The 143,260-nt window shown below is 48.3% G+C and overlaps 1 protein-coding gene across 1 annotated transcript; it reads left to right on the forward strand.

Moving 5' to 3' along the window:
• The first annotated feature begins 35,294 nt into the window (after nucleotides 1–35,294).
• On the forward strand, nucleotides 35,295–98,624 carry ZNF516 (zinc finger protein 516). The gene is made up of 5 exons (XM_065890550.1): nucleotides 35,295–37,053; nucleotides 81,610–83,022; nucleotides 88,873–88,977; nucleotides 89,825–89,892; nucleotides 98,565–98,624. The coding sequence occupies exons 1-5, from the start codon at nucleotides 35,295–35,297 to the stop codon at nucleotides 98,622–98,624; spliced, it is 3,405 nt and encodes a 1,134-aa protein (XP_065746622.1).
• The last annotated feature ends 44,636 nt before the right edge of the window (nucleotides 98,625–143,260 follow it).

Below are 143,260 nucleotides of genomic sequence, written 5' to 3' on the forward strand. Positions count from 1 at the left end.
CGTTGACTAAATTTTTGCAGCTCTCCATGGGGATATCGTGTTAGTGGGAGAACTGCATAAACCGTCCTACTTCAAGGCCACCCAGCATCACCGAACTCAGACTGGGAGGAAACGGGGAAGCCCCGTCATCACCCAAGACCTGGCAGCTGCGGGCACCCGTTCCCAGCTCAGCACGGGGCCCGGGTACAGATTTTCTTGGGAAACCCAATGGTAACACCCTACTCTCATCACTTTTTATAAGAGAGTAAATATAGAAAGCACATCACCAGCAGGGGATAGAAAGTCCTAGAAGAAAGCAGCCAGCAAAACATGCAGGGAAAGGGGTCCTCGAGGACCAGCGGTGGCTGAGATAGACCCGCAGTCTCTGGTGGGCCTCCTGTCTGAGGCCGCGGCAGAGGTGAAGCACACGCTCGTGCAGGGCAGGGCACGTGCAGGGCCAGGCTCTCATCGCGATGGAGTGGGTGACTGCCAGGTGGGCTGGGGAGAGCCACGGGGGAGACCAGAGCAGGTGGGCACCTTCCCTTGTGCACATCTTTGGTGTAGGTGGACAAGATGGCAAGGAAGAGGAAGACACGTCGGGGAGAGGGGCAAGCCGACCTCGGTGAGACCACACTTCCCTTTTCCCCGTTGGCGACGGCAGCTCAGACAGGTGGCCACAGCACCCATGGGACGGGCTGGCGGGGTCTTGCTCTGCTCCTGGATGCCGTATAGGGGATCCGTTCCCTCTGCCTGCTCCGGCAAATTTGGGAGCTGGGCCAGGGTGCAGGGAATTTGTCTTCATCTTGCAAGAGCCGCTTAGAAAACCTGTCTCCTTTGCGTTCTCCAAGTGGGCAAACATAGCCAACATTCTAGGTTTTCTCTTAAGGGGAAAAATCAGTAAACTGAGACCCAGATTTTGCATTTTGTTTTCCATTCTCTGAAGAAGTTCGTGCTTCTTCATTATCTTCCTGACACTGTGCCCTAGGTAGGTTGCTACCTTTCTAGACGTTTCTCAAAATACGTAATGGCCCATGTAAACGCGGATTGTAGAGATTTGTTTAATCGGTGTATGGACATCATCCTGTATCCCCTTCCGTGAGGATTTTGGCAGAGGCTCGTTGGAGAATCTGGTGACTGAAATCCTGTTATTCGTCTGTTGGTAGGAAGCGTTTGCTTGTTCATCCCCATTCCATAAAGGGTGTGAGGTACACACTTGAGGTCTACATTAAATATAGAGTGAAACTTAAATAAAAGTCAAGAACAAGGAAATGGGATAATAGGTCCTGACAAGGGGAAAATAGGATTCCGTATCCAGATCATTGTGTTCCCTCCGGTGGGTGTACTTGGACCAAAATTTATAATCTGAGCTTTCTGGTCACCAAAACAAGAGCGAAACAGGGCCATTTATATGTCGAATTGACAATACAGGCAAAACTCACCGGTTCTGTGAAAGAGAAGCCTTTTCTAGCCTGGAACCCTAAAGGAGACGCCTCACGTTGATTTGTATGTTGACCTTTTTCACAGGCCACGTGTTTTCCTGTAGACGGTCTTCAATGATGCTCTTAGGGTGGGTCTGCGGTGGCTTTCCAAAGGTGGTTCCTTGGAGCTACCCTGGTACAAGGAGCCGAGGGCATCAGAACACAGTACCCTGCACTGAGAGCTATTTTTTGAATCGCCATGACAATATGATCCCAGGTATTGAGCATTAAGTTTCTCGCTGTATTAGAAATTGAAGTTTTACTACTAAGGACTTACAGACGTGAATCAAATTGGGCGAATGCCTGAAAAACCAGCCCCCCCAAATAAATAGCTCATAAATGCTCTACCAAGGCTCATTTCCTTTCCACAAACATCCATCTCACACCCGCTGTGAGCAAGGCTCCCACATTCTGTGTGTATTTTGTTTAGTATTCATAACAGTTAGGAAGTCGTTCTGGTCCCCTTCCCCCCACTTCCTTAACCACTGAGACTCTCGCGGGTAAGGAACGGGGGTTATCTGAGCAGAGCATCTTCTGGGCTTGAGTTTGACCTTCCTCATGCTCGTTGAAGCCTAGAGACTTTGAGTCTTGGTCTGCGCCCTCTGGAGTTGTGTCACTGTGGAGATCATGTCGTGGAAGGCCAGTGTTCCTCTTCCCGGCCCCTCCCCCTTTCTAGGTGGCCAGGGTTACTGATGGATCCCCAGGAGGAGCTGGGAGCCAATGTCAAGGGTGCCCTGAGCTGGGGCCGGCCACCTGAGCGTGTGGGCCCCTGCTCAGCACATGGCCATGTCTGCCGTGAAGGTGAGCGGACGCTTCTAGTGATCAATCCATCAAGAAATAGAGTGGGGCTTCCCTGGTGGCGCAGTGGTTGAGAGTCCGCCTGCCGATGCAGGGGTCGCGGGTCCGTGCCCCGGTCCGGGAGGATCCCACGTGCCGTGGAGCGGCTGGGCCCGTGAGCCATGGCCGCTGAGCCTGCGCGTCCGGAGCCTGTGCTCCGCAACGGGAGAGGCCACAACCGTGAGAGGCCCGCGTACCGCAAAAATAAAAAAAATAAAAAAAAAAAGGAAGAGGGTGGTCTGGGGATTTGAAGCAGGGAAACTCCTGCATCAGCGTCCAGCCGTCCAGCCAGCTAGCGGGGCTTGGCCCACCTCAGCTGCCTCTTCTCCTGGTCGACTTAGCGAGCCTGCACCAGAGCCCGGAGAGGCCTGAGCTTGGGAAACTGGGGTCTGTATTTGCAAATCTCTAGGGCAGGCGTCGGCAGCCTTTTTCTTCCTCCCTCCTTCCCTCCCTCCCTCCCTTCCTTCCTTCCTTTCTTTTTTAAAATTTTTATTAGAGTAGAGTTGATGTACGGTGCTGTGTTAGTTTCAGGTGTATAGCAGAGTGAGTCAGTTATACATAAACATGTATCCACTCTTCTTTCTTTTTTTAGCTTCTTTTCCCATATAGGCCGCTACAGAGTATCCAGTAGAGTTCCCTGTGCTGTACAGCAGGTTCCTATTAGTTATCTATTTTATACATGGTAGTGTGTATATGTCAGTCCCAATCTCCCAATTTATCCCTCCCCACTGGCAGCCTTTTTTTTGTAAAGGGCCAGATAATAAATATTGTGGGCTCTGTGGGCCAGAACTTCTTGTTAGAGCTAATTCACTCTGCCTTGTAGCGGTTATAGAAGCAGCCACAGACAACACACCAGTGAGGAAATAAGCTTTCTTTGTGGACACCGAAACTTGAATTTCATGTCATTTCATGTGTCGCAAAATACTGTTCTCCCTTTGATTTTTTTCCAGCTACTTAAGGATGTAAAAACCATCCTCAGCTCACGAGCCACACAAAAACAGGTGGCGGGCAGGCTGGCTTTGGCCTTGGGGCCGCAGTAGGCTGACCAGCACGCTAAGAGTGCTGCCTGGTAAATAGAACGCTGCTGTCGTTTTCAATTTTCTACTTACCCCGTGGAAAATGGTTAAAGAAGTGGGTAAAATTAGTAATGTGTTTTATTTAACCCAGTAGGTCCAAAATGTTCCTTGAACACGTAGATGATATAAAAGTTACTGCTCAGTTAGTCTTCGCTCTTTATTTCACACTAAGCTTCGGAAATCTGGCGTGGATCTTACACTCAGGGCTCAGCCCGATGTGGACTCGCCCCTTTAGCCCCTGTGGAGATGGCACAGCTGCGGGGCTGGAGGTGCTGCCCTTGCAGGCGCCCCTGCCGTCAGCCAGGGCCTGGTGCTGAGGTCCATGAGGAACCCCCCAGTCCTCCAGTTCAGCTGTTTGTAGACAAGGACTCTAAGGGGAGATACGATACTTTGGAAATATCTCAGTCGAATCCAAGCAGCTTAATTAAGGGAGAAAAAGTTCTTTTTTACCACCCTCAAGCCAGGAGCCGGGGTCGGGGGGCGCTGGGCGCTGGGCGCTGAAGGGAGGCTGGGGCCTGACGCCGCATTGTGTCTGTCCCTTGGCGAGTCCCTGGTAAATTGGCCCAGCACGCTGGGAATCAGGAGCCTTCCTGTCTCCCTGTTCCCTGCTGCGGAGCCCCGCCTCTGCTGTAGCATCCAGAAACTCAGAAGTGTTAATCCCGGGTTGCAGGTGTGTGGGAAGGAACTGTAGTAAGAGGCAGCCTCTGGCTTCCAATCCAACATCCGGTCGTGGTGCCTTTTGCCCAGTTCTGGAGCCGGTATGCCTTTACTTGTTCATCTGTGAAATGGGGTGAGATGCTGGCCTCCCCCGAGGGCCGGTTAAAGGACGATGTGCCTTGTACCCGAAAGAAAGGGAGCGGAAAGCAGGCTAAATTACAAATGAAGGTCACTTACCTGAGAATTTCAGAACACAGAAGGATGGTTCCAGTTTATTCTCTGTCACATCTAGTGGTAATATGTAAACGTATAAACTTTACATCCAGCATAAGAAAGCATTTGGTTCTTCCTACTTTTTGCACATTAAAAAAAATCACCTGTTTATGTTACAAAGGAGGTGAGAACTGTGGTCTAATTCAATTAGATCGATGTACTTTATATTGAGCATATTAAGCCTTAAACCTGTTTTATCCTCATTTGCCACCTTTTTGCTTTGTTAGCCTCACCATATAAAAAGCAACTTTATAAAATATAGAAACTGTTAACTTCACTTGGGGGCTTAAAGTGTATCTGGAGTGAAAACCCTGGGCAGAGTTCATTGATTATTTTGTACATCGTTGTTGTAATGATGGTAGGACACCCAGAAGATGCTCTTTGTTGGCGGAACAGAATATTTTCCTGAGATTATGCTTTTGCAGGGCCTCTCCCTGCATTCTTCGTGGATGAACTCGTGCCAATCTCATTTCTGCTCCCAGGTCCTGGGGATGTGAAATACGGTTGTTGGATGAGAGCTCAGTACACTTTGAGCTCTGTATCAAAGCTCGTGAAAGTGCTGACGTAGGGGGTTTTCACTTAGGAGGGCCGTGTGGACGGAAAGGCAAAACTTCTTTTCCTCAAAATGGATCTGGAACCAGCGTGTTTCATCAGTCTTTTTAAAGTAGGTCATTTCCATGTAATACTATTAATAATAAGAAAAATGAAGATTCTTTTCCCCCAAATGGGTAACAATAATGTTCACAAAAGGTGTTTCTCAGAGGGAAGAATACAGTAAGTAACTCAAAGCAAATGATCTCCTTTAAAAGATGCTTCTGGGCTTCCCGGGTGGCGCAGTGGTTGAGAGTCCGCCTGCCGATGCAGGGGACGCGGGTCCGTGCCCCGGTCCGGGAGGATCCCACGTGCCGCGGAGCGGCTGGGCCCGTGAGCCATGGCCGCTGAGCCTGCGCGTCCGGAGCCTGTGCTCCGCAACGGGAGAGGCCACACAGTGAGAGGCCCGCGTACCGCAAAAAAAAAAAAAAAAAAAAAAAAAAAAAAGATGCTTCTTTCAAGGAGCTGAGGGTTAAATACAGTGCCATGAATTTGTGTTCCTTCATGTCAGCAGTATTTTTGACTATGATTTGTATATTATTCATGTGCTGTTAGGTCCTGCCCTGGAGGACTTTACAGTGGGCCATTTTGTGAGTGTTGCAAAGTACGCTTGGGGCTGGTTTGCCAGCCAGCTGGAAGGGGATTTCTAGGTATAAAATTGCAAGAGAGTCACATTGTGTTGGGATATTTATTACCTGCCACAGGTAGGCACAAAACCCTGCCGTTTTAGAAGACGGCGCAAAGCTAGTCTGTATCCCCATGTGTCTCAAGACTGCTGTTCCGTGTGGTTATTAAGTTTTGTCACCTTGTGAAGGTGAGACCTGGTGAAATTGCTTCCTCATCCTGGGGCTGGTCCTGTTCTTTGCCACGATGCTGCGGTTTACCTGCTATTCCTGCCTGTAAATCCAGGTTCAGGTCAGCAAGTTTATTATTTAGAGTGAAGGTCACGTTCCATATCTTGCCCTATCCGTCACTGAAATGCTTCTTTGCATAGTTAAATGGTGTTGAGACAGACTAGAATTCTGTTTACTCTCTTGCTTGTGGACTCGTAGTATCAGTGTTCAGGAAACTTACCGGACTTAAAAAAAAAAAATAGATCGGCTCGCGTTCAGGTAGGATAACAAAGTCCAGATCGACGTTGTTCAGCTCTGATAAAAAGCACTGTTTCTCTTTTTCTGTTTCACTGGCCCAACAGAACAGTGCTTTGGAGACGTGTGCAAGTTTAGGCAAAGGGATACTTCCACTCAAAGGAGAAGTGAGAACTTCTTAGGATCACCGTTTTTTAGTGTGTGGGCCTGACGTTCTTTGCAGAGTTTTCTAAATTCACATGCATCTCGAGTTAGATTTCATAAGTTGGCTCTTATCTAGGGAATGACTGAAGGCCCCAGAGCCAGTCACCCCAAATTGGCCGTACATCTGGGGCACTCAAGAGCTTGGGCAATTTCTGTGCAGTCACGTGAAATTTATGGGTATTCGTTTGCCCCAGGATCTGCTAGTCAGATGGACTTCAGTGTGACAATAAATGCAAGTGTTCTGATTAAAGCATCCCTTTCGTAGACAAACCATGGCTGGGTTTGGAGGTTAGTGGAAAACGGACACAGGACTGCAGGCTTACATTGAATCACTCAGGGCAGAATTTCTTTCCTGTTCACTTGAAAATCACTTTGTTTAATTCACTTTAAGATGTCTGAAGTTGGAACTACGAATATGAGCTCTGTCTTATTTTTTTTTAAATAAATTTATTTATTTATTTATTTTTGGCTGTGTTGGGTCTTCGTTGCTGCGTGCGGGCTTTCTCTACCTGCGGCGAGCAGGGGCTACTCTTCGTTGCGGTGCGTGGGCTTCTCATTGAGGTGGTTTCTCTTGTTGCGGAGCACGGGCTCTAGGCACACGGGCTTCAGTAGTTGTGGTTCTCGGGCTCAGTAGCTGTGGCTCGCGGGTTTAGTAGGTGTGGTGCACGGGCTTAGCTGCTCCGTGGCATGTGGGATCTTCCCGGACCAGGGCTCGAACCCGTGTCCCCTGCATTGGCAGGAGGATTCTTCACCACTGCACCACCAGGGAAGCCCTGTCCTATTTTTAACTGAGAGGAATTGTAGTAGCTGAGCACAAGTGGGGTTCCTTTCCCGTTACCCCTTAACTTTGTTTCTTGTGTACCATCGCATTTGCTGGAAGGGGGTTGATCTGAATGTCATTATTCCAGGGAATTAATATGAAGCTATACATTTAAATTATTGAACCAGAATTAAACGTGGACAGCTGGGACCCAAGGTCTTACACTGTATTTCTCTTGCATAAGGGGGTAAAGACACACAGTACTTCACTTTGAAGACATAGAGATTTTCAGAAATAAATTATGTAGAAGTTCACAAAATGCTACGGAGACACAGCACTTTTCCGTTAGGGGTGGGTGGTGTGGAATTCACGGCAGATAACACGTTAATTGATTTTCAACTGCATATTTGAGTAACTGAGTTATAGCCAAATACTTAGGGTAGCGTTCCACTTGCCTAAGTTAAACTATTCCTTTTCAGATAAGTATACAAAATGCAAAGTTCGTAGACTGCAAAGACTCCATCATCTTTGCCGGCAAGATATTTACCATCCAAAGAGGAAATTGCATTTTGAGAAAAAAGAACGTGAGAGATTTCACAACACGAATGTAATTTTATTTTATGCAGGCTACGATTTGTTGAATGCCTTCTAGATGCCAGTCGCTGTATTAGGCGTTTAAATCCAATAATAGCTTAATCAATATATGTAGATTTTTAATATACATATATAAACTTTAACTTAAAAATTAAAATCTGACCATGTTATGTGAGTTTTCCTGCAACTTAAAAAAAATTATTTTCCCAAATTAGTCCTTTTTTAAAAAGTGTTTTATTTTGTAATCTTTATTTATTATTTTTGCCCACGCTGCACGGCATGCGGGATCTTAGTGCCCCGACTAGGGATTGAACCTGTGCCCCCTGCAGTGGAAGCACAGCGTCCTAACCACTGGACCACCAGGGAAGTCCCTGCAACTTATTTTTTTTAACATAACCTCACAACTTACTCTTTAAGGCATGGGTGGAGTACAGATGTTTGCACACCCCGTCTGTGGTTTCCAAATGCCCAGTACCCAGTGTGGTCCATTCTGACCCATCAGAAGGGAATTTGGGGTGAGCATCGGCCAGTGGGAGTGGGCCAGCTCCCGCCAGGTGGATGTCGCCCCGGGGAAGCTGCGCTGTGTTTGTCCCCGTGGGGGACTTTGTGTTGCTACCCATTTCCTAGTGTGCGGTATACCTCTGTGATACACAATTTTGTGCGCGTGTGAGAATGTTTCTTTGGGCTTGGTTCCCTGAAACGGAATTTTTGGCAGGAAGGGGCATTTTCATTGATGGATATGGATGCATTTCCCAACAGGATATCAAAATGCCATTTCACAGCCCCGGCAGCAGTCAGGGACCTGTGGCTTTCTCTTTGTCAGCACTTGGTGTTATCAGTCTAAGTCTTGGGCAACTTGATAGGGAAAACACCGCATTGTGTTTTAAAAATTTAAAGCCACATTTAGCGTTTCTTAACGTTTGTTGACTATTATTTCTCTTGTGAACCACCTGTTCACTTACTCGGTCGGTCGGTTTTTCCACTGAGTTATTCATGATTTGCTGCTTTGTAAGAACGTTTTGTTTATTAGGACAGTAGCTTTGTGCTTTGTTGTTGCTCTCCAAACATTCAAATCGCCTACATCTGAGTTGTTTCGCAAAAGGTGTGTGACTGAAACTGATTTTTTTTTTTTTTTTTTTTTGCATTTGAGTGGGTGAAGGAGTGTGTAACAATTCTTTTGATTTCTTACCTGATTATTGTAATGGTTACTTTTTCTCTTGATTCCTGGATAGATTTTGGGCATTTATATTTTATTAGAAAATTAGTAATTTCTTTCAATATTATCACACTTGTTAATGTTTTGAAGAACATTGTATTCTTTTAATTTTCCTTCCTTTGGTGGTCAGTAGACCTAATTTTCCCCAGCCCCTGCCTTTTTTCTCTTTTGATTGGGTCAGCTTGTCATTTTTCTCCTTCATTGGGCTTATCAAAGAGCCAGTTATGGACTTCATTTATCAGTTTTGCTGTTTTTTTCTGATTTGTGGTTACCTTTTAAAATTCAAATTTAAGGATTTTAATTTTTCTTTGTTACTTTTTGATTGGAATATTTCACTTACGTATTTTCTTTATTTTTAAATCCTGCAGCTGGTTATACTTTCAGCTTTCTGTGTGTCCCATAAATTTTGACACAGAGGAGTTTCAGGAGAGTTTTGCAATTGCCCCGTGATCTCGTCCTGCCCCAGGCGTTGTTACAGAGAGTTTAAAATTTTCCAAATGGGTGGACTTCTGTTAGCGTGGTTTTTGCTTTCGCTTGTTAGTTTTTGGTATCACAGTACTATGTATGGAGCCTGGGAGATCTGTGCTGTTTCTGATTTAAGGAACTGTTAGAGCCCATCTTTGTGGTCAGCATGCAAGCCACCTCATCTCCTATTGTCACTTTAGCAAAGTGGCTGGTGTGGGGTTTGATACTTACATACTAGATTGAACTCTACTTTTTAATTCAAGTCTTCTATTGTTTTTACCTCTTTAATCTGCCAGGTTTAAGAGAGATTTGTTAATTCTCCGAGATCCATTTTCTCTCTTTTGATCTTTCCATGTATTCACTGGGGTGTTTGCTTTGTGTATTTTGTTCTCTGTTATTTGACTTTAAAGGTGTAGGACAATTTTATTCTTTGTGATTTCTTTTTTTTTTTTTTTTACCCTTAATCATTATAGTATGACTTTTGTGCAATTCAATGCCTTTTGAACCATGAATTAAACTTTTCGTGATATTTCTATCTTCACTGTTGTTTTTTGCATTTTTCTGGTATATTTTGTCTGTGTGTCCAAATTTTCTGAGTTCCTTCATTTTGGGTGTCTTCTGTACAGGGCATATAGTTGGATTTAGTTTTTAACCCTTTCGTTGAGTCTTTTAAATAAGTAGATTCCATTTATATTTTTTGCTGAAACAGATTTCTTAGGTGTTCTTTCCTAATTTTTAAAAAAAACTTTTACCTTGTTTTATGCTTTCTTCTTTTATTCTTTGTTTTCTGTTTATAGGTGTATGAATTATGCTTCCTCTCCTTTAATCCTTGAAATCAGCAGGTAGATAGAAAGTCCAGTGTTTTCAGTTTTACTAGTGGTTTTATTTATAACTTTTGCCTAAACCCCTGTTTCTCAATTTATCCACTTCAGTAACAATATAATTCGACTTCCTCTTTGGGAAGGGTGAAGAAATGAGTACTTCTGTTACCTTCCTCCCTTTCTTTCTCTCTTCCCCTCTCCCCACACGGTATTGTAATTCCTTTTTTGGATGTTGTTTTAGTCTACTATTGTTAATTTATTATTTTACATTGTATATACTGTCTTGCAAGAAATGTAATAATGACATGTTTATATGTATGTCACAGTTACTTAGACTTGATTCTATTTACACTTATTTCTTTGCTTACTGGGTTTAGTGATCATTACCAGATATTTTTCGTTTTTATTTTTTTGCCTGTGAGTTCTTTGAATGTTCTTTTGTTTGGCCGGATTCCCTTTCCAAGTAGATGGGAAAGGATGGTTCTGGGGAGGACGGGAGTCCTTGCTGGAGTTAGTTTCCTGAGCAGGAGAGGGTGCTGGGGAAGGAGAGAGCCTCGAGGCGCTCGTGTGTGAGCGTGGCAGGTGACGTCTGAGAGGTTGTTAGGGGCTGTGAGTGATCTTGAGGGTGCTGGGCTCTGTCCACAGGGTAGTGGGCGTCCTGAGGGCTCTCACCAGCGGTGAGGTGATGGGTTCTGGGTGACCCCTCAGTGGTCTTCAGCAGGGGGCTCGCCGGCGGGGGGACTGAAGAGGCGGCTGTTTAGGGAAGACGGTGCAGGGCAGTGCAGAGGGAGGGTGGTGCTTGGGGCCAGACCCGTGGCTGTGAGACTGGAGAAGGGGGACCCGAGAGGGGCATTGGAGGGTGTGGTCCTGGAGACGTGGTGACGGATTGGGCCAGTGGGAGATGGAGGGAGGCCCAGTGTAGACGTGGTGAGTGCGGGACCCGGGCTTCCAGGTCTGGCCCTGGTAGAGGCTGCACCCAGACGGTGTGGTCCAGCTTCCTAAGACTGGCAGTGTCTCCTGCGCTGGGCCAGGATCTCTGTCCAGCTACATCATACAATCTGTGAGGCCATCAAATGTTCGGGAAGAGGCCTGACTGCTCCTGTGGGAATGTTTTGACAGCAGTGGCCTGGGCCTCCCAGATCCCAGAAATACTTGTGTTCCCTGCTCCCCCGACAGAAGTGGGCAGGTGACAAAGCACTCAGTCCACACACGGGCACAGTAAAGGCCAGAGAAATAATGCAGAGGCCACACATCCCGGTACAGAGAAGGGGGCTGAGGCCCAGGAAAGCGCCCTGCAAGGGGTTGCTTCTGTCTCATGCCAGGTGTCGGAGGGGACGCAGACCAGCCTTCTCACCTGTCCCACCAGGATGCTGGTGGCAAGAGGATGCCTGCCTTCTGCGTTCAGGAGGTTGAGGGTTTGATGGCTGTCATAACCTCTGAACTGATGATACATTGTGCATACTTGTAGAATTATTCTTTAGAAGTTCTTAATAGCAATAGTGTTTTTATCTGATTCTAATTTCTTCTGGCCAGCAGGTTGGTGAGGGAGACTGTATAGGTCATGTCTTTGATGTGGGTAGAACAAGGCATCTGAAAGTTGTCTTTTAATTAATCAGCTTGCAAGAATACTTTTGAGAAAATTACTTGGGAAGGAGAAAGGAACATAGAAGGAATTTTAAAAATCAGGTTTATTGAACTTTATGGAAACACTGTCAAGGGAAGGGTAAGCCGTGCGGTATGTAGGATTTACATAAAATCGCAGAGAAAAAGTTCTTAATGTGAATTAGGTCAGAGCTTCAGTGCTTTTGGCCGAGGATGGTTGTAAGATATTTGTTACCAAAAAATGAAGTGGATTCAAATTCTCAGAATAAACCAGAGAGCACAGAAGAGGAGTCGTATGGAATTTCCAGCCCAGGAAGAAGTGGGACATTCCAAAGCTGATTTATAAAAGGGCTCCTTGGATCAGAACACTGCACAGTGTCAGTTAAATGCCGCATCTAAAATAACTTGAACTTGGAATTTCTCAAGCCATTAGCGCAAAAAAGAGCCACTGTGGGAAGCATGTTGTGCTGGGTAGAAATATACCCTTTATGGGGCCCTTCTTTCCATATTCGAATTAGAATTGTATTCTGAAAACTTCTCTCATTTGCTCCAGAGCTAAGTTAAAACTGGGGAGGAAAGAAAGGGACTCTTTTCTGTAAGTTTTTGGCCCAGACAACTCAGCAGAGAGCATGAAGTGTATGTAACAGGGAGTTTAAGGCTGTTCCAGATTCAGCCCATGAAAACTGGCTGCCTCATCTAGAAAAAACATTTTTAAGCAGTTGGTGGATTCTGGTGATGACCTCAGACATCTAGAGGTCTAATCCTCATTTGAGATAATACTGTTTCCGGAGCAACATATTTTAAGTAATTTTAACAACTGATTATTGACCTCACGAAGCCTGTAAATATTATTCACTCATGTCTTGTCTTATGATCTTTAAGGGAGTACGATATTCAAGCATTTGAAATGATTTTAAGCATTTAAAATCTACATCGTTTTGGCTTTTTACTGAGGTAGAATATACATAAGGTAACATTGGCCATTGTAACGGTTTTTAAATGTACAGTTAATGCCTACGTTGGTTTTTTAAATTAGTGAATATTAGTTGAAAGGAACATAAGACAACACCGTGATTTTTCTAGGTACAGTGTGACTCAACCTTTCAGATTCCAAGGGCTTGAGAATAAAAGAAGATAAAAATAGACAGTGAAGGCTCTGTTTAGTCCCAACATTAAAATTATATTTTTTTAAATATTAAAGTTTCTGGTCAGGAGACTAAAGTTACAAAAATCCCTTTTATCTGAAAAGTGAATCCCCCCCCCTTGGCCCAACTCAGTAATTTTATTTAATTTCTTTTTACATTGAAAGAAAGCACTTTTACCCTTAATGCAGTCGTGGAAACCATTACTAGGTTTTTGGTTATTTCAGTGTGGACGGGAAAATATGTAACCTGAAATCATGAGTACTTTCTTTTAACTGTGCGCTCTGTACAATACATACATTCATAGATCTGTACTAAAACTTATTTTTAAAGAGCCCTCTACATAGAAGGGGGTAATGAGTGTAGCTTTCTTAGTAACATAAAAACAGGACAGCAAATCCCTAATAAGAATAAGTTTGGGTGTCGTTTTGGGCCAGTGACCTCACTGTGCCGTACAGTTTACTAATTTTACATTTTACAGGGAGAAGGTAAAAGCTTTCTCCAGAGCAAGGGAACTTCAGCACAGCCTGACTTGACTGCATCAGCTATTTATTCAGGCAGACGGAGCTAAACCTGTGGAAAGACTATAACTTCATTTAAGAAAAACTATTCGGGAATGAACTTTAAATGCCTCTAAAATCGATATGGGAGGTTGGAGGCTTGAGACCTGGAAGTTTTCTTTCAATGCTGTATTCCTTCTTTGCAGTGCTATGCACCCTGTTGGTTCAGGATCTTTCATGTTTGGGGAAGCATAGAAAATGTGAAGCACTGCTAAATGCAATCTGTACACCCCAGGCCCTTTGTTGAGGTCTAAACAGGGTAGGTAACAGGGGAGTGTGGATCGAAGTTTCCATTTATTCCCCCCGAGTGAGAGTTTCTGTCTCATAAATACCTAGTGTGGTGGGTTTTCTTACGTGGACGTGGGCCTGTCCCCAGTCACAGACGCTGAAGGACACCGCCAGTCTTAATTTTGCCGTCTCTAATTTCAGATAAATGAACACATTTCTGAGAAAGTGGGAAGCAGAGATCGATGGCCCGTTTCTCGACCTTTCTGGTCCACGAGAGCAAGTCTCAGTGTCATGTTGTCACATATGCACCAGGAGACCTCCTCCAGCTGCCTGTCAGCATGTCTGGAAGTGGCGCTGAGGCTTCTATGTGCAGATGGGCACGGGCTGGGCTGCGTGTACGGCCGTCCAGTGTTACTCGAGGTGTCCCCTTGTTCTCAAGCTCAGGTCTGGAAGAGGCTATGGTGCCTCTTGGGGAGAGGCTGTCTGGCAGGACAGAGGGAGCTAGAGATGACCAGGCAGTGGCCAGAAGCGCTCAGACCGCCCTGCATCTGTTCTTACTTTTCTGTAGTTGCCTTGAGGGTCTGTGATGCATGTGGTTGCCTTATCCAGGGAAATGCATTTCTCTGGTAACAGAAAAATCAGGAATTGAAGGTACTTACAGTTTGAACATGTCTGCAGATGCAGGAAGTTACTAAACTTCTGCTTTGAAAACGAGGCTGCCCATCAGATTGCAAAAGACTTTTGAGGCTCAGACTCTAAATTGATTTGACGTGTCGTGTCTTTCTGAAGATCACAGCCAGCCCCGGGGCCAGGACCTGGCTTCACGTCCCCTGGCCAGCACCCTCTCTGAGCCAGTTGTAGCTTGCAGTCCCTGGCGGAGAGGGGTCAATTCTGCCCCTGGTGCTCAGAGGGGTGGGCCTGGGCAGAGACACTGGTGGGAGATGTTTGCTTTCACCGAAGTTGTTTGTTCTCTGAGGCGAGAGAAGCGGGACCAGCGGTCCTTCCATTCCTCCCGGCCCCAGGTTCCAGGTGACGCTCCCCGAGACCCAAGGTTGCTTCTCATGGACTCTACATCCCGGACCCCAAGGCCTCACGTCTGAGCCTCCGGCAGGCCCTGAACTGGCCTCTGTTTTAGTTTCTCCTTGGAAATCTAGTCCTCGGCCCCTGCCCCGTCTGTCTCATTGGCGTGTTGCTGCAGGGTCCACGGGCCGGGCTCTGCAGGTTCCCTGGTCCTCCTCCCATGGCCGCAGCACATGGTAGCCTCCTGTGTCCCTGAGAGTCTGACCTCAGGCCCTCCTGGCAGTGAGGGCCTTCATCACCTTTGCCTTGTTTGCCCACTTGCCCCCTGTTCCCCGCCATCGTCCCCTCCCCTGGGGCCTGCTTCCCTGCCAGGGCCGCCTTGCCAACTCCGTTCCCCAGATTCGGGGTGCGCACCCTGAAGGTCCCCCGCGCCCTCCGGCTCTGCCGCAGCATCTCCTTCTGTGCGTCTGCGGGAGCCCCTCCTCCATCCCTGCTGCCATGGTCTTGATTTCCCTGGAACCGACCACATGCACGGCCCCGCCTCCGCCCTCCCGCGGGCTGAGCGGCTGAGCACCTGAGCATGCAGGTCACCGGGCGGGGTTCTCTTTCGGGTCCTCCTCACGCTGCCCCGGGCTCGTAGGGTGAAGCCTGTATGAGGGGGAGGGTCTGCGTGTGGACCCGCGTGTGGACGGTGGCCGTCGTGCAGGAGACTGCGTGGTCTGGGCCGGGCGGGGGCCAGCTGCGCCCTGGAGCCGCAGGGCAGGGGTGTCCCCCGGGTGATGTCACTGCCCCTGAGTCAGCCGAGAGGCAGCAGGGCCCCGGCGGGGGCAGCCGCACACATGTGCACTGTGCCCGTCTTTCAGCAGGACCCTAATAGCAATTAATGTAATCAGTGTCACACATCAAGAATATGGAAGGCGGGCTCCCCTCGTGTCGCAGTGGTTGGGAGTCCGCCTGCCGATGCAGGGGACACGGGTTCGTGCCCCGGTCCGGGAGGATCCCACGTGCCGCGGAGCGGCTGGGCCCGTGAGCCATGGCCGCTGAGCCTGTGCGTCCGGAGCCTGTGCTCCGCGACGGGAGAGGCCACAACAGTGAGAGGCCCGCGTACTGCAAAAAACAACAAACAAAAAGAATATGGAAGGAGCTTGAATTAATATTCGCTCCCAAGGGACCTCGGCAATTTTCAGCAAGGCTTAGACGAGTCACAGGGGACAGGGAAAGTCCGAGAAGCAGCGGTTGGAAGCCCGGGTCTGTTTTGAATCCAAAAAGCCTCTGCGCTTCTAAAGCTTGAATCCAGGGTGCAGTGAGCACAGGAGAGTATAGGCAGAACCGGGTCTCTGCAGTCCTCCCCGCTGCTCAAGCTTGTCATGTGCCACCAGCTGTAGAAGCCTCTCCCTGCCTGGTCCTCCGTGGGCCTTCGCCCTCCCACCCACATCTGTCTTCTCCGTTTCATCTTCTCTGTTCTGCTGTCTTTATTTCCAAGGTGTCCCCTTAAATATCCGAGTGCGGCGCTCCACCCTCTGCCTCTCCCCAGTCAGAGCGAGACCCCCCAGCTTCCCTGCCCGCCCAGCCCTTGCCTGGCCACCTCCGTGCTGTGTGACGTTAGCCATGTGCTTGCCTTCTCTGTGCCCTACTTGCCTTATTTGTAAAGTGGGGAGAATGACCATAATTACAGGGGAGATGGAATATGTGCCGAGCTCATGTCTGGCACCTGACAAGCCCTCAAAACACGTTAGCTGTTGTTGTCTGTCCACTGAGTGGCAGCCTCCGTGGGGTGGTGTTCAGGTGCCTGCAGGGAGATCTCGGAAAGAAGCCACAGGGACCCTCATGTTGCTCCGTGGAGGCAGGTCCATCGTGTGGTTGGCTGGACCACACCAGGGGTGCTCGCATCTTCCTTTGTTTGGAGGGACCTGTGTCTTCCGCCTCTCACATGCTGGCCTTTTCTTTACTCTCTCTGTAATTCGTTTCGGTTATTTATTTTTTTCAGATAGACAACATTTCATTTAAATGAGACAGCCTTTGTAAAAGCATATGCTCTCTACTAAAATGTTTTATTTTGATTTTCATGGGTGGTTAAGTGGTTTTCTGCACAGCATGCAAGGCAGTGTAATTTTATTTGAAAATTTGGACTAATTCTAGATTTGCAGAAGGTTGCGACAATAGTTCAGAGCGTCCCATCTCCCCTTCAGCCAGCTTCCCCTGATGCAACACCTTAGACAACATCAGTGCTTTTGTCAGGCCGGCAGGAACCGCGGTGGTGTGTCACTAGGGGCTAACATCCGGGCCCTGTTGGGATTCACGGTTCCGTGAGTGTCCGCCTTCTGCCCCAGCCGGGTTCCCCGCCGCATCTGGTGGTTACTTTTCTCCAGTTGTGATGGTTCCTTGGTCCTCCTTCGTTTCTCCTGGCCTTGGCAGTTTCCAGGAGGACCAGTCCGCTGTCTCGTAGTTTGTGCCTCCGGTTGGCTTTCTCTGATCTCCTCCTCCCCGTTAGAGCTGGGCTGAGGGTTTTGGGAGGAAGGCCACAGGGAGGGGAGGCTTTAACATCACAGCACGTCAGGGGTCAGTCTTTCAAAAATGGACTTACGCTTCACGGTCTTTCCGGCTCTGCTTCGTCTTTTATTGCTTAATGAATCTCCAGATGAGGGTGCAAAGCGCCTGCCGTCAGGGCGCTGGCCCTGAGATTCTCCCCTCTGACCGTGTGTTCAGCCGAATCTGGAACTTTCCTCCCAGGTGCCATGGGGCATCACAGTCCCAGAGCCGTCCTCGATGTGGACTGGCTCCCTTGGCCCAAGGGAAACGGTAAATAGAGTTTTTAAACGGCCTCTTTCTTCTTTGAGTTTCCTTGACTAATGAATCACAGCCAAAGAGTAAACTCTTTTATGTTTCCTCTCCCTGTTCACCTGCTGTGTCCAGGAACAGGGAGTTATCTCTGAACACATGTGACTTTGAGATATTCAGTCAAGGAAAAACTGTCAGAAAAAAGTTCATGCTTAGTTTTAAAAACTCAAACGTCGAAGACAAGTCATCCAGCTGGTGTGAGATAATGAAGAGCCTCTGGGCACCTAGAGAGCCTGGTCCTGGCCGGGGCCTCCGGGAGATCCCCCGATGGTGAGGTAGCAGTGAGTTCACCACCGAGTGCCGTTCATACACCCCGTGCTGCTTCTCTGCATTGCTGGTGCTGCTAAGACAATATCATCCTTTCTCACGGGCCCTGCTGCATCGTCCTGAGGGGCCCAAGATACATCTCAGGTCTTAAAAGATACGTCCACTAAGTAATTTCTTTAAAAGGGGAGAAAGGAAGGGAAACATCTCAACCTCTTCATGAGTGAAACGACCAGGTCTGGGGTACAGGAGCGGTCTTGCAGGCCCCCCATCACCTACCCTGCTGCGGGGCTCTGCACTCCTGGACCCCCGGGACCCTGGTGCCTCCCAGCAGCCCTTCCTGGACGCCAGCCGCTCGCTCGTGGGATGTAGTCTGAGTTCCGGCTCCTGAGCCCGGAGATGCCGACATGTTACGTGATCATGTCAAGAAAGGGAAATTACCAGGAGCTCTTATTTCCAGGGACCCTCGCCTGCCTTTTTTCATTTATAAAATAGTATGTTTAATTTATGGTTAAGAAGATCGACTTGCATGCACTGCTTGTGGCTCATGCAGCAGAAGTACCTCATTTTAGACGTTAAAAGGTGTCTGCAAGTGCTGTTTTTAAAGCTCGCCGTCAGTTACCTACTGCAGAGGTCTTTTGAATGCGGTGAGGACAGTAGCACGCCCCAGTCAGACTCCCGATCCGATGCTCTACCTCGTCAGCACAGACGAGCAGGGCAGGATGAGGTATGGAGATGCCCTGAGATCCGCGGTCCAGGACAGGCAGCCCCCCGGGTGCGGTGTTTCTGGTGGGGCTCGACCTGCAGGGAAGCACAGTGTCGCCCAGGAAAGCACGTCCTCGGGTCTTTGTCGGTGATGCGTGACAGCCTGCATCGGCGGACAGTCAAGGTTACGAAACGAAAGGCCCTGTGCGTTTGTAGCAGTTTCTTTCTTTCTTAAAGAAAACCAATAGCAAACTTTTCTTAAAAAGGTAATTATTGATACTGTAATACCAACTTTTGATCATTTCAGACTCTGAGAGGCCGGGAGAGTCCTGTCTCTTCCCCAGAGCACCAGCGTTAGATGAGGGGGCTTATTACTTCATTTAACACGTTCAGGGCAAGTCAAATTTGGTTCAATTAGAATCCCTTCCTATTTAATCCGTCGGACTTCTGTTTCGCAGACCTGGGATTGAGGGCAGGCTAAGCGCCGAGTTGTTACTTTGACCTTGGTGTGGGACCGCTTCTCCCGGCTTAGCTAGAAACGTGTTAAAAGGAGTTTGATGGTACATAGAAAAGCAACCGGGCACGAACACCTGATTGCGAAACCCTTTTATCACCTCCTTTTTATTAGGACCAATTCAAGAGCAAAACTCTTCAAGACGTTTTCCCTGAGAGGCAGCTGTGTAAGCAGATCTGCAGAGCGTGTGAGGACTTTCACTTTTATTATCTGGGAAGGCGTTGCTGAAGGACATTAGTTTGCATATGAGTAAGATTTTTTTTTTTGCCCACATTTGCACAGCTTGCTGCTCGGGGGACGGTATTTTTGGGCAGAGCGCTTCAGAGATGCAGAGAGCTGACCTTTCCCTGCTGGGAGGAGCCATCTTAGTGCAGAAAGCAATAATGCGATCATTTATAAACTTTGGGGTGTTCCTGTTTCCATCTTTGGTTTTTCTGGGTGGTCTTTAATGAGAGGAGCTGTAGGTCTTTCTCTGAACCCTGTGTGCCCCGACATGCGTGGACTCGTGCCTTTGTGGCTTCGGTGTTTCCACCTAAACAGACATTCTAGACACTTACGTATGTTGAGCCTGCAGTTCCTGATAAGGAGATGTGCGGCGGTGACACTCTTTTTCCTCTTTCTCCAGTAATCGTGTGGATTGTCCTTTGATTAAAGTCATGAAATGGTTTGATTTGAATTTGTACGAAGGAGTCTCTGGGTTTGAAGAACGGAAACCTCAGGTGACGTTCCTCTCCCAGGAGGATCCCACGCCGTGCCTGGCGTGGCGATGGGCAGGCATGGTCTCGTGACTCTGTGTGGCCACGGCAGGCTAACCGGGGAAGCCTGGATGGCGCTGCTATAAGTTTAGAAGCCCGAAGGAAAATACTGAATGTGATTTTAACATGAAAGATACTACGATGCAAAATAGGAAAGGGAGAGCTCATACGGTTTCTTTCTGGATTTGGGGAAAATCACTGGATTTTCGGTGTCAGAGAAGGAGGGAGCAGACGTGGGATTTGCACGTAGAGCCCTTGGGGGCGGGGCGGGAAGAGGTTCCTTCTGGCATCTGCGTGCCTGGGGTGAGGGTGTGGGCCCGGAGCGGGAAGCCGGTGAAAGCACGTGAGCCCCTGAGAAAACTGTGGACCCTTGTAACTCAACACGACGCAGATTCTCTTTTTGAAAGTTTCTTTCCGCGTGGATTTTCCGTAAGTGCTTGTGACATCAGGAATCAGAGCTACAAGGGATAATTCACTAAATGATCTATGATTATGAAGCATCTGGAGAATGCGGTCCTGCACACGTGGAGAAGTGCAGGGTGCACACGTGCTGGGTGAAACTGACCCAACATCAGTGGGTATCCTTTCAAACAAATAGCTGTGCTGAACATCGGGACTTGAAGGTGAGTGAGAGGTTTACCTCCTCAGAAGAAAAGTGAGATTTCCTGTTTGTTTCCTAGCGGAGCCGTGTTTTCAGAGCGTGACATGGGGAGGAATTATCCTGATTGATTGCAGGACAGGATGAGCGTGTTCTTAGGAAAGGAACCTCCTTGTGTGAAAACAAAACAAAACAGAACACGTTGATGATTCTTCTGCACATCACTCCTTAAAGACAGCGTCATGGTCTTATTCTCCGTTCTAATTTTGAAGGGTCTCCTGTCACTTACTTAGCTTATTTAGTATAGTTTCCCTTGAGAGACTGAAGAACTAGTTTGAGAAAACTCCCATTAACTGAGAAAGCAGTTAGGGTTTGCTTCTCTAAAATGTAGGCAGGTTCAGTTTAAGGAGAAAAAGCTTAAGTGTTTACAAATCCTGCAGCTCCTTACTGAGAACTTCCCAAGGAGAAAGTTCTAACATACAAGGAACTTATGCAGATTTTTTCTTGGCCCCGCCCCTCCCATGGTGTAATATGCACTTACCTATGAATTCTCAAAAATAAGCATCTTTTCTTGCGTGTGTGGCATCTTGCCGGCAGGTCTCCGTAACCTTCCCGTGAGCCCTGCCGGCTTAATTCAGCGGAAGGACAAGTCTAAGGCCCGAGTGTGGTGGCTTTACCTCCCCGTGGCCTTTGCAGCCCCTGTAACTGGGCACCCTTAATGCGGTAAACCCGCTTTGGAAAAAAATAAAAGGCAAAACTCAGAGTAAACGTAAAGCAAACCGAAAGCAGTTTTATGGTGTACATCTGTACGAATCACTTGCTCATATGATTTTAAGTGTAGAGCTGAGAAGCCAGCAGTACCGTAGACTCAGAAGTCACAGCCCACGACTTCACTGGTGGCGCAGTGGTCAAGAATCCGCCTGCCAATGCAGGGGACACGGGTTTGAGCCCTGGTCCAGGAAGACCCCACATGCCACGGAACAGCTAAGCCCGTGCGCCACAACTACTGAGCCCTCGTGCCTAGAGCCCGTGCTCTGCAACAAGAGAAGCCACCGCACTGAGAAGCCGGCACACCGCAACGAAGAGTAGTCCCCACTCGCCGCAACTAGAGAAAAGCCCGCGCAGAGGCAACGAAGACCCAACGCGGCCAAATAAATAAATAAATAAAAATTAAACAAAAAAGAAGTCACAGCCCGTATCCACCCCCCAGTGAGTCAGTGAGTGGTGACAGCATGGGGGTGTGTAACTAGGGTATAACTAACTGGTCCATGGTTCTGAGGGTCCCAGTGAAGATGCTTGCACATCCCGGGGCACCCCTGGCTGACGTCACGATATGCCTCTGTGTGTCTGAGGGCCTCGAGGCCCCGGGCTGGTCCCTCGTTCAGGGGAGCGGTGGTGCCTGGGGCGGCAGCTGAGGAACCTGGCAGTTTACGTGACTCGCCACCGGACATCTAATCGTCCTTAGATTTTGCAGCTGACCAGCTTGCACTCGGCTATTTATGGATAGAAAGAGGCTCGAGCTTTGGGCCTGTAGTTGAACGAGACCCCAAATGTGTTTTGTTCCTCTTGCCTATGAGTCCCACGCGATGGTCCAGACCTGGCTTTGGAGCGCGGTCCCTGAAATGGTACAGCTGCTCGTCGCGGGTCCAGAAGTGGGGAAGGGTGTTTTTTTTTTTTTTTTTTTTGCTGTACGTGGGCCTCTCACCGTTGTGGCCTCTCCCGTGGCGGAGCACAGGCTCCGGACGCGCAGGCTCAGCGGCCATGGCTCACGGGCCCAGCCGCTCCGCGGCATGTGGGATCTTCCCGGACCGGGGCACGAACCCGCGTCCCCTGTATCGGCAGGCGGACTCTCGACCACTGCGCCACCAGGGAAGCCCCTGGCGGAAGGGTTTTGCTAGTTGGAGGCTGGCGAGGCTGGCTCAGAGCAGGAGTTAAGGGAGTCGTGCTGTTGGCTGTGAGCCCGCTCCGGAGGGGAGGGGAGCCAGAGCATCTTCCTCCAGGAACGAGGGCCTGTGACGGCATCTCAGGTCACTGGGACCTGCGTCCTCCTCGAGTGAGGCAGGAGCAGACTGCAGTGACCCGCGTGCCCGGTCTCTGGTCAGGAGACGGGAGGTCAGGGCGGCCTGTGATCATCAGCCGTATTTGTCTGGTAACATGATAGAAGCTCAGACGACTGAGCTGGAAACGCGTACTTTAGAGCAATTGCATTTTGTTTCGTTTCATGTGAATTCTGTGGGCAGGCCATGCATGTCCCGCTGTTTTCTCCCCCAGGTCTGTGCTCACGGGACACCTGTGTGTAGTCATGTGGGCCTGTTGTGCGACAGACTTGTGTTGACCTGTGTGCTGGGTAAACGACACGAAGTTTATGGGTAACTGTCTCTTTCACCAAACAGGTGTTGGCAGGGTTTGTGTCGGTGAACTCTAGGGCCTGAGTAATTGTCCCTAACCTGGATGTCACAGCCCCTGAGAACACGAGAGCCGCTGCCCTGGCTTTTGGGTCACCTGCCTTCACACTGCCACCTGTGCCCACGCGGCCCCTCACCTTGTCTGTTGCTGCAATGCCTGCAGGGCTGCTCACAGCACCTGGTGGAACGGGGCAAGAAGGGCTTCTGGGGTTGGATGTGTAGCAGCCCATGGAGGTGGGGGAGTGAAGGGAGGGAGGGGGCGCCGGTGTGATGGAGCGGGCACCCCCAGCACCCTCCAGTACGGCCCTGGTTCCGGGCCGGAACCAGACGGATGATCCAGCTGTGGTCGCCGAAACGGGGTCCTGGTCTCTGGGTTCCTGGAAAATGTGCCCACTGTTCCCTCTCCATTCACCGCAGGCCCGCCCTGTGCTCATAAAGCGCGACACTTCCCAAATAATCCAGGCTGGGCTGCCGGTGGAGAAATTCGATTTCAAGTTCGATATCTTTTCTCTCTAGGGACGGAGGGGGCAGGAGCTAGGAGCTTTGGAATTCAAAAATGTGCCTGGTTTTATTTTATATTTACTGTTTCCAAAAGCTGTTTCTGGGTAAGATGCTGTGGCTTAGAAAAAGCCCGTCCTCTTTTCTTGCAAGATCATTTAGGATCACTTCAGGTGCAGAATTTTCCTAACTTTAGTAGCTGAATCACACAATAGTGTTATTATGGGGACTGAAAGTGGAATTTTGCTTGTTTATTCTTTTATCCTTGCAAGGAAAGTATAGATAGTCTTTTATCTTCAGAAATTAGAACTTGCAGTGATGTGTCATTAACTGTGCTTGAAAATATATTTTTAGACAAGCAAGGCAGAATAAATCCTACAGCCATGTGATATCACGTTCTTGTCAAGAATTGCTCTTGGTAAACATTCTCTGATAGATCACTCTCCTTAAGAGGCTGAACTACCCAGCTGCTTTCAAAGGCGCTGCCTGGGTTAGTGATAAACCAGGTCATGTTACAGTCGTTACTGCTCGTCAGGGATCTGGAAAATTTAAACTGATTATGGTGTATGCGCTTTATCTAGTAAAGCATTTGGGGAAGAATTTGTCCTTTTATAATTTTGATCCTCTTACAGTATTGATTGGTGTTGGTACAACGGCAAACAAAGTCTTAAATAACTCCTTGCATGATATACCTTTCTGCTGTCCTACCAAAATGGATTCAATTCAATCAATCCCTGTATTCTTACAGGAAATGTTTGGGAAGCTGTTGCTTAGAATTTATTAAAATTGATGCTTGAAGTATTTATCTGCTGTGTCCTCTTCATGAAGGGATTTTTGGGGCCTGAGTTCTCTGCTAAACAGAACCACCTTGGAGGGTAATGTTTAACAGGATGGTTTATGGTTTACTGCACATAATTATCTCCTTCTGTATTCTTGGACACAATTCTTTCTTTTACTTGGTGGTGGGGACTTCTAGGTGCTTTCACAAAAAGCACAGAAGAAAGAGATACTATTTAATAGGTGTTAATTGCGATCTGTTTTCTTACACTGGGAGAGAAATGTTGGTTTTAGGTAAGAGGCTGGAAAAACAGGTCGGTGTAGGCATGCTGGAGGTGAATATTGCCCTTTGCTGTTGATTTACATGAAATAAAATACAGCTTATTTCTAGAAACAGATTTCAGTTAAAATATATTTACCATCAGCTAATACACATTTCAAGGAAGTGTTCCATAGGAAATGCAATGCAGTGTTTCTGCCCATGACTGTTTTGTTTTCACTGCTGGTAATTTCTAAACAACCAGAAAAATTAAAAACAATTTAAATGGGACCCCGGATTGGTGGCAGATTCTACACGTTTGAGGTTAGGCTGAGTAAAAACCTATAAGCCACTTTCAAACGGGATTTCTCCCTGCCGTTTATCTAAGGCCTTCTGGTGTTCCATGTTTGTTTTAAAAAAGAAATTGATGAGTCTTCATTTTCTCTGGTGTTCCCTGAGTTTTCAGTGTTTCTGAATTAGTGGAAACGTTGGCTTTCATCATCTTGGTGCAGGATGGAAAAAGAGTGAAAGTAAAAACTTGTGCTTTTGTGGTTCCCGTACTGAATAGCAAGTGATTTTCTTCTAGTTTTGTAAAGCCCCCTTGGTGACGACAGATTTCATGGAGCCGCCCAGTTTGGGGGAGATGCAGTTCTGAGCTTCTGGAAATGCGGCTCTTAATGGAAATGTTGACAAGATCATTAACTACGCCGGCAGTGCTGGCCCCTCCAGGAAGCTGGATTTACTGCCAGATCTCAGCTCTTTGTGGTGGACCCGGGGCTCCAGCAGGACACCTATCTACAGAAAATTACAGAGCAAGCCCCTGTTCCTGTGATTTTTCTTTTTTTCAGAGCAAGCCCCTGCTCCTGTGACTTTTTTTCCCAGCTTTGTGAAGTTTCCTTTTGTAAGGACAAATAGATTGATACGGCCACTACTTAATATGAGACTTAGGAACTAGTAAATAACAAGTATCAGTAATGTATTCATTTTGGAGAGCAGGAGAAAATGCAAGTAAAGAGATGCTTCTTTTCTTTTGAGATTAAACAAAATCCATTGCCTTTATTTTCACGTGGATGCCTCTTCATTAAGTCTCCATAACCATTTTGGATTTTCCAGGATATGGAATCGCACGCTCCCCCGTTTATTCTTGGCCTTTTCTGAATGTGATCAAGAATTCTATTTGTGTATTCATCTGCTTTCGTTGTTCCCCTGTAAGGTCGGATTTGACTACGTGTTTTTGTATTTTAGTAAGGACGTGTGGGCAGCTTATATATTAATGTTGATTTATATTTTCTTTAGCAAGTATCTCGGTATACTGCCCAGTGAATACATACGGGTTACTATTTATACCGTGAGGAAATGTTCTTCTCTCTGGAGCTGAAGATGGCCTCTCTCTCTGCTCAACCAGGAATTTACTGGGTTTTTGACAAATTGTGGTAAACAACTTCATCAAAGGTAACCAACTTGTGGAATAACGGTTAGGTCCTCTCTGCATTTCTGCTATATATGGAGCAATGATTCCAAAGCTGTGGTCTGAGGTGCAGAATGGAAGCGAGTCTTGCTTTTAAAGGATCGCGGAGTTTGCGCAATAAACCCTCATTATGGACGGTTAGTTACATTTGGGGACTCGTGTTGGCACTCGCATTGATTTATTTGGGGGGCTAAATAATTGAAAGGAAACCTTTGTTTCGGAAGATGGACCTTTGTCACCCCTGTGTCCGTGCTTTGTTCACATCACCTTGTGTCCTGAACGAAGCATTTTTGAGGTTTACCTTTGAAACGAGTGCTTCTGGCAGAAAAGTCCAAGCACACTGTTCTCCGGCTGCTTGGAAACAGGTCTGCCGGGTCCACTTGAGCTTCCCCCATACTCTGGGACAGCGGGTTTGTGTCCTTCTGCCCAAGTGAGGGAGGCGGGGCGGACTCCCCCGTGAACGTTGCGATTCTGGTCGCTCGCGTTCGTTTCTCCTTATGAGATGGAAACGGGGTCTGCTCTATAATGGATTATTGATTGGCTCTGCCATCAGCGCCCTGGCTCTCCAGGCAGTGAATGCACCACTTCATGGGGCGGCTCGGACCCCGTCTGGGGACTATAAGCCTGGGACTGTTAATCTGGGGCAGATTGGCGAGTGGGGAGAGGAACTCCTCATTGTTGTGGAATTTCTCCCCATTTGTTCACAGAATGGGCTTTTTGTCTCCGCAGTAGATAAGCTTGTGCAGGATGTTAATGGTGCATTTTAATTCATGGCTCATAAGACCACAGTGTCACTGGGAAGGCCCATTGCATTGTCTGCTGGAGGACAAGAGGGCAGTATGTGAAACTGACGGCAGCACCCACGGCCCCGCAGCCTCACTGCCTCACGGCCGCCCTCAGGAGGTCAGTTTTTAAATTTTATGACCTGCCTTCTGGGGCCAGAATATCCTGTAAATATCTTGAGCCTTCTGCCTGCCCTGAGCTGTTTTCTTTGTAAGGGCGTCTTCCCCACAGCACCGATTCCCCACATTTCCCGAATTCTCCTGTTTCCCCCCCTCCCACCCGGGACAGTGACCCCCCCCCCCGTGGGCTCAGCCCCCATCCTTCTGACTCCCGGAAGCACCCCTCGCCCCCAGTGACCAAGGGAGAGAGAAGGAGAGAGACCACAGGGCGTCAGGGAAGCCAAACTATCTCTTAGTATCGTGACGTGGTTAATTAATGAACTAGAATTGAAGAGACATATTTGACAAACAGCACGCGCATCAGGCTTTGCTTCTGTCGACAGAAGGGCCGCAGACGCAGTGTGGGAAACGCCCCTTCCAGCTTTCCTGCAGCCCCTCGTGCCCCCCTGAGGTCTGCAGTCTGATCTGGGTGCCTTTAAAGAAACTTGCACTTGTTTTGTTATGCAGATTACTCTAAATATTAGAGGTTATTTCAAAAAAAAAAATCAGCCTTCTGATTCCTTTTCCAGGATATGACTTCGACAGAACTGAATTCGATGGTTTTGAGGGAATCAGTACAAAACCGATTGGCTTTTGCTTTGTGTTGGTTTACTCTACAGAGCAGAAAATGGCAAGATTTCCTGTAGAGTCAGAGCGATGCTTACTGTGTAGAAATACAGGATGTTCTACCTTTTCCCCCTGACAACGCCACATTTAGTTGGTCAGAAAATGATTGTTTAAACTGGGGAAGATAAACCCCGGCAGCCTTACTGGATTTTTGCCCTGGGACGCGATGGGAGGATCTTCCCGAGCACCCACGTCCTCGTGGCTGCTTGATTTTGGCTGCGACGGCTGACTTTGCACCGTCTGCACCAAGGCTGGGCCCCATGGAGCTCTGGGGAGATCCCTTGAATGTCTCGGGGCAAGCCTCTGAAACACCAGCAAGCAACCTCTTAAAATACTGCTTTCATGCGGACCGGTTCATATTATTCAGATGACTTTTCTTTCTTTGACTTTCAAATACTAGAATTTAACAAAAGGTAATTTTCCCAAAGTGCATTCCTTAGAGACTTCTGAGGTTCCTGGGGGGCCTGGAGAGGGGGAGGGGAGGGGAGGGATGGGGATGGGGGAGGGCCCATCGGGCTGCCCCAGAGCAGCTCTGCTTCCCATCGTGCTACTTACGGGAGTTGCAAGTGGGAGTTATTTTTTAACTTCTTCTGTGAAAAACATTCCAAACCCATAAAAATGGAAAGAGTAACTAATGAATGTCTATACACCCACCATCTAGCCCTAGCCGCTGTTAGCATTATATCTGCCTTCTCCTCTCTTTTGTAAACCACCTCTAAAATATTTCATTACACATCTCCAAAAACTAAGAAAGTCTCCTGTGTTACAGACCTAACGAAAGTAATAGTAATTCTCAAATACGGTCTAATACCCAGTCTACGTTAAAGTTGACTTTGTGTGGAGTCTTGAGCTGGGACAGGTTTGAACTTGTGTGCGGTGGATGATGGTAGCTGTTCGTGGAAGACTTTGTAATTGTATTAAACAACTTCTGTGGCGAACCTGTCAGGGCCCAGTGAATACATACGGGTTACTCTTTAGCCATTTCTAACATAGCTTCCTAAACTCTTATTGCCTCCTTTTGAATTTATTAAACCAAACAGTGTCACTGCGAGTGACTCGGTATCTTTGGGTACTGCACTGACATCTCATTCATTTATTTAGCAACTATTAATTTATAATAATACCTACCATATATTGGCCATTTGCTGCGTGCTCAACATTGCACCTTGCGTGCATTACTTTAAATCTCACAAAAATACTGTAATATAGTTCTCATTACCATCAGTTACATTTTATTTTTTTAAATTTATTATTATTTTTTGCGGTACGCGGGCCTCTCACTGTCGTGGCCTCTCCCGTTGTGGAGCACAGGCTCCGGACGCGCAGGCTCAGCGGCCATGGCTCACGGGCCCAGACGCTCCGCGGCACGTGGGATCCTCCCGGACCGGGGCACGGACCCGCGACCCCTGCATCGGCAGGCGGACTCTCAAACACTGCGCCACCAGGGAGGCCCCGTCATTTACATTTTTAAAATGAAGAAATGGACTGGGAAACTGAGAGGTTGAGACACTTGCTCCCAGTCACACAGCTGATCCCAGGGAGTGGCAGAACCGAGTTTGGATCTCGGGTAGCCTGACCTCGGAGCTCACGGTCTGGACCACCTCTCATGGTGCCGCTCCCTGCTTGGCCCTGCGCTGGTGTCAGGACTCAGTGGTACGTGGTGGGTCTGCCTTCACAGTTAGGATGCCTCACACACGAGTGACCAGTTAAAGAAGCGGTAACAGAAGCATGTCCAGGCATGAGCTGGGATAGGGCCAAGGCTGGGGCGTGGGGACTGTGCCTGACCCGGCCACAGGGCGAAGGGGGTCAGGAAGGGTCTCTTAGAAAGACCACACCTGAGAAGGTGGACGGCGGGTGGGACCTGCATACCTGAGGGTTCCAAGGTGGGAGTGAACGCACATCAAGCTGGGGTGCGGGGCAGGTGCACAGCCATTGGCTGGGGGCCCAGGGACCCCAGCAGTACAGGGGTTCAGGGCCTTAGAAGATGAGTTTGGGCCTCATCTTCAGGGTGTGCAAAGCGTCTGAAGGGTTGAAGCCTCAAAGAGGTCACCCAGCTCTGCATTTGGGAGGATGATCTTGGTCTGAGATGAAGGGGAGCGTGTGGATTCAAGTGTGAATTGGAGGTCCAGCCCACAGGATGATGGGGTTACCCCTGGGTGTGGGGGAGAGGGCTGGGGGTTGCTCTAAAGGCTAGTTGGGCCCACACCCACCTAGGTTTCCCTGGGGAGACCCGGCCACCCTTGGCCAGGGCAGGTCATCGCTTCCCTCCTTGCTCTGCTGCTGTCCTCTGTGTGGTTACGTGTTTCTTTCTGACGCCTGGGTCCCTCGAAGCCAAGCCTGTTGCTTAGTTATCCGAGCCCTTAGGCCTCATGAGTGGCCTGGCGCCCAGTTGCTCTCAGAGATTGTGATGAAACCCTCGTTAACTCGCCCGGCGACCGTGCCCTGGGGCTTCCACCGTGGGAGCTGTCACAGGAGGGCGTGCGGGACTGTGGTCCCACGTGGGTTCTTACAGATCTGACAGCTTCATCACAGGGCTTTTCCTTCTGGTGTGTGTCCTGGATCCCAGCCCTGCAGGGCTTGTTCTGAAAGGAGTTACTGTCGGCAGGTGGAGTTAACCGGGTCCTTGGAGCTGTTTCACAAGGTCACCAGGGATGCTGCAGGAAGTGACTTTTCTGCCTTCTGTTAGGTCCAAGACTCAGTTCCCAGGGTCCTCACTTACAGAAGTGATTTATTTGTTGAAACCTTTACCCACAGATTAAATGTATCCCAAATCCAGTGAGTGTAAGTCTTGAGAAAGTCAACTTTTTTCATTTGTGCTGTGCAGGCATGAAAACAAAGAATCAAAAAGAAAGAATCTCTCTAAGGTATGGCAGTGCCCTTACATACATGCATTTAGACCTGGTGCTTTATTTATTTATGCCCTCACATGTTGATGTCTTAAAGTTTAGCTACATATTTTATTTTCAAAAAGTTTATATTTTGCCCTCTCTTAAACCCCTCCCCCATCTCCATGATAATGCATTTTATGTTATGAATGCAGATTTATATTTTCTGTAATAAACATTTTACTTTTTCCTGTTGTTATCATTGTTTTCATAAAATGATATAGGCAATATATATAAATATTTATGTAATATGAAATTACCTAAATTTTTCAAAAAGAAACTTATTTCCAAAATTATGGAAGGCATTTTACAAAAGTAGCTTCAAACTGTTCGTCACATCCCTATGAGACACACACACACACACACACACACACACACACACAGAGGGAGAGGTGCATTGGAAATCTATTTTAAAACCTTAATCAGCAAGCCATTTTTATGCCTAAACAATTAAATTACAGGCTTGTCTGGCAAGTTCCCAGTTACAGCCTTGGAAAAAGTTTGTAATATAATAACGACAAAACTGTGGTTCATTATGGGCAAGATATGATTCAAATGGGGCTGTGCTCTATGTGTGTATATACATGGGTCGTATGCCAGCTGAAACACACGTGTGGATTTTCTCTCCCCTCTACTTCCTAATATTTTGTGTTGCCAGAAGACTTTCTTTAATCGCTCTGGTCTGAGTAAAAAGCTAGCATTTACTTACACGTTTTGTAAGGCTAGTTATCTTTAGGTTAACGTGTTTCAGGAAAAGTTGGAACACCAAGTCGCACTCGATGTGCGTTTGCCTGTGAGAATAAAATAGGGACAGCTCGGTACTGGAATGTATTTGGCTGAAACCACGTAGTGTGACACTTTATCACGGGGCAGTGTTTGGATGACCACCTCTCACCACCAGAGACCCCAATCAATGTTGACAAACCGTCTGAGACCCTCCTGGCTCACAGAGGCTGGTGGGCTTTTTTTTTTTTTTAAAGGATATCAGAGTCAGTGCTGTGGGTTATGGGGCCAATAAGGTTCCCCTAAGTCTTCTAACTGGGGCGGCTGCCCTGCTGCATTTTCACATTGGAAGTTCTGAGGACACCATTCTTGTTCTTTCGGGGAAAAGAATTTTTGTCTGCAGCTGAGAAGAATGATCACGAAGATCTGTTGATTTGGCCACTGACTAAGGAAAGCCAGTTGTGGGGAATTCCTTTTTGACTGTTTCTCTAAAGGTTTGCGAGAAACTTTGCCAGTCGGCTGTGGGCTTCAGGGAGGGGGCCACTTAGTGGCCTCTTTCAAGTGGAGCCAGTTTTGTTGATGTTATGATTTCCTTAAGATAATGGTGTTTTGAGTTTAAGTGGTCATTACCCTTATGGTATGTTTCCATTTTCCCCCTCCAAATATTTTTAAGTTCTTTAAAAAGACATCTCCTGTCATTCTCACAGAGATGGACAGCAGGGCTCAGTGTTGAAAGATGGGAGTGGGCAGAGAAGTGGGAAGAAAAAGAGAAAGAAGAGCTGGTTGTGCTCGTTCATGGGCACCCTGAAGGCCCTTGCTTGAGAATCTTCCTGTAAGTTGCAGGGCTCTGCTGCCTTTGCGGACTTTTAAGCAAGTTTTGCAGGAAGCCCGAATAAGAAATGAAAAGTATATTCTCTAGTGTTTGGGTTTCTTGAGGGGAAGTGCCTAGGCTTTGGCTGGGGGTTTGGGGGTGTTGGGGAATCAGAAATTTTACACATCAAGGCTGTCATGAGGATATGGGATGTGGATTTCTCTGGTAGCAAAGATGGCAGCGCTAAGCCTTTTTAAATGTGCAGAAGAGACTGAGGTCCCCCATGGGAAGAAGGGGGGCTGTGCTCACATCTGATCCTCTTTGCACTTTGCTCTGGGCTCGTCCAGCCGGGATGCTACCTGGTAGTAGAAGCGAGGCCCCGTTGGGCAGGTGTTTTATTGTCCGTGGACTGTTCGCTCTGCACTGTGACTGGGGGTCTGAATGGCACTTGGAGGAGGTGCCTTGCAAGGGGTTTTGGTGTCACACGGCTTCCTCATGTCCTTTCCTGACTCTCGGCACCTGACAGGTGAGGGCACGCCTGGGTGTGAAGGACACCTTCTGAAATTCACACGCTGGCAAAAGGGGGACGGGACTCCCGGGCTGGGCTCTGCGCCACACCTGGACGGCACGGAGGTGGGGTCTCTGTGCGGATCCCCAGCGCAGCTTCTTGGCTTCCAGAGCCCTTAACTTTCTACGGCTCCCAGCAGTATACCACATGGCAGGGAGAGTAGCAGAGAAGGAAGGGAAACCCACACAGAGTGCCGTTTTGGTGATTTGAACAACTCTTCTCACTTGACAATTTCATTTCCAGGAGCAATTTGTAGGTTGCCTTTTATGAACCTTAGCTAGCTGAGCATTCATGCTCCGGGAATCTTGTCTTCCTGGTGGGGTTTCGGATGTTTAATTCCCGTGAACTGGAGAAGTTCTGACATTTAACATCCTTTATGAACCAACTTGGTGGTCCAGTGAAGTCTGTCACATTACTTAAGAGACACCAACTTATGGTGTTGTAGTTGTTTTTTCCTCTGTAAATGTATTCTAGACGGTTCTTTAAACTCGGAAGATTTTTGTACCCAGATGAGGTCAATAAGTTAAATGTAAATAGTATGTTTCATTTATATTTTTATATATTATATCAACTTCAACATTTGGGGGACTGAAATAAGCCCTGGGATGGCAGGGGATGCATGCAAATCATTTGTCTTATAAAGTCATCATGAATAATATGCAGGCATCTAAGACCAAAACAGCTTGAGAAAACCAATTAGCTTAAATTGTCATGAAGAAGTCTTCTTATTCACCGCATTTGTTTATCCAAGTTTAGGGGAGATTTTGTTTATTTATTTTATTGGGAGTTTCCCGTCTCACTTCTCTCTCCCTCTCTCCTGGGGTGTGGGAGTGGCTCTGTACCGTCGGTGTAAAGAGTAAGGAATATCTGTGAGCAGCTGTGCTTCCTGCTGCTTTCCAGAGTTTGTTGCTTAGACTGAGTTGGTTTCTTTAGGTGCCTGGGAAACTCGCTAGCATGAGGCTTTCTGGAAAGAAGTTTGAGAATACATCATCTAAATGAGATTTCTGCCTCTGGCGTGGGTCTCCGGGGGGAGGCATTTGGAGAACAGGAGTTGTGTTGTTTTTTCAGAAGGCGTCTGTCCCTCGTGGTGAGTGGAGGAATAGAGTGTCATCTTTTGGAACCCCTGGGGATGTTTGGGTGACACCCTCCTGCCCCCTGCCTTCCACCGTCAGCATTCTTCTCTGAGTCCGCTCCGGGGAAAACATGGCAGGTCGGACCACCCAGAGCAAACACCGCGTTGCTGCCTGGCCTCCTCTCTGAACAAACGATGTGCGTTGTACACTCTCTGCTCGACAGCCAGAAACACTTAGCTTCTTCACATTTTGTTGCTTTTCAAACATCAGTTCTTAGTGTGCATGAGGTTGAAACTTTGTAAAAAATGTGGCTTCCTTTCTACATGTTACAGCTTTTTGAAAAAACAACATCTGTCCATCTGGGTGCCTCTCTGTGCAAGTCTGGAGCCCCCAGGAGGGAGACCCTCAGAATCATTAACTCAGTTACTTCTGTTTAGAGATAAGAAGGATAAACAGACTGGGCCCCAGGGGCCTGTGTGCGCGGCTGTTCTCCCCAATGCCCCACCCCTGCTTGCTTTTTTTAAAAACAATTTTTCACTGAAGTATAGTTGAATTACAGTGTTGTGTTAATCACTGCTGTACAGCAAAGTGACTCAGTTATACATAAATATACCCATCAAAATACAGTCCAGAAAGACACTTTACCTCTCACATCCCTTCTGGACTGTTTTCCTTATTCTCCGTATCGCTGAGTCAGATGGAAATTCCTGAGATAGCTGCTTGTCAGTGTGTACTGTCTTGGGCCTGTTTGGCAGTCTACAGGCATCTGGGCTGGCTTCCCTGCAGCCCAGATCGTGGCCCTACCCGTGCCCGGCACAGCGCTGGGCAACCCCGTCCACTTCCCCTTCGCCTGTGCACAGGTGAGGGAGGCGCCCGGGCGTCTGGAGGAGCAGCCCCGGCCCCTCATTCTCCAGGGGGTGGATAAGCATGAGAGCGACAGTGACCCCACAGTGTGACCCCTGCTCCTGCTGGGCTCAGACCCCGCCTCCCATGTGAGGACCTGCCGGGGTCGGGAGGGTGTCTGCACTGGGGTGGGACTCGGCCCTGCGGCCAGTGCAGGAGAGAAGGGACAGGACCAGGTCGGGAAGGGCACGGTGAGGCCAGCCGAGGGGTTTGGGCTTTTATCTAAGAGGCAGCGAAGACCGAATGTTGCGGTGGCAACGGCCTGGTGGTCACACACACCCCTGGGAGTGGTGTCCGTCGGGGCGGCCGGCGTGGGCCGCCAGGTGCTGGAGCAGCAGCTTCAGGCCCAGATCTGGAAGGACCTCAGGGTTCTGCTCTTGTCCTTCGTTGCCTCTCTTTCACTAAATCATCTGTGCTTCACCAAGATACAAAGATGCATTTGTAAAGAGCCTTTTCCGGCTGTGAACGCCCTCCTCGCAGCTCACATGTCCTGCACGTGCCCCCGCGTTTTGCCATCCTCCGCCTGGCCTGGGTCTCTGTCCTTCATTCTCAGACGCGCTCCTGTCCCGTCGCCCGTGTTCCGCACACTCCCACGAACTCTCTCACCACAGTCTTTCCTTAAACACTGGATATCTTTGATAAAAAATTATTCTAGTGTGCAGTCACTTACAATGATTTATTTTAATGATTTAGCACACAATTATTATCAGTCATCAATTGTTTAATTACTGATTTGTTAAAGGGAAGCAGCTGCTCGTACGTCTGTTTAAACTTTCGTGGGTGCTTCCTTCCTTTGATTTGGACGGGATTGGTTTTCTGAAGGAGGAGCGTGCAGATCGCGGTCCGAGGATGTTACCGGGCCCCTGTTTATGCGGGGAAACCTGGTTCCTAAGATCTCCGTGTCTTTTCTGTTCCAGGTGCTTGCTGCCCTCTGCCATGCTCTCCAGGTAAGACATGCCCCTCCGCGGGGCAGGCGGACTTCTGCAGCCGGCAAGCGGGAGGCTCGCCTGAACATGGAGAGATAAGACGCAGGCCCACGTGACCGAGCGCCGTGCCCCGCCCCCCCGGCCGGGCGAGCCCTCGTCGTCGAGATGGACCACCCCCGAGAGGCCGAGACGGAGCTGAGAAGCGGCCCCAGCCCACCCAGGGCCAGCAGGAGCCCCGAGGCGGACGGCGACAAGGCGCTGAGCCACAGCTGCTGCATCTGCGGCAAGAGCTTCCCCTTCCAGAGCTCCTTGTCCCAGCACATGCGCAAGCACACAGGCGAGAAGCCCTACAAGTGTCCCTACTGCGACCACCGGGCTTCCCAGAAGGGCAACCTGAAGATCCACATCCGCGGCCACCGCACGGGGACTCTGATCCAGGGCCACGAGCCCGAGGCGGGCGAGACGCGCGTGTCCGAGGGCCTGGATGGCTGCGCCAGCCCCACGAAGAGCACCTCGGCCTGCAACAGGATCCTGAACGGCGCCACCCAGGTGGACAGCGGCAAGATCCTGCTGAGGAGCAGCAAGAAGGAGGCGGAGGGGGCCGCGTGCGGGGCGGAGGAGGCCAAGGCGGCGGGGGCGGGGCAGTGCGCCTTCTGCAAGAGCAAGTTCGAGCGCAGGAAGGACCTGGAGCAGCACGTGCACCAGGCGCACAAGCCCTTCAAGTGCCGGCTGTGCAGCTACGTGACCCTGCGGGAGGAGTCCCTGCTCAGCCACATTGAGAAGGACCACATCACGGCCCAGGGGCCCCGCGGCGACGCCTTCGCAGAGAACGGCAAGCCTGAGCTGCCCCCCGGCGAGTTCCCCTGCGAGGTGTGCGGCCAGGCCTTCAGCCAGACCTGGTTCCTGAAGGCACACATGAAGAAGCACAGGGGCTCCTTCGACCACGGCTGCCACATCTGCGGCCGGAGATTCAAGGAGCCGTGGTTCCTGAAAAACCACATGAAGGCGCACGGCCCGAAGGCGGGAAGCAAGAACAGGCCCCGCGGCGAGCTGGACCCCATCGCCACCATCAACAACGTGGTCCAGGAGGAGGGGATTGTGGCCGGCCTGAGCCTCTACGAAGTCTGCACCAAGTGCGGGAACCTGTTTACGAACCTGGACAGCTTGAACGCGCACAACGCCATCCACCGCCGGGTGGAGGCCGGCCGGCCGCGGGCCCCGGTCGGGGAGGGCCCGGCGCCCGGCCCCGCCGACTCCCAGCAGCTCTTCCTTCAGTGCCTGAACCTGCGTCCGGCGGCCGGCGCGCCCGCCCGCGGGCAGGCCGGGCGGCGCGTGGCCGAGCTGGACCCGGTCAACAGCTACCAGGCCTGGCAGCTGGCCACGCGGGGCAGGGTGGCCGAGCCGGCCGAGTACCTCAAGTACGCGGCGTGGGACGAGGCGTTGGCTGGGGACGTGGCCTTCGACAAGGAGCGGCGCGAGTTCATCCTGGTGAGCCAGGAGAAGCGCAAGCGCGAGCCCGAGCCCGGCGCGCAGGGGCCCCCGCGCAAGAGGGCGGGAGCGCCCGGGGACCCCGCGCCCGGGCCCCCGGACCCCCGGCCGGCCGCGCGCCCCAGCCGCCGCGCCGCCGCCCCCGCCGGCCACGGCAAGTCGTCGGAGTGCTTCGAGTGTGGCAAGATCTTCCGCACGTACCACCAGATGGTGTTGCACTCGCGGGTGCACCGCCGCGCGCGCCGCGACCGTGACCGCGACGGCCCCGGGGACCGCGCGCCCCGCGCCCGCTGCGGCTCGCTCAGCGAGGGCGACTCGGCCTCGCAGCCCAGCAGCCCCGGCTCGGCCTGCGCCGCCGCCGACTCCCCGGGCTCCGGCCTGGCCGACGAGGCCACCTACGAGAGCGGAGAGGAGGGGGCGGCCCACCCTGCACCAGGTGAGCGCGTGCGCCTGGGTGGTCCAGGCGCGGTTAAGGTGGGCTCGGGCGGTCCCGGTCCCGGTAGCCCTGTGCCTGGGTCGCCTTTGCCCTGGTATTCCACATCCAGCTGGCTTGGGCTCAGGTAGCCCTGTGTCTGGGTCGCCCCATAGCTAGGTGGCCCAGGCCCAGGAAGCCCTTGCCCGGGTAGCTCACGCTCAGGTGGTCCAGGCTCAGGGAGCTCTGTGCCCGATGGCCCTGAGCCGGGGAAGTCCAGGCCCAGTAGACCGCTGCCCGGTGGCCCAGGCCAGGTAGTCCTGGTTCGCCCATCAGCCACGCCCAGGTAGTTGAGGCTCAGGTAGCCCTGTCCCCGGGTGACCCAGGTCCAGCTAACCCTTGCCCAGGATCTCACGGTCAGGGAATCTGGGCTCAATTAGCCCTGCCGCCAGGTGACCCGGCTCCCTGGTTTCCCAGGCCCACATAGTCTTGGTGCTCAGGTAGCCTCCTACTTAAGTGGCCCTACAGCCAGATAACCCTGTGCTTGGTGCCTTTTCCCAGGCGTCCCAGGCTCTGGTAGACTTGTACTCAGGAAGTCTGCGCCCAGTGTCAGTTCCACTTGAGGCTCCCGTTTGATGACTGCCCATAGTGTTTGCATAAATTCGCACCTTTGGCTATGTGGGTGATGGTCTCTCTGGGGCATCAGACATTTCTGAGCAAAGAACAGGTGATGGACCCCCTCCAAGATGTGCCCTTCTCTTCTCGCCGTCAGCTGGGCACGCATGCTTTCCTTGCCCCTCTCCTTGCACCAGATAGCCGAGTGGAAGAGGAACTTCGGATTGTGTGCAGTTATAATTAATCTCCTCAGATTCAAGTAACCCTATGGGTTTAGAGAAGGCTAATTGGAACCAGATTACTTTCCAACCTGCAGCTATGTAAATATTTAAAGATGCTTGGCCAACTTTATTTTCATCATTTTCCTATTTTTTAAAAGAAATTTTTAAACATTTTGATATTTTCTTCATAATTTTTTGTTTTGGGTAATTCTTTTAAGTGTAAGGTGATGTTTCAGTTACAGACCTGTAACTTTCTCTGCGTAGCCAGGAACGTTTTTCTCTTCTCCCTGAAAATTGGTTAATGGATGTTGCTTTTACTGAAAGGTCAGAGGCTGTAGCGATCCAAGTGCTTCAGCTGGGCTTTTTATATTCTGTAGTGAGGAAGACTGCCCCTGTGCATGTCTTAAAAAAACCCACAAACATATGTCATCTTTCCCTTATTAAAGATTTAGCCAGTTGTCCTGAACAGAGTTTAATTATTATAGGTCTATACAACGTTTTGTGTGAGCATCTGATACACTTAAGTATATGTGGAGTCAGTAAAAGTGTAGAAAAAAGTTGTTTCTTTGCTCCTGTGAGGGCAGTCAGTCTATGCTGAACCTGCCCATGTGTGTATGTAGGTAAATGAAAATAACACGTTTTTAAAAGTAATTATTTAATTTATTTTTGGCTACGTTGGGTCTTCGTTGCTGCTCACGGGCTTTCTCTAGCTGTGGCTCATGGGCTCTAGAGCGCAGGCTCAGTAGCTGTGGCGCACGGGCTCTAGAGCGCAGGCTCAGTAGTTGTGGCTCGCGGGCTCTGGAGCGCAGGCTCAGTAGCTGTGGCGCACGGGCTTAGTCGCTCTGTGGCATGTGGATCTTCCTGGATCAGGGCTTGAATCTGTGTCCCCTGCATTGGCAGGTGGATTCTTAACCACTGCGCCACCCTTTTTTTAAATTAATTTATTTATTTTTGGCTGCGTTGGGTCTTCGTTGCTGCTCACGGGCTTTCTCTAGTTGCGGCGAGCTGGGGCTCGTATCTTGCATTTTGTTTCTTAGTCGTTAACCTGTGGGAAAGGAGCAGTAGAATATACTGTTCTCTGAAAATGTGGTGCTAGTTCTGTGAGCTTTTTTGGGTTCTTCTAGCAGCTTGTCACGTAAGATGTGGGGAACCCAATTGTGACCCCCCCCGGGTGGCATTTTTGAAGATTCATTTTTGTTTTTCCTTTTAAAAAATGTTGACAACTATGGATTTTACTGGTCACATTCCAGTTGTACTATGGCTACTTTTTGGAGCACATTGGATGAAATATTAAAGCTGCCAATGATTGTTTTCCTGCTTTGAGGACAAATATACTTAATATTTGGAAACGCTGTCCTTGCCCGCATCTATTATGATGGCAGTTAAATGATTAGTAATAAGCTAATTCAGCAGTGCTTCTAATGTCACTACGTGGGAAAGATCAAATTACGTTCACTGTAAGTTGGCATTTACTCTTTCTGTTCCTTCCCAGGTTCATTAAATTTTAGAGATCATCATTTACTTTTTAATGAGATTATATCTTTTTTCTCTGTATTAATCAACTTTTTGAGAAATGTGATATCTCAGGTGATTCCATAACAAGATTATATATGGTGTGGGTGTAATGAGTTGACAACAGAATATTGTAGCTTATTGAGAGACTAGAAAAAGAAATTTATGGCACGACAGTGGCATAAAATGTTGAAGAACATTGTAGGTCTGCACGGGTCACTTTTTGTAGCCCCAAAGGACGGTAGCTTTCCTCCTAAAACCACAAACTTTATATCGTGGCAGGCCTTTAGTGCTCTAGCTGGCATTAAATCGCTGCTTCATGGCTGCCCCGTAAGGAGAGAGATGTGTCATACGGATTTAACACTCACAGAGCAGTCTCGTTAGCAGGGATTGGCAAGGCCTTGGAAGCAGCTACTTTGCAAGAGCAAGTGGGTATGTTGAATCCTCTGTTTTGATCTGCAGTGAGCCTTGGTCTCGTTAAAAAATGCATTCAGCTTTGGAAAATACTTGCCTTTCTTGTCACTAAAAGATGACTTAGATCTTTAAACAGTGACACGACTCTAATAAATTCTCAGAACCTTGGTGGGATGACCGGTTAAAATGATTAGAGGAAACATGCAGAAATTGAGAGACAGAAGATCATACTAATTCTGAGAGGAATGAATCCCGCTACTTGTAGTAACGAAGTTGACATTAGAGTTCAGATCTTTGTGCCCCTTCCAGTAAATCCCCATTGTGCCATAATTTTCCCCACAGATTTTTTGACATCCAGGGGTGGATTTGAATGCCGCTCCTGGATTATCAGATAAATTGCATTATCAGATAAATTGCATTATCAGATAAATTGAAAGAAACTTGCTTTTTTTCATGAAATATTCTTCGTCGAGTGTTGCCTCTACTCCTTTGGAAAGCTCCGATCGTCCCATTACCTTTATTTCCACATAAGACCGGCTCCCAGCAGCCCTCACTACAGACTTAAAATAGTCTAAGAGCAAAGTTGTGAATAAAATTCAATAATTTACAATGTGTTACGGAGCTAGATTTCAATCTTTATTGAGAAAGTGACGTGGCACTGATAGAAAGGACCCTTTTGGAGTTCACAAAAATTAATCCTTTTAATTAAGAGGAGCAGTGAAAGGGCACTTGGTTGAAATTTAGAAAAATTAACATTTTCAAACACAAAGTAGGGTCATGGTGCTCAGAATTTATTACTGAAGACAGGTCAACGGGCCGAAGTGCAATTCTGCTTAGAAAGCGTTAGGATGACTTAGGAGTGGTAGAAGCCTGCTGACTGTGTCTCAGAGGACTCTCTGCATCAAGTCCCCGTACTACAAGACGTGGTGCCCTTGGGAGAAGCCCTGCCTGGTGCTGGGGGCCTTGCCTTGACGCAGAACCCATTCCTACTGCATACTGCATATATGCTGTTTCGGCTAAAAGTTAGGTGACTACCCCGGGTATTTTTTTAATTGAAGTATAATTGCTTTACAATGTTATATTAGTTTTAGGTGTACGACATAGTGATTCAGTGTTTTTATAGATTATACTTCATTTAAAGTTGTTACAGAATAATGGCTCTGTTTCCCTGTGTTGTACAGTATATCCTTGGTTTTGACTATTTTTTGTTATTCTAACTTCTATCGCATCAAGCGTATTGTCTGTTGAGCCCGCCCTCTCTCTCTCTCTCTTTGGATACTGATTGTAACTTAATTGATAGTAAAACCCCAAGTTTTGAAATTGCAATATTTGATTTTTTTTTTTTTTTTTGGTATGTGGGCCTCTCACTGCTGTGGCCTCTCCCGTTGAGGAGCACAGGCTCTGGACGCGCAGGCTTAGCGGCCATGGCTCACGGGCCCAGCCGCTCCGCGGCACGTGGGATCTTCCCAGACTGGGGCACGCACCCTGCATCGGCAGGCGGACTCTCAACCACTGTGCCACCAGGGAAGCCCTATTTTATTGTTTTTGACTGACAAACCCTATGGCTCAACCTAATAGAATAAAAAGTTCTTAGAGCAAGTGCCATAGTGTTGCGTGTAGTTGGAAGAAGTAAGGAGAGCATTTTCATAATTTAAAAATATAGTCAAGGGAAGAAAAGATAATTAGAAGGAAGACGTGGATTTATTTCAGAAAGCCTCCACTTTCTCTTGTCCCTCCACCTGCTGCCACCAGGCCCAAGTCTCGGATGTTAGAGCTCATCTTCTTTCTGTCGTCGTTGCAAGACGAGCCACAGTGTTTTGATTATAACGTGTTAGTTGAGCACGTGCTTTGAGACTGACCGACTGTCCACGTTTGTGCGCGGCGGGTCAGACGGGTCAGGCTGTGGCCATGCAGCTCTCCAAAAGGTTAACCAGCCAATCTTAGTATTATTTTTTTTGATAGACCATGGACGGTCATCAGAACAGCTTAGGGAAGAAATGTTGCTACACGTCCTCCCATTGAAGCAGGGTTTAGGGGGAATCAAGGGACAAAGGTCAGTGTGGAGTGTGAGGTGGGCCTGGGAGGGGTGTTTGCAGTGGCGGCCGGGCCTGCTGGGACGGGAGGCTTTTATTGTTGCTTATCGTAGCGTTTACTTTGCGATCAAGCAGGAGCTCCAAGGGGACGGATTCTCCCCACCGTCCTTCTGGTGCAGGGCGAGCAGGTTCTGAGCAGGGAAGCTGGGACCTGTTTGCAGCCCCGCCTGGTTCCCATCTCCGATGCTCAGCGATGGGGAAGGACTTTTATCTTAACACAGGGCTTCATTCGTGCCTCCTGCCCACCCCCCGCCCAAGAGGCTAAAAATGACACCACAAAGAATGAGGAGTAGGAGACCAAGGAGGAGAGAACATGAATAAAGTGAGAGGACGGGAAATAGAATCCGTGTAACTGGGGGAAAGCAGCAGGCACATCTGGGGACAACCCTGTACAATTACAAACCCTGTGATCCCGAGCGGTGTCAGTCCTACGTGGTACCGGGGCCCCCCACTGAATAGGAGCCTTCGGAATTGGTACAAGTGAAATCAGGCGGTCAGCTCTCCTCGGACACGGTTCAGTCCATCTCGCCGGGCCCAGTTTCCTCATCACACAGGCATCTTGAGCGATACCTAATAAATGTCCATACGCAGGCTGGTCGGCCACTCTGGAAGTGCCCCGGCCGTGGTGATGCTGGCGCAGGTGCCAGGCCACAGAGCTTGGGACGCTCTCTGCCATGTGCCAGCCAGAGGCTGGAGCACAGCACCAGGGTGGGGACCGGTGACAAGGAGAATCCGGACAGCAGAGGTGGAGATCGAGGAAGAGCTGGTTGATTCCAGATTACAGAAGAGGGACCGTAAACGGCAGACGGATGCCTTTCAGCCAGATGTGAGGGTGACACCACCCTTAGTGTTTTCTCCTGTCCTGAACATCGAGGAATTGACTTAGTTGGGAATCAAGTGAGACTTGAAAACCCTCCTATTAAATTCTTATTCGGTAGGAAAGTGCAGTGAATTCTTTTCGAAAAATATTCAGATGCCCTTGACCGCCGACAGCAGAACGCCCTGTGGTTCAATCAGCATCGTAGCAACCGGAAGCGCTTCCGTCGGCATGCGCACGGAGACGACGGTAATTATTCACGGGCCCTGTGGTCCCCTGATTTGCCTCCGAATTATCACAGGGAGAGTGCGTTATGATGAGAACAGGGCCTTAGAGGTGTGCTTATTACATTCTGGTTCTTCAGACATTGGTCGTCTGTGCCTGGCGTGCACGTTCAAATTTGCTGGAACACAGTGCTGCATCCCCGACCTTCCAGAAGGAACTTATTATGCTGTGAAACGCGTGAGACTCTGGAGATTATATCCTGGATTTTCTGAGACACACACGTGGGGTGCACGGTCCTCAGCGTCGTTAAGCAGACACCGTGCAGACCCTTTTGTTTGTTAGCAAAGTTCCAACACTTGATTCGTTGTCTCTCTGTCTCCATCTCTCTCTTTCACACAAGATAGAATCATAGAATTTTAGAGCTGGGAATGGTCTGCACCCCCCCCCCCATTTTAACAGAGAGGAAACCAAGGCATAGGGGGAATCACTATAAGTTGCCCAGAGCCTCCAGGTGTACCTTGCCCGAGGACAGCATGGTGCTGGGAGGCACGTGAGCGGGGTCGCCTAGGTTACGGTTCTCCTTTCGCACGAAGTAGCTGTGTGTCTTCAGTCCTCAACCCCTGGGTGTCTGGCTTCCTGGGTGGCCCTATGGGGGCTGGGATCGCCACCAGCAGGGCTGTTGCTACCGTGTCCCTGTTAGGTGCCCGGCATGGCCTGGACATCCTGTCCACACGGCTCTTGTTGGTACAAGAGTTAGAACCAGAATCAGGGTCCACAGGGTCCGTCTCCCAGCCTAGGAGAGGGTGTGTGTCCTGGCTGGTCACTTGAGGGGCAGAAGCGTGGGGTCCCAGGACGGCTCAGGCCCTATCCAGGGCTCCAGATCCCCAGTCTCCACTCCCACCCACCCTGGAGGCGACGGAGATGGAGGTAGCCCTGCCGAGCTCTGTGGAAGCCCGTGCTTGGCGGCGTGGGGTGCCGGCTTCACCCTGTCACCAGGAGGCTGCCTGCCTGCGGTAAATATCGAGCGGGTGCTGTCTGAAGGCAAAATTCACGATGTTCCTGGAGTCCAGGAAAAATGCCTGCACTGTGTTTACAGTCTTATTTGATGTGCCTGCTTTTCAGTCTTTTCCATCTCTGCTTCACATCCTAAATCCTGTTATTTCTGTCCTGTTGCCCCGCTGGACTTCGTTTTCCCCAGTCTGCGGTATGGGTGATGCTGGCTGCGATTTTCCGCTCTTTCCCAGTGGTTCACGTGTCAGGAAAGGGAGCTTGGTCTCCTCTAGTTCAGACAGGAGCTTGTGACCTCTCGTGTGAAGCATGAGAGCCCTCTTGGTAGATGTGACCCATCAGTGGTGAGTAGAAACAAAGGCATTTGGGTCTCTCACCCCAGTCCCCTGAGATGTGGCCTTCCATGTGAAGAGGTGGGTTGAACTGGTTTTGCTTCTGAGCCATCAAGTGCTGATCAGTGAGGGTGTGTCCCGGTCAGCTCTGCCAGGGGGATGACCCTGGGCTTTGGAAGTGAGGTTCACACCTGCTGAGCCGGGGTGTCACCCCTGAGACGGTGCCTTGTCCCCGCTGTTGTGGACATGTCGTTCCAAGCAGCACTGACGCCCCCGCCTGTGTTTGTGGTCAGAAGCGTGATCATAATGTTTGTCTGGACCTGGGATGGGGCACACCTGACGGCACCCCTTCTTCCTACCGTTGGTTGAAAGTGCCCAGGTGGCTGGCCGATCTGCTCAGCCCTTCGATGCTGTCATTGCAAGCCCAGGAGTTCCCGCTCGTGACACTGGCTTCCTGGGACCACAGCCGTGGCCCTGACCTGCCTCCCCGTCTCCCCCGCCGCACCTTCTCTGCGCCCCGAATGTCCTGCCCAGAGCTCCCCACTCACCCTCTGGGGGCCCGAGCATCCCGTTTCCCCGGCGAGCACATTGGAGGCCGGAAGTCCCTCCCGCCCGGACTCTCACTTCCAACCCTGACCCACTGTGTTCCTGGAATTGCGTCTCTGCAGTTGCGTGGCGTCGGCCTCGTGCCTCACACGGTGGGCACGTCCCTCTCCTGGAACTGTGCTCTCGGTGGGCAGGGCCCAGGTGTTCGTCCTGGCGTCCCGCGGTGATCTTGACTGCGCAGTGGCCGGCAGCCCCACCGGGAGGGGTCGGTTAGGTCCATGCTCCGTCACGGTGAACTCCCAGGAGGGGTATGGTGTGTTCCTGGGAGGGGCTGAGCCCTGGGGCAGCGGGGATGCTCACCCAGTTGTCTAGTCGCCACGTGTACGTAACCGTGGCAACGACTAGTAATAGTAGCCATGGATTAACCAACAGTGTTTTTAGCATGAACTTCTTGTGATCCTGCAAAGTTTTTAAGTTGAAAGAGCCGCTTCAACGTGAAAGAATATCATGGCCTTTTTGGATGGGCTGGCGTTAGTTATGTTTGGGGTGATTTTGGGTGCGTTTGGTATTCTGCAAGGAGACTTTCTCACGACTTCTGATCCTGCGTGTTTCCTGTGGGCGCCGTGATTGGGGTCTGCGTCCCGGGCTCTTTGTGAACCTTTGTCACCGGAGGAGCAGAGGCGGGCTCAGCGTTTGCAATGCTGGTCGGCCGAATGGGCGGCAGCTGGTGTGCGTGCGGTCAGCTCTGACCCCGCTCACGGTCATGGCTGGCTTCCCGGGATGTGGTGACTCAGGTCCCCGAGGGTTTCTCACCTCACTGCCAGGGTCCCCGTGCCTGGTGGCCGTATAAGGATCGGGAGCTGGACGCCTCGCCCGCCCGACCGCCCTGGGGCTCAGGGTCCGCGTGCCACACGTGCGCTTGGGCTGATCCCTGACCCGGGCTGGGGCTGTGACTGGAGGGTAGGCCTGGTGCGCAGTCGGTGGCGGACACAGCTTTGGCGCTCGAGGGCCCAAGACCGAGGCAGAGCGAGGACCTGCGGACTGTCTAGGGATTGTGTGGGGCGCTGGGACTTGGAGCCCCTGGGGGAGTCCTTGGTGCCTTTCCAGGGGAGTCCTCGGTGTCAGATGCTGAGAAGCTGCAGAGGCCCTGTGCCCTCGCCCCCAGCCCTGGGGTCTTTCCTGCTGAGACAAGCATCCCTTTCCTGCTCCTGCCTTGGCCCAGCCCACTGGGAGTCTGAAGTTCACAGTCAGTGCCCGTGACCTCGGAAGCAGACCCACCCAGAGCTCAGGCGGCCCCTTCTTTCAGGATATACTGTCCTTCCCGTGGCACATTCCGGCTCAGCCAGCTCTGTACCGTGGGTGCTATCGATTTGTATCATCCGTGGTCTGCATGTTCATTGTGGGTACGGTGAATCATTTAGTTAGCTGAGATTCTCTTTTCTCAAGCATTTAGGTTTTATTCGGTAAGTGTTTTTGTTGTGTACGTGTCTCTGGCACACGTTCTTAATTTTTTCATTTGTAAGTTTGTTTTTTTTTTTAAGTTCTTAATTTCCTGTGTGCCTGACCTATTCTGAGGCTGGTTTTTTCATGAAACCTTTGTAGGCTACTGATCTGATCCAGTATTTGCATACACGGTTTGTCTAAGCCTTTGCGTATTAAAACAGATTGTGCTTTCAGATCTATATTTTACTAGAATTGAAAAAGCTAGGGATAGTCTTCTCTGGATTAAAGATTAGAAGGTCACACCTTCATTACTGGAATTTTACCGGTGTCTGTGTGTGCGGTCAGTGTAGTTGCATCCGCTTAAAGGATGCCTTGTCTTCTGTTTCATTTACAAAGGCAGCCACTGATTTGAGAGAAGTTTTCTCACAGATTAGTAAGACGCTTGGGCTGACTGCTGGCTGCCAAGTATGTTCCCCTAACAATGTGTGAGATCTGAGTGTTACTCATGTTCTTTTTGAGAACTCCAGAATAATTGCTTTCAGCACTGTGACTAAACTGTATTCCAGTTTTACTATGACTGCCCTGCTCACGTAATAACCTGATTGGTTACTGAAATATATCATTTAAAATGATAACCCAGTGGTACCCTCTGATGACCGGTGGGTCATCCTGTAGAAAATGCCACGTGTACCTAAGCCTAATATCTGAAACCTGCTGGGGAATGGCAGCTTCCTCCAAAATCACGAAGTCATGTTGTTCCTGCAGACAATAATCCAGTGATTGAAGAGTCCATCAGTGGACTGGCCCGTTGGAGAACATCATTTTTGACGTTGGAATGATGGTCAGTTTCCCAGTCTGACTCCTAGGTACTGTAATTGCTTTGATTGAAAACTTGTCTGTGATGTTCTTGGTTTTTTAAAATTGATTTCTGCAGAATGCATGAGATATGATTGATACAGATTAACCCAGTATTGGACTTGAAATGCATAGTAATGGGGTGGAGTGAACATTTTCATCTATAAGAAATACGATTTGGGGCTGTTTTCTCAGAAATGATGAAATTTGGTAGGGCATGGCCATGAGGTTGAAAACAGGCGTTAAACCCTTAAAAGCTGTTTTTCTTGTAAAGCTCCTTGGCTGACAGAGGAGTGTCATTACTGGCCCCACAGTGCAGTTAAAATGTGTCACCGGGGAGGCGACTTACAGAGTTCCTGAATTCCAGGTGTGAAGAAAGGGATTGCAGAGTCCTGACTTGGGAAATTTTGGAAACTCTGAACACGAGGTTCTGGACAGGTTGTGTGTCAACACCAACGAGATAAAAGAGTCTCTGCAGTTTCCATGGTGACCGCCTACTCACAAGTCAGAAACCAATTCTTAATATGTTTTGGAACCCCAGTTACAAAAGGGCATCGTGCTTGAAAAGTTAGCTGGGAAGAGATGAAGTCGCTTACACAGAGCTGCCCGGTGAGCTGGACAGCACTGGGCAGACGTGATTCTTGGATCCCTTTTAAATGTCCACATTTCTTTTCTGTTCTGGGTCCGAATTTCTTGGGTTTTCCTTCTTGTGTTGAAGATCTTTTCCTCTGAGTTTAAAGGTCTGGTGTATGGGGGGGTGTAGTACAAGTTCGTAGAAGTTTTTGGAGCGGTGCCACATCTGGAAGCCTCCCAGAGCAGGTGCACAGGGCAGGTGAGGGGCCGGTCTTTCCTTCCCGCCATCTGTTGGTCCAGCGTCAGCCACGCCCACCCAGCTGGCCACTGGTCAGCTTCATCCTGTTGAGGCTCCTCCCCCTCGCTCCTCTTCCTATCAGATGGGCAAAGGGGAGTAAGGAAGTGGGAGGAAACAGGACATCAGCTCGCACCCAGTGCTCAGCATGCACGACCAGCCTTGATGTAGGGCAGCAGTGGGCACATGTGGCAGTCTGTCCAGTCTCCCAGGATCCTGTGCTTGTTGTCTTGGCTGTGTCCCAAGGCCAGAGACAGAATCCCAGACTGTGACCAGTGTGCCCGGAACAGATCGCCGTGACCCTGCCCTTGTCATTCCCACAGGCCTCCTCCTGGGAACCTCCACTGCTGCCATCCCCACCCCCCACCCCCACCCCCAACCCTGTCCCTCTGCCCTGGCTGCAGGGGGCGTGTCACTTCGCAGCTCCCTCGGATGCCCTTGGTGGGGGGGGAGGCCTCCCAGGGCAAGGTTAGGGTCCCCCAGACCTGGTCTTCTTGCCTGAGGACTGCTCCTACCGCTACCCCAGCTCTCCTGCCCCCCAGTGAGGAGGGGAGAGGCCAAGGCTGCCTTTGTCCAGCCCCGTGCCCAGGCTGACGACTGACTCTTCTCTGCTTCTTTCCTCCAGAGCCTGTGTCCCCGGCCCCCGTGGGTCACGGGGGCAGTGATGGAGGTGGACAAGCAAGGGCTAACATTTCACGGGCCGGATCCCGACTGGCACGTGCAACTGATGTTAGAATTCTGTTCATTCTTTGCAAAACGGACAAGTCTTTGGTGAATACGTGGCGAACAATCCACATTCTGCAGCCGTGCTTCCCCACCTCAGCCACTCAGGAGATGTTTATTTTGTACCCTCAGGTCTTTAAAGACTATTTACATACACAGTGTATACACGTGCGCCATTGTTTGTCTCGTTTTGATACTTAATAAGATCATTTTATTTGTTTTGTTGCGTGATTTGCTTTTCTAGCGAACAGCATGTCTTGGGAATCGGCCACATCCATGGAGTGTCTCCTGACCTGCGTCAGACGGAACGTGATCGTAATTTATTTGCCTGTGGATGGACATGGAAGTTTTTTCCCAGTTTTCATTACAAGTAGAGCCTGCAGTAAATGTGCTGAGAACACTTAGGAGAATTTCATGATCAATTTCTGTAATGAAATGGCTGGTTTGAGGGGTTTGCACATTTCATATTTCAGAAGATTTTGCCAGATAGGTTGTAACATGCTCACATCCACCAGCAGTGTATGAGTTGGGCCCATTGTCCCAGACCTTCAACAATTCTGGGTGTTATAAAGGTACTACAGTTGCTGCCCCAAAGGAAAAATGTTATACATTTATTGCTTTGATCTCTGTGTTCATAGTTTCTGTGATAATAAGCATGTTTTCATGTTTGTTGGTCATTTCTATTTCTTGTGTGATATACCTGTTCATGCACTTTGCCCATTTTTATAATGTGTTGTTTGTCCTTTTCTTATTATGTTATAGGAGCGCTTCATATATTGTGGATATGAATCTGTGTTTGCTTTAAATACTGTCTCCTAGTTTAATAAAAGACTTTTTTATGAAGTCTTTTATTGCAGAAGTTCTAAAACTGCCAGGATTGGCAGTTTTTTTCCTTTACGGTTCTTCAGTTTTACACACCACTTAGAAAGGCACCCCCTGCCCTACTGTTAAAATATTTTCATTGAATAAAGCTAGTTTGCCTTATGACATTTACCTTATTATACATTGCGCTCATCACGTGGGACTCGTGACGTATTCTGTGAGACGTTTTCACATTTTTTCCATATTGCTCTCCAGTTTTTCCAACATAATTTATTCTGTCATCAGTCTTTCCTCCACTGGCTTGAAATATCCTTATTACACACGAATGTCCACGTGCTAGCTTCTTCACCCAGCATCTGAAGGCTTGGTGAACCGTCCTAACCCAGTGGGGTGTGGGTGTTAGCAGGGAATCTGAGGTTGAGGTTCAAGGACGCTTCCTCCGGATCGTGCCAGTTATAAGCGTTGAAGCCAAGTGACTCCAGACGTCAGGAGCTTGTTCTGTTACGCTGCTTGCGCTGGCTGGGCAGAGGCAGGTAGGAGGGACCAAGGAGGAGCCGGTGGGAGGCTGCCTTGCACCTGCTAGAGCCGTGCCTGTTCTCTCCTTGGCTATTGGACAGTCCTGAACCTCCCCTTCCCAGCCGCGCTCTGCCCCAAAGCCCAGCCCAGCAGCAGGGCCTCAGGCCGGGGACTGGGGGGTGGGATGTCTTGGCAACCTGCCCAGAGAAGGTGCAGGAATGAGGGGCTGCAGGTAGGCCCTCCCTTGCACTGGAGGGACCTTTGGAGTCACTGAGGCTCCGAGAGGCCCCATCACAGTCATTAGTTAAGTGCCTGCCCTGTGGTTTGGGTCCTTTGAGGGTAGTACTGGCTTCTCCTCTGTTCTCCATGAATACATTCAGCTCTTTGCAGTAAACGAACGACACTGCATCTAGATGAGAAGTAATTTTCTTCGTGATACATAACGTTGGTGTCTCCATCAGCGTTCACACGTTGTTTTTGGACCGTGCGTCTAATTCACACACTGTTTCCTTTGAAGTCATTCATGTAAATAATGTATTTGTTTAGTTGAGAACACGTTAGAGGTTTAGTAAATAAAAAATACAGGGTGCCTGTTAAATTTCAGATAAACATCGAATACTTTTTTTTTTTTTTTTTTAGCATAGGCACGTCCCACGTAATGTTTGAGACATATGCTAAAAGTTACTTGTCCTCGGTGTGAAATTCAGACTACCTGGCTAGCCTGTGTGTTACCTGGTGCCTGTCTCTGGGTGAATCTTCTGGCAGGTGGTTATTTCAGGGCACCCGGGAAACATCTGGTCTTGTTTCCTGGCCTGCTCGTTGGCGGACTAAGGCCTGTTTAGCAGCTCTGTTTACTACTAGGTGGAGATGCTGGGACCTCAGGCTGTGAATGTTCGAAGGATAATTAGCTGAGGGAGAAAAGGGGAGGGCCTTCTGGTAGAGATACCTCTCTTTCTATTGTTTACACGCGTTAATACTTCAAACACGTGCATTAGCCATGTTGAGGGTCAAAACAATGCTGGTGGAAAAAGAGATTCAAGAGAGAACAACAATTGCCTTTAGTCTCTTTGCGTGATGAAAAAAATCTTAGCATTTTCTAACACAGAAAATGTTCAACAAAGCACCTGGAGCCAGAATGACGTGACACATTTGAGTGCACCGCACAGCACGAGGGAACCGGGATGCTGAAAGCTACTGAAACGTGTCCTAGAGAAGAACAGTACTGCAGGGGTTGCTTCTCTGGTACAGACGTCAGTCATCAGAACAGGAAGTTCCGTTCTGTTTGGAATTTGGTAGCTTCTGGGCTGAAGCTTGCTGTTGTCTCTTGGGTCAGTTCTGTTACGTGGCGGGGTGTCACTGTTCCGTGGTGGGTGTAGAATTGGGGTCAGAGCTTTGCCCTGACTTTGTGGGACCCTTGCAGATGCCCCAAAGAATCTGCTAAGAGTCAAGGTGTAAAAATAGAAGACTCCAGCCTTAACTGCTGAAACTTAGCTCACACACATGGGCCTATCTCCTTAATTCAAAATAAAAAGAGACCCAAGACTCCTTTAGATCCTGCTCTAGACCTGGGCTTTCCAGATGTAGAGATGTGTCTTGTAATCTCAGTGGTCCGTGATCTGTAGCCTGTGATTTTCACAAATAATAGTCAATAATGACCGACGACTGACTACCCCTTCCCCGGAGCAGCATAAGGAATTCGGTTCTCATCCTGAAGTAGTTTATTTACTGGATGTATTTCTTCTGCTTCTGAATTGATTTTGCCTGTGTGTGATCTACCCTTATTTAGTTTTGGTTAAGAAAATATTCCGTAAATACGTGAAGCGAAATCGGGCAAATCACCACTGCCTTGGGAGTCCTTTGTCCCGGGTTTGAACTGTTGAAGAATTACTGACTTATCAGTTGTAGATTCCACGATGCACATGGAAACGTCCCCAAAGCAGTGGGCTCCTCCCATCTCTGTGACGTCACAGAGTATACAGAGAGCTCTCGAGTTCATTTTAAAAGATTGGTCTGTGATTGAAATGGAAGGTTCTGGAGTCTGATGTCACCTTGAGATGAGGCCTTCCTGAGTCAGCAGAAGGTCCCGCCTCACCTGAATGCGGTTCAGAGGTGAGCATCCAGACATCCGCCAACAGATGTCTCGTCCTGTCGTGTCGCTTACCTGGTGTTTGAGGCGAGGTCCTTCCAGGTCACATCAGGGGAGCATTTGTGGGAACGTGCAGGAAGGACTGGGCTGCATCTCTCTCCCGGAGGGACTTGAGAACTGCAGAGTTTGATCCCTGTAACCTCTCCTTTTCCAGCCCGTAAAAGGGTTTGTGGGTGTTTTCCTCCTGGGGATTCTTCCCTTGGAAAGGCTGCACGTGAACCCTGGTGAGACGCGTTTTCGCTGACCTTTTCGGGAGCGCTGCTTGCTGCTGGGCAGACTCCTGGCATCTCTGAGTGTATCCCAGTCTAAGCCTTGAGATGTGCTCAACGCAGGGTTTCCATGCCGACGCCAGTTGGCAAGATGATGCAACATTTGGTTGCAGGACTGCGTACGATTTTGAGAGCACCGCTTGTGTTCTTTCATTAGGTAAAACTCAACCAACCAATTACAGACATGAATTATCTCTGCGTATTTTCAAGATTTGTGCAGAGGAGAATTATGTTAGGTTTTATTTTTCCGGTTTGATGTATTTTATAATCTGAGATTTCCTTCTCGCCTTTACTGCCTGTAATTTAAACACTTTGGCTTGTCCTTTTCTTGGTAGAATTGGAAACACACCTCTCCTCTTCCTAAGGTCACCCTCCTCGCTGTGGTCTGTTTGCGCAGGTGTGTCTGGTCCACGACTCCTTTCCGTTTAGTCGCTGTCTGGGTGTCTCCTGTCCTCACCTCGCCATAAACACGGAGACACTTCTCCTGTAGTCTTAGAACTGCCTCGTACTTAGTCCTTTCAATTCGAGACCATACTTGTTTCGACTGTTGCACTGACCTCCACTTCTGATTCCTCGGTTTCCAGAAAGTTAGTCCCCAGTCTCACGGTCTCAGGGGCAGCCCTGCTTGTGTCTGATCCCCAGCGTCTGCCTGGGTCCACAGCCGGGCCCTGAGGGCTGAGCGGCGGTGGGGGGCGGGGGCGGCGCGCGAGTGCTTCACCCTTGACTCCTGAAGGGGAGGATGCTGAGACCTGCCACCTGGAGCTGCAGCCCTTTGGGTGGACAGACGCCACCTAGGGGGTCGGGATGGCATCACCCCTGGCTTCTCTCCACGAAGTGTCTGCCTCGGCCTCACTGAGGCCGTATCCTCCACACCCGCAGCTGACAGCAGCGACTTACTGGGTTCTGATCAACGCCACCAAAGACCAGGTTGGCATGATTAGCATGTATGATAGCTCGGCTGAATTTGGCTGGGACTTACTTTATTTTTTTTTAATTTTAAAATTCTGTGGTTTATGAGTTTTTCTCTTACGAAGAAAGAAAGGTATTCATTCAATGATCAATTTGATAGGGTTAATCCATAGGAGGTCAGGATACTGGCAGTCTTGTCACAAATGCCCAAAGAAATGCATATCCTTGCTTCCCTATGGCTGATGGCTTTTTTTTTCTCTTGAAAGACCATGTTCTTCATGCATTTCTGTTTTTTTTATTAATTGTTATTGGAGTATAGTTGCTTTACAATGTTGTGTTAGTTTCTGCTGTACAGCAGAGTGAATCAGCTATACGTATACATATATCCCCTCTTTTTTGGATTTCCTTCCCATTTAGGTCACCACAGGGCACTGAGTGGAGCTCCCTGTGCAGCAGGTTCTCATTAGTTACCTATTTTATACATAGCCGTGTATATATGTTAGTCTGGTTGGGATTTACTTTAAATTGCTCAAGTAGCCGTACTTTTACTTGAAATAGCAATAAGCAATGATAATCATTGATTTTCTGGTGCATTAATCAATTAAGAGGAAAAAAAAAACAACAACCCTGCCTTAAAAAGGCCAAAGTGATATAGATTGATCCATGCATGAGACAGAAAGACCCATGATGGCTTGGGTGCCAGACCCGCCTGGTGACTAAGATCTATGGAAATGTCTTCAAAAACTCCTTTTTCTCTTGAAAATACATATTCTGTGGCACAATGTGTATACTTTTTTACTGTAAATAAGACCAAAGAAATGTGAAGTGTTGCCAAAACGTAGGCATCCCTCTGTGTAGTTCAGAGTAGTTCTTATGTAATAACTCCATCGTGGGCCTGGGAGAGTTTTATTGGGTTTATTTTAGGATGATGTGCACCCATCGGTCCTGCTCGGGTGTTTTGAAAAGACACTGGCTGCTTGGAGAGTAGGGAACTCCAGGGCCCCGTGTGTCCTTCAAGCCAGCCCTTGCCTTGAGCTATCCAGCAGGTTTCTGTGAGGGCAGAGGGAGGGACGAGGCGGCAGCTTTGCCAGAACAGACCTCACCGGGGGCTCGGGCTGGATTCTGTTCCGCTCTGAGACAGGGTGGAGCCCGAGGGCTCAGGACGTGCCCCGGACGTGTGACCTGTCCCTTAAATCAGGAAGCCTTGACCTGGGACCTGCCAGGTTTGTGTCCATCACCCCACTTTCTGCTCCGGTGCAGCCGGCACGTGGGCCAGGCCATCTGACCGGGCGGCCAGGAAAGCAGTAGCAGCCGGGCCAGAGCTGTGCTCTTCGGGGCTTTGGCCCTTCCTTTGTCTCAGGGCTTATGGCACCCTGAACGTCACCTCAGGCTACGTCTCCGTCCCCCTTTCCGACGTGCCCCAGCCTAAACTCAGGGTGACTCCTACGCTGTCACCACTTTTGAACATTTCTGAGTCCGTGGTCTCCCTTGACGGTGGGAAATATACGTGAGAATAGTGTTTCACTGACCTTGGTAGTGTTTCACTTGACCTTCAGAATTCGGAGGTCTCCTGACTCTTTGTTCACTTCTATTTATCCTTTTTCTTGTGGGGGGCAGGGAATCACCAAAATTTTGGGGGTCTGTTATTAGTGTCTTCAAAAGATCGCCGTAATCTGTGGAAGTTCAGTAACCTTCAGCGATTGTCGGGTCAAGTACCCGTTTGGGGGAGAGTCTGGGAATTTAACTGCCCCACATAAAACTTTTTGAGAAAAAAATGCAATTTTATTTTTGAACAACCGGTTTATATGTACTTTGTTTTTTAGAATATAACACTTTCAGGGGGTGTACCCCCCAGCATTTTAAGACGGCATAAAGGCATGTGAAGCATAAAGTTTTATAGCTATAGGAATTGCTTTTCTGCCCAAGCTCTTTTGATCATCTCTCAGATTTAGAAATTATTTTCTTTAGGTATCTGCTGTTTTCCATAAAATACTGTAACCCTTGCCCCTGCCTCCGCCTTCCCCACATGGAAATAGTTCCCCAAATAGTGTGTATGCCCTTAAAATGAGAAATCTACATGACCATAACTTCAGCTGGTTGGGTTTTCTCCCACGTCTAGTATTTTACCGATTCTAGCAGTTTGACAGGTTACTTTTCTGGGACTCGGGTATGTGGTAAGGTGCCCTGTACCGAGATGAGGGGGTGGGATGGTGATAGGAGGGGGGCCGTAGGTAAGAGGTGCTTTGAAGGGCTTCACAGCTTCAGACAGTTGAGCAGTTGTGGTTGGAGATGGGATGCGCAGCTTCCTTAAATCTCAAGCCCAGCAGAGATCTTAAGGAAATGAGAGCAGCAGTAAGTGACTCCTAAGAATGAAAAACTACAGAGACGCGGGTATTAGACAAATATTAAACAAAAAGCATCCTCACCCCTGGAGCTGTTGGCGGTGTCAGAGCCACTGCGGTACCTGGCTGCCATCGTGCTGACCTGGCCGGGGTTGTTGTCTCTGCCAGGCTTGGGCACCAGGTTACTGGGCTGTTGGTCCACGGGGCCTCGCACAGCCCCGATTCCTTGGCATTTGGGCCTAAACGAATGTAAAAAGACTATGGTTATGAGATGATTCGTATCTTTAGTATGTATATTCTGATGAACATTCCTGGATTGTCACGTTACGCACAGTGTAATTGTAGAAAATGCAGATAAGGAAAAAGGAAAAAAAAGTGACATCCTTACTCAGAGGCAACTATGGTTGAGGTTTTGGTCCAGCTGTGCCTTCCTGTGCATCTCCTTTGGCTCCACTCTTTATACACGAACACATCTATATCTTACATGAGTGCGTATACGCATACCCTTGCACACATCTGACAAATAATAGCTCTGTTCCCCGTTTCTAAAAACTTGATATATTACTAGCTTTTGTTTACAGTTTAATGTACAATTCTGGACAGTTGGTGCCCGCGGGGTCTTGGAAGCTAGAGATGTAACTCATTCGTGGCATTCAGAGACCGAGGGGACAGCCTGTGACTTAACGGGTCTTCTCCCAGCCGATGGGCTCTATTTGCGAGACTGCGTGAGACACACAGGAGCCCTGTCGACACGGGGTTCCAGCCCCTCCTGGACACCGGCTCTCCACAGACTTTGTGTGTCTCTTTTCTTACCTGGGAAACGAGGCCTCGGGTCCCATCCAGACCCCCTCTCCGCAGCCCCTGCTGCTTCTGTATGGCATTTCTGTAGTTGCCTCAAGCAGAAAGACATTTGTGTCTTCACTTAGTAGAAAACTGGGTCTGTCATCATTTGTTCAGTTTTTGACACACAACTAAATTCTTTATATTTTTAAAGCGATTCTTCCTTTTTCTCTTGATTAGCACTATATTATAGGTTTTCAAGAGAAAATAGAGATTACATTCTGAATGAAATTTTTGCTAAAGCGTTTTTGTTTTCACCTTAACTCTCACATGTAAGGCTAGTCCAAGAAACACAATCTTCTTTTTCCTTTTTTTTTCCCCACATATGAGGCCAGTTTATTTCAGGCGGGGATCTGAGTGAGTTACTGTTGATGGAGGATGTCCTTCTCAGCGGTGAAACCATGCATTGGGGACCCCAAAATCATTGGGAAAGAGAAATTCTAAAAGACTGTTTTTTGTTTTTTTTTTTGAGGTACGCGGGCCTCTCACTGTTGTGGCCTCTCCCGTTGCGGAGCACAGGCTCCGGACGCGCAGGCTCAGCGGCCATGGCTCACGGGCCCAGCCGCTCCGCGGCATGCGGGATCTTCCCGGACCGGGGCACGAACCCACGTCCCCTGCATCGGCAGGCGGACTCTCAACCACTGCGCCACCAGGGAAGCCCAAGACTGTATTTTACTGACATACTTATTTTATTGATACCAACAGACTGCTTATAATTTACTTTTAAAAATTCACAGTTGTATTTGACCCCCAAGCGGAGAAACTTGCAACTTGAAAACTAGCAAAATTGTAGGATTTCACATTTAATAGGTGAGCACCGTTTTGTCCTTTGAGTGTTTAAATAGCATTTCTCTTTAGAGATGTAAATATTGACCTAGGAACTTCTGAAACGTATGCAGAAACTTGGTGACAGCAGTAATTCCATAAAAGGAACTATGCATTTCTTTCCTTTTTAGGAATAATAAAATCTCCTATGCAGTATTTTCTCTCATTGAAAGCTACCAAGTTAATATAATTAATTACATCAAAAAAAAAAAGGGATTAAAAAATTCCTTCAAGTTTTATTACTTCTTGGCTTTAAATAGCAGAAAAGTGTCAGATGTGAATACTGAGATAACAGGTTTTCACTGAGGATTACTTACTGGGAGAGGTTAAAGTCATAAAAAATTGTCCTTGGATTATGCACTTATTTAAATATTTAACAAAGCGAGAGTTAGAGAAATTGAGGCACTGCTTGCAGATAATCCTGGGTAAAGACAAAAAGTCATGAATGTTTTCAAATTGGGTGAAGGCAGAAAAGTGTTCAGGGTTTGAACGTTCTGGATTCCTGGAGTTGTCCTGACGGCTTTGGTTGCCACGTTTTCACGGGTTAATAAAATGCTGAAAGAGCTGAGAGCATCGTGCAGTGAAACGTTTAAGGCTGAAGCTGTGCTCCCAGATCTCTGCCCTTGCCGGGGACAGCGCGAGCCTGTTCTTTGAAGTCAGGAATCAGGGACCAGATGAACCACTGGGGAAGTTGTTACAGAGTGGAAGCATTCAGAGTTCAAAGGCATCTCGCGGAGACCCTCTGCCAAGTTTCATTTCAAAACTTTACAGCAACCATCAAATGGTGGCAAGCTGCGAAGCACTGTGAAAATCTGTTTATTTCTCAGTATCCCAGGCCGTCCTGACCCTGTGTTCTCCAGGTTCTTTATGCAGGTCTTTGGGGCTGTGTTGGCCAAGCGTGGGGATGGCTGGGTGGACATCCCTGCCTGCATACTTCTTCCCTCTTTGCTTGCTGATTGGAAACTGGAGATAAATTTGGAGGAAGGAGAGTGGAGAAATGGAGTACATGTTTTTTTTATCTAGACTCAACTTGGGAAGGAGGCAGTATTTAAGACGGAGGGAAACATGTATCTTCAGAAATACTTTTTGCCAAAGATGAAGACTTTCCCCAAGTTTTCCTTCCTATGACTCTGTAAGCCTTGGTCTCCACTACTGTGGAGGTTCTGTGTGTAGTTACTTCCCATCAAAGATGGCTCTACGTTGACTGTTCAAAGATGTTTCAGATGAAATCTCAGGGTAAGTAGTCTAGGAACTGTTGCCTTCTGTTTCTTAAGGGCTATAGAGAATATAAATCTCAATTTCCTAATCTGATACTTGGGCTTGGGTTACATCTTATGATTTGAAACAGGATTATATATTTGACTGAAGACCAAAAAGCCCCAAACAGTAAGTTTGGAAAACTTGCAGATCTTGGCTTTGGTCACTCGTGGGCAAATTCAGGGCCGTTGACATGGTCTGAAGCACGTGCCACCTTCCCAGACCGACTGTCCAGGTGCCCACGGACCTGGGCCCGGGGGGCTTCCCAGCTGCGTCTTCTGCGATGTGTGTGACACACAGGGGACCTCTCTCGCTGTGGAGCTGGCCTCCTCCAGACGGACTGAAGTGTGTTCCAACTATGAAGCTTCCACCCCTTTCATAAAATGTCTTAGTGCCCTGTGGTTTCCATCCTTAAAGTTTTGTCTGTCTTTTCTGTGGGCCTGGCCTTCCCTCTCTGTGAGATGCAGTGATTCAGCACAAGGTATGGGAAGTCAGTCTTTCCTTCACAGTATCCGTATGTCTGGTATGGAGGGATTATTGCTGGCACAGCTCACGCTGTTCGTGGAAGTTAGCAAGGAATTTCCAGGTGTTGGAGAAGGTTGCTGACGGCGCATTGACTCCTTTGCAAACCGAGCTCCTTGCTGGTTGGAACTGAAACGGCTGCGAAGACCTTACCTTTTACAGTCGGGCTGACACTGACTCTCCCAGCAGTGCTTTGTTGAGGGACCGGAGCGAGAAGCTCCGAAACAAGCTGTGTCTTCAGGATGCGCTCACGCGGTGCGTGTGTGGGGTGTGTAATGTGTGCATTTGTGAGTGTGACTGGTGTGTGTCTGTGTGTTTGTGTGCGTGTCCATCTGTGTATGTGTACGTGTATCGCTTCTTTTGAGAAAAGGATTCAAGGCCGGACTCTCTGTGTGTTTAGTGTCAAATGTTTAGTGGGAACAGGAACGGACACGCACGTTTATATCATCCTTCTTGTGACCCGCCATTAAAAAAATTAAGACCGTTATTTAGGAACAAAACTAGAATTTACTGACTTATTTTACCTTTCACATAATTAAAGGATTCTAAGGCAGTTTGGCAAGACGAAGAGCACTTCAACAAGCTCCGGAGCTGATGTAGTAGGTAAACCTTATTTTTGGTGAAGACAATCTAAGAAAACCTAAGAAAAGGTAACTTTGACTAACAGTTCTCAGTAGGTCAGAATATAGGTTGGGGCTCAAACACTGAGCTTTAAAAAAGTCACCAGACCCAGGAAGGCTGTTGGGTGCCCACCTTGCGCCATCCCCTGCCCGGGTACCTGCCGATGATCAGCTGACTCTTAAAACCTCACATTAAACTTGAGGGGTGCAGACTTTTAAAAAACTCCCTCAATGAAGAAAATCATAGCTGGTATGCGAGCTTTACCTAAGATGATTTTTTTTCAATGAAATCTTACTTAAGTACATGCTAGTGTGCTATTCATGAACAAGAAGGGAAATGCCTCGTTTCAGAAGAAACAGGGTTTTTATCCCACAGCGGGATTGTGAGCAATGAGTAGTGCCAAAAGCCAAGCAGCCATACACGATGTAGTTTATTTAAGTACTTAGGAATGTACATGTGTATATGTACGTGGAAGTCTGTCAGATTCTATTAGAAGTACAGTTTTAAAGTGAATTGCTTCAGAGGAAGGGGAGAGGATGATGTGGTTTTGGTGATATCAGTTTCTTCAAAAAACCTTTTTTGTTCAAATATTTAATTTTTTTAAAAATAAAAGTTAAATAAAATTCCTTAAGCTACTTGGTAGTTATATAAGCTGTTTAAATAGTGTATCAATTTGAGAAAACATTTGACAAAACCTTTTAAGGGAACAGATGTTCACTAATTTCGCATACATAAATGTTGTTTTGGAACATTTTCGTCCATGGGATTTCATGAAGATTTTTAACTCGTTCACTAATATTACATCATTCTTTAAATACCCGTTTCAGTTTTAGTTTGATCCAGTCACACTTAACCCATGCCAGAAGTGGGTTAGATTGAGAAAACATTTTCTATCTTAGCATAAAATCAGTTTCTGTGGGGTGGCACCATGGCGGGGGGGGGCAAAGGGGGGGGCGTTTGGGGACCTGATTATTTGAGAGAGTAAAATCAGATCGTGGTCGTATGATAGAATAAACAACGTAGGAATGCCTCAAAAATAGTAGAAAATAAGAGGAAAAAACTAAGCAATTAGAAATTCCAGTATTGTACAATTTAATTTTTTTTAGAAATTTGCAGTTTATCTTATTCATACAATTCTTTTTTTTTTCAAAATTTGGCTAGAGAATATTTTATTTAGAATATCAAAATCATGCTATAATCCATACCAAGCATGTAGCATTTTCTTTCTTTTTTTTTTTTAACACCTTTATTGGAGTATAATTGCTTTATAATGGTGTTTTACTTTCTGCCGTATAACAAAGTGGATCAGTTATACATATACATATGTTCCCATATCTCTTCCCTCTTGCGTCTCCCTCCCTCCCACCCTCCCTATCCCACCCCTCTAGGTGGTCACAAAGCACCGAGCTGATCTCCCTGTGCTATGCGGCTGCTTCCCACTAGCTATCTACCTTACGTTTGGTAGTGTATATACGTCCGTGCCACTCTCTCGCTTTGTCCCAGCTTCCCCCTCCCCCTTTATTCATACAATTCTAAAAAATGGGCTTAGTTGGTTGATTCCTATGTGGTTGCATAGAAAACATGGGTCCTTTTATTTCTGTAGTCCTGCTGTCTTTCGATTGATGTATTCATTCAACAAACGTTTATTGGCTGTGGGGCTGCAAGGAATTAAAGACCAATAACATGGGATGCTTATTGTTAAGGAGTGTAATGGCCTTGCAGGGAAGGATATTTAGTATATTTCTATTCAGCATGTTCAGAATTTAGGGATATGTCAGTACTTACCCGCAAATTTTACACACAGACACACACATGCGTGCGCGTCCAGACATAAATACGCAATGTATGTTATGTACATCTGGTATGTGTATATGTATATATAATTTTGAAGTCCTGTACTAGTAAGATTTAGGTACTAAATTCCACTTCAGGTGCTCCAGAAACAACTTTACATTTTTTCGGCCAGGTTTGGGTGCTTGGGGTTGGGGGAGGGCGGAGAACGGAGCCAACTTCAGAGTCTGAACCTGCCTTGTTTGTGGTCATTTACACAGCACGTCATGTTTCCAAACCACAGCACTTGGCTTCTGCCTTCAGTTCTTCACGGACGAAGACTGGGTTTCCAGGTTCTTTCTTCCCAGATGTGGAATCTGGTGTCAGAGGAGGGACTCTGCAAGGAGGGGTACACGGTGGGGGCCACCGGGCTTGACCGCTGGTGTCATTGGTGGGATGGCGCTCCGGGCTGGGGACGCGTGGGGATAAGGAAGGGTGGACTCGGGGTTTTTAAGACACCATGAGAAAGAAGACTGAGAGGAAAACCCAGGTTCTTGGAATACGAGTGAACTGAGTGTGCTTTAGGCCTCCAACTTGCCTGCAACTATGTTCAGAAGACTTTGAGGTGGAAGGGTCTAGAGTGACCAAGGTGCCACGGGTCACCTCTGTCGTTGCGGCCGCATCTTGGCAGTGGGCTGGCCTCTCGCCTTCTCCTCGGGGGCCACGCCCTCCCTGTTCTCGGCCGGTCCCCGTCTTTCATCCCCTTATTAATCCCTCATACAGCAGCTCCGGCAACAGGAGTTTGAAATCCGCGGCCCCTTTCTTGCCCGGGCTGACGCTGTGGGTCACCAGGTCGGATCGCAGAGTCCAGTTCTCCTGAAGATCGAGGTGGGGTTACCAGGCCACACACATGCCGTGGGCGGTGGGGTGACAGTTCCAGGAGTGCAGGCAGTGGCTGGGCACGGTGGCCCTCCTCCTGTCCCGTTGGGGTGTCCCTCGAGGCCCCCTGCCCCTCCCCCTCCCCCCATGTCTTCCACCCACCACGTGGAGCTAGAGTTCCCTGCCCTGTAGGCACTGAGAGCAGTAAGTGTGAGGACTTTGGCTCCCTTTTGCCGCTCTCAGGAATGGGGCCCCATCAGGGGACAGTGAACCTCGGTGTCATTCACTCTGAAAACGATTGATGACACCGCTGCAACGGTGCCCATCCGCCACTCCGCCTGGCACCTCTGGGCTACAGTGTGTTTTGTTGTCTCCGACCCGCTTGGGTTTGACTTCCTCGGGTCTCAGACACTTTCATCTTAAGGGATTTTTCAGGTTCTTTTAAGGTTAAGATGACCTACCTGCTTTGCTAGCTTCGTTATCTAAGTACCTGATAATAAAAAGTGACACGTAACATATTTTTAAAAACATTTGATGCTGGAGGTGGCACAGGTGTGCAGATGGGTTCCCACTTTGCCTGAGTGCAGAAGACGCCTGGATATTACAGGAGGGCCACCGCCTCGCATCCTCACAGCAGACAGGAGATTCAGAGCTCTGGAGCTGTCTTCTCCTTTTATGGACGGAAGGTTAACACTGGGTTTCAGGCCTCCCGAGTCCAGAGCGGCCCTTTCTTTGTGGCTAAGGTACAATTTTAGAACTTGCTGAGTTTGGTGCTTTTGGTTTTTGTATTTTGTCATGACTTTCGGAGTTCCTAACACTTCTAATTTCCATCATGTCCGGGGGTTAACAGTGCATGACGCGTGTTCAACAGTGATGCTGCTGCCTCATCTCCGTACTCTTGCTGCCGGTCTCCTAACGTCGGGGAGCACGGTCTTGTTTCTGAACTCTGATATCATGATCCTAAATGAAGAGTTGAATTTAGGATGAGTCTTTCGATTAAGGAATATTTAGTTTAAGCTGTGGCCCACTTGCTTAACTCTTTGGAGGTTTTCTTGCCTGAAGTAAGTGGTGTTTGATGCAAGTCTGTTGTATTCGGATTTGGGGGGAGATTTGTCTAGAATAAGGCAGCAAAGAGGTCCAGGCCGCGACCAGTGTGCCGGGGGATGTCTATCTTGGGCGTATTAGGAAGGTGGCTGAGCTTGAGATTTTCTCCTTAGGACGCGTGACTCCTAAGGCTGCTTGGTCCCATACGCTGATCCCCTAGCCACGTGAGGCTGCCGTGCGGGACGGGAAGACGGATCGGGCCTTTGCATCATTGGAGAAGTTCTGTTGGATGGTGCTGGCCCGAGGGATTCCACGTGCTTCTCCATTGTCCCAGGGACACGGCCTCTAAAATCTAGAAACTGTCTTGGAATTCCAGCTGCTATTATTTCTTGCTTGACCCCTGAAAGTTTCCTCTCCTTTTAGGGTCCCAAGTTTGCGTCACTGGAGGTAAGATGGGCACCTGCAGCAGTGTAGTCACTAGAGGGTTGGGTGGATGGACGTCTGCTCTGTGATGTATTTAAATGGATACGAGCTGAGCTTGTGATCAGCTCCTCTGGGGGGTGTTTGCTGATTGGGTGTGAGCTGCATGCCCTGAGACATGGTGAACTGGGGGAGATGAAGCCTGTGTGAGAATCTGACTTGAGGATTTCTTCTCCTCCTCTGTCCTGACTCACAGACGGCTGCCTACAGGTGGATGATGGTATCTTTGACTCCAGAAATTCATTTGCAAGAGAAAAGTTTCCCTTGTGTCAAAATGACTTGAATCATTTTGTCACAGGAGTCATAGGTGCCTCCCTCCCCCAACAAAGCAAGGCAGTTTTACCTGTTAGGGCTCAGTGCAGGACATAGAAACCGCACCAGGTATTTCAAGCAGGAAGGCATCCAGTACAGGGAGTCGCAGGATCCTTGGGTGGGCTGAGGGGCTGGTCTAGGCTGGGCCTCCTGCAATGGCACCCAGACATTCCAGGATTGTCTCTGCTAGAAGAAAGATGCCCCCCCACCAGGGGCCGAGCCTGGCTCCAGATCCACCGGGGCCTCTCATTTGGGGACCTGGAACTTCAAACGCGGCCGCAGGGCCGTGTGGCTCTTGGAGACTGGCCATTGGGAGTGTTTTTGGTGTCATATTGGATGTAATTCACTCTGGTGTGAATGGTACTGTTCCTACCAGAAAAATAATTTCTCCTCAGGTGGTATTCAAGTGCCTGCCTTTTTGTTCCCCCTCAAAATACTGTTAACTTCAAAATTATCTTCTTAAGAGTTTTTTTCTTTTTAATTTCAGTTGGCGAACGAGTTGTGCCAGTGGTAGCATTTACTATAGTCTTTTGAGGGCAAGGTTAAGAGATAGAATTTTATTAATTTTGATAATGAAATTTTTGTCATTAAATTCGGGAATGAAAATTTGGTCATCGGAGCTCTACTCTAGTATCCTTGATCTACAAAACATAGAATTTTTATACAGTACATACCCGTGCAGAGGAAACTGGGTGAACTGCCCCATTAAGGAAAGTTTCAACCTAATTGTCCTGAAATCTTTTCTCTCGGTACTCTCCTCTTCAGGCTGTGTATTTGTTTTTTTTTTTTTTTTTTTTTTTTTTTGCGGTACGCGGGCCTCTCACTGCTGTGGCCTCTCCCGTTGTGGAGCACAGGCTCCGGACGCGCAGGCTCAGCGGTCATGGCTCACGGGCCCAGCCGCTGCCGCGGCATGTGGGATCTTCCCGGACCGGGGCACGAACCCATGTCCCCTGCATCGGCAGGCGGACTCTCAACCACTGCGCCACCAGGGAAGCCCATGTATTTGTTTTTATTTGCTTAAATTGGAAGTCGACATATGTATATGTATCTCCACTCATTTGCTGTATATTCCTCTGAAATCACAACTTTTATGAATTTTTTAAATTATTTTTTTAATGGTCACAGTAATGTTTGCCAACTTATTGTGAAAAGACATAACTACAGAATATGGGAAATTGTAAGACACAGGGTCTGTGGCCAAAAAAATTCTCACTTAATGTGTCATGATTTTTTTAAATTTTTATTTCTTTATTGAAGTATAGTTGAGGATATTGAAGCTGTTCAGGAGTGCAGCAAGTTGGTTGTCGTGTGTGTGTTTGTGTATATATAGATACAGATACATATGTACATCTTCTTCTTCAGATGCTTTTCCGTTATAGGTTATTACAAGACACTGAATAGAGTTCCCTGTGCTGTACAGTAGGACCTTGTTGTTTATCTGTTTTATATATAGTAGTGTGTGTTCGTTAATCTCAAATTCCACATTGGGATTCTAATTGAATTTTAGTATTTCACAGCTCTCTTTTCTGAAGGTTAGACAGATAAGGATCTCTGTCCCTGTTCATGCATTTTGCCTTGGCTTGTGAATGGGTGGCTGGGCCTTGTTTAGCGGAGCTACTCTCAGTGCATTGGGTCCCAGTGTTCATGGTGACCTTATTTACAGGTGTTAAGGAGATAGATTATCAAACGCTGTTGCTAAATCTTTCATAGGAAAATCTGTCCGCCGAGGTAGCCCCTTACAGGGCTACCCAGGACAGCTCTTTAGAGGTTGTTTCATAGCGATTAGAGAACAGAGACGGTCAGCCTGGAAACACGCACAGCTGTCAGCTTTGAAGCCTCTTCTCAGACTTCTCTTGTGCCCTGCCCGGCTGCCCTGGTCCCTCTGAGTTTTGGGGGATAACGTTGATGCAGCCTCGTGACCAGAGCCCTGTGGGCTTCCTCATGGTGACGGCGGCCATCCGCACCTCCCATCGTGAGGCGTTTTCCACTTCGCGGGTTCTTTGACGCCACCCCTTAAATCTCAGGGTGAGCTGAGTCAGCCTCGGTGCTGGGTCCACCCAGTTCCCCGGGGGCGGGTTGCACAGGGCTGAGGGTCCCGGGAAGCGGCTGGGAGTCGGAGTGGCTCCCGGTCAGCGGCTCACAGCCTTGCCGGCAGCCGCCATCCGCTTCGGACAGCAGCGTGTGGTTAGGGACGCACATCCTGACGATGACAGCAAGGTCATCTTGACGTGTGATGCGAAACGGAACGCGTTTTCCCCTCCTACCAGTTTTGTCCCCCAGGACCCAGACCACTCGTACCCCCCGGAACATGAGGCCTCGTCTCAGTTCTGGTGACACGCCTCCGTCCTCGTCACCCCGTGAATTCGTGGGAGAGGCGGCCAGGCCAACTTGGCACCAACGCCGAGGACGGGAGAGCGCGCTGACCGCACCGGGCGGGCGCCCGCAGGTCAGGGGTGTCCCGGTGGAAACGGGGGTAGGAGGAGGGCGGGGTGGGGACAGCTGGGGGCCAGAGGGCGTGACCTGCAGAGGCACGTGGTGGCGCGGGAGCGAGGGCCGCAGAGCCCGGGGCGGAGCGCGTGCGTGTGTGCAGGGGGCACGGTCGGGGCTATGGGGGGTGGCGGCGCCTGCTTCTTGACCTGGGTGCGGTTACGAGAGCGATCGCCTTAGAGTAACTTATTGAACCGTGAACTGGTTTTGTGTATTTTCGGAATCTCTGATTTATTTTACCAGAAAAAGGCTCAGAGAGTTCGGGGGGCATGGAGGTGTTGCCTGGGATGGCACGGTAGACAGGTGGCTCGGCTGGTGTCCGCTGCCCTGTGAGGGGACAGCCGTCAGGGGCTCGTGTGCTGCTGATTTGGGGCTCAGCCCCTCACAACGGAGGTGTCAGCGCAACTCTGAGTTCACACCTGAGCGCCCTTGCGCGGAACCAAGAGAGCCTGGGTTCCGACAGGTGGGTCTCACTGCCGGGGGGACCCTCCCAGGTTTGGGTGTCCGAGGCTGCCCAGGCAGGGGCCAGGTCAGGGCAGGGAGGCGGCCGGGCTGCAGGCTCACCTGCACACTTAGAGCTCCACGTCTCTGACTCTGAGAAAGAGACACCCTGTCTGTTTCAGGATCATCCGTGGGTTCGGGTGGGACCCGCCGCTGATGGTGAAAAACAGGGTGTTCCTGACACCTGGGCATTTGTACATCTCTTGGGTTGACAAAAAAGTTTCAGCAGAAGCCCAGAAATCCTCACCCATGCCGACAGGTTAGCAAAACCGTGAAGGGTTAGCCTGGAAAGGGAAGGCCTTGGTGAGACGTGAAAGCTGCTTTCACAGGCTCTGCTGTTTGTTTTAAGAAGAAGAATTCGATTAACAGAAAGGCCTCAGGTGCAGAAGCAGGCAGGCGGTACCCAGCGGTGAAGGAGTCCAGTGTCCACGGGCAGGGATACTTCCATGATGACCGAGATCGGGACGCAGTGGCCGCGGATGTGGGCCCTGAGGGAGAGGCCGGCTTAGAGGTCCCAGAGGCCATACTGCCGCCAAGGATGCTGCTGTCCGTGGCCTGCTCCGCCGATGTCAGCACGCCTCCTCTGTGGACGTTCCGTGGCAGGGCGTGGCGTGGCACTGGGATGACACGTCAGAGCGTGGCGCTGTGCCTGCTGGCCGGCGTGGAAGCCGGTCATCCTGATGGGCCCCTGGCGGTCAGCAGACCCCTGGCCTGGTGCAGTACCAGGCTCGATGCGTGCCCGCCGCCCCAGGGGTCTGCAGGTGGGATTCCAAGCCACGGGGAACGGTCTTTCGACCCCAGGAACGTGACAGGCCTTTTCCTCTGTGAACCCAGTAATGAGTCTCTGCAGTTAAAGCGACACGTGTTCCTCGTGTGCCGTGTGGGTGAGTCACAGACGAACAGACAGATGTGTAAAAATACGGAAGGATTTATCACTGGGGCTGTCCGTAGTGGGTGGACGCTTCATTGTGGTTTTTAAATTAACCGTGAGGACACAACAGCCTTGAGTGTCCGGAAGGTAAAGGGGACGAGAGGCTGTCCTCGTCACCCCCCCCACAACATCTCCCACCCCTCCGGCAGCGTCCCGCCCCTCCTTATCTCCAGACCCATCCGTGTCGTACCTCTGAGCCTTTCCTGGGTTTCCTGCCCTGCACACAGGGCTGCAGCGGCTCCACACGCGGCCGGGGTCAAGTCTGAGCTGGGGCCGGGGCCCGTCAGCCCCTGTGTGTGACGCTGGCCGCATCGCTTCGTGGCCAGGCTGTCCTGGGCGCTGGGGGCGCGTTGCAGCCTCTGGGCTGCTGATCTGTTGGACGTAGCGTGAGCGTCCGAGGGGGGTCCAGCGTGAGGGGCCGCGGGGGGCTGCCTTTGATTGTGGTGCCTTTGCAGACCCTGCTCCTGGGGGCGACTGTGTCCCCTGTTGCCTAATGGGTTGCGCCATTGCCGTGGCGCCGGGAATTCATTTCACCAGGCGCTTCCAAGGAAAGTTCATATCCGCTGACCCTGTTCCCGCCTGAGCTGTGGCTTTGGAAGATTTGCAAGGAGCGAGGGGCAGGTGTGTGTCGCAGTTTGCTGCCGGGGACTGTGAGGGTGGATGCACCGTCTCCTATGGCTTAACAGATTCTACCGTCTCCTTGGGACCATGGTGCACATGCATGTACCCAGGGGCACACATGTGCACACGGGGGTGATCACGGGGTCACTGGGGTTTGAGGGGGTAGGAGGGACGGTGACCGAGGATCCCCTGGAGCGGTGGTGAGGCCGTACACGGAGCATCCCCCGTGCCCAGCGGGCAGTCGGGTAGAAGTGGTTGGCCTCCGAGGTCCCTGCTTCACTCACGGCATTTGCTGAGTTGTGTTGCCATCTAGCTCAGGCCCAGAAGTTGGTCCGTGCCCGCTGGGTGCTTTGCAGAAGCTGCTGGGCGGGAGAGGAAGGCCGAGGTCCTCGCCCTGGCCACCTGCCCCTGCGCAGAGCAGAAATGGGGCGATTTCGGCCCCAGGGCTGGTGCCCCCGCTGCATCCAGGGAACTCGGGGCACACAGGCCGAGCGGTAGCCTCGACCGGTGCACAGAGACCCGAGGTGACCCGTGTGGATGTGTCGCCGTGGAGCTGTGGTTCCGAAGACACAGCGACCAGGACGAGTGGCTGTGTGATTTTTTTCCCAGATTCTAAAGGTAACAGCCATTTCGTGTTCTGCGGTTACGTGTCTTAGGTTTGGTGAATGTGTTTTCTGGAAATCGAGACATTGATCGAAGTCTGAGTGGAATAAAGAAGCGGGAACCCTGGGTTCCTGCTTGTGCGGCTCGTGGTGGTGCTGAGCTTGGCCACTTGAAGGTTTTCAGGGTGTGGATTGATGCGCTCAGCTTTTAAAAATAGCCCCAACGCACACACACACGTTTTCTCCTTTTAAAGAATGGTGTATTCATTGGGTTTGAATTCTGGACTTTGTAATTGTCTGGCTGTGGGAAAGGGAGCGAGTTCTCAGGACTCGGGGTCACGTGGGCAATTATCTGGCTGGACAGTAGCTGCCCCCGGCGGCCCTCCAGCCCAGATACACGGCCGTTCTCTTGTGGGAAACTGCGTGTGTGCGTGAGCCCGTGTGTGCACTGCGTACATGCCTGTGGCTGGGCGTGCCTCTGCGCACACGTGACTGTGAGTGTGGCCACGTGACTGTCTGCACGTGCGTCCCCTTTGTGCCTGTAAGAAGTGAAGGCTCAGGACGGATGGACACAGACAGGAGAGGGTGCCGGCTGGGCCTGGTGATTCCCAGTGCAGCCCTGGGATGACTTGGCAGCTCTGCAGATAAATCACATTCATGAACACATCTTTTTTTTTTGGTACGCGGGCTTCTCACTGTCGTGGCCTCTCCCGTTGCGGAGCACAGGCTCCAGACGCGCAGGCTCAGCGGCCATGGCTCACGGGCCCAGCCGCTCCGCGGCATGTGGGATCTTCCCGGACCGGGGCACGAACCCGCATCCCCCGCATCGGCAGCCGGACTGTCAACCACTGCGCCACCAGGGAAGCCCCACGCTGCATCTTTGAATGTGCTTTATTATGGCTTCAGCTCTGCCGCCAGGATCAGTGCATCTTTTCAGTCCCGTATAAAACTGTAAGCTGCTGGCATCTGGAGGGACGTGGAGGTTAGAGATTAAGGGGCCAGAACCCCAGCAGCCTGGTGAGGGTGCTTTTTAGGTCAGAGAGAAGAGAGAGCGTCAGTGGCTGCCGTTCTTAAAAAGTGGGTTTAGGTCACAGAATCTAGACGTTCAGACCAGTGGTGACTTTGCAGATCACTTCCCATCTTACGTCTTGCTGTTGTCCAGTCCAAACTCAGTGTTCTGGGGAGGATCCGGGTCCCTGTCCCCAAGGGGCCTCGGGAGGTGGGTGCAGAGGGACAACGCAGGTCACAGGCATGGTAGGGCGGGCAGAGCAGGGGACGTGGGGGAACCTTCCGGACCCTGGCGCGTGGCCGGGCCGCTGCGTTCATCACCACGAGTCTGCTTGTTCTCTGGCGGTTTGATTAGCAGCAGCCCTCTCGCCGGGGGGAGGCTCTCGTGAGGGCCACGTGTGTGCTCAGTTCACTACCGAGTCCGGCGAGAAGCATCGCAGTCACGCCTGGGTTTTGTACAAAGAGCGAACAAGTTAATTAGTATTGACCGAGATGGCACCTTTAGCGAGTGGATGACACGGGGCTGAGACGTGACTTGTGTCCTCAGAGTATGTCCTCCGAGAGCCATCCCCACCCCCTGGAGTGGTCATCGCCCCCTCCCACGCGTGCAGGCACACGTGCGCACACGCAAGTGCACACCTCACTGTCAAGGAGCTGCCCACACTCAGCCGGTGCCCAGAGAATGCTGAGCACGCCTGAGTGCAGCAGGGCCTGTCGTGGGCTGAGTGACTGTGGTGACCAGTGTGTTTGCTGATCCCCCCCCCCCCCGCCCCAGATATCTCTCCATGCGGGTGGGCGGGAGGGATCCCACAGCAGCAGTTTCCCTTAGACGGCCTCGGATGGGATGCCAAGCCCGTGGAAGCAGAGGGGCCGGGTGGAGGGCCTTCCCTTTTGAGTTCAGCTGATAGAATTTGACGGAAAACCCTCTACTTAGCTTTAAACATTTTTAATTCATAGATTCACAGCTCCCACTTAGCCAACGAGCTCCTGGAAAACAGTCATAGAAATACGGTATTGCAACTGCTTCTCAAAATAGAAATATGACTAAAGGATTGAGAAAGTAAACGTTAGTAATTGGGGCTTTCCTGCGATTTTTCTGTGCGGCATTGCTCCATCGGGGTTGTAATTCTTTGTCTAGACTTTTAAAAAGCTGGATAAATTGAAGGTGAGCTATCAGGAGAAAAACCAAAGATATGCAAGAAAGAGGAACACAGGTATTTCCTCTTTATTTAAAAAAAAAAGGGTGGGGGGAGAAAGTGAAAACCAGAGAGTGAAGAAGTTCGTGAAGAAGAAATGTATGTATGCTTTGTTTTTGCATTTTAATGGAAAACAGTATAACTACAACCCCTTGTTCAGCAGGCCTGGGCAGCCTGCCGAAGAGTCCAAACAGTTTAGTGACGTGATTTGGGAATATTTGCTTAAATTATTAAGTAAAATATAAAACAATTCTTGCCACTAAATGTCTCTGGGGGAGTGAAACATCTGAGATTTGATATTTATAAAATAGTTTGAACTCTTCATGTGAGCGATACAGAAAATCTCTGTATTTTATACTCACTTATACATTTATAACCATAAAAGGCTAGAGAAGCAGCTTCTGGTGGGGATGAGATGACTAGGCAAACAAGCTGGTGCTACTTAGTTAACATTCTCCGTGGTTCCTTCCCAGGCTCACGGCTTCCTAGTTCACAGTTAACTCCGTGTGAGGTCAGGACCATCCTTGTTACACATCAGCTGGCGCCATAGGAGGAGGGATGCGGGACCAGGCAAGATGGGATGCTTACTCTATACGGTCAGCTTCGTGAAATAATAAAGGTTTAACTTTGCGGGCGTGTAGATGCCAAGTGCTCAGAAATTGTGTCCCCAGAACATTTTGCCCACCCTCGGTCTGAAGGCACCTATGACAGTGCCCCACGAATGAAAAGAATTTTGGTTTTCATGTAGACAGAGTTCTGTGTGGAAGGACATCAGGCCATGTCGTGCCTGTCTTGGGCCGATTCCCCTTTGAAGCACCCTGGTTTTCTGTCCAAAAATTGGACCTTTGTAGGTGCTGCCTGTAATCGAACCCTCACGGTCTAATGGCATAGACAGATCATTTCACCCGAGTTAGCCAGATCATCCGAGTATATCACTAGCTTACAGCTCTCCACATTTTAACCTCTGAAAGTGTGTATGAACAGACACATCAAGATGTGAGACACTTCAAGAGCTTTTGATGAACGACTCTTACCCATTTCAGATACGTTCGGTACTTGCGAAGCCCTTTCAGAGGAAATATGCACAACCGTACCGATGCACACTTAAAACAAGTTGTCGGTGTACCTCTTTGGCCGACACGTACCTGTTGTTCAAAAGTCCTGCCTCCTCGGTCCGTTTCTGAAACCCGGGACGCCACGCGGAGCGCAGGCGCCGGCAGCGGGGATCTCGCGTTGGGAGCGGGCGCCATCTAGTGGTGTGGTCCGCACACGGCGCCGGAAGCCGCGGCTCCGGGGACAGCCCGGCCAGCACTGTGCCCCAGAGTGGCCTTTGTTCTGCAGGTCAGCACGTGCTTGGTTTTACATGTGAAAGATTGTCCTGATAAAGAGTCCTAGTTTCTTTAAAAAGGGTCATTATAATTTGTTTGTAAATACACAGAACTCGGGTTTTGTATCTCGGGATAATTAAGCAGCAAACTTTCCAACCACGTGAAGGCTAGTTTGTGTCTGTTGTAATCGTTTTTATGTCGGAGATTTACAGGGTGACTTCTCTGCCGCAGTCTTGCGCCGAGCTTGGTCTCTTAAAGGGCAGCTTGTGGAAGAAAAAACGAAGGCGGTGTAAGGGACGTGCGTTTTCTGTAGCGGTTGAGGAGCTGGTGTACCCGTCCTGCCCGTTAGGAAGCAACAGGGCTGGAGGGTGACGCAAAAGAAGCATCGCGTGCTAAGCGCCCCTGGGCTGTTCCTTGCTGCACCTTTTTAGTGAGATCTTAAAATCTAAAAGCTATATAGATGCCTTCTTTCAACAATTAATTCGGCTTCAGCGTACTTCTTTATAACATTCTATTTACTTCCTCTTTGCCTTAGTAAAGTGGACATGTTCATTACTCTTCAGAGCGTGGTTTGTAAAGTTTCGTTTAATGGTTTCTTTTCATTTTTACATTTGTTTGAATTTTGTCACGTCGACAAGTTTATACTTTCTGTTAGGATTTGGGGAGTGAAGGAGGGTGTATAAAATGGACAGTAGCTGTGAAAATATACCTGAATTCTGTTCACTTCAGCATGGATTCGATTTAAAAAAACACACACACACAAATGACCCGAGTGACACATTTTTATGGGTGTATCAGTGAGGAAGCAGTAAGTTCTAGATTTCTAGAATGTGATTATGTTTTATGGCAGGACGGACTACCCTCTAGTTACTGGAAGCTTGGGTGGAAACGCGAGGTATTTGATTAACCTTTAAAATGTTGGTTTTGTACTCTCTGAATAGGAATGTTCTTGAAAACATTATTCCCCAGATTTCAAGCTTTAAGTGTCCTTGTGGAACGGTGGTCACACTGTTTAGTCAGAAGTCCTGTATTTAATCTGTAACTCCTTTTCTTCAGAAATCAAAATCCAGCTTCCAGAGTACTAAGATATTTACATATTTTTCTATTAACGCAAATTACAGTTTTGTGAGTTATTTATGTGAATAGATTAATTACTTAAAATGAAAACTCCTATACTGTATTCAGACAGACAGAAAAACAGGCAGGAACGATTTGGGTAATAAAATATTGGTTCATTTATACAAATTTTAAGACGTGATCATTCAGTTGTCACTCATTGTTCTAGTTCTGTCTGGTTTCCTTACTGAAACTTTGTTATTATTATTATTTATTATAGTTCACATTGTGTGTGTAATGAGTGAGAGAGCTTTGAAACACTTCTTTTAAAGAGATTTTTCTGACCGTAGAGCTGAATAAGTCCTTGATAGATACTGGGCCATTAGAAGCAGTTTCTGTATTATTCTCTATGGAAACAAAGCCTGTCCTTTTACAAAGGGTGAAGTGGGGCAGAGCTGGGACTTTCACTTTGGTACTGGTGTTGTTCCTGGGCCTGGAAGCCCTGGTGATTTCCTTGTTTGCCGTAACCCCTCCTTAAAGCAGCCTCGCAAGTAGGTCACTTGGTCACGTGCTTTTCTGGGTGCCCCTCTGTATACGACCAATAATAAGAGCGTCTTTTGCCCCTTGGTTATTTTCCTTTATTCTCCCAGAAGGAGAACTTCCACATTGAACCAGCCCCGGGCAGTGCTTTTCAGCGTTTCCTTTGCTTCACTTGCACAGAAAGCTTATTAAACCGTGTTTGTTAATTGAAAAGCCCCATGGATATTGCAGCTAAAACGTTTTCTTAAGTCATTTCTACATTGTATCCAAGACATCCTATGATAATAATAACCCTCTTCATCACATTTCATTGAGGTTCAGTGTTTCTGAGATTCTTTTAGCTGAAATATCTTTCCAGGGACTCTTTCTACCCCCAGACACCTATGCAGATTTCTCTTTGTTAATTTCTTGTGTTTTACTTGTCTCAGTTAACTCTCAAGTTTCAGCTAAGTCTCGATGCATAATGGCTCTCATTTCTGTTAAAACATCATACCTTTTATTGTGCCCGGTATCTATTTTTGTTACCAGCTTTCCCTTTTCTTTAATTTTTTTATTTAAAAAATTTTTAATTTTGGCTGCGTTGGGTCTTCATTGCTGTGCGTGGGCTTTCTCTGGTTGCGGCGAGCGGGGGTACTCTTGTTGCGGTGCACGGGCTTCTCATTGCGGTGGTTTCTCGTTGCGGAGCACAGGCTCTAGGCACGCGGGATTCAGTAGTTGTGGCTCATGGGCTCAGTAGTTGTGGCTTGCGGGCTCTAGAGCGCAGGCTCAGTAGTTGTGACGCACGGGCTTAGTTGCTCCGTGGCATGTGCGATCTTCCCGGACCAGGGCTCGACCCCGTGTCCCCTGCATTGGCAGGTGGATTCTTAACCACTGCGCCACTAGGGAAGTGCCCCAGCTGTCCCTTTTTAAGACAGGGTAAAATAAAAATCAGAAAAGAAGGGTCTTCTGAGAAACATTATTTGAAAACGGATGTTCTTGCTGTCACAACAAGTTTTCGGTAACTGGTTATATTTGTTATAAAAGTTACTAGGAACTCACAAATATTAAAAATAACCGCTGAAGTCTCAAAATTACTTTTAATCCGGGAATTCTTAATGGTGAGAATTCTTCAGGCCTACAGTACTTGGGATATTGTATGTTTGGGGAGAGAGTTACTGTTTATCCCATATAAGGCTCAAATCACGAGAATAATTTGGGTTTAGGCTATTTTCTGTCTCGAGAACCTCCTTAACCCCACTCCCCCTTCATACACTCGTGTGTGGAATTAGTTTGGTGGATCTTTCTTTTCCTCGAAGAGGAATAGCTAGGAAGGGGCAGGAAGAGACAATCTCATGGTCACAGCCGCTTGGGTTGGGAGAACACCTGAATGCGCACATTGCTCTCAGCCTTGAGCGCCAGCTGCCGTTTGCGGTCATCACTACAGATGTTATTACATCCGGGTTTTAATTCAGGGACGGGGCTGCTGATGGAGTCTCATACTCAGGTCGTTCCCGGATCCCCTCCTAGGGCAGGAGGAGGGGCCGCAGGAGAGAGCATCTCTTCCTGTTTCCTCTGCAGCTCGCACACTTCCTGGGGCCACGCGCTGGCCCTGTGGCCGCGGGGCATGAGGCGCTGGGGGCGGGGAGGCCCTGCGAGGCGGCCAGGCGGCCCCTCCAGCGGGACCAGGGTCCGTCAGTACTTCGCGAACTGCCTTACCTGGCCGCCGTTTTGAGTTTTCCTGCATTACCGTGCGCTTGTGCATCCTCTTTGGAGAGAAAGTTCGTCTTCTAGAATTGCAGGACCTGAAGGCATCTGGGGTCCAATATGAAAAGTTCTAGAAACTTGCTGCACACGTGAGGCTCAGTACTTCACCTTACGAGCACCCAGCCCAAATATGGCTAAGCTTTTGGAAGAGTCAAGTTAGGTTTCCCCCACAGCATCTGATTCTCCCCCAGCAGTTACTGGACAGGGTCACCTCCATCCCTGCGGACCCTCCCCAGCCGTGGACGCGGCGGGCGGGCGACGGCTGGATGGCCAGGGTAGGGATCGGGCTCCACCAGCCACAGCGAGTCCTTGTGGAAGCTGTTCTCTGCCCCAGTTTCCTTACCTGCAACGCGGGGGAGAGCAGCCTCACCTCCTGGGTGTGTTGAGAGAGGTGATGGCGGGTGTAGACGGCTCCGCTGGGCTTCTGGCTCCTGGGGGAGGGGGAGTCCTCATCCCAGCCCCGCGCCGGGTGTTCCCGGCTGGACGGCAGCTCACCGGCGGGAGCCAAGATGCCTCCTTCCCCTTAAGGGCAACAGCCTTTCATCTTGTGCCCAAGACTGTCAGGAGACACCAGGTCCATGTGTCCTTCTGTCCCCTAAATGACCAGTGTGGTAAGCCTCTCCAAAGAGGGAATCATGGGCTTTTACGGTGCTATTGCTTTTAACCTGTGTGGTTCCTGCTGCGAGCCAGGCCCTCGCTGCCTGGGGACCCCATCAGGGCCATGCCACCCCTAGACGAGGCCGGGCGATGCTGGCCGGATGGTGAGGTCAGCCATGACCGGGCTACCGCGGCCGGTGTCTGGCACCACGTCCCGCTCGCCTACGGGAACCAGGCTGGCGGGCACCGGGGACCAAGCCTGGCCAGCAGCGGTTGACCCCCCCCCCTGGTGACGTAGAGCCGCGTCTCGCAGGCGGGACTGGTGACCCACATTCCTCCTGCTTCCTCTCGATCCCATTATAGACGTTAGTAGCTGATAACATCCTCTGAGATTTGCTTAGGTTCCTATCAGAACGAGTCATCTGTGTTCACGGCGTAACTAACTTGGGATGAGAAACTGGGGAGACTGGTCAGGAATCAGCTGACGGCGGGGACAAGTCAGTCTATAAAGCTCCTCCCTCCATACCCAGGACACAGCTGCCTGCAGTGACCGTAGGTTTACTGAAGGGTCCGTCGGGACACTCGTGCCAGGGGAAGGCCCACCATAAGGCATGCAGGGTTTTGTGCTGCGTTAGTTTCTGTTTTGTTTTTGTTTCTGTTTTGAGAGTTTCTGTGTTTTTTGTTTTGTTTAGTTTTAACCAGGGTGGGAAGCGAAGAAATTATAATAAACATAAAAAGAGAGGCAAAGAGCCACAGTCATATAGTAAGTGGACAGACTAAACCAAGATGAGCTGAAGAGGTGACATACGATAACCGAGGATTTAGAAATGAGGCTCTTCTTGTAAAAGCGCCTTCAGTCCCCAAACTTGAAACCGTTCCCTGCTGGCCCAGCCCAAGTTTATGTGTGATGGCTGAACACGCGCTCCCCAGCGTGAAGTGCTAACTTGCTACTTTTAAAGTTATACATGAAGCAACGACAGAGCGTTTTCTAAAAAAAGAAGCGTGTTTCCCCTTTACATCTCTCAGACATACCTGTGCAGAATCCACCACGTCTGAGTCCACTGAATTGAAAGAAAAGCAGTGAGGCCGCTGAGGTGCCTGTGAAGCCAACGGTTCATTTCTGGTGGTCGTTGGTCCCTTCTGCATAATCCTCCCATCCCTGGAGTTGAAGGGGGAGAGAGACAGCCTGTGGACCCCGGAAGGCCAGCCCCTCCCCGCCTGCTGGGGGCTGACCTCCAGCCCCATGGCAGCCCTGTCTGTCTCGGCCTCTCCTGAAATCCGATTCTCTGTGACTCCCAATGATTTGTCCTCTGTCGACCCCAGCGCACCTTGATCGTGGCCACAGTTAGAATCACCCAAAGGTTTTTTCAAAAAACGTGCAGACGCTTCTTCCCAAAAGGCTGGTTTTTGGTCTAGGCACTGGCCTTGGGTCTTTCTTCCAGCGACGGTTCACGTCCTTTGCAGATGATTCCAGGGGGCAGCTAGAATGCTGCTGTGGATGAACTAGCCCGAGGCCTCCCTCCCTTCAGGACACAGGGACTGAATGTCAGAGTTTGTGGTGGTCCAGCCAGCAGCCCTCTGTTTTAGGTGGCACAGTCCAAGTTCCTGCAGTCATTCTCCACATTACTTGGTTTCCAGAGACCTCCCTCCGTGAGCCTGTCCTGGACATGTTTTTGGCTCTTCTTAGTATGGGGCTCAGAGCTGAGACTGGGCTCCTCCAGCTAGGTGAGCACTGTTGGTGCCCTTGCCTCCCTGGCTGTGGCTGTGGCTTTACCTTGATATATCAATAAAACCCTGGGCCATGGAGACTCACACTGAGCTTGTGGTCCCCTAGGAGCCTGGACTCTTTTTCACAGCACAGCCCTTAAGCCAGACCTTTCACTTCCTGTACTTTGTTTCTTCTTGTTAGTTTTTAGCCTTTGTTCCATCCTGTTGAAAACTTTTGAATCTCTGTCTTTTTTTTTTTTTTTTTGGTGAAGGTTTTGGCTCTCCCTCCTAGCTGAGTGTCAGTCCTGGGTCTGATACCTTTGTCCAGTCCCATTTCTTCATCTAGGCCACCGATAAATGATGGTGGGGCTGTGGGAGGACCGATGCTGTAGCATCCTTAGGAGACCTTCCTCCCTGTGGATTCTGGGCAGGGGTGTCGGGTCAGCTCCCAGTGCGCCCTGTCCAGCCACATTTCATCTTGTGCCCAAGACCATCAGGAGACACCAGACCCATGTGTCCTTTTGTCCCCTAAATGACCAGTGTGGTAAGCCTTTCAAAAGAGGGAATCATGGGCTTTTACGGTGCTATTGCTTTTTACCCCCTAAACCAGAGATAAAATTTTGAAACGGTACCTGTTTTATAAACCAGAATACCAAGGCTCACAGAATTGATCTAATCTGCTTTCTCAGCAGGTCAGTTGAAAAGTGTGTTTTGATTTGCATTAACATGGCTACAAACTGCTCCCTTTGCTACTCGGGGCAATGTAAGACCCATACACAGAGGTGAGAAGCTAGGGAAGGCGTTGCAGAACCCTCACGCAGGTGTGCTGGCCCGCTGTGAGGTGCGGGGGTCCTCGGAGCCGTGTCTCTCAGTTCCGGCACTGTGATGGAGGGCCTGCTGTAATTTTTCACTCGGTGTCTCGGTCAGAGGCACTAGAGGTTCTCGTGATGTTTGAAATCCTTTGTGGAAGCATAACCTCTGGGGCTCTGACAGATGTGCTCTGAACACCTGCAGTTGTGTAGTGTCAGGTACGGTGGCCCTGTTGTTTCAACTGATAGGCTTTGGTGTGTGTTCTCATAAACCCATATGCCTTTAATGCGGGAAAAACTAGGTCCCCCAAGCCGCCGTCCTGACTCTCTTTGAAAATGTAAAAGTGAACTTGATAGACTGAGCCTCAGCCTGAATTAGACAAAGGCCAAGACGATCCCCTGCATTTAATTCCAGGTTAAATGCCCTTTTTATCATCAGAGCTTTCCAGGGCCGCCCGGTTTGCTTTCTGAGTAACACTAGGTACCCACATGACAGGCAGGTATATCTAACTTTATTTAAACGTTAGCTTTTCAGAGCCTATAGGATCAGAAAATGTATTCCTCTTTTGTCTTGTTTCCTGACCAATTCTGCCAATCACTACATACTGGTAACATTTCTTATGTGGACGTAATCCTTTAAAGTTGCTTATAAGTGGCTGTCTACCTACTAATTGAAAATGAATATTTGTTACTGTGTTCCTTTAGATCTCTGGTAAATGCCTTCTGTGAAGGACACTTTTCTGCTTTCCTGAAGATCCCTTTGGAATACACTTATTTTTCTTTCTTTTCTTTCTTTCTTTCTTTCTTTTTTTTTTTTTTTTTACCAATTTGATGTGATTACTGTCTTAACTCCAAAAATATACTTAGAAAAATTTTGTTTTATTTTATTTTTTGTTTTTGATTGAAGTATAGTTGATTTACAATATCGTGTTAGTTTCAGGTATACAGCACAGTGATTCAGTTGTGTGTGTGTGTGTGTGTGTGTGTGTGTGTGTGTATTTTCAGATTCTTTTCCCTTATAGGTTATTACAAAATATTGAGTATAGCAAAATACTAAGTTTAGAAATACAGTAAAACATTGAGTATAGAAAAATTTTAACATTCTGTGTAAACAGATACCTACATTCCATGAGAATGTTAAAATCTCTAAAAAATTCTTATTTAAAAACCAACAGTATTGGGCTTTCTCATAAAAGAAAACCTAAGATTTTAGTCCATCCCCGCTATGATACCTGTAATGAGAAAAAACACCTCTGAGCTCGTACTGATGGGAAGAATCCACGCTCTGTAGTTCGGAAAGGTTTAAGACATCCAGAAACGTTTGTGCACCTTCTAATTGAAATAAACCCAAGGTCGTCAGTGCAGACTTCAAGTGGGTTTTTTGTTAAATCGTGTCGAATCCACTTGCAGTGCAGTCTGGTCGGGGAGAAGCTTTGCAGCCTCGGTGCCCAAGCTCGGGGAGCCTGGCTGCACTTGGGGTGATGTCGCCGGCACTCACCCGGGAGGGTGCGAGGCCACCCCGTGGCAGGGAACCCGTGCCCGGCCAGCTCCCCTGTAGAAGGCTCCAGGCAGACCCCGCAGGAGCGGCAGTGGGCGTCCCACCCAGGGAGCACCGTTTCTCCCGGGCATACCCCTGGGAGGCGTGGGCATGAAGACTGTGACTCACCCCCTTCCCTCTCATGCCTCCAAAGGAAACTGTCGGTGTCCAGGTTTTGGAGCGGAATGTTGGACTTTACTAGACAGTCACGGGGGCCCATCCTGGATCGGCCCATAGTTTCTGAGGCAGCTGCAGGATCCCTGGGGGGAGAGCACACTGTTTTCCAGCCCTGCCTCTCTGTGACCATGGGCTGAGGGGTTCTTTGAAAGCCACGGAAAGCCTTATGCTGTTATAAAGAATTAAGTCTTTTTTCTGGTTTTTGATAGAACTAGTCCCCCTCTGTTGACTAGCAACAGTGTAGTTATATGTCACTAGATAGGCAGCTATGTTATTTTCCCCTGTAGTCTACTGAGTCATCTAATTGGAAAAGAAGCCCCACCCCAAATAGCGCCATTTTGCCCTCAAGGTTGATCCGCTCTTAACAGAGCTTGTTGATCCAGGTCCTGGATCGCACCGGTCCTGAGACCCACACGCTTCCCTCCACATGTGCACGTGGCGGTTTGGTTGTGCTTCTCTGTCTTCTGTTCTGAAGAGAAATGGTAACATCACGTTTTCCATTTCGATCCTCCAGGGACAAAGCCACACCGCTGCTGCTTTCCTGAAGAAGTAGCCTCCGCTGTGCTCTCCAACGGAGACCAAAGTCACACACTTGGAAATAACCCATCGGGAAGAGCCGCCAGGGAGCCCAGCGCGGGGACCACAGCTTATGTGTCTGTACTTGAAAGCAGTAGCAGAGACACTTCCAAGAGAGCAGAGCAGCCTAGGTTTTCTGTGGACTTAAAGATGCCAGCATTTCACCCCAAGCAAGAAGGCCCCGGCTCCAGGGATGCTGCGGACTTCCCTTCGCATCCCGCTCAGACTGCAGATGTGCAGCTCCCCTCTGAGAGCCAAGCCACCCACCCGAAAGAGAAGCTGTCCGATTTGCACAATAAAGAGCATTCCGGGGGAGGGAAACGGGCGCCGGCCCCAGACCTGGTCCCGCTGGACCTGAGCGAGCGGTCGACGCGGGACGACCCCAGCCACAAGGAGTGGGCCTCCTCCCTGCAGGCAGCTCTGGCCGTCCACCCGTGTCCTTACTGCAGCCATAAGACCTACTACCCCGAGGTGCTGTGGATGCACAAGCGCATCTGGCACAGGGTCAGCTGCCACTCCATGGCCCCCCAGTGGATTCAGCCCAACGGTTACAAAAGCATCAGAAACAGCTTGGTTTTCCTCACCCGGAGCGGACGCACGGGCCCCCCGCCTGCCCTCGGGGGCAAAGAGTGCCAGCCTCTGCCCATCTCCCGGTTCACCCGCACTCAGGTGCCGGGCGGGGCGCCGGGCCCCAAAGGGAGCCCCTCGCCCCTGGGGGTGCCCACGAAAGCCGCCGGCTTGCCCAGGAGCAAGGAGAGCCACCCCGGGGGGCCCTGCGCGCTCTGGGCGGCCGGCCCCGACGGGCATCGGCAGACCAAGCCCGGCCCTGGCCCCGGCCCCGAGCAGCCCGGGGCTCCGCCGCCCCCGTCCAAGCCCAAGCAGGAGGCCGGCCCGAGACCCGGGCCCGCGGCGGGCAGCGGGGGCTTCAGCAGAAGTGCCACACCGACGCCCACCGTCATCGCCCGGGCGGCTCCCCAGCCCCCGGCCAGCAGCAGGCAGGGGGACAAGTATGGCCTCCCCCCGGCGGGGGCCGGCCTCGGTCCCCCAAATAAGCACAGTGCCCTGGACCCGCCCAAAGCCAAATTCAGCCCTCAGCCTCAGGGTCAAGCGCACGGGAAAGGTGACGGGGGCCCCCCTCTACCTCCCCGAGAGCCCCCCGCCAAGGTCGGCTCCAGAGGGACTGCGGCCTCGCAGGCCCAGCCCGTCTTACACAACATCAAGCAGGAGCCTGCGTCCGAGGGCCCCGAGAAACGCCTGGACATCCTCAATATCTTTAAGACGTACATTCCAAAGGACTTTGCTTCTCTCTACCAGAGCTGGGGCGGCAACGGCCCTGCGCTCGAGCACAGAGGTAAGGGCTGCGGGCCCTCTCCCCGCCCGCCCTGGGGGCTCTGGGACCTCACGGGGGCGCCCCTCCTTAGAGGGGCGCAGTGCTGCCCACTGGCTGTGTCTGAGCCCCAACGCCGTGCACCCTGGCTGCTGTGCCCGGCCTCCTGCTGACGTCCCCGGCACACCCAGTCACGCCCCCTCCACGCCTAGCAGGCTGCCTCCGTGGCACTTCCCCACTTGGTCATTTTATCTTATTTTTATTCTTAGTATTTTTGTGGCCGCACCCGCAGCTTGCGGGATCTTAGTTCCCCGACCAGGGGTCAAACCCAGGCCCCCTGCAGTGAAAGGGCTGAGTCCTAACCACTGGACCGCCAGGGAAGTCCCTCCATTTGGTTATTTTAAACAAAGATCAGTGGATGTTCATTGTCTCATGCCTCTATAAAGACAAGATGTGCATTTGAAGTGGTTACTTAAGTTTTATCTTTACACGTATATAATTTTAAAAGCGCACATCAGTACCACAGCATTTGCTAGCAGAGCCCTTGCAGAATGTGAATGTCCCTTACCAGCTTTGGGGAGTTGACTCATGTTTAAAATTCTGGAAAAAATTATACCTCAGATCATTATCTTCCTTTCCTCCCAGCACCTCGGTATTAATACCTAATAGGAATAATAATTAGGAAGTGTCAGCGAATTTCCACAGGCTCCGTTGAATGCCTGCGTGGGATATGATGCCCTCGTTCTTGATGATAAATTGAAGGTAGCTCTCAGTTAACATCCAGAACCCTGGGAAGTCTAAGTATTTCCATTAAAAAATAAATAGACAAAAACCCCTATGGGGCTCCGGCTCTCAGTTACCTTACCTGGGTGGTCCTAACCCTTCTTTGCATACAACTGTACACCAAGCACCTGTAATTTATTAAAGTGGGGTACCATTTCAGATGAATTGTGAGATCCAGTCCCTCAAATTCCAGGAGCTCAGAAGCATCTTTGGGGACAAAGTTCAGATCGGGGGAGTCACGTACACAGAGGCACCCGATCTGCTGTGTGGGATGCCTGGTGGCCGTGGTTCCCGGCAGACGGATGTGCGTCTCTCCGTTCCCGGTTTCCTCCTATGACTTGGAACCTGCCCAGGTCCATCGCTGGTGCCACGTTGGTGTGGCGAGGAGGCCTTTGGTCCATGTTGACCCTTAGAGAAAAGCGAAGGTGTTTTTCGACTAGCAGAAAACTCAGGCGTTCCACAGGCTTAGAGATTTTGCCAGTGGGGTCCTTACCCCAGGTGGTTCTGGGGCTGTGGCTCAGAGACAGAGCTTCTCGAGAATTTCTAGAATGAAGCGGAGGCCTGGATGCCTGGAGGTGGTGGAGGCTTTCATTAAGATGCGGTGCACAGGGCGTGTCCTGGTTAAGACTCTCATCCCCTCCCCTGTGCTTCAGGTGCTCTGGGCGCACGGCCCTTGGTAGGTGGGGAAAGGCTGCTACCACGTAGCTTAGCGTTTCCACCTTTCTGGACGTTGTTACGTTTAGTGAGCTTTCCGTGTTCTCAGCAGTGTTTCCCAGTCGTGCAGATTATTTGCTCGGAGATGGAATAAACGTATATTGGTTGGCCTTTCGGGATCTCACGCCAACCTCGGTTCTCTAGATACAGGTTTTCGAGGACCCTAAAACAGAGAGGACTTAGATATAGATGATGGTGAGTTTCGTGGGCGCCGTGCTCCTGGTCACCTTCTCCCCTCCGTCCAGTTGCTTCCTGGAGTCTCTACCCGGCTGCAGAGTGAGTGGAGTCTGCACCAGTGTCTGGATGAGTTCCACTTAGTAAACCAGACTTGAACGTCATTTGTTACAACCCACAGCCTGCCCGATCACAGCTCTAAACCTGCCAGTTCGCACCTAGTAAGCGGCCCACATGCCCACTTGCCAAAGGCTCTTTGTGCTGCGTGTGGACCTGCCTTGTTGTTGCTTTTTTTCCCAAAAAAGTAGAAGTGAGTTTTAAGTGAAGGTTTAGAGAATTTCAGATGACAGACTTTGAAGTACAGGTAACCTGAAATGTTTTCCTTTTCCTTAAGATTTTTTAAATAAATGGTTCTAAGGCTCCCCCCTCCCCTTAAACAGAGGTTAGATATTTATCTTTTAAATGTGAAAAATGCTAAATCGTCCTCAAAGCGTGTGTACTGTTCTTGGATGATTTACTCTTCTCATGTCAGGTGTAAGTGTGCAGATTTATGGTGTTTTCCCTCACCCTGGTTTGGGTTTCTTAGGGGAAGTGCTTAAAATTTTTTGGCCTTGGTGTGTGAGTTCATAGGTTTGTTTTGAGAACCAAAGCTCTTGGGTTTAGGGAAGGACTGAGGTCAGCTGTATAAATCCTGGTTGGCCTGCCTCAGTTTACCTTGAATGCCCCACCAGGAGGGACTTGCTCCCCCACCCCCCGGTGGCCCCTTCTCTCCCTCATGGACTCGGTTTGGCTCCTGGTCTGGACTTGGGGGTACTTCAGAGCAAGCCCAGAGCTCTTCTCATCCCCGGCCCTTTGCGTCTTCAAACCCTGTCCTTTGCCTCTCCTGCATCCCTTTCCTGGTCCAGCGGCAGACGGGTATCAGTCCCTGCTTGGCCTACGGGGGACCTTCGCTGGTTCCTTTCTCCTTTGAGTGTTTGTTTATGATGCTTTGAAAGTGTCGTAGCTGCAGGGAAACCCAGCAGGTGTGGCGAGGTCTATTTGAGAGGTGAACAGAGAAGTGATGTTTCCTGTTACAGAGACTTTACGTCTACTGTTGCAGCCTGGGAACCATGGGCAGCCCGCTCCCAAAAATTACATTTCCGACATGTTACTGAATTTGCAGTAACTAAACTCTCAAGATTTGGGTTTCTGCTCCTTGCTGAGCACCCATTTTTTTCTTGAGTACATATGTGGTTAACTTTGGCATCAGGAATTGAGAGTCTAGAATCTGAGCTAATTCGTCTCCATTCCACGAGTCTGTCAGCAGTTTGGGGGCTCACGCCGTCCTCTGATGCAGTCTTGCTGTGTTTCCCCGAGGGGTGTCATCTGCGAGTGAAGATCGCAGCCTCCCCACGCGGGCCGTGGGTGACACGTATCGCGGTAGGAAGGCAGAAACATGCAGAAGGGAATCTTGTAAAAGAAGAGGCACTCACCTGTAGTGGACATGACATCCTTGTGGTGCTGGAGGTGTGATCCTGTGAGTCTCAAGGGAGGTACTGTCTTGAGACAGAGAATGGTGCTCTCGGGCGATGCCTCTGAGACATCAAGGTTTTATGAGGTTAAGAGAGAGAATCCTCAGAGAGCTTTTCCCCCCCTGTGTTTTGACCAAATGATGTTTGTGTAGAAATGAATAGTCTGGAAACTCTGCCAAAAGAGAAAATGATGTTACATGGAAACGATCATTGTCACTTCCCTTAGGGGCTCGAAGCCTAATCCTTTAAGGATAAAAAAAAAAGCTACATTTCCTGTGATCATTCTGCTGTGTAGATCCCAAGTCTGGAAACAGGTATGAGTGTAACGTGAGTGGTTTGTTGATAGAACAGTCAAAAAATAGTAAATTATCTGTGTTTCCAGAATTTGTGTCCAGCCTGTAGTAGAGGATGATTTGGATTTTAGAATTTAAAAAATCGAAAATAAAAGAACAGGATAATTCTGGATAGGATAACATATAAGGTTTTTCTTGTTGAGACTTCAAAAAAATCTTGTATGCCCAAGACGTATTAATAGGATGACGACAGAAGATTTGTACTTCCTTTGTGTGAATCTCGGTAGAATCTTTGCGGGATCCTTCAGTTTCCTTCCTCCCCTGGCGGGGGCAGCAGAATGAAGTTGAGTGCATGTTGGCAGGGCTTTGGAGGAGAGTCTGCAGGTGCCCCCGAAGACTCTTCCTTTCCTTTTTGAGCCCACTTTCTATACACAACTTTACTTTTGAGGTCAGAGTGGCAGAGCTGTTTGCTCACCAGGTAGCCTTCAATTCAAATGAAGTTTGTAACCTTTCTCACTAGCTCAGAATTTTGAAGTAGCTTGGGCATAATATTATTGACCATAAAGGGCAAGGGTCTTTTCTTGAAAAAGTAGGGAGAAAATGATATGATAGAATGCATGGGAAGACAGTGTGTGTGTGTCTGTGTGTGTGTGTGTGTGTGTGTGTGTGTGTGTGCTGATGCATACTTAATGCAAGGAAATCAGAATGGGGGAGTGGGTACAAGGGCTGTGCTTTTTCTGCTGCTAGTTTGGATGGGAATTACTTAGAAAAAAAAAGTATGATAATGGCTTAGTTTTGCGTGTTGTGACCATTAGATGCAGAGGCCACATGGGGGAGTCGTCATCCTCGGTGGGTGTCCTGGAGGCATCCTTAGGACCAGCATTTAGATGCAGCCCCATTATTCTTGGGAAAATCCAGGCAACCACAGGTGCTGTCAGAGACGGTCTTCTTAGGAGCCCAGCTGGAGGGTGCTCACAGTGAAAAGGAGGGAGCAGCAAAAGCGAGGATAAAGTTGAGATTTTCCTGGACCAGAATCAGAGGAGGGAGGGACCGCCCTGAACGGCTGAGTATGTTAGCGGTTGATAGAAGCCGTCTTCATGCTCGCTGCCTGTGGTCAGAAGAACTGGGGTGTCCGGCGCACTCAGGAGCCCCGCCCCCCCCTCTTGGGCCCATCGGTCAGTCATCCAGGGGTGCCTTCGTCAGCTTTTCCTCTCCCCGACTTGGCCTGGTCAGAACTCCAGGAAAGAGGAGGCGGGTGGTCTCAGCACATGAGCCCGCGGCTCCTGGGGTCGCGTGGCCAGGTGACACTTTCCGTGTTTTACCAGGAAGCTGACACCCTGATCTTTTACTAATGACAGGGCACGAGTGGGTTAAAATGTGTCTTATCATTCTCCTCGCATCCCTGAAGGAGGTGGTGAAGAGGCTGAGAACTTTGTGGGCAAATTCTTCTCTTTCTCGGAGACTCACATTCATGACTTGTCCAACAAGAAATCCACCATCTGCCCTACAATTCATGCATTTCTTTGACTGTTATTTCCATAAACATTACCTGTAATGTAGAAACAATTTTATATTATTTTTATGTGTTGTGGCTTCTGAATTAGGACAAGAGAATGATTTGGTCTCAGCTGTTTTGGCTAAGACCCTTGGTCGTCCTTTCACTCACCTTTTACATTCAAATGTCAGACTTCAGGTGTGTAAATACTCAGCTCAGGGAGCGTCATTTAAAGAAATTTGTTGTTATAGGCATAACTTTTTCTAGTTAGTATTTTTGTTTTCCCATTGAGTTGAGCTACCATTGAGCCTGATGGGGAAGGTTAGGCTAAGGGAAGTCATTTCAGAGCTACTGTTACATGAAAAATTAGGCTTTTCTTCAGAGAGATGCCCTCATCCAGAAAAGGCAGACAGACAAGTATGAGTCTTCTGCGTCCCTTTTCTAGCAAAAGCCGGACATCTTTTAGGGTCAGGAGGGAACAGGAGGTCGGCACTCTAAGACTGGCCTCCTTCCTAGGTGTCCCGTCTGTGCTCTGCCCGGGATGCGCAGGACACACAGGTAAGGGGCCGGCAGGGGGGGTAGGTGGGGATGGCGCAGCTCCCGGGCGTGTGGCCCGGCATCGCCTTGGGGGCAGGGCCCAGCCCTGCTTTCCTGGTCCCTCACTTGGTCTGGCCACATCACTCCATCGGCCGGATGCGGGCCACCAGCTGCCTGGGTCCCACACACCTGAGGGCGCGTCATGGGAGTGGAATTTAATCCTCTCTAATCTGTGCTCCCTCGCGGTCCTGCGTGCGCGGGCTGTCCGGGGGCCTGGAGGTGCCTGCCATCAGGACACAGCGGAGGGGCTGACGATGTTTTCCTCTCGCCCCCTTCCTCCCTCCCCCGCCCCTGCACCGCTGCCCAGGGACACTCCGGACGCCGGCCCACCAGGGAGACTTGGTCTGCGGGGAGTGTGGGAAGTGCTTCCACCAGTCTAGCCATCTCCGGGCCCACACGCGGGCTCACACAGGTACCTGCCCGGGGGGCCCTGGGGGGAGGCAGTCTCTGTTTTCCACAGTCGGTGACAGGTTTAGATTTCGCCCGGGTGAGGTGAGGGGTCAGGCCTTCTCTCCTGGGATTACACTCCAGGCTGTCCCATCCGGTACCTGCACCTGAAATGATTTTTCCTTTGCAGCCAAGTGCCCTGTGGTTTAATCTGAGATAAGCCTGTCTTGCAAATGCTCCACTTTAAGTAGAGTGGACTTCTCAGAAGTGCACGGGGTAATGAGATATGCTGCCACCGGGGCGCACTGAAACCCAAGTCCCCCATCGGCATGACACCCGGCTGCCTGCTTTCCTCCTCGGCACCAGCTGGCCTCTGTGGACCGGTGGGTGCCGAGTGGCAGAATTCCTCGGCCTGTTTGTCAAGAGCTTGCCTGAGATGGAATCAGGGGGAAGCAATGTGTGTGCAGTGGGAACACCACACAGCCAGGGCGAGGCGGGGCCGGGGGTGCTTTATCCCAGGCGTGAAGGATGCATCCGTACCCGGGTCGGGTCTGATGCAAAGTGACAGGGGCCAAACGGTAAGTGACGCAGAAGGAGGGGCCCTCTGCTCGCGCGCGGCTAATTCATGCTGTCACTGATGGGTCTCTTTGGCGACGAAGCCTGAATTAAAAAGGGCACCGGCCCCAGGCAGTGTTTTCAATTTCTTACAGTAAGTGTTATGGTAAACTGGTATTTTCCGGCCACAGGCTGGGCGCTGGGACTTTTTTTCGTTGTTTTTTTTTTTGCGCAAGTGCTTAACCTGTAAGGGACACGTGTCGCGGGGCGTCGGGAAGCTAGTGTCCCCCTGCTAACGCACATACTTGCTCTCACAGTGCTGTTTGAGTCTAACGGCCTCCGAGGTGCTGAAGCCCACGCCACCTCCGCAGATGCCCCCAAACAAGTAGGTCTCCCGACTCACGGGTGTGTGGGTTTTCATGTCGCGTAGCTGGGAAAAGGGGTGTCACGATGGTCGTCACAAGGGTACCACGTGGTGTTTTACCAGATGTGTAAGTAGCTTTTCGTTGCTGTGAATGAGAGCCCAGTCCTGCGGGACAGTCTGTGGGTGCCTGATAGTCACTTAAGGTGGCTCAGGCCGTGAACGACACGGTCGGGGTCGATGCAGCTGCGTTGGGTCTTGTTGTGGGTGACGGAATTGGTAGAGACCGCTGGTGACAGAAAACACCAGAAAGTCATACTTTTCCACTCAAGATGTTTTGCTTGGAGGTTAGCTTGAGAACAAGTTAGGCTTTGTCTCTTGTCTTCAGAACCGTATTTTTTTTTTTTTTTTTTTTTTTTTTTTTTTTGTGGTACGCGGGCCTCTCACTGCCGTGGCCTCTCCCGTTGCGGAGCACAGGCTCCGGGCGCGCAGGCTCAGCGGCCGTGGCTCACGGGCCCAACCGCTCCGCGGCATGTGGGATCTTCCCGGACCGGGGCACGAACCCGTGTCCCCTGCATCGGCAGGCGGACTCTCAACCGTTGCGGGAAGCCCTTCAGAACCGTATTTTAAAAAAATTCTATTGGAGTAGAGTTGATTTACAATGTTGTGTTAGTTTCACGTGTACAGCAGAGTGTATCAGTTATACATATATCCACTCTTTGTTTAGATTCTTTTCCCATGTAGGCCATTACAGAGGTTTGAGTGGAGTTCCCTGTGCCGTGCAGTAGGTTCTCATTAGTTGTCTATTTTATATCTAGCAGTGTGCATATGTCAGTCCCAATCACACAGTTTGTTCCTCCCCCCTCCCTCCCCTTGGTGTCCATAAGTCGGTTCTCTACATCTGTGACTCTATTACCACTTTGCTAATAAGTTCATCTCTACCATTTTTCTAGATTCCACATATAAGCGATATTATACGATTAATATTTATCTTTCTCTGTCTGACTTCACTCTGTATGACAGTCTCTAGGTCCATCCATGTCGCTGCACATGGCATTATTTCAGAACCGTGTTTTTGAATCACTCCATAAGAAGCGTTCCGCTGAGTTTGGTGTCTCAGGGCCTCATCCTTGTCCTGATTTGATTCTCTGTCTGACGCACACCGCCGGCTCGGCCATAATGCATAAGATACCCGTATGCATGTACATAGAACGCGGGTGAACGCGGGTCACTGTAGATGTGTGGCCTTAGTGCGTTCAATCTATAAAAGGCGGCCAGCTCCTGGGCACGAGGGACTGTGGGATGCGGTCTGTGGCTCTGAAGTAAGGGGGTACACGCCATCCTAAGTGGTCCGTCCCGTCATCCTGGGCTAAGAGCTTGTGGTCTCAGAGCTTTTCTTCCTCTTTGCCCCTGACAGGATGCCACACCCATCCTCGTTCTCCCACAAGTATTTTCTCCACAACCTTCTTGCTTTCTGATAGCTTGCCGTAGAAGGTTCGGTAACTGCAACCTCGCCCCCTTGTAAATGAAGAGGGGAAAGTTTCCTTGCTGCCAGAATAAACAGCCAGGATCCGGTCCAGGCGGTCAGATCCAGTTAGCACACCCTGCCTGGACACGTGTGGGATTCACGGTCGTTGACAATGATGACGGTGACATAAATGTCAGAAGAACCTCCAGAAATTCCAGTCCGTTTCTCTAGAAGAGAATAGTGAGCGATAAAACACTGCCCAGAGCCTGCTGCTAATTCATGGTTGAGCTGCCCTTAGGATGGACGGAACCTGATCAGAGGCTCTGGTTTTGTTTTTTATCGAATTCTCAGAATCCCTGTTTTTTTGTTAAAAGCCTTTTCTTCATATGTCACGGACAGAATGCCTTTCCCTTTGTTATAGTTTTTTGGTAAGTGACTTCTCTCTTAATAAAACCCATAGTTTTAGAATGACAGCTGTTATTTCACGATGCTGTGACAATTGATGAAAAAAATAACATCTCACTGAACGCAGAATTAAAAGATTTCTGGACACATGTGACCTCAGCTCGAATTAGGCAACTCTCCTTTTAAACAGAAGTAAAACCCCCTTTCGACAAGGCGCACCCTGTGATGTGTCTGTGGGTTGTAGTAGCGGCAAGGTCGTGCCATAATTGGAGAAGTACATACTGACAGTACAAGTGAAGTCAGTCCAGAGCATTCCTGCAGACACAGCGGCCCATTCAATCCACCTAAGATTCGGCTTTTCCAGAGGAGTGTTTGACGAGGCCGGGAAGCACCTGGCAGGTCTCTGAATAACATAGTGAGATCCTTCAGGAACACACATCAGTTTATCTGGTGCACGTGGATTCTACCTAAGCCTCTTTCAAAGGCTTCTGGCACAGGGAGAAATAGATCAGCAAAGCAAATCACTAAGACTGTATTTTAAATTAGTTCTTTGTTACTTATAGTTATGCTGGGAATTCATCACAGTTGTTACCCATTCTTGGTGATGAAAGAGAAGAGATGTATCTATATTTTCGTCTTTGTCTCTGTAAACCCAAGTTCTGCAGTTTTGTACTTATTACCAGCCCACCTCTTAGTTTCACGTGTACAGTGACTCAATACTGTGGTCTTAGGAACTATTTACTCCTGTTGCAAGGCCTCCGTGGGTCAGCTGTCCTGCTTTTCAGTCTCCTGACCGTGGTTGTCAGGCCCGTGACACCAAAACTCAGCTGGATTTATACACCTCTCGTGCTCGCATATTCGAGATACGGCCTCTGGAAGTACTTTTTGTCCTCTGTCACATTAAAAGGAGCTTTTGGTGCTCAATCACTGAACATTTTGGTTCTTGAAGGAAATTCTGTTTTCTTTAACGTACTTTGGAATTTAAGAATTCTCATAGAGATGTGTCTGCCAGGATAAGTGCAAAACATATCAGTAGTAGTTATCGGCTTATATCTCACTGTTCTCTCTTATTCTGGAGTTCTCCTTGTTTACAAAAATCACAACTGCTGTCTTAGATTTAGAATACGATCTAGATTCATAGGACAATTCTGTGGTTATTTATGTCTAGAACGGGACTCGTTATACTTATCAGCCATCTTCTTTTTCATGTTTAGTGTGCTTTACAAACATTAACTAATTAATATTTAAATCCTTCTTTTCCTGTGGGCTTTAGAAGCTGTGGGTCAGGGGAGTTTTGAAAATCACACAACACTGTATTCACGCATAAATTACTTGATGTAACACTAACAGTTGATGGACTTTTATAGATATACACAATAGATGTTAAATTATCTAACGGAAACCGTATTTGGGAATTCAGTTTTACAATAATCATTTATTCACTCATTAACAGTATTTATTGTGTACCTCCTGTGTGCCAGGCTCTGTCATATTGGTGGAGATAACGAGGATGTTGGGAGACAAAGTAAATACTTTTCCTGCTTTCATGGTTCCTGAGGTCCAGTGGGTGGTTTAGGTAAGAAAACAGGGCAGAGAGGTGCAGCGCTGTGATAGGATGAGGGCCCTGGAACCAGGCTTGGGACATCGAGAAGACTGCCAGGGTGCGGGTAGCCGGCAGATGCCCCCGCTGATACCCCCCCCCCGACCCCAACCCCGGAGGTGGAAGAGATGTCTCGTTGGAGGAATCGTATGCGGGGAGAGCTGGGCGGGTGGCCAGGCGCTCAGGACATGAGCCTGGGGAGACACATCGCCGTTGGGTACCAGCGCTGAGATGCGGGAATTCCATCCCGAGGGCAGTGGGGACCCTGAGCCAGGGATGACGTCACCAGTGTTGTGTCTGTAGGAGAGTCGGGTTGGTCTGGGTCGGGGATGGATTGCGGAGGTTCCGGACAGTGAGCTGAGCCCCGCTCTGGAGGTGCTTGGGGTCATCCCAGCGAGACCCAGAGGCGGCCCGAGCTGGGGTGAGGCTGCGGAGAGCAGATGGGTGTGGGGATGTTTGGTGGCAGGAAGAACTTGGGGGTTGGATGCAGGATGGGAGGGAGGGGAAGGGGATGGAGTGGACCCGGGTGCTGGCTTCAGGCTCCAGCTCTCGGGAGGAGCCGTTCCTGGAGCCTGGAACGTGGCAGGAGGAGCCGGACAAAACCAGTTCCAGCTGACCTTCAAGTCAAGTTTGTGATGCCTCTTGGCGGGCGAATATGTGGGTTTGAAGTGGGTTTGATCCTGGTGGAGAACATATAAATATTTAATAGCTCTCAACGTTGAAGATCAGCCAGTTCTACTCCGAGGGACTCAGTAGCCTGAATTGTTAAGATGTTGGGTTATTGAGTAGGAGACTCTAACCTAGACCTCAGACCAGGCAGGTGAACTTCACCTGAGTTTCCTCATTCGTAAAATGATGACAACAGCAGCACATACTTCTGTACTTGCTGAGAAGATTAACGAGGGCGGTGGACTGAGCCTGGCAGAGACCAGACGTCCAGCACGTGAGCTGTTGTCGGTTATTCCAAGAATGAACAGGTGTCCTGAGCAGCTGGGGAGACACGGGCGCCGTGTCTGTGTACGGTGCACATGCGTGTAAACATGTAGATGCACGTGTTGTTGCCTGTGTGGACGTGCCCGTCGTGGACCGTTGTGCTCGGTCGTCACGGCCACTCCCTCTTCTCAGCATCTCCCTGCTTTGTCAGAACCTGGTCGTGTGCTTGTAAACACCCTGGTTTTGTCTTGTTTTGTTTTACAGCCTAGCTGGTAGTCGTGCCTTAAAGGGACGATGGGAGAGCTCTTAGCTTGAGAAAAGTGTTGGCAACATAAATGTAATTCCCTAGTTTGCTGCCTTGTGTTCAGACGACATCACGCTGGCAGGCAGACGCTATGTCTGTACCCACAGCCATACGGCAGCTGCCCTTACTTTGCTGTATTAATATCTGAATTTCCTATGTGAGGTAATCCTAATGTCATAATATACATACGTTGGAGTGGATTAAATTCAGTTAATTTAGTTACTTGAGGAGGAATAAAAGTTTCCTTTTTTGTGTTTACAAGGTCATACATGCAGTTTATTTATTTCTTCTTTTCTATTATGGTTTATTACAGGATATTGACTATAGTTCCCTGTGCTGTACGTTAGGACCTTGTTGTTTATCCGTCCTATATATACTAGTTTGCATCTGCTAATCCCAACCTCCCAACCCCTCTCTCTGCCACACCCCTCCATCAGAGAGTTTCGTTTTGATGTGTTTTTGGTCGTGGTCTCTTTTCTGCACGCACACTGGCTAAGCCCCTTCTGTGTTACAGGCTTGCACTTGAACTCGGAGATCCCAGAGCGGTTTCTTTATCAGCACATTCCCCTGTTGGGTGGGGTGGAAAGGATTACCGACTCCCTGGAAGTTAAAGGTCTGGATTGGGTAATAGTAGGGTATCGGATAGTTTGTTCCTGGGCACAGTATCTATTCTGTAGGCATCCCGTTTCTTTGCATTTGTTGTAAAAGGGTTTGAGCCCTGGCAGCCAGGAGCCCTCTTCATTAGTGGTGCTTCCCTAGCTGTGGGGATGAATCTTCCAGCCCTGGGGAATAAAGGCACCCGCCGCTGGAGCCTGTTGTATTAGGAAGATAATTCTGATCGTAAGAGAAGCTAATATTCCAAGCAAAACTCTGCGTAAGAGGAGGAATTCACGTATATCATCATTTTCAAGATGCTTTGCCATAGATTTAACACAACTGAACATTTAATTTCTAGTAGTCATCAAAATTCATTAGAAAGAACATTTTTTGAAAATAATATGCTTTTTAAAATATTGGTATCACTGCGCTATGGATGTTAGAGAAAAGAGTAGGGGGGGTTTCTTTAATGTTGTGGAGAAATTTATTTTTCCAATTGTATTGTTCGTTAAATGTTAGAAATTAAATAACGGTCTTTCTAAAACCAAGAAAAATTAACCCTCTCTCCCTCCATTCCCCTGGTTTTGGGACTTAAAAGACCAGACCGTCTTTTGCTGAAATATGAAATCTGGTGTTACGACTTGTTTGAATTCCTTGCCAAAATTTATAGACTATGATTAATAGTTTACTTATTATTCTAAATGTTATTTTTAAATGGTTAAGCTGGAGAAATAATTCCATTAATCAAAATAAAGGGAACTGAGGAGAAAAATGGCAACCTAATTTGTCTCATTTTTAGCTGTGGAGATTAGAATGCAAACGATGGAGAAATCCCATAGGCTGGTATATTTGAATCTATGTATGATCTGTTTTCAGTGTCACTTTTAGATTCTCAGTATCACAGATCGCATTTCAAAATTCAGCTGGTTTGTCTCAGTCGTTTTCTTACTCATGTAAACCAAATGTCTTGAAACAGTATCCATTTTCCCACTCAGTGTAGCATAAGGTGAAAAGTCGTGAATAGTAACTAGTGATTTATCCAAAATGACCTGTAATAACGCGAGTCCCAGCTAACTGTTGGCTTGTTGGGAAAGGTCCTTGTCAGTAAGATGTTCCCTGTACATCGTTAAGCGTTTAGCATCACCACGCATGTCTAATGCAGGCCTTGGTCCACGGAGGCCGAGAGACTCACCTGTGTCCCAGAGGATATTGGCTTTTGTGTGTGTAGGTCACTTACTCTCACACATGAGCACATACGCATTCCTTTACCTTATAAGACAAAAGGGAAGAAAAAGTAGGCCTCATCAAGTTCCATAAGTCACTGTTCATCCCTGGAACACTGAAACGCCTTAAAGAAAGATAATATTTATTTCTGAATAAATATTGTTCAGTTTTACTGAAGAGTCCACAATTCACACAGCTGCAATAAAGAAAAGCCAAATTTTCTGAAAGCGTGCTTCTCATTTTCTGATGACTCTTTCTTTGTGGGAGAATAAAAGCAACTTGTTTGCGCTCAGATATCATGCCTCCACTTAATTTAAGTATTTCTGTGACTCCTTTCTTCCATGGTTGCATTTTCCCCTGGGCCTCATTTCTCAGATGAATTTCAGTCATTTCTTAAAAACCCTATATAGGACTGCTGTATTGAGGAATAAGGTGTTGGTCCCAACGAATCGGAAGTGAAAACAGCTCTCTTAAAAGTGAGATGCTGAAAAAAAAAAAAAAAAAAGTGAGATGCTGTTTGAACACATCCCCTCATTTATAAAGAGAAACTTGGCATCTGTGCCTCTAGATTTGTGGACTGAATTAAACAACCTGGTTATTCGGGTTAGCCAGATTTTGCAGTCCCTCTAAAATACATAGCTTTAAAACTTTCTGAGCCTGCAGTGTAAAACTTCAGTCCTTTACGGACAGAGGGCCATCTTCATGCTTCTTCTCTAACCATCCTTTTTCCTTCTTCCAATACAAGTCTGTGTATTCTGGTCCAAAGGAAGGGAAATCCAAGGAGGTGCCTGGATTGTGTATACAGAATCTAGACACACACAACACACGTGTTCATACACATTCCTTGCCCATTTATGGACTCCCCAGCAAGTCTGTTTGCTACATACTTCCTCAAAACGTTCAAGGCCAGCCACCTAACAGCTAACAATAACTCCTGTTTTTCTGTCCGTAAACACAAAGGCCATTTTCCGTCCTCGAATGTATCTGGAACCAGTTCCAAATGAGCCCTGTCGATGACGGATCTCCCCATGTCGCTGTGCAAAAATGCAAAACATCCTTCGCGGTTTACTGCAGGAAATTCACCATCTACTTAAGGAAGTTTTATCACCTCTCTCATTCCGTTACCGTTTCCTACATTTCAAATAGACTACTGTCCGTACCACTGTGCCCACCCCCCCAGCCCCCCATAAAATAATGCTGAGTATCTTTCTGACTTCCGCTAGATGTCGACTGGTAGGTGTTAGGTGTCGTGAATGCAGAGCTAGTTTTACGTAGGAGTTTTCTGAAACTATTAAGTAAAGAGAGGCACTTAATTCATTATGTCAACCAGACCCCCCCAACACACACTTATTTCTAGGGTTCCTGCAGGCATAGCTGGAAACCAGTTGGAATTTCACACGAGCGCGGCATTTTATGTGTACATGTTAATTTCAAGCTGTTGGTTTTACTTCATGGAGACTTCAGCTGAAGGTTAATGCAGTTAAGTAAGATTCATCTTGCCCTGTCGTGTCCTCAGATTGTAAACTCCATTGTTCAAACAGCGATGCTTCACACGTCGTGCGAGAGCCTTCTCTGAAAGCTTCGGCTTCCCTTCATTCTCATTTTCGTCCTGCAGTTCCCTTGACTTTAGAATAACCCTTTCTATTTTTCCAACGTGGTAATTATTTACGGAAATGGGTGGAAGCTCCCTCAGGTGCTGACAGACCTATGGGAGTGCTGTACTTCTGGTTCGTATGGCCCCCAAATTCAACCCTGTTCTGGCGCTGTCGTTCACCTGTGAACCCCGCTTTGTATTACTCACGGTGCATTGTTGTTTTGAGTCCTCCGGCCCCATCTGGCCATCTTTGTAACCTTTCCTCCGGAGCTGGTTCAGGCACTATGATTTGCTGTTCTTGCATGCGGAACAGAGACGGCTAATGAACCTCTGTAGATCATTGGGGGTGATTTTCTCAAGCTGCCTTGGAAGGCAGGAAGGCACAGTGCAAACATATCCTGCTCGTATGCAGTGAGTTCAAGCTGAAGCCAGGGGTCTCTGCTGACCTGACTCAGTGGCTCTGTGAAGGTTGCTGTTTGTGCTTTGGGCGTTGCTAAGAAAATTAATAGGAAAAATGCACTTGGAAACCAAAGGCAGAAATGAGCTTTTCTCTTGTCTCTTTTTTCCCCAGGGGAGAGACCATTCTAATGCAGATACTGTCCAAACAGTGCCTCTCAGAAAGGGAACCTAGAGACACGCTTTCACCATCCCCGGTGCCCCGGGACAGCGTCCGCAGTTCCCTTGTGGATGTCCCGACCGTGACCCTGACCGCCCCGTGGAAGAACTCCCAACCGGACACCTCAGATCCTGCAGCCGCTGGGCGGAGCGGAAGCTGAAGGGAGGGCTTCTCCTTGTTACACGTTAAACATCAACAAAGATGCTCGACTTAGAATTACATGTAGATATTCTATATGCATATACGTGCTCACCGACCATAGTCCGTATTTTCTTATAATAAACGGTGGAGGTGGGAGCCACGGTAGGAGCGCAAAGCATCGATATTGTTCAAGACAGGTTTGAGACACTGGAAGAAAGATGCTCGTGTGTGTCGGACAGAGTGAAGCAGCCAAGCACTGAAACAGAAGCCGCCGCCGCTGCTCCGAGGCCTGTTGGAGGTGACGTCAGAACAGACGGCGGAGGGGTCCAGGTTGACGGAGTTTTGACGCTCTGGCCTCTCCTTGTCTTAGTGGGTATTTAAAATAGTGAATAAAAGAGGAAGGATGGGCCTTGAGGTGCTGTGGAAACAGGTTCGACGGGGGGCGGGCGGGTGACAAGGTCCTCCTTCCTCAGTGGTCCCATCGCATCCCCTTGAGGGCCCTCTGCGTTTCCCAGGTGTGTCCCTCTCTCCCATCTGTGCTCAGTGAATCCGGCAGAGGAAACACATCCGTGGGAAGGCTTTTGCTGTGCTTGGGAAAAGAGAGCTGGTTGAGCACTAAGCAAAGCAGGGTTCTTTGTTTATTCTCAGGACCTTTTGGTAACAGGGCTACATTCTGCAAACTGCTTACAACGGAAGACTGCCTGTCTTAACAAATGATCTAGCCACTGAACCCCCCCTCGATTTGGACCCTTTTAGTCCTAGCGGGAGGATCCCCTGAGCCCAGGGGGGGCCCAGGTCGCCGGGGTCCTGGTGTTCTGGGGCCTCCTGCGCCCCCCTCCCTCCCTGCCTTCCTGTCCATCTGTCCCAGCAAGTAGGTGTCTTTTCTTCTTGGGCGGGGGGCGGGGGCCTCCATGGGACGAGTCCCTTCATTCCCAGAGCGTGGAGGCCCCCCGGCCCGTGGGTCGGACAGCTTAATATACCTCTTCCTCAGTCGCGCAGATGCCAGTTTTAGCGGTGGGGAGTTAAGGGCCGTCACCAAGGGTCTTAAACCTTGCAGTGTGCGCAGTTAAAGTTGTACTCCGCAGATATGTTTTCTTGTCCCATTCCCGTGACACCATGTGTGATGGTAACGTTTCTGAGATTTTTGCACATAATGATTTTATGCATTATCAAAAGTTACTGCTGCCTTGAACGAAAACGTTCTGTGAAATGTTTTGCAAAAGCTTTACTAGGTTTTTTTTAATTGTGAAATTTTGTAAAGGCAGGAAATGGATTAAAACGAGCATATGCTAAATATATTTTTCAAAAAAGCAATAATTTTACATGTACAGAAATTATCCTAATCTTTAATACTGGTGAGAGCGACAGTTTACCTAATACAGTCATGGATTAGTGCAGTTTTTGTAGAAAATGGGCTTCTGATACAAAGACTTGTTTAAACACACACACACACACACACACACACACACACCCTAAAGTGTGGTTTTCCTGTTCTAATGATTTGTTGAATTTTATTATATTATCATTGTTGTTCTTAGTTAATGTTTGGTTATGGATTCTACTTGTTACTGAATTTAAATTACTTGACCGTTCAGGTTACTTTGCAACATTTGCAAACAATGCAATGTAACTGGCTAGCTTATATCTATAAATATATATATACATGTATATACACACGCATATAGCTGCATGTATGTGTGTGTATATATATATATAACTTTTTTACTTATTTTTTCCTGATATTCTTACACCGGCTGTGTACCAGAACGATCTGTCGTGTTGGTGTCATTAGGAATGTCCTTGCAGATACGATCCAGTGACTGTCCTCTAAAGTTATTTTGAGCAAAGTTTCAGAGCTACATTCCTCTGTTCACCCTGGAAATCAACATGCCTTTCTGTTGACTTACGTTCGATCACTTCCATGGTCTCCCCGCAGTGATGGTTTCTGCATTTTCTAGCTTTTATTTTCCTGGCTGACAGTGAAGGGTGACGGTTCAGGAACGCACAGGGGCTCGTGATTCGGTCTGTTTCTCTGTGTTTTAGTTATTCAGAGGAATTCTGTACCCAGAGTGACACGATCGTGTACGTTCTTAGCGTTTCAGAGGCGGCCTTCAGAGCCGCAGGTGTCGTCCCGGGAGACCCCTTTGCGGGGAGCGTGGTGGAGAGGGGCGCGTCCCGGGGTCCCGTTGGCCGGACACGCGGCCCGAGCCAGTTGGAATACTTGTTTCCACCCGGAGCACAGAAATAAGGTTTTCCCTGAATTCAGCAGACGGGGGTCCGGGGCGGGGGGTGGCGTCCAAGAACACCACCCTCCAAGGCAAGCCGTCTGGGGGCCCGACTGTGCTTCCTTTCTTCCACTGAGCATCAATATTGTATTGGTTTGTTCATGTGTTTATGTCAGTTTGACCATAGTATTTAATACGATTTGTGTTTTTCTTATTTATTTAGCCAATGTGTTTTGATTCACTTTTTTTCGACGGATAATTTCCGCATGGTCTCTCTTGTAAGTCACCCTCCGACTGTTACAGACTTTCTACTACCTCTACCAGTCTGCTGTTTCCTTGTTTCTTAACAGGATGTGACAGTGTTGGCGTCAATGTAACTTAGACAATAAAGGGTTTGGTTGTCTACACTGCAGCTTCTCCGTGTGTCTCCCCGCCCCCGCCTGCACACTGCTGCTGGTGGTCTCACTCCTACCCCTCCCCTGCTCGCCCTGTTCCTCGTTGTAACACAGATAATGAGCTTAGAGACTCTTTCAGGTTATTCACTCACAGTCCTTAACTTGAAGAATGAACTTTTAATTCTCTGAAAACTCAGCTGTTCAAAAGCATCTTCTCCGGGCGTTCGCCAGCCGTTGTGTCACTTTTCTGCCCTGGTTCCTGGAAGGCCTTGGGGCCATCTCAGATGGATGCGTTTCACCTCGGTTATGGCACGGTACAGATTTTCAAGCCAAGTGGATTTTTGCCTTTTTGGGTTTGAAAAGTATTCAGTGCTTTAAGAGATGCTTCCCAATATTTACTTATTTATTTTGTAAACCAAGAAAGACACTAGTTTCTTGAAAAGAAGGTGCTCCAGGAAATGGCCCCGGGGATGACGTATGCCACTTTGGCAACCTTACGGAGCATTGGTTTTGCCCAGGATGTCGAGAACCATCTTCAGATCTGGCCGCTGAGTCACAGGTTGTACAGTGTCAGGCAAACAGTACACGGAGGCACGTGCACACGCAAGGTCATCATTTGGCAGGCCTCTGGGATGTGGCCTTGGGCCCAGCAGGTCGCAGGTGACACCTCCCGGCTGTTGCCCAGGCACCCGGCTCAGGTAGCTGCACCTTCTTTCCAGCGGGAGATAGAGTGTAGCCCACAGGGTCACAGAAGGTGAATGGCAGTTCTCAGTCTGTGCCTGGAACGCAACGCACCTCCTGGGTTTTCACGGCCAGATTCTCTTTACCGACGTGCCGTCTTGAAAACAGGCAAATCACCCCCTGGGGGGTGTGATCGACGCACAAAAAAACGAATGCGTTTGTACAACTTTACTTTTCCACTTTCAGAATGTCTCCGTGTCTGAAGCAGTGTATGCTGTTTCACTGCTTTTAACTCGGGTGTGTTCTAATCGCAGGACATTTTATACACTGAGCAAAAAGAAAGAGGATAAAAAAATCACAGGCCAGGACTTCAAGTGATGGTTTAGGTGCCCCGTAGTGTGTCTGTGTGGAGCGACTGAGGGGAAAATGTTCATTCTTCAACTTTGCTGATTATGCTTTGAGGCAGTAAAATGCAAAAGACCATAGAGTTTGTATTTCTTTTTTAAAATACAAGTTATAACATTATATTTTGTACTCTTTATATTAGAATTTGTAACTAGATTGTTGTATTTAACTCTATTTCTGAAAAAATAATTCAATGTTTCAGTTGTGTGATAAAAAATATTTAGAGAAAACATATTCATTCTATTGGAAACTGAAATCAATAAAAACATCTTGGAGTTCTTGAGATCTGTAAGACCTTTTTCCCCTATTTCAGGAGGTGGCTTAAATCCTCTGACAGCCCGTCTGGATCTGTGGTTTGAAAATTTCTGTTGGCTGAACACACACCCAAGCGTTAGTGCGCTGTATGTACAGAAGCAGAACACACACCCAAGTGTTAGTGCGCTGTATGTACAGAAGCAGAAGAGCTTCTGGATGATTTACAAGATAGTTCATCTAAACAGATGCCAAGATGACCGCAGTATTGTTTTCAAGTCTTTTGTGGACTCCAGGACACGCACACTTTTTTTCTTTTTTAAAGGTGACTCTGCATTTCTCATTTTCCCCGGGCACCTCTCATTTCCTGACGCCAAATACACACACTGTTCTAAGACCTGCAGTAGATTTACTGCTTCGATGGCAGAAACAGGACTTGGGGGCCTCAGATGCACTGACAGAATTTTAATGTAAAAAGATAACACGTGTTTTGAAGTTAAAAGATCTGTGTCCCATTTGGCAGGAAAAGGAAGGGACGGGGTGAGGACCTGAATGTAGCTTTCACATTGTGTTGGTGCAGAAAACAGAGCATCCAGGCCGGGGCCACTGGTGGCCCCTTCATGCCCCTCCATTCTTGGATGAAAACGCCGATTTGAGGAGTTTGTGGAGGGCCTTGTGAGTTTTGTAAACTGCAGGACCTACCTGGCACGGGGGAGGTTTATGACTCAGTTTATCTAGACCCTCTCTCTTCCCGGGCGGCGGGTTCTGAGCAGAAGGGTGCTGATTCTAAATGAGGAAGGGGCAGCGCCAGCCTGGTAGCACTCTTGGTGTGCGACACAACCAGAATAGGCCCAGATCTCTGTGTGTGTGTCACCAGGTGTGGGGAATTCCCTCCGGGGAACACAGGCGTGGGACGTTCGTGGAGTCAAAGCCAAGATAGACACTTCCCCCGGTTCTGGGGTGTCCTACCGTGCCCGTGCCCCTTCCTTCAGGAAAGCGGCTGTCCTTTCTCTCTGTCCGTCCACTGGTCACCAGAGAGCGGTGTAGATGTCCTGCCACACGCCCATGCGACGTCGTCCTTGGCGGTGGCATTTAGGTGGCAGACGGCGCCTGAACGCTCGCCGTGGCTGTAATCTACCCCTTGCCCTGCTGGAGGCAATCTGGCCGAGCTGTACACACAAAACAAATCACTCCACTTGTGATGGCACCTCTCCTTCCCCCTCGCTGTCTTGCTGTTTGAAAACAACAGCGGTGCATTCCTGATCTGTGCTACTCATGTTCTCAGTCTTACCTTTTTAAAAGGCAAGAGATCAGCAAGTTTATTGAAACAAAATGTGAAATGCGCTGGTCTTTGCCTCTGTGACGAGTTCTTGGAATGTCTGACTTCCTTTCTGCCAACTGATGCACCAGCCCTGGCAGGCTTCAAGGTCGGGGAAGTCCTGCAGGAATCTGGAAGCCTGTGATGGTCACACACCCCTCTCCGGTCAGTTTCCTTTATGGGAAGAGGAAAGATGCAGTGAAATGAAGATTGCACTGAGAATATTTCCTTCCTTCCTTCCTTCCTTCCTCTTTTTCTTTCCCTTCCTTCCCCCCCTCCCTTCTTTCCTTCCTTTTTTCCTTCCTCTTTCTTTCATTCTCCCTCTCTCTTTTTTCAACTAAAGAAGACATAATGGAGAGACCCATTCCAAGCCCCCTCTCCTAACGGGATGTCAGATCTGCTAAGAGTAGGGCATCAGAGTGAACCCTTAGCTTTGCTGCCAACAGTTCCAATCTTGTAAGGGCAAGAGGAAGCTGGCCTTTTAGCGTCCTGGGATTTGTCAACAGAAGAGCGGTCACGAGAAGGGTCATTCCCACTTGACTGTGCTCCACGAGTCTCCTTGTGTCATGTTCTGTTCAGTGTTGGGCATGACATCTAGAGAGTGGTTAAGACAAACTAGAAACATTTCCAGGACGGGGTAACAGAAGCCAGAAGAGGGGGTTTCTTTCAGAGAAGACAGGTGTCACACGAGACAGGTGAGTAGTTCCGAGGTGATTGGAGGTCTGCCCTGAGAAATAGCTCAAGTCAGAACTTGGGGATGTTTTGCATTGCAGACCTGGGACTAGTGGGCAGAAGGTACAGGCTGACTTTGGCTTAACAGACAGGATGACCTGAGGGTCAGGCCATTCAGCAGTAGGACAACAGACTCCCTGACCCTGGAGAGGTCAAACAGAAGCTCCATGTTCACATGTGAGGGGATCGGTATCGGGGCCCCTGTGCGGAGAGGGCAGTTGGAACCAGATGAACACGCAAGTCTCATCTGATCAAAATACTTCAGGCTTCTCTGAAATTGTGCAGAAACTCTGACATCATACGTTCATTCAACAAATTCTGGGTGCCCGCCGTGGCTAAGTACAGGCAGGCCTGGATACCAGGATAGAAAGAGGAACAAAATAGCACATGCTTTCGGCGCTCTCACAGTCGGGGGGTGGGGGTGGGAGGCAGACGTCAACATGAGTTCTGAGTCAGAGGGCTACAAGCTCTGGGGGTATAGATGGAAGAGGGATGGGGTCCACCTGGGGAGAGAGGTCAAGGAGCTCGGAAAATCAGCCAGATGCCCACGTGTCCCCAGGACCGGGTGGCACCCGCCTGAAAATTTGGCAACAATTTTATAAAATGCTTGGGGTAATGACTTGGAATTAGAATCTGCATTTGGCATCAGACCTTAGTTGACTTGGATCATCTGTAAGAAGATCTTGATATGAGAGAGAAAAGTGACATGTGAGTTTCCGCAAGGAAGAGCCTAAGGAAACGTATTCTGCGAAATGCCCCTCGGTATATTTAGAACATATTTTGAATTGTCAAATCTGACAAGAGGCAAGGGGTGGAGGTCATTGTCAATTATCCCTTGATGACATTAACTCAAAGTGAGGCTTCAGGCAAAGATCCACAACATGTATCAGTGGGGAAGTTGCCGTGACAAAAGCCGGCATCAGCGCGATAGCCTGCCTTTGTGTAGATTCCGTGCATCTGTCCGGAGTTCCTGTGTGTGTCTGCCGTCGTGCAAGGACTAGAGACAAGCCAGGGGTGGAAGTCCAGGGCTCAAGGGGAAGCTTGAACTCGAGACAGAGAGGGTGAGACCTTTTAGGTAAGAAAGACAAAGGCCGGGAAGGACACGGGTCAGACCGTGTTGCACAGTGAATTGTCTTAGTCTAGGTCTAGGTGATACACCTTTCAGTCTTGAGGTATATATTCAGGACAGTAGCAAAAACGAGCTAATGTTTTAAAGGACTGTGTGCTAGGGACTGAGGTAGAAAGTTTTCATCTATTTTAACTCATTTGAGCCTCACAACACTCTTCAAAGCAGGCATTATTAGCTCCATTTTATAAGCAAAAAAGATAGAAGGTCAGAGAAGCAGATACAGCCTAGTCAAAGTGACACAGCCAGAAACTTGTGGCCACACCATCAGAGCCCGGTTGCGTTGGGCTTGCGAGCCCTCTGCTCTGTTCTGCCTTGATGCCCTGCATGCAGCCTAGCGACGATGATGAACTTCACGGGATGTGCTACTGCTTTCCAAAGCACTGACACCCATCATCCCATGGGTCCCCACAGCCATCCTCCAGGTAAGGGGTACCTAGCATGGCCCGTCAAGAGATGGGTGGAGGGGCATCACTGGATCAGAACAAGACATTTTGGATTTCTGCGTTCATATTTCAGAAGTATCAAAGTTTCTCTTGGCTGACTTTCTGTAAGTTAAGAACTGACATACATAGAGATGAAAACACTGACTGCAATTTCTAAGTGTGACTTCCAGGTGGGTCCTACAGTGAACCATTAGCCAATCTTGCCCAGACTCAGTCTTTCCTTCTCTCTCTGTTCTTTCCTTCATGCTCCAGACATCTGCTTTCCTAAAACTAAGTTGTCAAGGCCCTTATAGTCATGTATTGTGATTAGTTTTTCCTTCTATTCTACATTTATTCTAACTTTTTCTTTCTTTTTTTTTTTAATTTTTATTTTTTTATTCTAACTTTTTCTTAATGGAAAGTTACACACACTCATTCATATTCATCATCCAGGTTCCAACAATGACAACATTTTGCCAAGATTTGTTGGTATCTTTTACTTTTTGTCGTGGTTGTTTTGACTTGGAATCATTTAAGTAATTCCCAGACGTCATGACATTTCAACTGTAAATATGTCACTGTGCGTCTCCGAGGGATGTATTTTTAAAAACCACAATAACAGGAATGTTGCATTCCTCATGTTCCTCGAGGCTTCCGTGGAATTTCTTCTCAAACCTCACTCCTCGCTTGGGTTTCCATCACCCAGTGTCTGGGTCTTGGTCCCAAGTCTCATTCTCAGGAGTGAGGTGGTGGATGTTCCCTGGGCATGCTCTGCTTGGGGGCTGGGTGGTGGACGGGGGCTGGATATGGGGCAGGGGGGTGGGGGGCCTTGGCGTAAGGGATGGGATGGTTTGAGTGCCCGTCCGGCATGGAGGTGGGCTGAGGTGCCCCGCAGGTACCACCACACCTGGGAGCGATTAGGCTGTGCACTGAGAGTATGGGAGGGTGTGGGCGTGGGGGGGGGGAGGGAGGGGCTGCCACTTCCGAACCCCCAGGGCTTCTTGGCTAACTACCCCAAGAATAAGATTGGCGCCTATCCCACGGTTGTCTGTGTAGCCTGTGGTCAAGTAATGCCTGGGATTTAGTAAGACGCCTGCTGGTGGACCATCACGGACGGCGATTCTCGGTGCCTGTTTGTGACGCTGTGTTTGGCCACCTGTGTGGCCTGACTCGCCCCGTGCGGGGTAGGCCACGGCTCACAGAGTGGCAGGCCCACTCCTGTCTCTTCAATCCTGTGTCTTTTCAGCTTTCTCGAAGCCTTGTTAGGGTTCCACATAACCGAGGCGCAGGCTAACGTATTAATGAATCATGTAACATTTCATCTGGGATCAGCGCCCTTCAGTTTGAGGTGAACCCTACAGAAACATAACAAACCACCATTCAAGGAAATATTTGAAAAGTTCACACCTGTCATGAATGTACATTAAGGTTTTAGTTAGGGATCTGCCTAGGAAACTTGAAGGTTGTAAAACCCCCAGAGACCACGTCTTCCAAAATTCTTGTTTATACGAAGGAAGCTGGGGTCCAGAGGGGTCACGTGACTCCCCCGCACCCACAGGTACCTGGAGTTTGCAGTCTTACGGCATTTTTGTAATCTTGTGTACTGAGTGTGTGTCGTTCAGGCATCTCTGTGGTCCCTGATCTGTGCTTTCTTCACCTTTCCCTCATTCTCATTCTTCCTTCTTCTCAGTTCAGTTGAATGTTCCCCCACTGTCTGTAGGTTCCCCAAGGAAACTCGGGACGCAGTGTTGTTGTACTTTTGTCAAAACTCCGTACGGATCTGATCCCCCCAAAGTCGGGAGGAAAGCAGATCGTCCCGCTGGAGCATCAAACACAGCCACGAATATTCACACAGTCTTACTTGTGGGACCACTGGAAGCTTAATGTGCATTTATCTGGGGCTCCTTTTCTTTTTCATCATTTACTTTGCTGGGGTTTCAACGTGTTACCCACCCTACTCCGCAGTAACGTGCAAGATCCGGAATGTTCAGGGCTCTTCCTACAGACGGGAGGATGGAGGTGAGGGGAACCCCGCCGTCGCCCTGGTACCCATAGGCCTTCATCCCTGTTCAGCTCACTCACTGCTTCTCCCAAGCTCGTCGTCCTGAAGTTGCCCGCTCTCACCACTAGATGGCAGATGGCGGTCACACTAGAATGTAAAGGAACCCCCATTTCAAACTCATTTTTTTCATCACTTCTGTCAGCAAGCAAGTATTGAGCACCTACTGCATGCCAGACAGTGGGCTTAGTGCCTGGTGAGGGCACTGCCAAGATGAAGACATATGAAGGCGCGCAGGCCTTGGCCGTCTGCGGCGATGGCATTCCTTCCGCTGTCCCCAAAGCGAGCACCTGCTGGACTCCTGCTGGGATCCAGGCACCTGGGATGCGGGGGGGTGCATCGGACGCCGAGCGCTCGTCTCTCAAGGGCGTTTACTTTCTCCTGGGGGTACACACTCAGTGGTCAAAAGGACAAATGCACAGCTTTCGGAAGGAGATGAGTGCGGTAAACAGAGAAAGGCCGGGAGTCGTGAAGAGGACTGCCGGTGGCCGGCAGGGCCTCTGCGGACGTGTGCCCTCCTCCAGAAGGACAAATGTCACATCCAGGCCGAGGGCGAGAAGGACAAAGGGCTGGAGGGGAAACCACGTGCTGTGCGCAGTCAAGGAGGCCCACGAGGCCGACGCAGACGCGGGGAGGCAGGGCTGCGGGAGCTCAGGCCGGCGGGGGCGGAGCCAGAGGAGCGGCCGGGGGCGGGGCCGCGGGACCCTAGAGGGCGGGGGTCGCTGTGGGCAGACGTGACCGCCCTCCTGTCTGTCGAAGGCCACTCGCCTTGCTGTTGGCGGAGTGGATTATCGTGTCTGCGGGAAGCGTTTGGGTCGTGGAAATGAAGGACCCTGTCCTCGGGCTAGGAGCAGACCGGGCGCGGACTGGGGTCCCGGGTCCCGAGCGTGGAGGAAGGACAGACAGGCTGTAGGGAGGACACATCCCCAGGCTCCCGGGACGTCCTGCTTCCCGGGCCCCGACCAGGATGTGCCGGGCCTGAGGCCTCCACGGGGGCCTGCGTCTCGGGGCATGTGCACGGCGCTCTTTACCAAAACGGCAGGGCCGGGACCTCGCATTCTTAGAGGTTCGGGAACAGGGCAGGGCAGCTGGCCCCGTGGTCTGCGCCGGGCGCAGGAGAGGAGCGCTGGGCTGCAGGGCGGGGGCAGCCAGCGTCTACAGAACATCTCCGGTCCAGAGTCCGGGGGACGCTCCAGAGAGAGAACCGAGGAGGGAAGCGGGAGCAGGCTGGCAGCTCTGCCTGGAGGGCACTGGGAAGCGCCCACGGTTCAAACATTCTCATGGCGTGAGGGGAAAGCAGCCGCGGAAGGAAGGACAGGACGGAGCCGGGGTGGGGAGACAGGAGATGGGCCGAGCCTGGCGGGGGCGGGGAGGATGGAGAGGGCTTGGAATGCCACGTTCTTCCGGGGCAAGGGGTGCAGGAGGTGTGACTGCAGAGGATGCAGACTCTTGTATTCGGGGAATAAAATTGTCCATCTTTTTGTAATATAAACGGAATACTGAATGCATCTGTCCGCTCAGGCTGTCGTCACAGAGCACCACAGACTTGGCAGCTTAGACAACAGAAATACATTGTCTCACAGTCTGGGGGCTGGACGCCCAAGAGCAGGGCGTCCGCAGGAATGATTTCTCGGGAGGCCTCTCTCCTTGGCTTGTGGACGGCTGTCTCCTTGCTGCGTCCCGCATGGCAGAGAGAGAGAGATCTTGGGTCTCCTTTAATTTTTAGAAGGGCACAAGTCCTGTTGGGCCCCCCTCAGTCACGCCCCTAAAGCCCCATCTCCAGACATAGTCACACTGGGGGTTAGGCATCACCAGTGGATGTTGGGGGATGCAATGCAGTCCGTAACAGTGAACATCTCCCCGAAAGGAGCCCAGGGAGAGAGGGCGGGCGGGCGGGGGAGACGCAGGAGTAGAAGAGGATGGCCATTTGGACACAGCGTCCGGGCACAAGGCGAGGGGAGACGGAGAAAGTCACCCCCATCATGCCTGGGGTCAGCCCTCCGAGGACGCGCTCTGCCAAAGGCTGGACCGAGCGGGTCTAGGCGGTGAGCTCTGCCCACAGGCCTTCAGGTCCCGCGGACGATAATAAACGCCCAGCGGGGCTTGGGGGTGGGGTTAGGCAACTGGGCCCTCCATCTGCGCGGAGCTCCGATGTGGCCTTGGTGGGTCGGTGGTGCACTTGTCTCAGGGCTCCAGGGGCTCGCGAGTGAGTGAATTGTCTTAAAGGTGGGGAGAAGGTGCTGACTGTGGAGAAGGTGGGTGGGGAAGAAGCGTGGGCACCCGGGGGGGAGTCTTTGAGGCCACACCAGGCCAGGCCCAGCGTGGGTCACACAGCAGCTCCCCCCCGCCCCTGCCGGCCCCATCCGCGCGGGTCCTGCCGGCCCCCGGGATCCAGGTGTGCAGACCTGGCGAGGGGAGCGTAAATCCCGGAATTTGGCAAAGATGAAGCGAGAAGCATGGCTCCAGGTCCAAGGCCACATCCCAGGACACGAGCTGGGGGCCCAGGCAGGACGCAGCTCCCTCCTTGGAACTGGCCCATTCACCTGCCCTGAATGACTTCAAAGGACCCTGGGGTTTCCTACTTTACTAAAAATACTGGGAAGGTTCTGGAAAACAGTGCTTGGCGAGTGAAATGTGGGTGAGTAGACTTGAAAGGTCTTTCTAGATTTGCAGATTTAAGCTTTTTTCTAGATCAAACTTGTCAGTGAGTCCACCTATAAATACGGTTAGTTTCACTAATGCTGGAAATACTTTTGCTTTGGGGAAAGACTCATATCTAATGTTTTTGGTCAGCATTTGGAAATATCGCTAAAGCCCAATATACACACTGTGCTTTTCCACATTCTGGTGAACAGATAGGCAGCGTTATCTGCATCCCAGCGAGTGGGCTACACGTTGTGGTGGAGAAATATTATTGTCCTTGACAAAAGCTTTGTGCTTCTTGGAGGCTCTTTCCCTAGACCTTTGCTTGACTTGTCGCCTCACTTCATTCCACCCCTTCTCGGAGCAGCCTCCCCTCCCACGCTGTATCTAAGTGCAACCATCCTCCTTATTCTCTATGCACTTCTCTGCTCTGTTTTTCTTCATGGTACTTGTCACTATGTGTCATATATGTGTATATGCATATGGTTGTTGTTGTTTATTTGTCTCACACCCTGGAGTGTCTTGATCTCTCAGGGATCTGCAGATTCATTAGACCAGGCTGTTCTTCTTTCTCTCCCTGTAAATTATCTGCTGAATGGCCGTGTTTTCCAGAGGCAGGGATTCCGTCCAGGGCAAGAGTGAGGTTCTGATGATGTCGTCATCACCATCACCATCATCACCATCACCATCCTGATCACCACCGTCCTCACCATTACCATTATCCTCATATGTAAATGACAGCGTCCTGGAATACAATAAAACAGCTGGAAACATAGGCCTAAGATTTAGGGAGTAAGATTGAAAATAAAAATTTGTATGCAATTAGTCACTCTTGGCAAAAACCGGGAAAATACGTGTTCCCTTTAAAGAAAAAATAAAAATGAAAAAGAGATCAAAGTACTGCTAGGTGATGATGCTTCTGGAGGAATGAAGGTGGAGGAACTGTAGCCAGTTAAGGGTCAGACACAGAGCTGCCAGGACGGGGAGCATTCCATGCCTGAGTGAGATCAAGGCAAACACAGATCGTGACGAGACTGCCGTGCTTTGGAAGAAGCCCGCCTTTGTGAATGGGGAGGGTGGGCGTTCTGGGGAGCGTGGAGACAGAGTTCCGAGTGCAGGGTGCACCTTTCACAGCGCCAGACATGGCAGAACTTCTGCCACCCAAATGCCTTTGCTCCTCAGAAGACGTACAAGTCTGGCCCTTGGCTGGACACCTGCTGGGTTTGTAATGAACCAAATTAAGGAGCCTCTTTTGACATGTTTGCTTGGAGAACTAGAATTTAAACTTGCACTATTAATAGAAAACGTTTAGAAGCCACGTAAATCAGTTACATAACTATTAAATGGAAGAAAGTGGTCATTGGAGATTCTCAGACCATTTCTTGTATCATAGTATCACTTCAGGAAGCCACGAGGAAGCATCTGTTATAATGTAAGACTTCAGGGGAGAAAAAGAGTGAACTTACCGCAGGAACTACTGTGACGAACTTACAATGTCACTGGAATACTTTCTCATTAAAATAATTTGCAAGGCAAATAGATAAGTGACTATGATATAAAATGTCTGGCATCAATAAAGCTGCTTATTATTTTCAGATAAATTCTAGATTATGTAACCATGGGCCGATACACTGTAAAACGTTTCTCAAGGGCAGGGACATGTTTATGTGTCTAATACCTTACACTGTGACTGTCACTTTGATGAAAGATGAGAGGGAAAAGAGAGGGGTTCAAAAGAATTTGTGGGGTTAAAAAGAAGTGTTTCCAAGATGTTTGAAATTCCTTTCAATGTCCTGTACTGGATCAAGTCCATCTGAAGACGTGGAAAGAAGCTGCAAATGAGAGCAGTGTCGGTGACCTTAGAGGGATTGTGAAAATTGAGGAAATGCCAAGAAAGAGACAAATGTCGCTCTAGCTTTTTAAAATAATAAGATGGTAGATTCACACAGTCCATAGCGGTTTGCCTGAGCAGTCTTCTGGAAGATGGCATTACGGAGATGGTCTGAGAGCACCTGGAAGAGGAAGCAGTTCACTGAGAACTGTGTCACTGGTCCCTCCACATCATCCCCTCCCGGCCCAGGACTGACATATCATTGTATTCTGGAAATGTCTATTGAATAAATACAAATTGTTGAAACAATCGTGCTGAGTGTAACCGCATTTCCTCCTTTGAAAGCTTGAAAAACATTAGTAAATGGACAAATTAAGAGAGAAATCATGTATCTGGACTGCAGCGAGGGGTCTGACCAGCTCTTCTTGCAGAAAAGTGAAAAATATGACCTGGACATATGTACAAATGAAAAGATCTCTTCATGAGTTATTTACTTGTTCACTCAAAAGGTATTTAATGAACCGCTATGCAAATACATTTATAATGACAAATTGATATATTTTTAAATTTATTTATTCTTGGCTGTGTTGGGTCTTTGTTGCTGCGCGCGGGCTTTCTCTAGTTGCAGCCACTCTGGGGGCTACTCTTCATTGCGGTGCGCGGGCTTCTCATTGCGGTGGCTTCTCTTGTTGTGGAGCACGGGCTCTAGGCACAAGGGCTTCAGTAGTTGTGGTGCGCGGGCTCAGCAGTTGTGGTGTGCGGGCTTAGTTGCTCCGCGGCATGTGGGATCTTCCCGGACCAGGGCTCGAACCCGTGTCCCCTGCGTCGGCAGGCGGATTCTTAACCACTGTGCCACCAGGGAAGCCCCCAAATTGATATTTTTAAAATGCGGGACCTGATCCGGATTTGGAGGAGGGGTCAGGGAACTCTCAGCTGAAAGGCTGTGGAGGCTGAATCCTGAAGGATGAGCAGGGAGGCGCCAGGGAAGGCGGGGGAAGAGCTTGCAAAGGGAGAAGCGTGACTTAGTAGGGAAACGAAAGGGTGCAGATGTGGGAAGAGTCAGGATGTGTAGCGGCCAGAAAGGCGGGACCTATTGCTGTGCCAGGGCCAGGACTTCCGGTCCTGATTTTAAGTGAAAACGTGAGACACGGATGGCTCTCCAAAGCAGATGATGACGTGATCTGAACTGTATTTCTGAAGGCTCGTCATGGCTGTTGGGTGAGGGGAGTGGAGTGTGTTGTGACCCAGGGTGGAGGTGAGGAAGGCCAACACCAATGTGTACCGGGGGCAGAAGTGGCAGCATCTCGAGATGCTTTGGACGGGAGGGGACCGGATGAGGGAGTGTGAAGCTGCTCTCAGATTTCCTGGAGGAGAAGCCCATGGGGCCCTTTTCTGAGCGGGGGAGTCAGTGAAGGAGGAGCAGGTACCTGGAGGGAGGGCAAGGGTCAGGCTTGAGCCACGCGTAGTGGAGCTGAGAGGACGCCGTCATTGGTGTGCGGCTGCCTCGGGCTCCGAGCTCTTCTGTATTCATATGAACAACTCCCATGACGACGGAGAACACGCAGGACAAATGCCGAGGGGGGTGAAAAAGGAACCCCATGGTCCACAGTATGGGGACAAAATACCTTGCTCCCGGCCCTTTGCTGACTCATCCCAAGGGAGACTCCCAAACAGAATCTTCGCGGACTGCAAGCTACTCTCCGCATCCCATAAACATCACCTTACTGCTCTAATGTGGAGAAGGAAAGAAAGAAAAGCACGTGAAGGACAAAGAGCTTTGATCTCATTTACTCATCACACCAAAGCTCCTCCCCCAGGGGAGGAGGACCCACTGCATTGGCCAAATGATCCAGGTACCTGTCGATGCCCCTTCCTAAAGCGGGCAGGGGAGGCGGAGCTCGCAGAGGACGCAAATTAATTAAGGCAACCGTTCCAATAAGAAAGCTTCTGGAACTCTCCATCTTCTAAGGTCATGGCCTTTGTGCGTTCCTGTGGACACACCGACGCAGAGTGAATAGCATCGGACACTCGATGGCGCTGTCCTGTGCTCTCACACTGAGGGTTGGGGCCTCTGGGAGGGATGTCAGTGCAATATTTTCGCCTCTGTTTCATAGTTTGGAAACCTGGAGCACGAAAGGGGGTGCTCTGTGGTATCGCCCCTTGTGATGAGCTGGAGCTGGAACTGACCGGTCCCCAGGTTCTCTCCTTCAGGCTCGGCTCTTTCTTCTTTACCACGCGTCTGCTTTAAACGTCGAGTGTGCCGTTTTCCCTGGGGTTCTAGGATGAACTGGTGGGCTCTGCTGGGTTCCCTAGGGTTTTACGAGCAAACAAGACTGGGTAAAGAGGGTGCCATGTTGTCTGCCCACCTCACCCAGAAACGGGCACATTACGTGCTTGTATTGGTTAACCTCTGTGTCCCTCTCCTTGTATAAATGTTCTCCCGGGGCTTCCTTCACCTACAGAGCTGGAAACAGCACAGCCTGGAAAAAGCGAGGTTGACTAAAAGCTTGGATGATGTTGGGGATTCTTCGGAGAGCGTGTGTCCCTGTGAGACACTCACCTGATCGCAGTCTCAAATAACCAAAAAGTAAGAGTGGAGGTGAAGAGCCAGTTCTAGCCCTTCTGTGCTTTGCATTAAAATGATGCATGCCCCTCACGTGTCGTTGTAAGTTGCTTGGTCCTTTTCCCCACGTGCAAATGATTTTGTGCCACGTTTGCAGCAGGAAATCTCTCTAGCCGTAGGCTCAGGGCGGAGCTGGGCTGATTCTTTCAGGGATGCGGTGTATGTCCTTGGCTGACGCCCAGGAGGACACGCTCAGATGGCGCAGAGCAGCACGACGAAGTCACGTGGGGTTCAAGGGGAGAACTCACCTCTGGCTGATCTGTAAGAGGTGGTGCTTGCTCTCAGGGGCGTTGACCCAGGAAGCAAATCTATGTCAGGGGCGTTGACCCAGGAAGCAAATCTATGTCATTGTTACAGTCGTTCACATCCTGTCTCTTTTGGAAAATGACCCTTTTATAGGTTTGTCTTGGCAGCAACACCAAAACCATGCAAATTATTTGAAAAAAAAAAAAAAAGTGGGCATTTCCAGTAATCTGGTCTGGAGAAAGCCATACAAGATGCAGCCAGCTTGCAATGAGCTTGACTTCCCCATAGAAATGAGGTTGATGAAAGAAATGCTTTTCACCCAGGAGATGCCATGGGAATGGCCTCGATATTGACGAGGGGTGGAAGTGATTGCCAGGCTGCAGTGTTCTCTGTGGGGGGCTGTGGTCCTGGGCTACCTCGGCTCTCCCTCACCTGTGCCCCCAGGCTCCCCAGGAGAGGGGCATCTTTTCCATACGAAGCGGCCACCATCTCCAAGCACCTGCCCATCACCGCGTGCGGTGTGTCCCTTGCTGTCCCTCGGTGGATAACGCTGCTGGCACCACTTATCCAAACATCTCCCTCGTCCTGCCAGCGACGGTCTTATTACAGATCTGTGTGTGTGTCTGCTTCCGCATCACACGCCCATGTTTATTTTAAAGACACGTCACCTGTCTAATGAATGACTATTGTCCGGGCAGCCTTGCCTGATTTTGGATTTACTGACACTATTCTTTTAAATGAATTAGGAGGAAAAAAAAGTCAACGGGTAGAGTATTATGTGTGCTGCGTCTCTAGCTAATGATGGACTATTAAACTTGGAATGTGCTTCGGAAAGCCAGGCATCTTCTGCTGTCACCCGGGGCTGGTTTTGCAGGCTTTGTTTCTATTACGTTCAGAAACAGAGAAGGAGACCACGACTTGGTCTCACACTTTGGAAACAAATGGATGGGGCTGATCATAGACAGAAGGAAGGAAGCCTGTCTGTCTGTAGCAACAGCAGCTGCCTTTCTGTATCACCCTGCCTCCTCTGCTGTGTGCTTGTGGGCTTCTTCTTTTTCTTTTCTCTCTTTATTTTTTTTACTATGTACGACGTCTGGCTATTTCTTCCTTTTCACTTTACTTTTAAAAAAAATTCCAAATAGTTCCCCTTTAATATTAGACTAGGGCTTCCCTGGTGGCGCAGTGGTTAAGAATCCGCCTGCCAATGCAGGGGACACGGGTTCGAGCCCTGGTCCGGGAAGATCCCACGTGCCACAGAGCAACTAAGCCCGTGTGCCACAACTACTGAGTCTGCGAGCCACAAGTACTGAGCCCACATGCCACAACTACTGAGCCCGCATGCCACAACTACCGAACCCGCATGCCACAGCTACTGAAGCCCACGCGCCTAGAGCCCGTGCTCCGCAACAAGAGAAGCCACCGCAATGAGAAGCCCACACACTGCAACGAAGAGTAGCACCTGCTCGCCACAACTAGAGAAAGCCTGCACACAGCAATGAAGACCCAATGCAGCCAAAAAGTAAATAAGTAAAATAAATCTATAAAAAAAAATATTAGACTAAACACGTTAATTTTTTTAAAAAATTGGAAAACACTGGTTCTCAAAAAGAAAAAGCAACTATCTGAAATCCCACAGTGAAGAGATAACCACTGCTGTTAGCATTTTGGTCACTATGTCTCCAAAGAGTTTTTATATATGATGCGATAGCTAATATAATAGGATAGAGTATCCTACATTCTCCAAAATGAGATTACATTTTACATGTGTTCTATAACCTGTTTATTTAATCTATCGTGTGAACATCTTCCATGCTAATAAATTTTTGTCTACCATATCCTTTTTAGTGGTTACAAAGCCAACTGTTTTCTGGATGTATTATTTACTTAACCAGTTTTGTTTTGAAGGGCCTATAGATTATTTTCTATTTTTGAAAACAGTTAATATACGGAAAGCTCTGATAAGCATCCCTGGCTCACCCATCTCTGGGCACCGTTCCCGTCTCGTACCCTGATCTGAAAAAGCAATTGAAGCATTTTGTCAGTGACCATCCAGACAGGCTCTATCGGTTCTCCTCTGCTCCGGCTCCTTTGCCCTCCAACCTCAACATTTCATTCATTTCGTTTTAAAGCAGGCCCCTTTCTTCTAAATTTTATTTTTATTGACCACCTGGCTCTTGTCTATTTGCCATTCTCGTTTCGGGCCAATTCTCTCATCTCTGGTTAAAAACAAGAGGGTAGAGATTCGGATGCTGAACCAGTCTCTGACTTTCAGGGACCAAGGATGGACCCAGTCCTGTAACCTGAGAAGTATCTCCTTTCCCTTCTCTGTGCCACCCCAGGGCCTTGACACCTCTCCTGGCCCTCTGCACAGAGTCCCCTGCGGTCTCAGCAGTGAGTTGTGTCTCGGCCTGTGGGGTGGGCCCCTGGGTCCCTGAATGATAAAGGAGGATGTTATCCTGACTGCCCTCGTGCTCACCTTCCATCTGTGCTCAGTTAACTTTGCAGTCAATTCCTGAAGGTTTCCACTGTTTTTCTCCAGGTAGTAAATGCTGTTGGGGAGGTAGACATTTGCCTCTACCCTGTAATTTGTTTAGCTCTTTGTGCAATAGATTTCATTTAAAAAAACAAGAGGTTTATTTGTTTTGACAAGTCCACGTGCCACCCTTGTGCTGTGCCATGAACATGTCATAATATAAAATGGTCCCTGCAATTAGCTCGGTGGTGCTAAGACTTAGAAAATGGCTGCTTCATAATTTTGGACAATCTGAAACTCAACCAAAGCGCTCTCTACAAACACCCTCGTTTATGAGATGGCTGCTTCTTGGGTTTCAGTGAGGGGGAGGGCAAGAGAATCCCCCATCTCCGTCTCTCACAAGCAGTGGTGGGTAGAGAACCCCCGGAAGAGTTTAGGCAAAAAGTCCACAGAAACAACAGTTGGGTCGAACAAGGAAGCGCCCCTCCCGTCGGGGCCTCTGACGCCATCATCCGTCTGTCACGAGTCAGGGGATGGATTCTGCTACACGGAACATCAATGGAAGACAACTTTGACTCTCTACATCCTCCATCTTTTGGCCCAGGCTTGGAATCAGATCTAAAATATACACTCACTGGTATTTCTAGTAATTTCTTCCCGAAGAGTAATTATTTTTCATATTTCTCGACATTTCTGGTGCCATTCTAGCTTGGGTTGGAATCTGTTTTTTTTTTTTTTTATTAAAAAACTTTAAAGTTATGGGATAAAGATACAGCCAACAGTAAGCCTCCTTCTCTTTTTTCCCCACATTTCTCCAGGTGGTCTGGAGGGTGTGTGTGATGGTGTACTTCACAGACATAAATCACACACAGCATTACAATAGCACCATGAACTCTACATTTACTTTAAAACACCACCGAAACATCTGACTGAGACAATTAGGAGGCTGGTTTCATGTCTTTGTGATGGTTAAGTAAAACTAGAGACCATGTTATTGTCTGTGTTTGGTAAAATGTCTTACTCATTTAACATGCTTTATAAATAATAACATTAATAATAGTGTAGCTGAATCACTAAATGTCTTCTCATTTTTTTTTTCTCTCGCCAAGTTCGAATACGGCCTTTCATTCTCTCCTCTTCCCATTCACCCTGGCTTTTCATGGCAGTTTAATGAGTTATTTTCATCTAAAATATATTGTTGTGTTCTTCATATACACGTCTTATTTATATCTACCTCTTAAGGATGATTTTATTGTTTGCACTTTGGAGAGTCAGGGCTGTTAATATCACCACTCTGGGGCTCAGAGAGGTTAATTAACTTATCAAATGTCGCCCCATGAAAAGTGGCAGAACTTGCATCTGTCTAGTTCCAAAGACTGACTGTTTTCTTCTCTCTGGAGCTTTGCTGCTTTAATGCTCTGGGGGCCTCAGACTCAACCACTTAAAGACAGCTGGGGTCTTGTCCAGTGCTACAGAGCACCTGGGGGTCACAGGGAGCATTTTGCACAATGTGCACGCGTCTTTCTTGCAACTCAAAGTCATTGTTAATAAATGCAGCCGCCATATGCCTTGTCCACTTTGCCGTCCACTTTGCCAGCATGTTCTGTGAGCTCGTGTCACAGGCCACACAGCCAGCATTGCACGGTTACGGGTGTCGGTCGCCTGCACGTGATGGAAAGGTGGCCCCGTTCTTTCATTAAGAGGCTGATTGCACCTGGACAGGACAGATGTGGTTTCTGGTTCCGGAAGCCCAGCACCCAGACGGACAAGTGGGCTGCACTGACACACACGTTGTGATACGTGAGTGGACGAGAGGGCAGGTGTCCTGAGGGTCGGCTGAGCTCTCTGGGAGGGCTTCCCAAGAAGGGATCCCTGGTTCCCGGGCCGAGACTTGAGAGGCAAGGGAGACTGGAAAGGGATTGAATCAGGGGTTTCAGCTCTTCCCACCCAGGTCCACAGCCTGAAGAGACCACAGGGCTCACCTTGTAAAACTCACACTCCAGCGAGATGAGTCTGAGCCCCCGATGAAGCCAGTGCACAAATGCAAATTTGTTTACTCTTACGATTACTAAATTCAGCCATTTGAAAGCTTTAAGTAGTTAAATTTTGAGTAGACCTGTATGACGAAGAAGCTAGTCTAACTGTTTTAGTCTTTAGAAAATATCGATAAAAGTTTTCAGGCAAAGTTCTGGCTTCTATCTTTTGTTCTTTGTGTGGTAGGTTGATTGGGTTTCTTTAAGAAAGAACACTGTAAATAAGCTTTTCTTCAAATTCAAATATGTCTTGATGCTTTGGTCAAAACTCTGGGGTTAATCCAGGATCCTTGAGCTGGACCCATGTTGACTGTCTTTTTCCCATATAGGTAAAGGGAAAAGTTCTATACTAAAAAGATTTTAGAAGGAAAAGCACATACATGCAGCCTTCCAGATAATTTTCAAAAAAAACCTGCTCTGCATACATTTTGCTGCCCTGGGTCAAATTCCCATCCCTGGACCACAGTCTGTTGAATACCCTTCCTTCCCATCCTGACGAATGTCCATCCTTAAGCCCCCTTTTCTGATCATCAGCCTAAAAGGAAAAAGACGCTGGTCTTGAAAGGTCGTATGGACAACGTTGACCGACATTGTGCTTCATAAAAGCCAAATATGACGGGAAAAAAAGAGACCAGGTGGTTACATCACCACCTTTTAATTCCAATGCCGGATCTTCGTGAGGCCCGGGGCTTGGATCCTGGAGGCTGCTTGGATTTCTTTTAAGTTCTAATCAGGGGAGCCAGGGAAACTGAATTATTGAAGTAACAAATCATGCTAGAAATCTATCTTTTGGACTGGAAATGAGGTTTAACGTGTGCATCTCCTGATAGGAATTTTTCCACGTAGACTGGACCTTGGATTCACTCCTATGTTGTGCTTTACTATCAGAGCAGAGGGAAATTTTTAGATATTGCAGGGCTTGCTTTTATCATAGGTGTTCTGAGTGAACGATAATGATGAGACATTGCCGGGCCTTGTTTTCCTCTCCAATGGACTGAGAAGATGTAAGGTGAGCCAAGCAGACCTATGGTGGGTATTCTTATTTTTTGACATATCTCTACTGGATCATTATTATTATTTTTTTTACTAGGTTTGCTACTATGACCACAGATATTTCAATTATGAAGCTAGCAGAAAGGTAACCACATATATCTCTATCGATAAAATTTACATCTAAATCTCCATCTGTATCTATGCCTTTACCTGTATGGGATTTGTATCTAAATCCAAATCTATATTGTATTTAGATCTGTATTGATATTCAGAATATGTGTGTTCGAGAGTAAAAGAAAGCCTGGAGGAGATAGTCATAAGGTGTTTGGGATGTAGTTGTATTTTTAGCATTTGAAAGTGAAGGTCTGAGCTTCCCTGCTGGCACAGTGGTTAAGAATCCACCTGCCAATGCAGGGGACATGGACTTGGTCCCTGGTCCAGGGAGATACCACATGCCACGGAGCAACTAAGCCCGTGCGCCACAACTACTGAGTCTGCGCTCTAGAGCCGGCGAGCGGCAACTACTGCCACAACTACTGAAGCCGGCGCACCTACAGCCCGTCCTCCGCAACAAGAGAAGCCACCGCAATGAGAAGCCCGTGCCCTGCAACAAAGAGTAGCCCCCGCTCGCTGCAACTAGAGGAAGCCCACGCGCGGCAACAGAGACCCACTGCAGCCAGAAATAAATAAATAAATGTATTTTTAAAAAAAGGAAAATGAAGGTAAAGTTTTGCTTTTCACTTTTCCTGCTTTCAGAAAATGATGGATGTGAATTCAGGGGTGACCCAAAGCTTCTGCACCAACAGTGGATTTGTGGAGCGTCACTGACAGGTGAGCTGGTATGGAGAAGCCTTGGCGATTCTCTGTGTCCTCACCTGAACACAGCCCTGCTCCCTCCTGAGGTGAAGGTGAACAGGACTTCTCAGTGCCTTCCTCCAGGTAACCAACTGCAGCACACTGAGAAGACGGCTGGGTTCACTTCTCAGATCACGCCCCGTCACACCCTCAGGCTTGTGACAAATCTTAAGCTCGGGTGAGAACTGATGAGTAGGAAGACCTGGCTTTATTTTCTGCTTTTTCTCCCGGCATCCTCACCTTCTTAATTTCCTCTTCCTCCCTTTTTTCTGAAAAAGAGAAAGGAAACAAAAAGATCGACTGCCACTTGCCTAGTCCAGGATCATGGAGGAGAGGAAAGCCTTTGGGATGAGACCGTGAGCTCCTGCCCCAAGGGGAGCGGTGAGTCAGGAGGCTGTGTATCGGGAAAGGGAGGTGAGGAAGAGAGAGACGTGCCTTAATCCACAAAGGAGTAGTAGCGCCACATCCCTTGAAACAGTGTGGAGATGAGTGCAAATATGTTTGAAATGTCGGCTCTACCCAGCACATGGAAAGGCTAAGAGGGTGCGTATCAACGGCATAAAAAGAACACTGCTCCTGGTCTCAGTGCCCGCCGCCAGACCCCCCTGTGTGTTCCGTGTTTGGTCGGAAGGGCTAGAATTTCCCGAAATCTCAGTGGGGAGCGCAAAGCCTGATTCCTCCCCTTTTCTCATCTCACCTCTGTGGCTCTCACCCGATCAGGTCTTACACGTACCTGCCATGTGCAGTATGTGAAATCTTTGCCCCCAAAGGAAACTGCTCCTCTGTTGTAGGTGTTCTACGGAAGTTTGATCTGCGTTTCACTATAATTTCAGAGGTTTAAGCAGCATTGCTTGAAGAGACTCTTCTAGAAGTTCAGCATCCCAGGGTCTGCAATGTCATCTGGCAGTCTTTTAAACTGGCCATATATACACCCTGCCCTTTATGACTTTTCGGAATGCATTCCAAGATAGGAACGAGATCAGGGTGGGGGACTGAGAATAAAACTGAAGACACAGCCACGATACCAGCAACAAATGATTTTACATTATTTATGGGGATAAAATACCATTCGTGGCCTTTATCCGATGCCACGGAAACGACATGATTTAGGTCCCTAAGGTGGGCCAGGGTAACACTTGAGCAAAGAAGAGAATCAGGGATGAATCGTCTTTTTTCACTCAGCTGAAGGCAGGACTTTCTCTTATTTTTATTGTAGTTTTTTTGTATTTAATATACAAGAATTTGACAAAGTGCTACAGTATAATCATCTAAGAATATCCATTTTACCCCATAAAATTATTATATCCAGTCTTAAAATGTTAAATATGTCACTATTACAAGTGAGTAACATAAAACTCAGTTTATAATATTAAAGCTCGTAACGTGACACAATGTTATCAATCACATTCCCTGGTAATATTACACTTTCCCCACTTTTCTTTAATTTTGCATTTTTAGTGTAACAAATTGAGATTAAAGTAGCAGCTCTTGTTCATAATCTCTTGGCAGTGAGTGGCAGAGAAGTTACAAGTAGAATGGTGACAAAGCAAGTCACACGAATCCCTAATATTTAATAATGTTTCAAATAGATCACTGAGATTTAAGAACCTGAGTGGTAATCAGCCCTGGATCAGTGTGGAGGGTAGCGTAATTACAGGGTCGTTGCATTAGACCACTTTTGAAAAAATCCAGGCCATTAGAGAGAGGCTTGAATTAAATTGTGTAGCTTGGAAGAAATTGAGGTATTCCTCTTGGAAGGTTTCAGTTTTCTCTCTGTTTTTTAATGAACTCTCTGAATGTTTTACTTTAAAGACTGAGTAGCCTGACAAACACGGACTTATTTTTTAAATACGCAGGTTAATACAGCTTAACACAAAAGACTGCCTCTCTGTATCTTCCCCTGGAACGTTCAAAAGGCAAAACTATTTTCCCGTGAGTGTTTAAAAATGTGCCGGTGTACTCACTCGTTATGTTTCTTAAGACAACAGAGCTGTAAAAAAATTCCCTTTTAAAATTTTCCTAATAAACAGGGGGACATCTTTTAAAAGTTGTTGAGATTGGTTCTGAATTGAGGACTTTCAGATAATTACGTTTTAAAAAATGTACAGTTAACCGGACTTTCTCTTGGCCATCATACACACATCAGTTACTTTGTAATTGGTTACGTAGCATCATCTAGGTCATCTCGTCAAACTTTTCCACCCAAGTCGTAAACTTGGCAAAAGGGGCGTGAGCTTTCCAGACGAAAAACGGACTCCCTGTGTGCTGTAATGTTCACGTTGAAGTTGAACGTTCTCCTCTGCACGCATCTTGAATGTATCCATTTCACCTAAAGTGTGTCTCTGAGAATTTTTATGGCCAAGAAATGGAGATGCCGGCTACCGTGCTATGAGAAGGCCCCGTGGTCTCTCCTCCATTATTACCAAGCGTCTTTGCTGTTGCCAAGGAGAAGCCTCATTGCATCCACAGCAAATTCAGAATTGGTTGCATACGGCTACATAATGATGTTTACCAGGGAGCTTTGTTGTCACACTCCTGTAAACGACCACGACCAAGACAAAGTCTTTGCCTGCCTTTCCAGAGAGGGTTACCAGCCATGAGCCCCAAAGGACACAAGTAGGTTTTACACGGTTTTTGAGCGCTGGGTACGAGCCACGTTGTTAGAAATGGAGACACGACCATCGTTCACATAATGCAAGTACTTTCTGTGTCTATAAAGAAAATGCTGCAGAAGGGGTTAATTTTCCTTTGGAAATGGGAGAATTGAGGACGTCACGGGGTGGGGGGGCTGACACTGGGAGTTTGCAAAACTGTGAAGGACGGAGGCGGGGAAGGGGGTGACGCTGGCAAGGTATTAGGGATTCAGGTAGAGAGCAGTTTCTATAATTTATCCCGTGACTCAGCTACCGTGTTGGAAACAGTGGTGACATGTGATGGGAAGCCCTTCCTGTGCATAAGCTCATTGACCCTCACAACAATTTCATAAAACACATCCTACGATGCTCGTCGTATTGATGAGGAAACCGCGCCTGTGGAGCCAGAGCGGATCCGCCAGAGCGGATCGCCTGTGGACTTCCGGGTGTTCTCCCTTTCCTCTCAGATACTATGTTCACAGCCCGTCTATTCTGGGGAGGCTTGAGTCGTTCCCAGAGGTTTACAGAATGCTCAGCTGCTGCCGACGTGAGTGTGGCTGGGAATCCCCCCCTGGGCTGTCTGACCCCAGAGAGGAGTCTCAAGTGGAACCCATTCACTGAGACCATCTATAAAGTGCAATTTTAAAATATATTATTTAGGCCTCTTCTATGTGGTGTTAAAGCGATGGTTCACGCAACTGAAGATTTAGTTGGGTAAAGGATTAGTTAAACTGGATTGACCTCATATAAAGGAAGAAAATGTAAAAGAAGAAATAAAGTTGGTGGGGAAGAGGAACTACATATACACATATTTAAATGATTGAAATCCATACGTATGTATATATATTCCAGTTTCCTGTTGCTGCTGGAACAAAGTACCACAAAGTTGATGGTTTAAAACAACACAAATTTTATCTTACAGTCCTGGAGGTCGGAATCTGAGATGGGTCTCACAGGCTATGGTCAAGGTGCTGGCAGAGCTGTACTCCTTCCAAAGGTTCTGGGGAAGAACCTGTGTCTTTGCCCTCCCAACTCCCAGAGGCCCCTGGATCCTTGGATGGCGGCCCCTTCCTCCGTCTCAAAGCCAGCGGCCTATCACCTTCCGGCTGCTCTTCGCAGCTGCTTCCGACTTCGCATCTCTGACCCTCCCACCTCCTTTTTTCCCTTATAAGGAACCTTGTGATGACATTGGTCCCTCCAGGACAACCCGTGAAAGAGGAACAGAAAAGTATTCAGAGAACAGACTCTTTTTATATAATCATGTTGAACTTCAGTGCCTTGGTGATTTTCTCGCCGGGTAGGAGTGTTTTCTAGAGAAGGGGGAAGAAGATAAGTGTTGAGGAACAGGGTGTATTTGGGTAGAAGAGTGTAATTGTCTGTTGTCACTGTGGTTACCCTGGTCAAGCAAACATCCGAGCACACGTGAACCCAGAGGGAGGCTGCCCTTCACTGGGTGTTTGCCTCAGTCACCACGTAGAGAAAAGAACGTGTATTTGTACTTAATTTTAAAAATCGGCCTGACACACGTCTATGTGGCAGGGTGGTTCTTGTGCAGGCATTTTCCCCTTGGACTCGGGGCCTGGTCTTTGATGGGAATATTTTCAAGAGGAGACGAAGTGTTGGTCGAAAACCGAAGTCTGTGCACACGGGCCTTCCTTCAGTGCACACGGCCGAAAGCCCCACGGGCCAAGCGCTCCATCAGTGTGATGGATTCAGTGTCGTGTGCAGCTTCGTTTGCTGAAGCAAAAGCATTTGTATCTGTTTCCGAAACTGTCAGGGACCAGTCAAGCAAATAGTCCCTTGAAAACGAGAAATGCACATTTCTAAAGCCCATCCGAACTTGGCCCTCTCTGCCATAAGGAGCAAATTCACGGCAAAGCTGTGCTACGGCGTGGAGCGTTTTTGAGAGTTGCTCCGACCTGGAGTCCTAACTGATGTGTGAAATAAATAAGTCCTCCTCCGCTTTTACATCAGCACCCAGGAACCTTCATCAAATCCATGGGCTGCGCAGGAAGACCCACTTTTCATCCGAAGGCAAGGCGACGGAGAATTCAAGCCACCGGGTGGGTGAGGGAGCCGGGGTGTCGGGTTCCAGTCTTCCTGCCTTTGCTGTCGGAAGGGGAGGGATGTGGTCACATCAGGCAGAAGATGCCATCAAGGTGCTTAGCACAGGCCATCCACAGACCCGGAGAGGACGGCCTCGTCCCAGGTTCTTCGAGGAGCCCGCGGCGATAGCACGGCACTCCTCAGCCTTCACGTCCGGAATCTTCCAAACCGCCTGGCTTGGAGCTCTGCACGCATCTGCTTCTTCCCCTTTTCCTCTGCAAGCTCCCCACTCATGTGGCCTTTAATGACCAAGATGGAGGTAAAATCCTTCTACAGAAGTGGTGGGTGTTTGTTTTCTTTTAAATAAAAGGTTCGGGCTCACTTTTATGAAGAAGGAAGCAAAGTAACCCACTCTCTGCCCACGTGCACACACAGTGAGCTGTTGGGACTTGGAACCTATGTTAAAGCGCTCGTGGATGCCTCTCAGAGTCGTGTTCGTACCCTCGAACGGGTGGACAGAGCTCAGTGCTGAAGTCCATTGGACTCGCCTGTTTTAATGAATGATGCTAGTACCTGTGGACTTCCGGGTGTTCTCCCTTTCCTCTCAGATACTATGTTCACAGCCCGTCTATTCTGGGGAGGCTTGAGTCGTTCCCAGAGGTTTACAGAATGCTCAGCTGCTGCCGACGTGAGCTGAGGTCTGAGGGCGGTGCTGAGAACGGCTCCGTTTGCGGGATCTAGGTCTGCTCTTTTGGTCAGATATTTCTTCTTCTCCTCTGCATAAACGCTTTTGACTTTGGCAGACTCTGTGACTCCCCATAGCAATGAAAGTGTGCCTCGGAGTGGATAATCCCAAACTGAGAATACTCCTCAAGCCGTTTACGTCTGTTTTGGGAAGGCGTGTTTGTACCTGCGTCGTAATGAGAGCCAAGAAGGCTACACGACCCATAACAAAGCTGGATACAGCCAGTCTGTTTCTGAAAGTGGCGAGAGTCAGCTTTTTCACTGTATTTTGTCATTCGGACACAATGTATTGCCCCCTTCATGCTCGGTTGGGGGAGGGACATTAAACTCTTTGGGATCAGATATTTTCAGAACAAGGGACTCTTCAATGAGGCGGTCACCTCCTTGTGTCCTGTCCATCACAACTGAGATACAAGGCATGAAACCAATGAAGGGAGAGGAAATACACACTTGTAATGACCTCGTGGTCAAAAGCAACGGCCTGGGGTCAGAACTAAGTTCAAATCTCTTTCTTGCCATCACCAACCTAGCCGGTGATTTTAGACAAGTTAATTTCCCTCTCTGAACCTCAGGGTCCGCAGCTGAGAATAAAATTCCCAGCTCTATAGAGGTTATAACAGTGAGTCTTAAGTAATACGGTGGAAATAACTTAGGTAGCACCAATATTGGCATATAGTAAGGGCTTAATAAATGATAATTTTACCTCGCAAACTAGCTTCCTGTCTGCAACAAATATGCAGGAGTCAAAACGAAAAAGTCTGAATGCTTCTTATGCTAAAGTGAAGATTCCTTGCCGAGAAAATGTGTATTATTTCAACCATACTTGTTTCTCTAACCAAGCTAAAAAATTAACATATTTTTCTAGAAGCTACGGAGAAAGCATAACTTTTTTTTGTTTTTTGTTTTTTGCTGTACGCAGGCCTCTCACTGCTGTGGCCTCTCCCGTTGCGGAGCACAGGCTCCGGACGCGCAGGCTCAGCGGCCATGGCTCACGGGCCCAGCCGCTCCGCGGCACATGGGATCTTCCTGGACCGGGGCACGAACCCGTGTCCCCTGCATCGGCAGGTGGACTCTCAACCACTGCGCCACCAGGGAAGCCCCCAGCATTACTTTTTAACAATGTATTTTCTAACTAATAAAATGCAAAGATGATATTCTTTGATTTTATGGATTGAAGTATAATATGATATCCTTTACTGTCTCAGGTGTTTTGAAAACATAGCTCTGTTAGATACTTATACTTTGTTTACAAGGTTCTATGTGGATAATCAGAAAGATGGAAAAAGGTTTTGAGAAAAGAGAGGAATAGGGGTGGAAAATGGGGATAAGGAGGAATATTAGGTGAAAGAATAGAAGCAGGTTATGAGTCAAGATCTGAAGAGGAAGTAGGGGAAGGATGTCAGCCGCCCTGTGTCTGGAAGGAGTGTTGTAAATGTCCACAGGACGCACCCACTTCCGGTCTTCTCAACTTCGTCCTGCTTCTTACCCCTGTGCGTCTACCAGCCCCGTCATTTTTACGGGTGGGAGACAGATTCCCACTTTCATCATCCAGGGCAGACTGGACAGCTTCAAAACATAAAATTTAAAAGTACCCTTGTTTCGCTATTGAACCAAACATATTTTAAACGACGCTCAAAAGCTTCAGGTGGGAATTAAGATACGTGAGAGAGAAAATCCTTCTTGAAATATGAAGTTCCACTAGGCATCCACACGTGCGAATGTCCCGGGAGAGAGACCATTTTGGGAAGAAGATAACAGTAACATATCTGTCTTTTCAAAACCACAGTGCAGCTCGAGCAGCAGATTAAGGGAGATTTCTAAACTCTGTTTCTGACGAAGTCCAGGAGATTCCTCCGTTTCACTGGTAGAGGAATTCGATGCTCTGTTTCTTGGGAGACCTCTACCGTACCTCATGGACACCTTTTCTAGGTTAAATTTTATTTTAAAAAAATGACTCAGCAAAGTAACCTGGAGTTGATAGATCTGTTGGGGCACTGTTTCAGTACTGGAGTATGGCGGGCTTCAAGATTCTACGCAGCAGCAATGAGCCAGCCTAAGACTCAGCACAGCTCTCTCAGCTAGTGGAACAATGGGATTTGGCAAATTCAAAAAAAAAAAAACAAAAGCATACATTGATCATGCCACATAAACAGGAGATGCTCCGTTATTATCGAACATCCCGGAGTCCTGACCGGTGATCTCTTCCTATACAATGATGCAATAATTCAATGATGTTCTTAAAACTTCCAGTAAATTTCCACCGGTTCAAATCTTATTGAGGCCATTAAATCAAGGCTGATTTGGACATAAATATTTCTCTTATACGGTAACATATAAATGGGATCAGATGGTCAAGGTAGTTCGGGTAAGTGGCAACTATTAATTTTATTGAAAAGACCTCCCTGGGTTGATGTTACTGGTTTGAAAGACTTGCCCGTCTTTAAGGGGTTAACCGGCATCCCATTAATGGAAACACCATCACGAGACAAAGTCATATGGTTTAATGCACCCTGCTTTGAATTCAGAGTTCACACAGAGTCTAGACTAAAGGCCAAATGAATTTACAGCACTTCATGCATTTCTATGGAGGAACACTTTTACTGAAGGATATGTAAATATTGCACTAATCAGAGGTTCTGGAATTCCAAATGCCATAAAAGGTTATGACCCAAAGCTCTGTTAATATATGAGTGAAGGCGTAGACTACATCCTTTTGAATGACAGCTAACACGGGGTGTTTTGCATGAAAAATAACCCGTAATAAATGACCTCTGCTTTTTGCTTTTCAAACCTGTGACAGTAATGAACGGGAAAGGAGGAGCAGTGTTATTTACACCCAAACACAGGAAAGTCTTGCATGAGTCTTGGCTTCCATTCAGGAAAATGGAGGGGCACAGAACTGATCGCAGAGGACAATTTATTCTCTTTCATTCTGGGGGCTTCCCAAGGAGCTCCAAGGAAAAGGGAAAGAAGTGCAAACATGTGCGAAGGTGTTGAAACAAGTGTTTCATTTCCTGAAGAATCCGTTCCGTTGGAGGGTAGGGATGCCGTCTTGGAATGCTGATAAAATCTTTCTTGCTCTGAGAGCCCATGACCTTTACCCTGTCAGATCTGTGTCTCTTGCAGGGGATGAGGGTGTTTCAGCAGCTTAGAATCCCCTTGGGGCTGCTTTCATGTGCACAGAAGGTTGTGTTATTTTCCCAGATTTCAGCTGGATCCAAAAAGTAACATATCTCCTTAAGTGATGGAGATCTCCTCCTCTCCCCAGTGGGACAGGGTTTTTCTGTATTTTATCATTTAACTCTGGTCAAAGATCCATTCTATTTGCCTTTTTTTTTTTTTGGTTAAAAACATTTGACCAGTGCTTCGTCAGGCCTCCCCAGACGTGAAGCTGTGTCAGGCCCATGGCCGTGATTATGTTAGGAGGTTTCAGAGGAAACATCTCGCGGTGTCTGGCCAAATTTTTTCTTTCCAAAATTTAAATCAGGCTACTACCAGTTAGATCTCTTTGGATTTTATCTCATGATTTCTTTCCAGGTCTCAGGTTTGTGCTGTTTTAGTATTTTTCGATGCTCGTGTGGCTCTGGGTTTTCATTTTCCCAGAAACTCTTCCCCTTTTTGCGGCTCAGCTGTGAGTTTCCCCCACTCAGCCTCTTTACGAGGCTGCGATTTGTCTGTGCACTTCTCACCTCCACAAAGCTGGTTCTCTGAGCTCCCCTTGGGAAAATGTTACCCCTTGAAGTTCAATGGTCTTCTTTTAGGTATTTACAGAAACACCACATCCGGTTTCCCTGCCTCAAGCCTCCCCTCTAGGCACAGGGTCTGTGACTCTGTCTATTTGGGGGTCGCAGTTTTGTGGGCTTTGGGTAGTGACCCCCGAGCCTTTGGATTCGGATTTAAAACCTGACCTGAGATCCGGGGTGTATGGGAAGGAGCCACCTCACAGTTGGATTCTCTAGGCTGTACCTCTGAAATCAAGGCACTCGCTGAGCAGTTTGACTTTTAATGGAGAAACCCCTCCTGGCCTTTTAGGTCAGAATCATTCATTCCGGGCCTCGGAGTGTGAATAACAGCTGACCTTGAAGCCGAATCTGGCTTCTGTTCCCTGACACTGAATTAAATCTCGGAGACAGAGTTTTGGGTGAAGTAGAAAAGAGTAGCTTTATTGCTTTTGCAGGCAAAGGGGACCACAGCGGGCTCAAGCCCTCAAAACTGTGTGTCCCGACCTGGAGGGGGTCGTGAGGAGTTTTATAGCCACGGTTCAAAGAGGGCGTGGTCCGCTCGTGGACATTCTCCTGACCGGCTGGTAGTGAGGTAACTGGGAGTAGGCATCGTCAACCTGCTGGTTCCACCAGTCTCGGGTCTGCGTGCCTGTGGGCAGCAAACAGTTAACTTCTCCCACCCCCCTCCAGCTGCAAAACAGCTGGAAGATATTGTTCTGTGTATCCCTTGAGGGGGGACCGGGACCCTCCCCAAGGCTGCGCTATTGTTTCTCTTGACTGCATCCCCTCCCTTCCCTAATTAGCAACTCTTTGAACCTGCCCATTGGAACTCAGGGAAGGTCTTGGAGGCTGAATGAAGCCTATTTCCTATAATCAAGAAACCGGGGTACACAGAAAAGCTTTTGTGCCCAGGAGCCTCACGGGCCCCTGCTTGGTTTCAACCTGCAGCCCACATGGAATCACCTTCTTACCCTAAAGAGAACTCTTCCATGTACACTACAGGACCAATGAAATATAGGCGAGGAGAGAGAGGGAAGGCATTTCCTTTGGTCAGATTAGGAGTGAATCACACAAGTCTCTTTATGTTGTTCCTTCCGTTTTTCAAGGACAGGACTCCTCTGTTAGACATTTCCACGAAAACCGTCACGTTGGCCTCAATCCTCCACAACCCACGTCCTTAGGGAGAAGCGAACGTTTAGTCTACTGTGTAGGCTCAGTGCTCCTTGTGTAGACCTGTGTTTAGATTCAGTAAGCATTTATAGCGTGACTCGAGCCTGGCTGGCACCAGACCAGGCAAATTGAAGCAGGCGAGGAATGAACCTCTTGCCCCCATAAAGCTAGATTCTTGATCCTTTGGGTGGAGAAAAATGGTCATCACCAAAATCATGCTAAGAAAAGGTTTACACCTAGATTTACCCTTAGTCTTTCAGAGTGAATTAATCTTTGTGTTTGATTTGTTCCATTTTTTAAACTTGAATTTATTGGTGGAACATAACAATACATACATAATATTCCACACTTACATATGTGAGGCTGCATAATATTTCAATCTGAGACTGTGTCTTGAGAAAATAAATTACATTCAAATTCTACCTCTGCACAGGCAGACCATTTCTGTGGACTCTACGCAGTACAACGTTCATCCCAGCCTGAGGTTTTATCATCTGGGATTTTTGCTTTGGAACAATGCAAGAAAACTTTACCATTAGCTTGAACAGAACTTCACTTTGATAGCGAATGTGCTACAAAATCTGTATAATACAATCTCAGGGCAAATAATTTGGGATTATGTGCATGGATCTTCCTAAGTGTTTGAGGAATCCATGCATTGAGCAAATACATGGGCTTGGTAAATTCTTTTTGCATAAGAAATTTAGACTATTCTGTCCAAATGATCCATTTATCCTCCTGAGCTCACATTTGTTCCAGGGTTCTTTCTGTTCCTCCTTAATTCAAACATTCATATAGTTTATTTTCTTAGAACTAAAGAAGTAACTGGAGACAATAGATGTTTCAGATTTGTATCTTCCCTTCAATTCTTTCTTCATTATAATTGTACCTACTTATTGTGGTGCTGGAAAATCTCAATCATGTGAACAAAATGCTGAATGGGTCAACTGGAAAGAAGCTTCATCTTGGTTGTTACAGTTTTTTTCTAAAGTTATCCTCCAGAACCAGAGCAAATTATAATTTTATTCAGAGATGCAAAATGTCCTCCCTATACATATGCACTTGTAGTCAAATTTTGAATCTGGGTGACAAAATAACCTCTGATTGAGCATTACTGTTTTAGGTCAAGGAAAAACGATATTACTGACATGGCCCAGGTGAGGAATTCTTTTTAGCTGGGATGACAGAATAAAAAAGACAGCTGAGCAGAGATAGGTAGAACTACAGTAGACCCATCATAACATATAACATGGACAGCAATAAATCACTGTTGCTGTAAGCAGCTGCAATCTTTGGGATCATTTTTTATGAGGAATGACCAAGTAAGAGCTGACTGATACACGTAGTCAGCACAGGCCTGGGGCAGTGCTCTTCCGTGAGTCGGAGGATAGAATCAACTCTATGGAATTATATGGTTAAGAATGGAGATATAGGGGCAGGACTTCTGGAAGGACAGACTGAAGACCTCCTTAGATTTGTCTGTAGCAGACAGAATAATGGCTCCCCAAAGATGGTCATGTTCTAATTCCTGGAATCTGTGAATATGTTAATTTACACGGCAAAAGGGGTTTTGCAGATATGATTAAGTCAAGGATCTTGAGTTGAGGGATGATCTTGATTCTCTGGGGAGGGGAGCAGTATAATCACGGGTCATGTAAGTGTGGAAGAGGGAGACAGGGGAGTCAGAATCTGAGAAAGAGATGTGACGGTGGAAGCAGAGGTTGCAGAGGTGTGATTGGTGACCACCATCCAAGGAATGTGTGTAGCTGCTAGAAACTAGAAAATTCTAGAAAACAGATTTTCCCCCTAGAGCCTACAGAATGAATTCAACCTTACTAACATCTTGATTTTAGTCCTGAAAGACTCCTTTCAGACTTTTGGTCTTCAGAGCTAAGATCATATATTTGCGTGGTTTTAAGCTACCTCATTTGTGCTAATTTGCAGCAATGGGAAAGTAATATGCCACGCCTCTATAAAAGCAAAAAAAAAAAAAAAAAGGGCTTCCCTGGTGGCGCAGTGGTTGAGAGTCCGCCTGCCGATGCAGGGGACACGGGTTCGTGCCCCGGTCTGGGAAGATCCCACATGCCGCGGAGCGGCGGCTGGGCCCGTGAGCCGTGGCCGCTGAGCCTGCGCGTCCGGAGCCTGTGCTCCGCAACGGGAGAGGCCACAACAGCGAGAGGCCCGCGTACCGCAAAAAAAAAAAGGAAATAAAAGCAAAAAAAAAAGGGGGGGGCATGCAAAATGGTCAAAATCAACTTCTTCAGAACTCCAGAAATTAACCAAGGATTTGCAACAATCTGAGGGGCATGTATTAAAGAAAAACGACTGAGACTCAGTTAGAATGATGGGGTTTGTGGTAGAACACGTCCTCCTCCTGTAAATCTCCCGAGCCCCATAGTAGCCTTGAACACCAGAAGCCATGCAACCATGGTTGCTGTGGAAACCAGCAGCCTGGTAGCTATCAAAGGAGACCAAGCAGGTTTGGAATTCATTGCCACTACTCGACCTGCCCCACAGCTCCCTGGAAAAGCCCCATGAACATATTGTTATCATTTGACTTGACTCAGAGCTCACCCTGCAGGAAAAGCTCTGTCCTCAGGGTATTTACTGAAAAAACAATCAGCTGTAACTGTTCAATGACATAGCTGCCTAAGGCTGTGATACCATTTGGAAAGGAAGATCCTTGGTATGAAATGTCCATGGGGGCTTTGGAAAGCTGTTATATTCTTGGTAAACTACAAGGTCACACACATGTGCAGGGCTGTGTGCACCACCAAGGAAGGCCTGAGAGCCACCCAGCCTTTCACCTCTGAATGACCTTGAGCTCATATGCAAGCCCTAAGTGAAGGCTAAGACAAGCCCCTCCACAGCCTGAGCCTTGAAATCATGCCCCAAGCTGTGCAGAGCTCCTTGTCAAACAGTGGAACCTTACGGTTTAAGGCACCTAAAGAAACCTTACCAATTATTAACTGACTACTAAGCTAACTGAACAGATACTCCATTGGCCACACACTAAAAAGGATACAGATTTTAAAGAATTAGCCCAGGAATCACTAAGCAAAGAAAGAAAAGCAAAACAACAAAACGTGTGTGTGTGCGCATTCTGGTTTTTACAGTTGTTATATAACATGATGTAAAATATCCACTTTTCTAAAGATTTATTTATCATTTATTTATTTTATTTATTTTTGGCTGCATCGGATCTTAGTGGTGGGATGCGGGATCTTCACTGAGGCATGTGGGCTCTTTGTTTCAGCACGTGGGCTTCTCTCTAGTTGCGGTGCACAGGCTCCAGGGTGCGTGGGCTCTGTAGTTGTGGCTCATGGGTTCCAGAGTGTGTGGACTTTGTAGTTTCCAGCATGCAGGCTCTCTAGTTGAGGCGCTCAAGCTCAGTAGTTGTGGCACGTGGGCTTAGCTGCCCCGTGGCATGTGGGATCTTAGTTCCCTGAGCAGGGATTGAACCCATGCCCCCTGTAGTGTAAGGCAGATTCTTACCATTGGATCACCAGAGAAGTCCCAATATATCCACTTTCAACGAAATTTCAGAAGACATGCAAAGATACAGGAAAGTGTGGCCCATATAAAGGGGGAAAAAAATGGTTCTTGAAGGGGCCCAGATATTGGACTTTCTAGGCAAAGATTTTAAATTAGCTATTACAAGTAAGTTCAAAGAACTAAAGGAAATCAGGTCTAAAGATGGAAGGAAAGTATGATTAAAGAATTAAAGAAAGTGTATTTGTCTCATTATTAACTTGAAAGAGTTATTTGTATGTTCTGGAGACAAATACATCATCAGACATTTGTTTTTAAGTCTTTTCCTCTAGCCTATGGTGATTTTTTTTTATAGTTTCAATTTTTTATTGGAGTATAATTGCTTTACAATGGTGCGTTAGTTTGTGCTGTACAAGGAAGTGAATCAGCTATATGTATACCTATATCCCCCCCCCCCCCCTTGGACCTCCCTCCACCCCTTGATGAGCCGAAGTTTTCAGTTTTGCTGAAGGCTAATTCATCTTGTTTCTCCTTTATAGTTATCACCTTCTAGTGTCCTAGGTCCATGCTGCTTCTCAAATTAATTTTTGTGTATAGTGTAAGGCATAAGGTTGAGGGTCCCTATTTATTTCAACAATTTTTTTTTCAACAATTTTTTTTTCCGATTTTTGCAGAACCATTAAAAAAAGACTTTTCTTTTCCCCATTTAATTATTTGAATGTCCTTTTCAAAACTATTTGATTACAGAAGTGTGGGTCTCCTTTGGGAATCTATGTATTTTTGAAGAAACCCTTTTTCCTCTCTTTATGCCAACACTATACCCTCTTGATTACTGTAGCTTTATAACAATATTTGAAGTCAGGTAGTGTTAGAATCAGATTTGTTCATTTTTTTTTCAAGATTTTTTTTTTTTATAACCGTTTGGGTTCTTTGCACTTCTGTATACATTTTAGGAGCAGTTTGTGAATTTCTATTGAAAAACATGGTGAGAGTATGATTTGGAATGAACTAAATCTATACATGAATTTGTGGAAAATTGATCTCTTAACAATATGGAGGATTCTAACTCATGAACATTGCATATCTCTACTTTTTATATATTTCTGGATTTAATTTGCTCAATTGTATTAATAATTTTTGTGTCCAGGTGAGATATTAATCTGTACTTTTCTTTTCTCATGTCTTTAAAAGTTTTGTTATGATAATTATCTTGGTCTCATAAAATGCTTTGGGAAATGATCTATCCTGTATTTCTGAAAGAGCTTATATAAAATTGGTTTAAATTTTTTTGTAAATATTTGATAGAACTGACTGGTGAAAAAATGTGGGCTTGAGATTTTCTTTATGAGAAGTTTTGATAATTTGAGGTAATAGAATATATATATATATATATATATATATATATATATATATATATATGCCTCCAATTCCTGGCAAGAGGTCCTAAAACCCTTGTAATTTCCCAAGTGATAAGACCACTAGGAGAATCTTTTATCCTAATATTTGGTCTTTGATCTTGGTTTCTGACACTGAGTTCCTAAATCCTGAGAATAATCTGGGTGATAACAGTGTCTTTGTTTCTAAGGAGGTGAGTCTTGGTGGGCTCCTGGATAGGGGTCGGTCACCAGAAAGACCAATCCGAGATTAGAAGCTTGGAATTTTCATCCCAGCCCCCCTTTCTCCATAGAGGGGACAGTGGCTGGAGATGAATCCATGACTGATCATGCCTACATGATGAAGCCCACATAAAAATCCCCAAAGTGTGGGATTTGATTAGATTCCAGGAGGGTGAACATGTGCAGGTGTTGAGAGGGTGGCTAGCCCAGAAAGGGAGTGGAAGCTCAGCCCCTTTCCACTTAGCATCCCTATGTGTCTCTTCCTTCTGGATGGTCATCCATATCCTTCATCACATCCTTTTATGAAAAACTGGTAAATAGCAAGTAAACTCTTTCCAGAGTTCTGTGAGCCACTCTAGCAAATTAATTATACTTTTTATTATCATTCAGTTCAAAATATTTTCTAATTTCCTTTATATTGAGTCTTATTGTTATTTTAAAATGTATTGACATGTGTCACCTGCTGTATTAGTCAAGGTTCTCCAGAGAAACAGGATATTTATATCTATCTATCTATCTATATATCTCACATCATGGCTTATAAATGATTTTGGTGAGTCCAAAAATCTGATGGGGGTGGTCGGCAGGCTGGAGAGTGGGGATGTAACAGGAAAGAGCTAAATCGGACTCCATGTTTGGTCTGTGTCTTTGACTTTAACCTTTGTTTTTCCTTGCTTTTGTTATATAATCATACATAATGGGCTGCCTCAGGGAACCCTGCCCCTCTGCCTGAATGTTAAACCAAAGTGCCTTTGTACCTCCGGACCCTGTCCACCTGTGGCTGGCTGCAGGATAGAAGAAATTAACACATCCCTCCCCGAAGCTGGCCATTCCAGGGGACATCTGCAAAACTTACGACCTTTTTACTTTACTTCCTCATCTCCTCCCCATCTCTGTGCTATAAAAGAAACCAGCATCCAAACCCCAATAAGATGGTTTTTCAGAGACGCTAGTCTGCCAGCTTTCTGAATAAAGTCATTTTCCTGGCCTCAACACCTCGCCTCCAATTCATTGGCCTGTCCTGCGGCTAGCAGAGCGAGCTTGGACTCAGTAACAAGGAGAGAGCTGTGATTTGAGTCCACAGGCTGTGTGCCCTAGAACCAGGAGGAACTGACGTTTCAGATGAAGTCTGAAGGCCATCTGCTAGAGGACTCTCCTGTGCTCGGGAGGGAGTGGTCAACCTGTTCTATTCAGGTCTTCAACTGACGGATGAGGCATATACGTGATGGAGGGCACTTTGCTTTACTCGAAGCCCACCAATTTAAATGTAAATCTCAACCAAAAACATCCTCACAGAGACATCCAGAATAAGGTTTGACCAAATATCTGGGCACCATGGCCCAGACAAGTTGACACATAAAAGTAGCCATCACACTTGCTTTCCCAAACCAGAGCTTTGCAGTTACTTTACTGACGTTTAATTTAACCACATTGTGGTAACAGAACATGCTCTATGAGACTTTGGTCCCTTTAAATGTGCTGAGACATGTTTTACAGCCCAGCATATGGTCGATCCTGATGAACTCTCCATGTATAGTTCAAAGAGTATGCAGTCTATAGTTACTGTGTGGTTGACCGTGTTATCTAATTGTACAATAAATTACTAAGAAAGCGGTGGTAAAATCTCCAACTATGGTTGTACTTGCATCTGTTTTTCCACTTAGTTCTGCCACTTTTTGCTTCAGGTATTTGGAAGCTCTTTCATTCAGTATGTGCATATTTATAGTTATTTTGTCTTCCTGATAAATGGATCCTTTTATCATGATGAAAAGGTATTTTATCCTGATAATACTCCTTGTCTCAAACTCTATTTTTTTCTGATATCAATGTAGCCATTGCAGCTTATTTTGATAATAATATATATTCCATCCTCTTACTTTCAGCTTGTATGTTTATATTTCCTTTTATATTTATGGATATCTCTAGTAGCCAGAACAGGGTTGGGTCTTATTTATTTATTTTTCAATCCAGTCTCAGAATCTCTGCCTTTTACCTGGAGTGTTAATCCATTTACATCCAGTGTAATTACTAATATTATGTGGTTTAGGTTTACTCTTTTGTTTTTGGTTTTCTGAGGTTTTTTTTCTCTTTATTCCTCCATTTCTGCCTTATTTTGGGTTATGTAACTCCTCAGTTGGCTTTTTGACTATAGCACTTTGCATCATTTATTAGTGGTTGTTCTAGAGACTACAATGCATCTTTAATAACATTCTGCTTAGGTTAATATTATACTATTTTACATAATAAGTAAGAAACGTACAATAGTATAGTTTTCGACACTACACTATTGTTACATATTGTAACTTTGTGCCATAGTTATTATATATTACAACTACGTATGTCATTATCCCTATAATACTTGCTATAATATTTGCTTTAAATAGTCACATGTCTTGAATGAATTTAAAAATAAAATTATAACTTTTTACAGTAACATACAATCATTTCTAGTGCAAGTTTTTCCTTCTGGTGTCCATCTGGTGTCATTTATCTTCAGCCTGAAAATTTATTTGGCATTTCCTGTTATGCAGGTATACAGAACAAGAATAAATGCTTTTAAGTTCTTTTTTTTGTGAGGGGGGGCTCTCGCTGTTGTGGCCTCTCCCATTGCGGAGCACAGGCTCCAGACGCGCAGACTCAGCGGCCATGGCTCACGGGCCCAGCCGCTCCGCGGCATGTGGGATCTTCCTGGACCGGGGCACGAGCCCGTGTCCCCTGCATCGGCAGGCGGACTCTCAACCAGTGCGCCACCAGGGAAGCCCTTTAAATTCATTTTTGAAAACTATTTTTGCTTCATAAGAAATTCTTCTACATTGTTTTATACTGAATTACAATTTCTGGGGAATGTGCCCAAGCATTGTGTTTTTCAGTACCTTAAGTATTCTAACATACAGCCAGTTTGGGAATCAGAGCAAAGAAATATGAAATTAAACCTGAAGGAGGCTTAGTGCCAGGTCACTTGGTTTTTCTGGTCTTGAACAAACATTCACTTTGAGTGATTATAGAAAATAAGATCACACACACACACTTTCTCTAGGAAAGGTCGAGGTAACTAAGTAGAAGTCTCATATAAGAAAAAATGTTAAAACTTTCAGATCCAGATAGAGTAATCCACACTATTATCAATGTGTGGTCCTCCCTGGGGCATAGCTAACTGGTACATTTGCCTGTCAATCAAAGGGCATCGTGCCACCCAGGTCCTGGGTTAGGCAGAGAGACGATGACAAGTTATGTGACCTTGAGCAAGTTCTCAGCCCCAGTTTCTCTGTAAAATGGGATCAAAACCGACTAATTTATAAGGTTATTATGATAACTAAAGATGGCAAGTAAAGCACATAGGATATAAGAGACCTCAGAAATGATATCTTTTTGCTCTGTACAAAGACTAGGAAGTGAATTTACTTTTCTTCTGTATCTTGACCCCAGATAGAACAGATGTTTTTCTGTAAATAACCTCTCACAAGTGCAATTATTTACATATCTGGCTCTGCTATTTGAAGGATGTGTACACAAACAGTTATTTGTAGGGAAAGGAAATCTACCCTTCATTTCTACAACCCCAGTTTCCTAAGTTTCCTCTCTTAGAGGCTAAGAAAATAGTTTTCACTCTACCTACTTCAAAGATACTTATCACGGGCTAATGGCATGAAGACTCTTTATGAATGACAGTTGGGTCAATTGTTTTGAGAGTAACCTAAGATAATTTATTTTGTGAGCTGGCTGGGATCATTGCAAAGTTTTCCCATAATAGTAAAAGATCTTGAGAAATGAAACAAATAAACAAATATATGAAAACTATTAGTTAAAGAAGGAGACACAGGAAAACAATTGTGGAAATACTGAGTGTTAGTAAGATTGGGAAATGATAGAATACCTCTCTCTGAGGAGCTTTTGAAAACACTGTACCTTCTTGTACATCTGGGACAGTTGGTCTAGTAGTTGTAGTTTAGCCGTCTTTGGAAAGAGGGATAGGAGAGACCAAATGCATAGCCTGACCAGTTCGGGGAGCGTTGAACTCATTTCTTTTAATGTGGCTTCAAACTGCAGCCCCAAAGAGGCAGCAGATGCGAGCGGGGAATGCTGAGCTCCAAGCCAGGCATCCTCACCTCCTCTGCCCCTTTCTCCAGTCTCTGGTTGTCATCCTGGGACAAACCCCCAAAGAACCCACAAAGCTGTGCTAACATTGGCTTTCGATAATGAGCCTAAGAAGCCCTTCCGCTCTTTCCAGTGACCCCCAGGCTTCAGGGAGGGGCCTGGAGCGGGCACGTGAGCCAGTTCCTGCACAAAAGAGCAAGTTGATTGGCGTCTGTTTCCCGGTTTACACCAGCCTGGGAGTCAAACTATGGGCACAGCAGTAAACAGTGGGCTCCGTGCTCACCTCCACCCGAGGCTCCCAGGCTTCTTCCGGTGGCCCTGGGAGTCTGGGGGCGGGGGGTGGGCTCCGCTCTGGGGTCTCCACTCCTGGCCGCGCAGAGGTTTTGGTATCAGGCCGATGCAAGTTCATCCACATTTTTGCGTGTGTTAGCACTTCCTTTTTATTGTGGGATAATATTGTATGGATGGACCATTCATCTGTAGATGGACAGTTGTGCTATCTCACTTCGGCTGTTTTGCATAGAGCTGCTATGAACCTGGGCCAACTTGAATTTTTTGTCCCTATTTTCAGTTCTTTTAAAAGGCATAGAAGTTTCTTTAAACCAGTATTTTTAAAGAGTTTTGATTAGTTGTCAACATTAAAAATTACCTGTAAGTCTCTTTCTACATTTTCTTAAAATACTTCCTGGTTTCGGTCAGACTCCACAGGGGATGTGTTCATTCCTTCTTTCCTGCAGCCATTCACAGGTGGGCCTGGTCAGGATGTTTCCTGTGAGCTAAACAAAGGTATTTTAGCTTAAGACACAGGCATGGGAGGCAGGGTTCCCGGAGATGGGCCATTATGTATACTTTAAGCCACAGGCAACATTCCTTTAGTGATTAACTTGTAGCTAAAACAATAGAATACAAAGGTTACAGCAAAGGAAATGATCCAGTGCAGAGTCAGGTTTGCTCTTCCCTGTCACACATGGACGTTCAGAGTAGCTTTATTTGTAATAATCCCAAACTGGGAACATCCCAGGTGTCTGTCAGTGGCTGAATAGTTAGGCAAGCTGTGGTCCGCCCGCACAATGGGACATTATTCAGGAATAAAATGGGATTTTGTTGATGCTACTACCTGGATGAATCTCCAGAGATTATGTTGAGTCAAAAAAGGCAATCCCAAAAGTCACGTACTGTTTGATTTCCTTTACATGCGTTCTTTTCTTAAATTGAAGTATAGTTACACTGTGGTGTTGATTTCTGCTGTATAGCAAGGTGATTTAGTTCTACATATATATATATATATATATATATATATATATATATAAACACATTTTTTAATCTTCTTTTCCCTTATGGTTTATCTCAGGATATTGAATGTAGTTCCCTGTGCTGTACAGTAGGACCTTGTTTATCCATCCTATAATAATAGTTCGCGTCTGTAATCGTGTGCATCTTTTACATAAATTCTTGATGTGATAAAATCATAGAAATGGAGAGCAGATTAGGGTTTGCCAGGAGTAAAGGAGCGGGTGGGGCTGCAGAAACCTGGTTGTAGATAAAAGGGCCACGGCATGGGGGGAGGCGGGGATGGACTCGTCCTGTGTCTTGACTGAACCCATGTCAGTTTCCTGGTTGTGCTTACTGGTACCATCATTTTGTAAGATGTTACCATTGGGGGAAACTGGGTAAAGG

The sequence above is a fragment of the Phocoena phocoena genome, chromosome 13 (genome assembly GCF_963924675.1).
Source record: "Phocoena phocoena chromosome 13, mPhoPho1.1, whole genome shotgun sequence".
Lineage (NCBI taxonomy): Eukaryota > Metazoa > Chordata > Mammalia > Artiodactyla > Phocoenidae > Phocoena > Phocoena phocoena.

Coding starts and splice junctions, on each gene's coding strand:
- ZNF516 (XM_065890550.1), top strand. CDS start 35,295: ATGGACCACCCCCGAGAGGCCGAGACGGAGCTGAGAAGCGGCCCCAGC. Junction 83,023..88,872: donor CCCTGCGCTCGAGCACAGAG/GTAAGGGCTGCG, acceptor ACCGCTGCCCAG/GGACACTCCGGACGCCGGCC. Junction 88,978..89,824: donor CCACACGCGGGCTCACACAG/GTACCTGCCCGG, acceptor TTGCTCTCACAG/TGCTGTTTGAGTCTAACGGC.